We start from the raw sequence: 144,179 nt of genomic DNA, 5'->3' as shown, positions 1-144,179 counted from the left end.
TATCTAATAAGCTAAATGAATCCCTTTTCTTATTCTAATTCCAAGCCTAAAAATATTTTAACATAATATGACTAGAAAAAAAAGGGCCCTTTAAGGGGTTAAGTTAACATTTTTTGCCCTGTGCTCATAATGAGAAATGGGCATCACGAGCATGATTTAGCCTACTTCATTTGTTTTTTTTTAAAAAAGAAATGTTAATTTCTTAATTTAAATACGTTAGAGATACGTTAATTATACGTACTACTAAGCTTCCACTTCAACGTCTAGTAAAGCCGTAGGCTTTTCTTTGGGTTAAAAAATTTCACTCGGAGCCTACTTTAAATGTCAAAATTCAAATATAATTTCCATCGTAGAAACCACACTGTCGGTTCATGAAAATTATTTATGTCAGGATTCAAAACAGAATGAGTGATAGCGGCTTATAAAGGTTCAAAAAGCAAATTTCGTTGTTAAGTAATCCCACTCAATACAGTTCATAATTGAAATAGAAAACTCCATTAATCTTTTATCTGTGACTGCTTTACAGTATTATTTACCTTCAGTCATTGTGATGTTTGGCGATTTGGCATTGTTGACAACTATGGAGGAATGGAAAGGCATCTTAAAGTAGGCTTCATTAAAAAAATTCATTTGAGTTTATAATTTATTTTTCAGTGGATAGTATCATCAGATAATAAGTAAGAATATTACGATGTTTTACTTTTAAATGAAATAATTTTATTACAATATCATGGTGTTTTAGCACAATTTCTTTGTGTTACAAAAGTATCAGATGTATTGGCAGAAGATAGACAATTCAAATGAATAGGATCCATGAAATCTTCAATTGGCTATTTATATTTATCTATTGAATGATTTTCCTTTATGAGGAAATGTATTGCTGCAAGCATTTTTTTTTATAATTTTATACAAGAAATAAATTAAGCATCCTTTACATAGAAAAAAATTTGTCATTTTTATCATTTTGTTAATTTGGTCATAATTAAAAGACAAAAGAGATAAAATTCATTGCGCTACATTTTCTTTGATGAGTTTCAGTTTCTCCATCAATGCCACTGCTTGTTTGCATTCTTCATCATAAGTTTTCCCACACAAAAATCCTCTTCGAGGAACAAAACCTGTGTAACCAGGAACCATTCTGGCTCTGAATCGATTATTTTCGGATGTAACTTCATGCTTCCAAACCAAAGCTTCTTCTTCTAAATGTTCTTGCAATTCTTTACTAAAATCCACTATATTTCCCATTCTGAGACCAGCTACTGGATGCGATTTCATTAGCTTGTGGGTCATATGGCCATATGTTTCTCCAAACTGGTATAATCTTCTCGGACCATATTCTGGCAAATATCCAGTGTATCCTGGCCTGAAACATGGTTCGGGAGTTTGAAAATAATGTCTCTGTTGATAATGCTCAGGGATAGGCATTTTAAAAGAAAATTTCAATTTATAAGTCTCAGTTTGCGATTTTGAGTGCCAATATTTGTTTTATGCTCAGAAAAGGATCTTCGACTCTGAGATTTTAAGTTTTCATATCATCAGTAAATCTCGTGAGTGTGAGTTGCGAATGGAAAATAATTCTCATGCATGTAGTTTATTTTAAAGAAACAAACAAAAAAAAATCCTATTTATAGTCAACTTTATAGAGATAACTAGCATATAAGATTAGGTGAAAGATTGAGGTTTGAATTGGATGCCACTGCGCTATAAAAATTTTATTGAATGAATACCCTAAAAATATATTACCATCATAATAAACCTCATCTAAAACTCGATTTTCCAAAACTGTTCGCTATGTTATTGAAATGATACCTTTTGGGTTTCGAGGCCCAGGTTAAAAATATGAAGTAGAGCTCCTTAAATAATTTTTTTAATGCTTTGCAAATGTAATTCATCCGTGAAGAAAAATTGGGAGAACGATGTACGAATCAGCCTTGCAAATCAACAAAAACTCTTGGTTAAAAGATAAAAATGGACTAAAAAGATAATGCACCTCCAGATCTCTCTATTTACAAAACTCTAAGAATCACTATGTGATTATTTTGGGATGCAATTCTGCTATTAATAAGAAATTATAAATTCATTAAATGCAAACGATAAGTTGAAATTATTTGAAATTAATTACATAAATGGCCATCAATATTTTTTCATCAAAATTACTTAACACTAAATTATACATTTATAAAATCAAAATTTTCTGATAGTAGAGAGATGTATATGTAAAGGTTAAAAAACCAAAGTATATTATTCTAAGATGCTTTTTAAATATTACAATCTAATTTACTTCTTTTTCTATATTTTGTTGAGATGTATTTCTTAAAAATTGGTTGACATGTTGTTAATGAGATTGAATAATTTTTGAAGATGACAAGTATTAATAAGATTAACTTAGTCATACCAATCAACTTTGATGAATTACATCTTATCACAAAAATATATAATTTTTTAAAAAATCATATTATTTTAAACTTGAGAAATAATATTTTGTTTTATTTTGAGTAGTTAGCTGTGCTTTTAAGTGGAGAAATTAATTGGCAACGTTCTGGCAATTAATTCAACGCAATTTCACTCCGTATACAAAAATGCTTTACACCTCTATTTCGTTTACTCTTATTCGATTTTTTTAATGATCAGGGCGTTTGTTTGTTCTGATTTTTCATCTTCAACTATTTCGATTTGTAATCGAAACTGTTCGATTTAAACTCTCCCCCCCCATATTATTCAATTGAAAAAAATTGGTGTCTCGAATATGCGAGCTGCTGCCAAATGACAATTAACCAATCCGGCCTGCTTTTGTACCTACATAAGCGTTATATATATACAGGGTGTTTATAAAGTCCCGGACCCATTTTGATGTTTAATAACTCATAAAATAATAAAGATAGATTAAAATTAATAACATAAATGGTTAAATAGACTCAAAAAGTTTCATGACCCTTGTCAATGAACTTCCACGTGTGCCCCCTTCGTCGCACGGAGAATATCAAGTCGATAGTCAATTTCACGCCAGGTAGCGACAAGCATGTCGGCAGCCACAGAGCCATTTGCGCACATTATGGCGATTAACAATGCCAGAAACATGAAAGGATGCTTCATCGGAGAACATTATGCTCTTCAGAAAATTAGCAGCATTTTCTATCCTCCTTAGCATATCTGTTGCAAAGGCCATCCTCCTAGGCCTATCGTTCGGTTCCAAAACTTGAACAATTTGAACTTTGTATGCATGCAGTCTTAATTTTTTCTTAATAACCTTGTACACCGTCGAAATTGGCATATCCAATTCTGTTGCCGCTGATCTCACAGATATTCTAGGATTGTGTAAAAATGTCTCTCTGACACGCTCAACATCAAAATCACTTGTGCAAGGACGTCTGGAACGTTTCTTATCTTCGATACTTCCAATTTCTAGAAAATTCTTTTTCCACCGCAAGATGCTGTTTTTGGATGGAGGATCTTTTTGGTAAATTCTTCTGAAATTTCTCTGTGCTTGCACTATCGACTTCATTTCTATGAACCACCATAAAATCTGTGCTTTCTCTTGTGGTGTATGCATTCTCCTTAATATCCGCTCGAATAAAACATCACATACAAAAGTACTACATAGAACAAACACAGCAAAAGTAAACATAACATTGCAATAGTTGACAAAAACAAAAGAGAGAAAAATGCAATTAATAAGCAGACAATATTTAGAAAAGTACAGATATTTAGACTGGAAAATGAAATTATCTGAAATTAACCACACGCGCAGACGATATTTACAAAAGTAAAAATATTCAAACCTGAAAAGGAAAATATATGAGTTATTCCATCAATAAATGTCATAAGTGTGTTTATATCTTTATTATTTTATGAGTTATTAAACATCAAAATGGGTCCGGGACTTTATAAACACCCTGTATTATAACTGGTTTAAGTTAAAGTGCAGACTGATTAGCGTTTTTTTTTTTTTTTTTTTTTGTTAGTCGTAATTTTGGGAGACAAGATGCGAGAGCATTTTATGTTGGCGACTTCAAAAATCCCTCCAAGCAGTGAACAATTTTGCACTTTCACCCAAATCTATACATATAAAAATAAGTATTTGTGCGTATATCTGTGGTATCCAAACAAATTTATCGCATTTATAGCTAAGATATATAGCATATAGAAAATTATAATGGTGGATGAATGTCCCTCAGAGACTACATTTTAAAATTTAAAGTAAAAAAAATATTTAATATTTTCTGTTGTTTTGAACAATTTCCTTGCGTATTTGTTCATAGCTTCGTTTCTGATTATTGTGGAAAAATAAACATATACGCCATTAAACAGAATCAGCAAGTGTCGTTCTAATAAAACATTACTTCTTTTTATTCTTAAAATATTCTTTACAGCTAATTTACTCTTCCTTTTGAGCTTAATCAAAACCAAGTTTCAAGAATAATGAAAGTTGCACTTGCAAAAATTAAATTCTAAAAAATTTAAATTATAAATCAGAAAACTTCATATTTCTTTTTCTTCGCAACAGGCCTTCATTTTTAGTTAATTGTTTTATATAATATTGACTGCTGTTTGATATGTGATATTATTGGCGCGAAGGAAAAGAAATCTGCAAAATCAATACTATTTCTTCTATTTCTTGTATGGATTTTGTTTTCCTACATATTTTTTAATGTTATTGTTTATTTTATTTTTTTATTTTGTTGAACATTACCAGGCCACAGGCTGTTTTGTGCAAATTATCTAATAACTAAAAATATATCGGATTATCAAATTAAAAGACTTGGCAGTTTCTCTATTTATTTTAAATGCATTTCTATTTCTTTTTTAATTAAAAATAATATTAAAGAAAATTTATCTAATGAAAATAATAGTTTGTCCAAGAGATACGCGATGAAAAATGGCACTCATTTATCATATAATAATTTTAAATGCTTTTTTGAAAAAAAAAAATTGTTCCGGTTTTGCCACGAACTATTGCCAACTACTGTGTTGTTTCATTCTCAGAAAATAATCACGATTAATATATGTGGAATCAAATTTTTTATTCTTTTCCAATTGCCAAAATTTAGGAAAATTATAAAAAACTAAGATAAGTGACCTTCATTGTAATAAAATTGAATTTGAGATATCCGGCAACGTTTAAAACAACGGTCTCAAACCTCTCCGAAGAAAAAAAAAAGTTTTTTTTTTTTTTTTTTTTTTTTTTTTTTGTAGATTTTCGGTCTAAAACAGCTTACCACTTTTCCTCACGTTTATTGGACAAAAAGTTACATCGATTATAATATACTTTGTTTGAAACAAAACCAATCCGAAAGGACCATAATCCAAAACCGAAATTGGCCTTAAAACTGTAATATCTAGTGTCTTTGTGCGCTTTTGCATACAGTAACGAGCATTTATTGGGAGAATTAAAAAAAAACATTCAGAATGTGCTAGATATTTAAAATAAAGGGTTGGAGTTCTCTTTCAGAAACTATAAAAAATATACAAAAGAGATAAGTGGAAAATGAAACTGACTAATCGTTACGCAGATAAATTGCAAAACTACAACAAAATTATATACGAAACAACAAATATAACTTACAAATAGCTATTATTGCAATATTTCTTCATTGTTACATTATCAATGCCCGAAAGGTATTGATAAATAGTGTACCAACGAGAAAGTATTCAAGGATAACATAGGCATATAATAGGCATAATAAGGTCCATTTTTAAGAATTAGTGCAATTAATAACTTCCGCGCGTTTGCATAGAAAAACACAAAATACAAATGAATATTTTAATGATGCTATGGAATACCGAAACGACATTTTGTGTAGTTAAAATCAATGCAGCTAGTATCACTTATCTTTGCGCTTTAGTTAAACCAAGGATATAAAGTTATATTAGCGGTTTTAAGGAGTTTAAAATTAAGAATGAGAAGTTACATGTTAGGTGGATTGACATTAATCGCAAATGAGCTAACTAATGATTAGAAAAAAACATTTTCTATCAAAAATAAAGATTAAATGAAAAAATTATACAACAAATCAAGAAACTCTTGTAAAATGAGAAAAAAAAAGTTCAGATCTATATTTGTGGGAAATTTTAAATTCCTGTGTCCATAGGAATCAAGTTTATGAATTGAAAAAAAAATATCTTTAGATGCAATTTTCTCAAATCTTTTTTATAAAAATCCCTCAATATTGACACAATAATTCAAAACCTAATAGAGAAAACTGCCTGACTGTTGACTTCAAATAATTTGAGCAATGAAATGAAGCAAACGTTTTGAAGTTAGTGAAATATTTTATTTATAGGCATTTATATCAAAATTCAGTAGTGAATTAATGGGAAACAATGCATGTTTCCATTCATCCCTCCTAATTTTACAGCATTTCATAATTTTTCTTAGATTTTGGGTCATTTTTTTTGGATCATTATTTGGATTTTGGATCATTATTTTTTATATCTTCTGAACAAACAAATTAAGATTGCTGCATTGCAGTTTGGTGTAGAGTATTATATTATAAATTCCTCATCTTTGCATAGAATATTTCATTTATAATTTTTTTGTCATTTTCATGTTTATAAATGATAATTTTTCTAAAAATAATAATAGTTTATTGAAAAAATTAATTTTCCAAAAATTTTGTTCCGAACGTAATCGACAACCTTAAAGTTTATAAATCAAATCTAATGTGGGAAATGATGAATGGTGCTGGAAACGTAGCTATTAGTTATAAAAGATCTGTTGGAAAGATAACTATAAAAAAGTTAAGAAAATGTATTTTCTTAACCTTTTTTTTAAATTTTAAAAGCACTTTCTGTAAGTATATCCAAACATTTCAATAAACTATTTTAAGTACTTATGCAATTCGCCCCATATATCAAACATATTTTTAACTCGAATAATAATAAATATTATAAAAAGGACTATTTAGCATTATATTGATATTATGCAATGATATTCCTTAAGGAGCGGCATTCATAACAGACACTCCATTAACTAAGAATTAAATTTTTAATTCTTTTCTCAGTTAAAAAATTTTTTCCCTCCGATAACTATAACATATCTATTAGCACAATGACCTCTCACCCCAACACAATCAACATCAATCTCCACTCTCGAAAATCTTTAAAATTTATATCGAATCATATCTGATATAATTTTCAAAACTGAACTTCAGTATGCTATAAAGCATGCAAATTCAACTGGAACTGAATATCCGATAAAGAACTCAAAACTTTAGATTCTGTAGGTGGTTACACCTAAAGGTAATCAACAATAGACAGCTCAAGTTCTTCTTTATCTTTACTTATAATAAAGATAAAAGCGTGTATGTATATTAATGTTTTACAGGCCAGACCTTTTTACCTACAGTATCAAACCTGGCACATACATACTTTGAAGTGTGGAAATGTGCACCTCGAGTGGACTTTTTTGAAATTTAAATTACAAATTTCATTAATTAAAAATTAAAGTAAATTTTTGCATTTTTATCGATAACTACCGAAAATATTACAGCAAAAAGAAGGGGAAAAATGGTTTTTACATCATCTAAAAGTCAAAGAAATCATCTTTCCAATGATTCCGATATTTTAAACTATAAATTAAATTTCTATTTTTAATGAATTCAAAAATTATTTTATTTCCCACAAAATGATATTAAAATTTAACCGTACTTACCGCGTGCATGGGGAAAAATTAGCTTTTACCAACTGTTGTCCTCATATTGACTAAAGCTCAAATTAAAAAAAAAATAGGTTAACTATTAGTGCAAATTAAGGTAAGTGTACATTCAGCCAACTACAAACCTCCCAGTAAGACCACGCATGCACAGAAACTGCACAGAAGTAAGTACTTGTAACGTCGTCTGCTCTTTGCGTTATCTTCCTTCTGTGTATGCGTGACTTACTGGAATCTTATAACTGGGCGAGTGTAAACCCACTTTTAAGCCTAGAAAAATGTAATTTTCTGCCCGTATTTGTATGAAATGGGATATTTTCTAAAAAATAAACGCAAAAGACCGTTTTCTATGATCCTTTACAGTATCTACACTGGTGGACAAAATTAAGAGATGGAAGACATTTTCCCAAATATCTCAAAAAATACTGAATATAAATAAATGAAATTCGGTATGGATATAGCTTATACTATGATAATAAAGTATGCAAAACAAAAATGAAAGTGCCATTCACTGGAAAGACCTATTGTTAATAAATCCAATGTAGTCTGAACTTAAGGATAAAATATGACAATAAAAGTGAGGCTTGTACAGTGTGTGTTGCCTCTAGTATGGTGTATGGTCACCCCTGACAGACAGACAGCATGCACAACGAGTATGCATGCTGTTAATAAGGGAGTTAAGGAGGGGTTGTGGAAGACCCTCCCATTCTTCCACCAGAGCAATTTTTAACTCTAGAATGGTTCTGGGGGAAGGTTGGCGCATCGCAATAGCTCTCCCAAGAGCATCCCAAGCATGTTCAATAGGATTCAGGTCAGGGGATTTGGCTGGCTAATCCATTCGTTGAATGTCCTCGCTTTCCAGATACTCATCAACCATGAGAGCCCTACGTGGTCGTGCATTGTCGTCCATAAAAATGAACTCAGGGCCAACAGCTCCCCTGAAAAGACGCACATAGGGCTCTAGAGCCTCCTGCCTGTACCTCTGGGCATTCACGGAACCATTGTCAAACACATGGAGCGGTGTGCGGGTATCTTGCATGATCCCTGCCCAAACCATGAGTCCTCCACCAGCATAATGGTCCCTTTCGATAGTGTTGCTGGGATGGTATCGGGTTCCAGGTTCCCTCCATATCAATAACTGTCCAGAATCAGGTTGTAGACTAAATCTGGACTCATCGGTGAAGAGCACATTAGCCCATTGAAGCTGTGTCCAATTCTGATGTTGTCTGCACCATTCTGCGCGCGCTCTTTTGTGGGAAGGAGTGAGTGGGATGCAAATAGCTGGCTTCCTGGCATACAGCCCTCTTTCGTGGAGTCTTCTGGAAACTGTCTTACTCGAAATTGATGTTCCTGTAGCAGCCGCGAGGTCCCTAGACAATTGAGTGACTGTAGCGTCCTCTGGCGCTTAGCTGAAACGAACAAATACCGGTCGTCATTGGCCGTTGTAGCCCTCGGGCGACCTTGTCCTGGTCGTCTGCATACTGTCCCACTAGTTTTAAATTGACTCCACAAATTGAAAATGACGCTTGGTGTTATATCCAATTCCCTAGCAACCTGAGCTTGGACTGGCCTGCCTCAAGTATACCCACAATTCACCACCTCATACCGTCGTCTAAACGATGATGTTCACTAATTTCTCCTAAAAACCAGCAAGAAACAACACGATTATTCAAAAAATGCGCTAAAATCTGCAACTGTGTTGAAGAGTGGAATGAGATGAACAGCTCGATGCGGACTTTTATACCTCCTGCTGGCTTAGCAACGCCCACAAGAATACGTAAACTTATCTCAGGGCCAATAGCGCTACAGTGACCATATATGGCAATCAACTGTCCAGGTTTTTTGCGGTATTTTTAGAGAAATGTGCGAAAATGCTTTCCATCTCTTAATTTTGTCCACCAGTGTATATTATTAATTCAAATATCAGTTTTATTTAAGGAAACATAGTTTAATATATACATGATATCCACTTGAATCAGAGCCCAACATCTAATTTGTAAAGCTTTATTACTAGATATGCATCTTCTAACAAAAAGGTCTAAACGAAGTACATAATTAAATTTTATGTAAGTTGAATGAATAAATGCTCTAATGAATTACGAAATTTAAATTTTTGCATAGAACCTTTGCACTGGAAATCATATTAAAAAAAATATCCTTGAGACGCTAAAATTTTAAATAAAAAGAGTTGCATTCCAATCAACTAAATCTATAACCAAATTTGAATATCATAATTCTATAAAAAAGCATGATTTTAGATCTTCCCATCGACCGTCTTAAAGAAAATTCGTCACTTAGTGCACGGAGTGTCTGCAAGCCTGATTATTAGGTCAGAGTGTATTTGCGTGTGTTGTTGTGTATGTGTTGACGTTCTGCATGCCAGACCATATGACTTAGAGCTATCACTTGGCCTATATACCATGATAATGGGAATGAGTAATGAATAATGAAAATGTGAACCTCGGACCGAATTTTAAAATTTTTAATTAATTAAAAATTAAGTGAAATTCTGGTATTCTTCAGCGAAAACTTCCGAAAATATTACAGTAAAAAACTGATTTTTACATTATCTTAAAGTTAAAAAAAGAATCATTCCAATAATAACGTTGTTTTAGCCTATAAATTATGTTTCTGTTTTTAAGGAATTTTAAAAGCATCTTAATTATTTTCCATCAGATTATTTCGCATAAACTGGAAATAAAATTTAACTTGCACAAGCCTGTTATAAATAAGTGAGAAAAATTAGCTTTTATCAGCGCATTGCCATCACTTTGACAAAAATTTAAATTGAAAGATTGTTACCTTTTACTGCAAACCTTGGACAGTGCAATGTTTAGCACGTGTTCGTATGAAAAAAAAAGTATATTTTCTTTACAAAAAAATAATATGTGATGATTTAAAATAGTTATACTATTTATTCATTTTTATTTAAGTCATACATAGTTTAATCGATATCATCTCTAATCAGGGTCCAACAGTTAATTTGTATAACTTTATTAATTGGCTTACGTATCTAATAAAACAGTCTAAATGAAATAAATAATTATATTTCATATAGGTTGAATCAATAAATGTTCTGTCGAAATATGAATTTTAAATTTTTACACAAATCCTCTATTATGTGAGTCATGTATAATAAAATATTCTTGAGACCCTAATATTTTAATGAAAAAAAGTTCCATACATTTGCAATTAAAACTTAATGAGTTATGAAAATTTGAATAATTTTATTCTATAAAAACGTGTGGTTTTAGACCTCTCCATTGAACATCTTGAAGAAAATGCGTCAATCAGCTCTTGAACTTTCCCCAAGACTGATTGTCTAAAATAAACATATTCAAAACTTTATAACTCAGTCAGACTTAATCGCAGAATATTGAAACGTCAAAATAATTTTTCTGATTATGACTTATAGAATCGAAGGACTGTATAAAATGAATTCCCAATTGTTTTCAGAAACACATTTATTCATTGAAATAAAATAAAACATTATTTATCGCCAATAAATCTTTTTGAAGGTAAAATAGAATTTTAAGATGAATTAGAGAAATTCTATTGAATAATTCTTTAAAATATTACATAAATTATATAAACAAAATATTCTGGGGTACGCATAAGATTGGATTACTGAAGGATTCCATTTTCTGCAATAATATTTTTTAAAAATATATTTTGTTTCAGCAAAAAAAAGCATTCGGGTTTACTAAAATTTTATATAAATTTTAAATATTTATATTACTCAAATTTAAATCTTAAGGTAGCGGACAGCAAATTAGAGATATATATAATACGATGATATAGATACGAAATATTATAAGGCTTCTATAATAATATGAGTTATGTGACTATCGAAATTTGAAGCTTGAAAATATTTTATTGAAGAAGCTGTTAAGAGACCAAGGTATATAAATATTTAATTGATAATTTTAGAGAACATTACTACTGGCGGACCAGTTGGTCGCGAAGTGCGATTTTTTACTTAATATTTTCTACTAATAATAAAGATGAATATGTATGTGTATGTGCTTTGGCTCTACAGATCAGATCGTTTGACTTTTTCCTGAATTTTGGCAATTTTTTTTAAATTTAATTTTCAACAATTGATTAAAAAGTTATCCTGAAATGCAAACCATTTTTATTGTTTCTTCAAATATTAAATTGCGAGATTTTCTAACATTGTCGATAGTTAACGAAGAAGGATTCTGCTTAAAATCGTTTATAGGATTATTGTTTATAGGATGAGTAAAAAAATTGAAGTTATAATATCGCAAAATCCGACATTTACATTTTTAATAAAACTGCGACGACGTGGAACTGATATCCTTTAGAAAGATTCATATATACAATAAATAAAATTGAAATAAGGCAAATAAAATCACACGGCTTTGATGTTTGATAGTTTGGCAGAATCATGACCATGAACTAAACTGGTTATATAACTTTAAATATAACCATCGAATAATCGGCGAAACAGCTGATAGCCAAAGGTGACGTTTCATGTTTCAACGAGTTCGAAAAACACATTTTTGTAATCGTATTTGTTAGTCTATGAGCACGATAATTCAAAAGGCGTTGAGCAAAGGGGATAAAATTTAATATGTGGTCTTTGCATCAAATTTGTAGATTAATTTGAAATTTTGAACAAAATTCATACATAGAAAGTCCACTTGTCTGACTATCCTAGCACAAGGGAGCACGACTAAAGTATGGCTTTGTTTCATTTTTAAACCAAATCTGATAATCCCAAAACACATAAACTTAAATAAATGAAATTTTTGTATTAGTCGGCAATCATCCGTCTTGTGAATATTTCTCAAAACGTTTCTCCTAGAGGAGCAAAATGACGGAAGAGATTATTGAAAATTAAATGAATATTAATTTCTTATCGGCATTGCCCCAAAAAACGTAAGAAAAATTGCTTCAAAGATGATTAATGCGGAAGGAACTTAGCCTATATTGTTGAATGATACTCCCACTTTCACATTTGAAGGTCGGAGGATAAACGAGCAATTGAGTAATAATCTATCTAAGTGTATACGATTGAATGCCTGTTCGGCTGTTTGAACCTTATATTCCTAGATAGATTCGAACGAAATTAAGCGCACATATTCTTTAGCGCTTTGAAAGATGAACTGCGCAGTTAAAACCTGAAAAGGGAATGAAATAAAATAAAACAATTTTATGAGGATATATTTCGCCATCGGAATATATCATAGCAAAAATTGATTTTTATACCGCCTTAAAATTCAAGAACTTTCAGGAAAATTATTTTTCTAACTTTTAATCAAGATTTTAAAATTAATTTAAACGCATTTTGTAATAATTTTTGTTTTATTGAAACATTAAACTTGTTTTATTTTCAACTAGCCGCCTTTGGCGACCAGCCGGTTCGCAAATCTTAATGCTCGTTAAAATTTTAATAATTAAATATTTTATGTAATTCCTACTTTAATAGCTTCTTCATTAAATTATTTTAAAACTTCAAATTTGAATTCACTCATAATATTATAAAGGCCTTCAGTCATAACGTAATCTGTATTTCTCTAATTATCTGTTAGCTCCTAGTAGAATTTATACTTTAAATTAAAGTGGAAATAATTAATCTGCAATTAATATAATAATATTTTTTAATGAAACAAAGCATTTTTTTTAATAATATGATTACTGAAAACAGAGTCACTGAGCATTTAAACCGTATGGGCACTAAAGAATATCTTTCTTAATTTATGTAATATCTCAAGAATTTGTCAAACAAATTTTTTCAGATTCATCATGACCAGGTCTATTAATTAACAATGTTTAATTTTAAATGCATCAAACACTAAGAAAATAAACAGAATCGATTAAAATAATCTGTCGAAAACAGGTAAAAAAAATTATTTAAAAAACGATGAACTTAAACTAACATAAATACAATTTAATTACAAAAGCATACAACTAACCTAAAAATAATTTAAATCAAATCCGCTTTCCGTTGAAAATAGATGTAAACAATCAGAACACAATGTGCATGCGTGAATTTTCAAAGCCAGTTACGGTAACGCAAATGCGTGAATTTTTCCACGCCAGTTGAGGTAACGCTATGCAGATTAGAAATTTTTAATTTCCTTTTTTCTGTTTTATTTTAATTTAAAAGCACTTCAGAATGAATCTGAAAGATCGATTAATTAACAACATTTAATTTTAAATGTATCAAACATTAAGAAAATAAATAGAATCGTTTGAAATAATCGGCCGAAAAATGTTACGCCTAAGCCTCATTAGCGTAGGAAAAAAAATGCTAAATCCTAACTCATTTGGCGGTGGGGAAATAAAGATTTTTTTGGCGGGAAAGTTAGTTTTTAATTAATAATTAAAATCCTAATTAAAATTTCAAAAAAAGGGACCCTAGGTGCACATTCCCGACCTCCAAGGTATACACGTACCAAATATGGTAGCTATAGGTCAAATGGTCTTTTCTGTAGAGCGCCAACACACACACACATTGAGCTTTATATAAATCTGGGGGCACGGCAGTGACCCAGCCAAGTCGAGCAAAAACAAGCGGCACCATCCTTTTCTCGAAGCAGTTCAGGCCATTTTAGACTCACTATAACTTCGTTGAGGATAAAACTAGAAACCTGAATTTTCGGTAACCAAGCAGGCATTATATAAACACGGTATATTTCAAATTTCATTGAATTTGAACCAGTAGTTTAAGAATTATAACTAGTCAAAGTTTGTGAATTTTGTCACTGACTGACATTGATTGACTGACTGACTGACTGACTGACTGACTGACCGATCATCAAAACTCTAAGGCACTTCTAACAGGCATAGAAGCTTCAAATTTAGAATACAGTTAGTGTTTAGCGTATAAATCAAGGAAAAACTAAAATATGCGTGTAATAATGGAAGGATCGATAAATTTCTCGAAGTTTCGAGTATTATCCATTTTGTCGGCAAATTCGTCGCCAAGTCGCCAAATGGTCACCAAGTTTGTCACCAAGCTTCTGGGATCACTGGCTCGGCATCCGACAGCATCCAATATAGATTACTGTTAAACTGTCTTTCTTATGATGACACTATTCTTGCTGGGAAGCAAATTTATAGGTTTGTAACAATATCTAATTTGAAATGATTCAATTTGAAGCTGTGGAGGCTGCAAATGCAATGGGTGACTTTCAGAGAATCAATCTGGTAGAAGAAGAGCAGACTGATCTTCAAAGTTTGATCGCAAAACTTAATGCCGATCAAAAAAGAGTCTTCGATATGATCACAAATAAAATGGACACAACTTATAATAAAGCTGACGTTATACGCGGTTTTGTGAGTGGAACTGGTGGCAGTGGAAATAGCTTTTTAATAAAAACTCTGAAAGTTTGGGTTAAGACGTATTTAAACAAAAAAGGGGCAGTTAGTGCTCCAACAGGAATAGCTGCATTCAATCTGAATGGATTGACTATGCATAGACTATTGCAGATGCCTGTAGAATACAAGCAAACACCGAAGTACAAGCCACTTTCTGATGAAGTGCTCCAAGTTCTGAGATCAGATTTGAACGAAGTAGCGTTGTTTATCATAGACGAAGTGTCGATGATATCCAATGTTACTTTAACATATATTCATTTACGCTTATCTGAAATATTCAACACAAGCGACGATCAGAATGAGTGGTTTGGAAAAAAACATCTTGTAGTTTTCGGAGATCTCTTACAGCTTCCGCCGGTAAGAGAAAAGTCACCTTCTGAAAAACTATCAACTGCTGAAACTAATAAGTTGTTAGGTTCACTCAGTATACCGAATCTGTGGATTGAACTGTTCGCATATGATAAACTTACAATTAACAAGCGACAGCTAATGATTCTGACTTTGTTGAAATGCTAAATAGAATAAGATTAGGTGTGACTACACAAAAAGACCGCGACTTTCTCTCGACTAGATTAATAACTCTCAAATCCATTTCAAATGAAAACAGATTAATTGAAATAATTGAACACCTCTCGAAACTTCCTGATGATACCGTTTGCTTATTACCTACAAAAAACATGTGTCAACAATGTCAAATGCTGCAATGCTTAAATCTCTTCCACATCCCGAAATAAAACTTACAGCTGTAGATAGCATAGATTGCCCCAGATACCTAACAAAAAAAGCTCATGAATGCATAAAAAAGTATGAAGACGATGCTTCTATGACTGCAGGCCTGGAAGAGAACATAATTATAAAAATAGGAGCAAAAGTCATGTTCAGGCGAAATATTGACGTGAGTCTTGGTTTAGTTAATGGTTCTATCGGTATAGTGCAAATAGTAAAGGTTGATCCGGAAAATACAAAAATAATTAAGAAAATATACATTACATTTAATAAAGAACATGTTTACGAGCTTAGTCCGGTCAAAACTAAATTTGAAATTATTAATAGAGTTTATGTTCATCGCGAACAGTTTCTCATATGTATAGCCTATGCACAAAAGTCAGGGACTAAATCTAAATAATGCACTGATGGATATCGGTTTTGCAGTATTCACATCCAGTCAAGCTTACGTGGTGCTTTCGAGAGTTACAAGTCTGGATGTATTAGAAGTATTAAAGCACAGGAATCCTCAATTTGTGAGTCAAAGTTTGTGAATTTTGTCACTGACTGACTGACTGATTTATTGATTGACTGACTGACTGACTGACCGATCATCAAAACTCTAAGGCACTTCTAGCAGACATGGAAGCTTCAAATTTAGAATACAATTAGTGTTTAGTGTATAAATCAAGGAAAAACTAAAATATGCGTGTAATAATGGACGGATCGATAAATTTCTCGAAGTTTAGAGCATTATCCACTTTGTCGGCAAATTCGTCGCCAAGTCGCCAAATGGTCACCAAGTTTGCCGCCAAGCTCTGTGATCACTGGCTCGGCATCCGACAACATCCAACACAGATTACTGTAAAACGGTCTTTCTTATGATGACACTATTCGAGTTGGGAAATTACGGGTTTGTAACAATATCTAATTTGAAATAATTCAATTTGAAGCTGTGGAAGCTGCAAATGCAGTGGGTGACTTTCAGAGAATCAATCTAGTAGAAGAAGAGCAAATGATCTTCAAAGTATGATCGCAAAACTGAATGCTGATCAAAAAAGAGTCTTCGATATGATCACAAATAAAATGGACACAACTGATAATAGCGCTGACGTTTTACGCTGTTTTGTGAGTGGAACTGGTGGTGGTGGCACTGGAAAGAGCTTTTTAATAAAATCTCTGAAAGTTTGGGTTAAGAGGTATTTAAACAAAAAAGTGGCAGTTAGTGCTCCAACAGGAATATTGAATAGCTGTATTCAATGTGAATGGATTGACTATACATAGACTATTGCAGTTGCCTGTAGAACACAAGCAAACATCGAAGTACAAGCCTCTTTCTGATGAAATGCTCCATATTCTGAGATCAGATTTGAAAGAAGCAGTGTTGTTTATCATAGGCGAAGTGTCGATGATATCCAATGTTACTTTAACATATATTCATTTACGCTTATCTGAAATATTCGACACAAGTGACGATCAGAATGGGTGGTTTGGAAAAAAACATCTTGTAGTTTTCGGAGATCTCTTACAACTTAGTTCTTCTATCGTAAAAAGTTGTGAGATCCATGTAATACCAAGTCGGTCAATTTATTCAGTCCTTACTTAAGGGTCCTTCTGTCTTAAGTTATTACGTAATTAGCTAACCTAACAACATCTTATAGTGACCATATCAATATTAAAAATCTTTTATGGTTTAAATAAATAGACTGACTTGGCCATCGCATGAAAACACAATGCATCTTTACATTAAATTAGATTACATTGACATATTAAATTAGATTGTTTAGTGCGATTGCCAAGTCAGTCTATTTATTTAAACCATAAAAGATTTTTAATATTGATATGGTCACTATAAGATGTTGTTAGGTTAGCTTATTACGTAATAACTTAAGATAGAAGGACCCTTAAGTAGGGACTGAATGAATTGACCGACTTGGTATTACATGGATCTCACAACTTTTTGCGATAGAAGAACTGAGTTGCGAGACTTGATTTTTTTTTTACAAGTTATGTTTTTGATGGCATATAGATTACATCTATCACTTGCGCGCTTTTGCCAAAGCTGCAGTTTAATCTTTTTAATTCGGAAATTTGATTTTTTATTTCTTTTTTTGCACAGAGTAAAATTATATATCAATATGCGCACGTAATAATTTACTTTTAATCATTGTATTTTAAAACAGCTGCTTGTATTTTGCTTTTTTATTGCTTGACTTATCTGTCTCATATTTTAGCTTTGTCAAATTTTTGATGCACACAATTGGCATATTATACAATTTTTAATGAGAGGCTTTTTATCAAGTATTTGTAGTGTCAAGTGTAATATTTAACTTATTTTATATATTATTTAATGCTTCACTTAATTATACATATAATGAATTCATTTATTTAATTTCGTTAGCAACATCTCTGCGAAAATTTGACGGAATTTTATCTTGTTCTTTATAAAATTATTTACTTTTTTAGAGGTTGAAAATAATATGAAATATAAATATATTTCAAGATTTTTATTTAATTATTTAATGATTTTTTTATTTACAAAAGAAACTGCCTTTGCTTATCAAGAAGTAAAATCAATAAGCTGTAGTAAGTTCATAGGATAAGATTTTATTTCTATTAATAAGCATATCAGATAGTGTTCCATTTTTATCAGATTTTATAGTCCCTTCAAACTTATACTTTTTAAAACATGACAGAGGGCATTCCCTTGCAGTTTTATACTTTCCAACTACAGACTTATGCTTTTTTTTTAAAAACTTTATCGTATCTAGAATTCAAATAATTTTTTTAGTAACCATTACTGTCGTATCACCAAAATTAGAAACTTTTTCATTAATTGGATGTTGAATATCTGAATAAATTTGAAAAAAATTTAATATCAAAGTTCTTACGGTAGTACAAGTGTAAATGCAGAGAAAAAAAAATCTAAACCAAACTAAATATATTTTCACAAAAATTTTAATACAATCTAAAACATTTCCGAAAAAAAGTGTTTATTTAAAACGTGGCATTCTGGAGAATTGTATCTTTAATTATAAATATTATTTACCCTCACGATATTTGAATTGTGTATATAGATTTCAATATAACGATTGTCTTTGAACTGAGCTTATGCAAATAATTTTGTATGCAGTACAAGCTAATGATTAAATAAAGCTATTTCCACAAAACTTGCAAACTTATATTTGGTGTAAGTGTACAATGTGCTAACAGAAAAGCTTCTCAAGCTTCTGATTGGACTATGCGTTACATCTTAAATGACGATAGAGTAATGAGAGGAGTAGGCTTGAATAGCAGGTAGTATTTTATCAAAGTCTACCTGCCATTTCAAGGACGCGATTAGTCTACGAACTTAAGTAAATACGTACTAAAAAATTACACAGCATCAGAGGAATGCCTGCAACGATTAACGTACCACTACCTTTCGCAACAAAAAAAAGAAAAAAAAAGACCTGTTTAGTTTATAGAATGTACATTTATCCCTAAAATTTTGCATAAATTTAATTTTTACTTGATTTGATTGTAATTACTTGATTGTAATTTACTTGATTACTTTTGATTCTTATGTTTCAGTACTTTCTCTGAAAAATTAATGCAAAATGCCTTTCAAGAAATTAAAAATAGATATTAAAACCAATTGATAGATTTGTGGTCACTTGAATTTAATTACCTAGAATAAAAATGCTAATTACCTTTACTACGTATAAATCTGTTATACAGTCTACGAGACAATTCTACTACATACAAATCTGTTGAAACTATGATCGATGAAGTGTAGCTGTTTGCATTCCTACTGAATTTTTCAATAACATGAATCCACCACATGAATTGAATCTAAAAGATTCAATGTTAGAATTATCGAATAATGCAACTTAAATTATGTAATGAAGCAAAAATATGTATTATTAAGCTTATACCGAATGCAATTCGTTCACAGCTTTACATCCTTACGGATTTTCAAACAACAAATGAATGGGTGTTCACATTCCATGTACTCTTTTTATTCCGAGTGATATGCCATTGGACGTTCAACACTCGTTTTGTTTCACAATAATGATTATTAAAGCTGAAGGACCATCTATTAATGCAATCTATACAAATTAAGAAATTCCACTTTTTTACTCGAGCAATTATATATTACATGCTATAGAGTAAACATAAAAACAATCTTTACATATATGCTCTAAATGATGAGACTAAAATTTTATTTATAACAAACTTGAGAGTAATTAGAGTTTGAGGATCTTTTAAGGAATTGAAAATAAGAACTCCAAAGATATATAAAGTGAAAGTATATTGTTTTGCTTTTTCTTTTATACATATAGAACAAACAAATAAATGCAAATTAACCTCCCAGTTACAACATCAACATAATTTTATCAAATCTTTAAGTTATGCATTTAAATTCATACTTTTCTGAATATTAAGTTGTCTTAATGATAAAAGGGGCATGATTGTTGATTAACTCTTCGTTTGACATTTGGCTGAGAGGTGGTCGATAATTTGTGATAAAGACCTTGCGTCTAGTTACTACCGCTATCCTGGCCAGCAAGCATTCTGACGATGAAAAGAGTAAGGTAAACATAAATAGTTGGCTAACATAACAGGAAGCAGAATTCTTTGAGGAAGATATCCAGAGCTCTTGGTTCATTGAGATAATTAGTGAATCAAATTTTGCAGGAAATGCAAAACGGCTTGTATATTCCGAAAATAAATGCATTTTTAATTTTTTTTTTTTTTTTTCATTTTATAGGCAAGAATGGACATGGAATAATCCCTCGGATTAATTTTTCTCGCCCTTTCAGATTCTCAGTTTTATTCATTTTTTTTCTCAATCTTCTTTTTTTTAAAGTTTATTCATTTAATATATTTTGGTAATGAACCGTCATTGACATGGTTCTTCTATTATGAGATTTTCTCCACTAAAGCTCATCTTGTTTTTTTGTCTCTGTAGCAGTTTTTTATGAAAGAATGTTTCTATTAATAGTTTGAAGGACAGAATTATGATTTTTTTTAAGTCTGTGGTAATTACTCATTGTTTATATTTGATACTGGAAGAACAGCCATAGCTTCGAGATTGGAGAATTATTTCAAAAACGAATACACAAAACACCCTTTTTTATAAATGGTATAGCGCTTATGAAAATCTTTTTAAAGGTATAAACAATATTTCTTCGCGAGAACCTTAATAATAAGTGCATAAATCCATTGGAAAGTAAAATAGAATCCAGACTGTCATCAGTTGTCTTTGTTAAATACTAATAGGGCATTTTTTTTCCTAACAGATTATCAAAATATTACTGCCTGACTATGGAAAAAAAAATTCTCGAAGTGGTGGTTTTGACAAGAAGCCACAGCTTTTGAGAGAACTGGTGTGACGAGAATTTGAAGAAGAGATGAGCTCTCAGTTGTCGTATTTGGTATGTAATTATTTGACTTCAATTGTAGTTTCGTATCAAAGTTTGTTTTCAGTCGGTTAAAAACAACATATCTAAAATATTCCACTTTCGATAATATTAACCACATGCTTGAGATTAATTTTTAAAAAAATCATGGATCAAATTCAGCAAAAATGGTAAATTCCTACCAAAGATTAAAAATGATTCTGTCAGTCACATGTATAAAATAGGACAAAAACTAGCGTAACGTACTTTTATTGTTTTTACAACTATACATATCGGTTTTCATTGAGTTAAATAAATGCAATAAAACACAAAGTCACTTTCTAATTATCTATCATATATTATAAATCTCAATGTTTTGCCTTCGCTATAAACAAGACAGATTATATTGCTAATGCAAGTCCACTCGTTTTACAAAAAATGTATTTTAATCGCTCCATTTTTACCTTTTTGTATATGAACTATAGAGGAAAAAACTTCAGATTTAGAAAAATTTCCGCATTTCAGACCTTTCTAAGTTAAAGAAACGCGCCTTTGGCATTGTATCTCCTTGTCTGTAAACATGATAATAATTAAAAAAAAAAAAGCTTGACCGTCTGTCGACCTGTGCTTTTGCATGCATGTAAATGCAATAACTTATAAATGGAATGAATTAAATCAATAAAATTCGGTGTGTGATCTTATGACCACATCAGTAAAATTATTAAATCCATACCAAAGATCTATATTTCGTAATTATTGTTTCACTATTGCTTTGGACCACAATCTTGGTGCGGTTTTACTCAAAACCCACAATTTCATGGGAAGGGGAGGAGTAATACCTCTATTGGAGAGTATGTGAGAAAGTTCCGGGGAGGTCACTAGCGTTTGTTAAATAGATGTTCTTTTATTCATATCCATAAAACGCAACAATACGGTATCCACATTCTGAATCTATTTATACGTATATAGTGTGGTAGTGGCATTCTGAATCTAAGTTCGTATCTAGGGTGCGATATGATTTATTCGCGCCCCTTCATCATGAGGGACTTAACAAGTTTCAATGGCACCAAGGGTATTTTTATGTATTCGCTATTTTTTCTTAGAAGTCTTAAATGAATGATAAAGGCGCATTAACGCTTTCTTTTCCATTGATTCATTTTTTCTAGGTTGACACCTATGGCATCCATATTCCCCATTCTTTCTCCGGTCACTACGTCTCAGAAGAAAGGGAGAAGCGCGTTTTTAAAATCAAATCGTTTATGCGACATTACGTTAGTAGACTGCCATCAAGGGTAATGTTGTACCAGTTGGTTTTGTTAGTCAATTAAAAAGCAATTTATTATGAATAAACATGAAACCATACTTCCGTGTTCAAATGTTTGTCATCTGGCAGAGCAATAAGATTGTAAGTTATTAGAAACAAATTATTACTAAATTATTTGTTTCTGGGAAAACAAGAAACTTTTTTTCTAATGAGGAGAAAAAACTAAGTTTTTTTTCAAAGAAAGAGGAAGTAATCAAGTCAAAAAAATGAATAGATTAAGGGGATTTACCATGGATACACATACAATACGTGAATTTGAATTGCTTAGGAAAATACATAAAAAAGAGGGAATTACAATAATAAAAATGAGAGACAAAATGCAAATACTATTTCATAGCTGTCAAAGAAAGAGATGTAAAACAAAACTCATGATATAAAATGATAGCATGATAAGGTTTTTTAGCTGGATATTATCTGCAAAATGCAATGGGGATAATAAAAAAATCGGTCAATTTTATCTGCTGCAGTTGGACCACAATCTTGGGAAAAGGCAGCTCAGTGCGAAAAGGTTTTCAAAATTTTAAATGATTTTTAATTAAAAAATTAATTAAAAAATCAATGCTTTTTCTCAATAACTTTGCAACATATTATCTACTAGCCGCCTTTGACTACCAGCTGGTTCGCCAATCTTAATGCACGTTAAAATTTTAATAATTAAATATTTTATGGAACTCCCATTTTAATTGCTTCTTCATTAAAATATTTTAAAACTTCAAATTTTAATAGTCATATAATTCACTCATATTATTATAAAGGCCTTCAGCCATAACGTAATATATATCTCTCTCATTTTCTGTTAGCTCCCGTAGAATTTATGCTTTAAATTAAAGTGGAAATGATTAAACTGCAATAAATATAATAATATTTTTTTTACTGAAACAAAGCATTTTTTTTTAAATATGAGTACTGAAAACAGAGTCGCTGAGTATTTAAACCTTATGGCCACTAAAGAATATTTTTCTTAATTTATATAATATCTCAAGAAGTTTTCAACAAAATTTTCTCAGATTCATCATAAACAGATCGTTTAATTAACAATGTTTAGTTTCAAATGCATCAAACACTAAAAAAATAAACAGAATCGTTTGAAATAATCTGTCGGAAACATATTAAACCATCAAAACCAAATCCGCATCCTTTGAAAATATTTGTCAACAATAAGAAAACAATGCGCATGCGTGAATTTTCAACGCCAATTATGCTAAAGCAAATGCGCGAATTTTCTACTCCAGTTTGGGTAACGCTACGCAGATTAGAAATTTTTACTTTCCTTTATTTTGTTTTATTTTAATTCGAAAGTACTTAAGAATGAATCTGAAAGATCGATTCATTAACAATGTTTAATTTTAAATGCATCAAACATTAAGAAAATAAATAGAATCGTTTCAAATAATCAGCCGAAAAATCTTAAGCGTAGCTTCATGACTGTTGGGAAAAAAAAACTGAAGCCGTACTCATTTGGCGATGGGAAAAATGAAAAAATTTTTTTGGTGGGAAAGTTAGTTTTTAATTGATAATTAAAATTCTAATTAAAAATTGAAAAAAAGGGCTATCCTATCTTTTAAGTTAGATCAAACTGCATACGGTGTGCAAATTTGATTGAAATCGGTTAAGTAGTTTAGGAGTCTATCGCGGACAAACAACGTGACACGTAATTTATATATATTAAGATTAAAAATTAATTTCTCATTACTTTAACATTTAAAAAATAAGCTTTGCAGTGATGCCAGTTTCAATTCATAAATTTTTTCTCCAATTTTAATAATTTTTAAAATTTATTTTTGGATATAATTTAACACAATCCTCTTTATTATATTAATTTCATTTATAAACATTCACCTTGCGATGATATGAATTGCTATTTTTGTATGCACGTTATCCTTTTATATTATTTAGAGAATGTTTTAAAATGGAATATTAATAGTCAAATTAAACCTAAAACATTATCATGCTACAGTGCCTCGGTTTAGTAGTTCAAATCTTCTTTAATTTCTGTTTAAATATGAAATTTGGATGATGTGCTAGATTTCCAAAACACTTATGAATCAGAGCGTTCTTGAACAAAAAGCATCAAGTTTCATACGTCAAACAGATCTGAAGTCGAAACCGTGCTCTCATCAAATTTGTTAGATATTTTTCACCCTCTACCCATGGTAATTCAATATTAAGAGTACAATTTGTTAGAAGATCGTGTTAGAAGAGTATGATTTGTTAGAAGATAGATATACGTCACATTCACATATGAATTTACGACAAGTAGTGCCAACCGAGGAGATAGAAAATACTCGATGATGTAGAGATGGCAAGTAAATAACCGATGAAAACTTTTTATTTAGTTATATTTTACAGTTGGAAAGTATGTCTATACGTCAAACTACAACCACAGTTATTACACTTTTGAGTTCAAGTTTTTTTTGAAAATAGATATTTAGAGTGGTGATGGAGAGTTTTGCTGAAAGATCGGTTGTTGTGTATCTCGCTGCCAATAGCTTTGAAAATTAGTTATCACACAGGTTAAACAAAGAAAGTACTTAAGAAAAGTTTCACTCTCCTAAACGACTCACTCTCCTAACATCCAGCAACTCTTATTGTAGGGCATTTGCTCGCTTCTCGGTGATTTTCACCATCCCTTTTATCTTGCTTAATGTTGAGTAAAATTGAATATAGAAAACTTCTGGAAACTGAAGAAAGAAACACCTTAGCCTCAGGACGTGAGGTTATTTCTTCTCACTTTCATGGCTATAATTATCTAATACATGATAATTGAACTTACGAAAAGATGATTCAATGTAACAAAATGGCAGAAGATCAGTAAAGATCAATTTACATAGAATTATAAATCTTTGCATCTGTATGAGAAATCTGTTCTGTATAATTGCAACCAAATTATAATAATTAGAAGGTAATTATCAACAAACGACTGCTACTGTTTACTATTTAATAATAAATTTTTTTTGTTAATTTTAAAACAAATAGTAGCCTTCAAATATTTAATAAAAAGATGAGAGGGATGAGCGCATTGTAGACTATAAATACAGAATAATTAGACATCCGAATCACGTTCAGAAATATTTGAATGCTGTAGATTAAACTGCCTGGATATTCATTTTTTAAGTAAAGCGATTTTGTTTTAAAGTAGACTATAATTGAAATTTTATTAATCACACAGATGCACCTCACCAAGAACATTAATTAGCCCCGTATACTATGTGCATGCTTTTATGTAAATTCCCCAAAATTGTTATCCAATATTTACTATTTTTTGTGTATTAATTGATAGAATTTATTGTTATTTCCGAAATTTTTTTTGGGTTTAGTAGCAGCCAGAATACTGTAATATTCATTTTCTGAACTTCAATTCTTAATGCTCTAAATCTTAAGTGAGTAACTCGGACCTCTAGTTGGGTGAATAGAGTATCATAGACTAACTATTCCGACCTGTCCGAAGGCAGAAGGAAAAACTTGAATGACCGGATCGCCATGGCAGCAACATTGGAGGGATCTGTGAGTGAGTCCTAAGAACCATCACCGGCCATGGTGCAACCCTTCCCTTGGAAAGTACGTTCCGTCATCGATGGGAGGTAGCACCCCCCCCCCTATCGTATACTTACAAGGGTGGCGAGAACTAACTACTAAGCTGGAAGCTTCTCATCCTTCATTACGAGATGCCCCCCCCCGTGGGACTGGCTGAATAAAGTATAGAATTCGACAAAGTGTAATAACAAAATGAATAATTCATAATGTATGAGATAGTTAAGAATCAAAAATTATCATACAAGAGAAGCTCAAATAATGGATATTTATAGGTTTTAAATTTTCCAATCTGGTTCAGCCATATCAGTCGCAATAAAATGATTTCGTTTTATGCATCAGAAAATTACAGGAACTAATTTTAAGTAACTGGACATCATTTTTTTAAATATAAATTATTTACTTTAAAATAAAAAAAAACAATCTATGACATTTCATTTCAATGCAGGGCAAATCCATGACATCTTTAATATGAGACACAGATTGCAAAAATAGATATCTTAACTCATAAAGCATCCAAAAAATCCTCTTATCGTGGAACGTGTTTGTGCTGATTGATTTATTTACGATGAGTAAAAAAAATGTTTTTGCGCTAAAAATTAGAAAATTGATTTCTTGAACAACTGCAGTTGCTACATAAAAAAAGAATAGCTTTAATGTTATAACACGTGATGAATGCAACTCTTTATCTGAGGTTAACTTCCGTACTGCTGATTAAAAAAGTTTGATATTCTTGAAATCAGTGGAGTAAAAAGGTTGGTTTCTTCAAATGAGCCCATAAGATATTATTTAACAGCTGATGTTATAGAAAGAGTATATGTTTCCATATGACACATGGAGATAGAGACAGACTCAAAATTGGAACTTCAAGAAAATATACTTACATAACAACTGAGTAATACATTTTTTATTGATGTATGAAACATAACAACAACGATAAATAAATAAAAAAAAATAAGTTTTGTTTTCTAAACCTATTATTCACTCAGATATGAATAGCTGATTATTCTAACAACTAGAGAAAAGGGGTTCTCACAAGTTCTATCCGTTAGAACGCGTTTCCTCTAGTTCATTCAGGTTCTCCCTACCACTTTTTACCTAGTTTATTCGGGTTTTGACTGCTTTTTGGTTTTCACTGCAACATATATAATATTAATAATATTAACATTCAAAAAAAGAACTCTATTATCTTATAACGGATACTAATCGAAAAATAGCGTTTAAATAAACAAATAGGGGTCACTTATACAACATTATTTCTGGAAACAATTATCTTTTGAAAAAATAAAATGTTTGAATGGGATGTCAATGCAATCCTTGTATTAATTTAAATATTCAATTAAAGAGCATAAATAATACATCTTGTGCAATAAACAATATGATGAATATAATAAAATTATTATTATAAAATAAAATATTATTTAAAATACTATTTTTGCAAACAATTTTATAAACTTGAAATGATACCCTTTAGAGGAATGATTTGCTTGGAGTGACTTCTATCGTCTGAATTGCAAAAACGCATCCCCGACTCATATTCTTCTTGAATATTATATAACATATTTAATGTGGCAGATTGAACGTATAATAAAATTGATCTAATCTGATCTATTGGTGAATTCTCGTTTAAATGCATAGATTCAAGACAAGACATTCATTTTTCCTACACATTGTAGTGAGAAGTGCTGATGAGCTTAAATCCTCATCAAAATCGTATGGATAGAAAAAAATAGCCTCCTTTAAATGGGCAAGGCTTTTTTACCACTTCTCAACATAAATCCAACCTTCTTTCTAATTCAAAGAAAATCTGAATTTTACAAATCTTTTCATAATATGTCTCCTTTTATTATTGAAAAAACTGCTTTTGGAAGTATAAATGGGGTGAGATCAACATAGAAATTTCTGATCATTTGTTAACCTGTATCTTTATGTTGTTTCAAGAACAAGCGTTTCGAGCATTCTAAAACGTCTTGCTGTGGAACTCTGATTAGAATCCGTTTTTGCAGGAGTGGGTCATGAACAGTTCTGACTGCAAAGTTAAAGATAAATCCGTTTAATCGAAAGGGAAATCACATATTTTTCTCTCGAAACTATTCTGCTTGGAAGTAGGAAAAAGAAATCATTTCAACAAAAATCAGAAATGAGATTTCTTACCTAAAATCTGGAAGTTCGTAAAATCTAAAACCAGCGTTGCTGGAAATAGTTACATTTTCTGTGGTTAAAAAGTACTTTGCTACCGTGTCCACTCAATGGAATCGAGCTGTAATATTTTCAGGTATTAGTTTGGTTTAAGTTTGTATTAATTAGTTTATTATTAGTTTGCCTCTGACTTTACTACAATATCAACTTTTTCAGTTAACCTACGAAATATTTCCTGTCTCCTTGACTCATCTGTGAGGCCATTTCCTCGTCACTAGATTTAACAGGTTTTTAACTTATAACGAACAGGGAAAATCTTGGAAAGGATACTTCTATTAAAACGAATAGTATCACTAATACTGAAAAAGTATCAAAATTTTAAATCATCTTGTCTCGTTCATTTTTATCTCCTGCTATATCACAAAATAATGTTTCATCTTTGAAATCCTCCGCCCTATTAAGTTTTAAAAGGAAAGTAGGAAATCTATTATACCTACCAGATATACAAAAATGTATAACACCATTGCTTCTTTTTATTTCGTTTCGTTTTAAATATTTTTTTCCTATTTCTCTCTCTCTCTCTCTTTTTTCATACATCCATATTACCATATATTTCCCATTTACAATTTTTCTTGATAACTAACCTAATGATAGAAAACAAAACATTTTTTTTAACATTCAAAGGATTTTTTATACAATGTTTTAGCCTCTTACCAGCAAGGTTTCCTTCCTTCTTTGCATATATATTTTTACCCTTTTTTTAATTTTACTACGAGTAATTAGAAGATGACTGTAGAATTTTAACGAGCTTTTATATTGTATCACCCTATGTTTTATCATCGTAACATATCATACATAGCGAAACAGAATTTTGCAAAAAATCAGATAAAATAAACTGCTTCTTTACCAGGCACTAAAACATCACGGAAGAAAAAAATGGCTAAATCAAAGTATTTCTTCATATTCCTGGCCAAATATCTGCAGAATAATATATCCTCGTAACATAGGATCAAGATGCATATTTGATCATATGTTACGAAGATTTTCAAGAAACCAAAAAAGGGAATGTTTTTTATCTTTAAATTTTAACTCATAAAGATATTATTTATAAAAAAAAACTGCGTTTGAGACTATATAATTGAAATAGTCTTACATTTAATTTTCAGTATTTTAAAAGAAATATATTTAATTTATAGAGAGTGCCAATACTGCTGATCAGGAGGCAATACATCAAATTGGAGTTCTTCCTAATAAGACTTTCGTACATTAATCGACTTTATTTTATATATATATATAGAATAATTAAAATCTATAGCTTACGATTAAAAAAATTAAAAAATTAAAAAAAACGCAAATGTTCTCTTTAATAACAAATAAATAGATGATATTTATTAAAGTGAAATAGACTACAACGTTTTTTTAATGATACAACCTTTCAGGTGATATTCCATTAAATGAAAATGGAATGCAAAATTTTTAATCCAATAGTAAGCACTTATATTCGATTCTAATATAAGTTCTATTGCTTTGTTCTAAAAAATGCCAACATTTTTTTTTAATTTGCTTAAAATTGTGACAATAAAATTAACAGTAAGAAGTTCTAAGAAAGAATCTCAGAGGTAATTGTGCTTACTTTTTGTTTGTTTGATCTGAACATTAATTGATTATTATATTTATTATCCTTAATCCTATAAAATAATTAGCCAAATAGTAAAAATATGGTGCTTAATTTTTCAATAAGATCAGCTATCATAATAAGATTGAAATACTTTTTTAGATGTTTCAAAGAATTGTGCTCTGAAAAGGAACCAGAAACTAAATTATAAAATGATTTAAAAAAATAAGAAGTATTCAATTTCTTATAAGCAAATAATTAAATATTAAAAGTTTTTCCGAAGCAGAGTAATACTTATTTATGCCAAGTAATCGAAACTTAATGACACGCTAATACAAAATTTCAAATTACATACGAACATATAACAACGTTCTTGAAATGTGGTTAAAATATATAAAATATTATAATGTTTCAACAACATTTTTTCTACTTATGAATTACTAGAAGTGACAGATTGTGTAAAAATGAGCATTTGTAAGTTTTTCAGCAATATATCAATAGACTTAAGCAATATAAAACATATTTCTTTAATTCATTTAAAACGTTTTTTGAGTTAGAAGTATAGGTCCCTCTCTAATTGATTAGTAATTAATTATTGGGCCAAGACAAGATTGGACACCCAGTATAATAATTATTATTTCCATAGAACTATGAAAGATATTTTATATTATAATTATATTTATCTTGTTACATAGCAAGTTATATTCGAAATATTTTATGAAATCTGAAAAATTTAATGGTTTAGATGTAGTATAATACGAAGCCATAGTAAGCGACTTCTATTCTAAAAGAAAGAACAATGCATTCATTGATATCATGATAAGTATTCTATTTATAGTAATGATGGTGATTCATTTGATTCAGGGTATCAAGACATGAATCAAGGACTCATGGGTAATCAAATAGGAGGTATCCTCCATTGCTCCAAGCCAATAATACATAGCCACGAAGTTTCACATAAATGGGAGGCTGAGTTTAACTTTTTTAAACTAATGTCATTTCAAAAATCGAGCAGTCCAAGATGTTTAGAAAAGAGATTAAAATAATTTAATTTACTCATATTTTTGGACTTCTGTATAGCAACAAATCTGACCTATTGTTCCGCATGACCTTGAGTCACGTTTTACCAGATCTTCCCTTAAACAGATGGCATTCATGAAGGAATAAGGTTTTCAGGAAGATTTTCATCTCGATAAATCGTACTCAGCTAATTAGTTGCGAATGTTTATGTCAGTTTATCCTTAAACTTTCAATCTGATGATAATGTCACAGCTTTAATTTCGTAACGTAAACAGAAAAACACATATAATGCAATTATATTATGAACGCTGTTAGATACCTATCGAGTGAAGCAACACAAATAGGCAATTACGACTTTATTAAGAAAAACATCACATATAATGTCCAAAGAAAGCATTTTTTTTAAAAACGTTAATGTAAAGAAAGGGAACGAAAAACTTGATAAAACAATAAAAGTGGTTCCAATTTTAAAGCAGTAATAAAAAGCATTGCAAGAATTTGCATTTAAATAAATTTTGTGCGATAGAGGTCCTCTCCCAAAGTTTTTGAGGAGAAACTTTACACCATTTCGATTAATCTTTAATTAATTAAACTCTTGACAGGCGAAAGGACAACCTCTTTCCTTCCAGAAAAATAATTAACTTGTTTTTGTTTTTCCTTTCCCAAAATATTTTAACATGTATTTGAATGTGTCTTATATTTCCTAGAAATAATTTTAGTAATATTTAAAATTATTTGGAATAGCTTAAAAATAATTTCAAATTTATGCCTTTTCAGACTATGAGATTCTTTATTTGTAATGAATGAAAGTAGATTTTTAAAAAATTATTTGCTTCAAAAGAAGTCTTTAACATTCATTAAATTAATAGCATTCATTTAAGAAATTCAAAAATGCAATTTTCGTATTAATGATTATTAAATTATTATTGAATTATAATTCAATAAATCTTTAATAAGATTTTTCTTGGAAGAAGAGAAGCAAATCTAAGATATGTTCTGGCAACACATATGACGTTTTTTTTTCTCTCCCGATAAATAAAAAATTTAAAGATACATGTATGCGAGAATTCATTCATATTCAAAATCATTATTAAATTCTGTGTCCTAAAATTTAAAAAAATGGAAAATTACCAATATTTTAGGCATTTATTTAAGTAAAAAGAATGTCTTTTATTTTTTAAATTTGTCTTATATTTGTCGATAAATGAATTGACAAGGTCAAAGTATCTCAATACATAAACTCTAGTTTGCTTTCACGTATATTAATGATTATTTTTATTTTGTTACTACAAATTTATAATACAAATTTCCCGCTTAGTCTTTATGCCATTTAATTGAGATTTGCAGATATTCTTAATGAATGCTGAATGGACGATTCAATATCCCCCTCGACCTTGAATGTGGAGCATCACAACCATTTTGAGAATTTAGCAACAAAAAGAAATGTTATAGAAAATGCAAGAATTATGGTTCTATCTCTATTAGGAACTGAGAATGAAGTCTGTCACGACAGTTTATAAGGACCAAAGAAGGCTCTGGAATATATTTTGAAGGTACTGTACGATAGAAAAACCCTGTTGCTTTCAAAGTTAAATTCGCCATCGTAGTTAAATTTAGATAGAGTTTGTTTTATCCATTACATTCTCTGTGCCAAGTAAAATTTAGTGGAAATAGGTCAAAACTACTAAAGGGCTTTATCGAAAATATTCCATCCCTATTTTAAATGCAGTGAATATTAAATATTCTATAGGTATTCATCACGTGAATGGGAACGTGGTGCATCTCCACATAACATTGTTGATAAACATTCGCACAAGTTTCCGCAATTAATTCTTGTCGCCCTGACTTTTTGGCAATTAAGAATTGATAGGAGTGGTTGTTTTTACATTTGAATACTCATAGTATCTTTCGATGCAACTGTGAGTGGGGAATATTTGAACTGGAAACGGGCTTGTCTGAAACCTGAGATACCAATTTCGGGCTAGATGGAGTAGCATATAATATGTTTCGAAATTTAAACACAATTTCTCTTTTAGATTTCTTTTTGCTATGCAATAGAATCTGGACTGAACGCAAGTACCCTTCACCAATTACCTAAAACCCGGCAAAGATCAATCCAACCCTCTGAACTACAAACCGATTGTTTTTATTTGACTTTCTTTGGAAGACCTTTGAGCGGATAATGAATGCTTGTCTTATATATGAATTGGAGAAAAAAAGATGCATATCTTCGTTGAAGAGAGATTTTCGTAGAGGTCAATCCATTTTCGAAAACTTAGTATTACTGGTAACCAAAATATGCACCGCATTTGCTTGGAGAAACCACCTTTCATCGTATTCTTTGATACTGAGAAAACACATGATTGCACATGGCATTACGGTATACTTGCAACGCTTTTTAACTTTGGTTTTAGAGGAAATTTATCCATTTTTTTTACAAACTTTTCGACTTAATGAATTTTTCAAGTTCATGTCAGAGGGTTCCTCAATTAAGCGTCCTTAGTTTTATACTTCTTACTACCCATCTGAGCCAAATTCTTTATAATACGTCTTCTTCAATTCTTGGTACTCTTTACGCTGATAATTAAAGACCTCATGTAACTAATAGAGCGAAAATTAGTAAATAAATTTCTAGCTTACTGCAATAACAATAGACATAATCCTGCCAAAAAAAGAGCCGTTACATGTACTTTTGTAGGTAAAAAGGACATTGACCAGGATCTTAATATTCAAATCAGAAATGTTCCTATACCCATAGTGAAGAAATATGGTTTTTGAGAGTGATTTGATCGAAAACCCACCACTCTTCCTCACATCTTGTACGTTTCAGAAGAAGTGTGAGAAATCATTAAATATTTTGAAGGTACTCTCCAGGACATCTTGGAATGCCAATCGAACTTCCGTATTCTGTATTTATCAAGCATTAATTCTTTTCTTAATAGATTTGAGATGAATTAGTTCTGTTCACTGATTTATCTGGCGGAGACTGGATATTGTTCACCACTCTGCTTTGATTATTTTGTTTAATGAGTTTCGTACTTCCCTAGTAGAAAAAATGCACGACATTTGTTGTAAACCCTGTACATTATTTGTTTTAAATTTCCCTTTTGTTTAAAGTGTAAGAAATATTTATTTACTATTTTACTTTTTTACTGTTTACTATTTTATTACCCTATTTTACTTTCGAATAAATTCTGTTCTAAAGCAACACATAGGTCTAACTTCACTTTCAGTTGGTCTTCGCTCACTGCACAAGGCCGGCCCTTCTCACATTCTTCCATTTGGTGAGTTTCATAATACTCCTGCATGGCTTGAACATTAACGATATTCGTATTCAAGTTGTTGACTCTTTTAGTTTCCCACCTTGGAATATCCCCTAATTTTCTTTTCTGATTCGCTTCGCAAGATTCTATAAATTCTCATCTGCTCCTGTTGTTTTCCAACAGCTTTTTCTGTAGTATTGCTATTCTTGTGTGCCGGGTTTCAAGGATGACTCTATAAACTGAAGACACTAAAGCGATTTTCTCTCTCTTTGAAGTATTGATTGTAAATTGAATTCTCCAGTTATTTACAAAAGTGACTCGCCTACTGCTGCCAGTGTTTATAATTTCTGTTCTTTTTGTGCATAGTTTCCTCACTGCGCTCGGTGTTTTCTGAGCTATAGCTGGAAGAGTGTGTTGGACTTCTTTTGCTGCATACACATTGGTCGATTCTTAAAACAATGTGCACTTCTTAAACTCGAGAGCGCAGCATTCCTCTTTGAACTTTACTTTCAATCCACTCTGAATTCTGATAATCATTAAGATGAACTAAATAATGTTTTTTAGAAATTCATTTCATTTAACTGAAAACAATTGTTTCTCTACTCCAAAATTTAACTGAACGTTTTATTTTTTCTTATACAAAAGCGGAAATGCTCTGATCGTCAAAAAATTTGAGCTCTAAATTTTGACGGATCTATACGTTTCAAATCTTCCTGAGTCTGGAAAAGGCATTTTTTACTTGATCTATTATTGTACTGATTATTAATTTGATCGATTATTGTACTTTGAATGCAGTATTTCAAGAACAGATGTGGATTCGATTTGGGACTATTGCACAAAAATTAAAAAAAAATATTATCAAATTTTGGGCGAAATTCTTTAACAGAAGATTTACTCTTAATTCCTTCAGTAAGAAGTCCATTTGTTCATATGATAACTCAAAGACGCATATAGCTAAATGGAGAAAATGATGCTCATAATTTTATCTTTTAAATCATATATCTACTCTAAATTTAGGAGCAAATCTGTTATGTCGGGGTTTTATTTATTTATTGATCAAAACTTTGAGATACCATAAGTGGCTTGAAATAGGAAAAAAGTATGAAGCAAAATAAGAAAAATAAAAGTCTAATAGAAAACACGCCAAATATAAGACGTATGGATTAGCAGATGATGTGTATGGTTAAAAGATAGACGCTTGAATATTATTTGGTCAGCAAGAGATTTGCTCCCTTTAGGCATTAATAATAATATGCCTTGCCTAGTAAATATGCTAAAAAACCTTAAAGCATGTTTCGGCTTACCCTTTCACTTTTCCCTCGACTTCCGCGTGTGGTTTTGCAATATGATGCGTTTCGTCCTACAAAATATAATGAAGAAAATTGAGCATGCATCTTGGTTTCTTTCCTTCCTATCTACTGGATTCAAAATTTGACGCAAATCAACAATTTCAGAAAAAAATGTCACACAAAATTTTATTCATCTAACTCGTCGCGTTTTTGAGCTATCATGTTCACTTATGCGTGAGTATACAAATTAAGAAATGCCCTCCCCGGTCCAAAATTTAACCCTTAACTGGGGACGTGCGGTCTGTGAGACCGCTATCGATGTATTTTCGGCCACCCCTATTCTATTTTTAGCTCAATTGAACGGATTTTGTGATCTTCAATACACGTGCACTTCTTCAACTGATTTCAGCTGATGCCTTTTAAAATAATTCAGTTATATCTTTAAGCGCGGTCTTTAAGACCGCACCTCTCTGTTAGTGTCCCAGTGATAAACAAGGCTTAGCAGATGGTGCTAAAACTTGGGCCCCGAAATATCATCCAATTTACTGATTCTATTATGAAGCAGTGTTCTAGACACTTTTAAATGAAGCAGAAAGTGATTTTAGTGATACGGATAATTGTACAGAAGAGTTTTTCGATGCAAGTTCGCATTCAACTGATTCTGATATGTATGTTCAAACATAATTAATTTTTCGAGTGATAATGTATTTTGATAAATTTATAAAATATATTAATATACCAAGAGATATATATACAGAATTTATAGATTGATTTTTATACTAGTTCTTAACCTGTATGTTTAAAATGCCCTAGAAAACTGTGCTATGAAAATCACACAAGCCGATAAAAAAAGGGCCAATTTTACCCATTGTCAATTTTTTTTTCATATAATTGTTGAATTTTACATTATATTGTATTCAATATACCTTCACTGTAAAAATAAATACTGTAAAAATAAATATGATTTAAAAAGTAAAAAGTAATATGACTTTTCAAGAATATTATTTATTGTAACATGTAATTTCAGAAGAAAACGTTTCTTCCAACGCATTTACTTTTTTCAATGATAATATTTTTTGAAAAATTTCTAAAACTTATCTATATATCAAGAAAAATATCTGCAAAATATATTGGCAGTTTTTCATACTAATACATTCATTAGACAATTTGAGTGTAAATGAAATGCGGTCTCGTAGACTGCACCTCCAAAGTTAAGTCCTAAATTTTCACCTCCCCAGTTAAGGGTTAATACACACTTATGAGTGTGCCCCAAATTTGTGTACCAAATTTAAATAATAAATTTGTTCACCAAATTCCATTCATATATCTATTCTGGTTTTTAAATATCGAAATTTAGATCTATTGGACAGATAGAAAAATTTACACTTAATAGATTTCATTGACCATATTTTATAGATTTAACCTAAGACGTTTAAGAGACATTGTACTAACAAATAAACAGACAGAATCGATATAATTACAAAAATATATTTTCGAACTTGGGCATAATTTTGAAGATGAAAAAAAATCTCGAAATCAATTTTTTAGGTGAATTTAATCTTATTGTAAACTCTGTATTATAGAAAGTAAAAAAACAAACAAACTTAGGTTTTATTTAGAGTACCACATTTTGATCCCTTGTTGGATGGATGCGTTCTATTGGCAGAAAATTTGAATGTCAATAAAATCGCTAGATGCACCACACTCTCACCCTGAAAGCTAAAAATTTGAATATTTTGTATCTTCAATGAACTGCCAGGTCAGACCAGAGATTTTATGTTAAGTGTAGGGTCAAACAATTCATTCTCATCTACGCAGCAGTAACAGGAAAGAATCGTGTTAAGTGATATTTAAATTGGACCAACAGCACAAGAGTTCGTATACTTTACAACGTAAAATTATATGTATTTTGTTCTATTTTTACACATATAGAGCAAAAAAACACAGGCGCTGCCGTAGATCTATTGTTAAGCAAAAATAATTAGTTTAAGCTTATAATTAAATTAATTATAATTAAAAAAAGAGTTAATTTAAGTCATTGATGGAAATGCCAGAAGGTAAAATTTTACAAAAGTTGGTTAAGTTTCAGCTGTTTTTGAATCAACTAGTAGAGGAATGACTTCTAAAAAACATATGGTTTTAAATTGGGATATTAGTGGAATCCAGATATTACCCATTACCAGATCTTTTTGTGAGCCTTTGCTTACTCGTTTTTATTTTCTTATGTTTCTCATGGTATGAGGCCGGGGAGTGTAAAATGGAATGGAGATCCGTGAAAATTGTGGCGATCCGTAGTGGAGATCCGTGAAAACTGTATCATTTTGGACGCAATGGCGGAAGTCCTAAAACATATGTCTTTGATATTTTTTTAATGCAATTTACATTCATATATCGAACATAAAGTCAATTTAGTTAGAATAATTTCGGCAACAAATTAATGCTGGTTAATTCTCAGAAAATGCTTTTTATTTTCAAAATGAAAATAAAAAATATCACTCAAATAATATGTGTATTCACTATTTACCAGATATCTTGATTTTTAAATCCAAAGTTGCTTTATGTTCATTCTTTTATTTTATCAGCTATTTTCACAACGTTTTCCATTTTATTCTAAATAATTCCGCACAAATTTTAGATTTAAATGAATTAATAATTGTATTCCATACATGCCATCTTTCACTATACCTTTTATTTTCTGAAATAATTTTGCTTTGCTCGTTTCTTAATAATTATAATCAGACAATGGATTTTCGTATAGAAATGCATTTTTAAGTTTTGAAGCAAACTATATCACAATCACACCGTATATCATCTCTCTTAATTAATTATTTAAAGTCATATTGTGAAATGAATAAATGTTTTTAAAGATTCAAAGTAAAAAATAAAATTAATAGATATAAAAATATGAAGAGTAAATTGAAAAGAAATAACAAAAATAGGAAAGCAAATAAAGAAAAGGAAAGAAAATAAAGATATTGAAAATAAAATTTTAAAAAATGAATAGATAAGGAAAAAATAGCAAATAGAAAATGAAAATAGTAATAATAATAAATAGAAAATATGATTTAAAAATCATAAAAGAAAAGAAAGGGCAAATAATGAAAAAGGAAGAAAAAAAAATGAAAAAGAAATAAGGAAAAGAAAGGCATAAGAAGGCTTCCTGCATATTACCGAAAAATATCATTTAATTATTAGAAGGAAATTTTTGCACAATTTTGTAAGAGAAATTATTAGTTTGTGACAGACAAAGATAATTAATTAAGGAAATGAGAAAAATTGTCCACCGTTTGAAGTATTTGAAGTAGTTACATGTGGAAAGCAAGTAAATTTATAAACTCAATGAATGTATGAGCATAAATCTGAAAAAAAAAAAAAAGGATTGAATCAGAAATCCAAAAGAGATAAAGAAAATATTTTAATATGTGTCCTTGAATTTAAAAAAACAATAATCAGACAAAATCTCCAGAATAATAAGATCAGGAATTAATAAAAAAAACAGTTTCCCGCGTGGTGAAAAAGATTTCATTAAGTTAATATAAACAAATATTTTGATGAAGACAATAATGTTTTAATAATTGAGGTAACTATATGTGAAAAGGCAAGAGGATTAAGAAGCTATTGATTAATGGTTGTATACACAAGGGCATCTGAAGGCAAAAAATGAAAAGAAGCCAATGAATTAAAAGGACAAGAAATTTTATTGAAATAAGCAAGGAAAGTGGCATAACAGGGGGTAGCTAAAACATGAAAGTCTCTTGCAACTATGCTATTCAATCTAGACATTGAATAACTTAGTTTTTATTAAAATATTTATAGTTTAGCACTAAATCGTTCCTTAAAAATTAATACTTTTACTACTTTTCATCAATGATTTTTTTGATATAGTCAAACTACTACGTCTTGCCCGATTAGGGTGGTAAGACCTAGTGTACATGTTAACGTTATTTGAAATTAGGAAAACTAGATTTCTTAAAGATACAGTAGCAAATAATGTGTTTACTATATGCTAGCTGTTTTTTCCAACCAACTGGTTTACCGGGATTAATGATCGCTAAAATTTTTAATTAAATATATTATGTAAATTTGTTTTTTAACAGCTTCAAAAAATATTTTTAAATTTCAACTTTCGATAGTCATATAATTCATATTATTATGGAAGATTTATGGGATTTTGCTTGTTGTAATATGTATCTCTCTAATTTTCTGTGAGCTCCAGTTAAATTTGAACTTTTAATTGAAGCGGAAGTGATTAAATTTCAATTAATATAAAACCTCCTTTTTCAGAAGCCAAACAAGTATTTTAAAAATTTGGGTAGAGAAAACTGAATAGTTCAACATTGAGGTTTTATGTGCACTAAAGAATGTATTTTTTTTATAATTTATGCAATGTCTGAAAGAACTATTCAATAAAAATTTCTCTGATTCATCATAAATTCCAGTTTTTAGTTTCACTTTCAAAGGATTTAAATGATATAAATAATATTTTATTTTATTTCAGTCAATAAATGTACTTTTAAAAACACTATCAAGTTAAAATAATGACTTAAAGGAATCATATTAAGTAAAACGGCACTGCAACTTGTGAATAAAAAAATACGCTTCTATATTCTGTGATAAAATATGACAGAGTTATGAAAATCTGAATATCGCTATTTTAGGATAGTTGACAATTTTATAAGATAATCAGGAAGCTCTGGGTGCTGATTGTTATATCTTTCTTTCAGAATGTCACTGAATTATTCTAAGTGAATTATCAATATTAAAATTTTGATAATTCACTTAATTTTAGTCACAATAAAGTGGATCTTTTATTTTATTTAAAATGTTAGTATCTCAAGAATATTTCATTAAATAGGACTCAGGATTCGTAATTCATCAGAACGCTTATTGACTCAAATTGCATAAAATAGTATTCTTTACTTCGTTTAGATCATTTTTCCTATTAGTTGCATATGTCTAGTATTAATTATTTAGAAATAAGGCGTTGACACCCTTTTCGAGTGGACATCTTTTACATATTTAAATAATGTTCGCCTTAAATACTACAGGAATGTTAAATTAAAAGTTCAAAGGAACCTTGTTCTTGTTCTCATATTTCTAGAAAATATAATGTTTCAGGTTAATATTAAAATGACACATTATAAAGTTTAGTTTGCAATAAGAGTTAACTTAATCATTTAATGTGAGCTTTTTCCAACGTGATGGAAACACGCTGATAAAAAGCTGATTTTCCCCATGCATGTTGACTGTGCATGGGCAAGTTGAGGCTTTTTTTATTTTGTGTGAAATAAATTTCTGAGAAATATACTTTAAATATTTTTTAATTCATTAAAATAAAATAAAGACTTAATTTGTATGTTAAAAATTAGTAGCGTTGAAATGATACTTCTTACGATTTTAATGGGATGAAAAATCAATTTATATTGTAATATTTTCAGAAAAACTTAAAAATTAAGTTTAGTTTTTAATTGTTTATAATTATAATAAAAACATCTGCGAGCTACTCGTTTTTACACTGAAAAATATATGTATATCTCTTGTGAATAAAATTCTGAAAGAAGTCACGAAGGTCACAGCTAGCACAGAAACTTGGGGAAAAGATAAAAACAAATAACATTGTAAACACATTGATGCTTTGTTATGAGTGGCATAGCCATTTAAATCAAGGGAAATGATTTTACAGCTAATGATTCAGAGATCTATGTAAATTTTTAAATCCAAAATCGACTAATAAATTAAAAAAAAATAATTACAAATGTAGGGGAGGAGAAAGGACAGAGAAAAAAAGTTGGTACCGTTAAAGAGGTAAAATTTTGAATTTTAAGAAAGAGTAAAATTATTTTTGACATAATTTCCTGTGGCAAAAATAAAATATTTTGGTTAATTTCAGCTAATTTTTCATTAATTTTCATAATTTAAAAAGATGACAGATTCTCCCTCGTTTTAAATAATAAATATGTTAAATTTGGCTACATTCCACCCAATGTTTAGAAGCATATATATATGTGTGTGTGTGTGTGTGTGTGTGTGTGTGTGTGTGTGTGTGTGTGTGTGTGTGTGTGTGTGTGTGTGAGTATGTGAGTGAGTGAGTGAGTGATCTTTAAATATGTCATCATTGATCGCCTGTTCTTGAGTCGCCAATTTTTTCAGAAACAAACAAACAAACAAAAAAAAAAAAACTCTACCCCTGCTATACAAAAAATTAGTGACTATTTTAAATGTGTTTGTTATGCTTATGGCCTCTATATGTGTCATCAATGCTTGCATGCTCTCCTCTACTATAAATTTTGCACAGAAATCAAGCATACTCGGTCTCACTATACATTCTCAATAGAGAAAATCAGCGGTAGAGTTCGCCGTCTTTACCTACTGGACGGATATGAAGTCTTTTAATTCTACACGAAAGATAATGAAATCTAAATATGTGATCGATGGTCGTCTGTAATTGCCCTTCCTCATTTCAAGACATATTACAAAATAAAATTTTAGAGCAGCCCTTAACCTCAATATTTGGATATATTTCGCCAATTTTCGGTTGCCAATTCGATAATTTGAGCACTTTTAAATATAGTTAACCAGTCAGAACCGTCTTTCATTAAACGTTTGACTTTTATGTGTACTATTGTAAAAGAGCATTTTATCATAATTTTGTAGTGATAAGATGTAGTTTATCAAAGTTGATTGACATGCTAACTTAATCTCAACTTATTAGTCGTTGCCTACAACGACCATATCAATATAAACTTATGGATAAGTTTTGATAAAATCACTCAAGATATGCATGTTTGGAACTTTTGTTATCAAAGCACAATAAGTTCCTGTATAGGATTTATTTTGTAATATATCTCCAAAAAGAAAGCTGAGAGAGTAGGAGATTCTTGATGACATATCTAGGAGTCGTGAACTTTTCTATGAAATAAAAATTGACGTAATCGATAAGTTAAATATCTTATTTACTGGCTGTGGTTGAGAATTACTGCCGAAGTCAAACACAGTAGTGTTTTGAGATTTCTTTCGAAAATGGACAGTAGGGGGGGGGGATGGGCACTAATGACATAACTAACATTAACTTTCATAAGAGGAGGGGGAGGGGGATGCTGATGAAATCAGTTTTAGCAATTGTGCCTGAGGGACTGATTCTTTTAATTTTGCCAATTTTTTGAAATATATAAATAGTGGTACGAACAACTGATCATCAATGCGGGCTAGTTATATGTATCTGAAAATGATTATTTATTGAAATAACATTGCAGGTGGTCTAGATGCTTTAAACTGATCTATGCAAAGTTCATTCAAATGGAAAGTTTTCAAAGTTATTGTTCATAAGATCTCCGTTGATTTTGAAACTGCCCTCATCGCAAGAATGAATGTGGGAGTTCAGTTAAGATTTCAAAGAAACAATTTTCAAATTTTGTAGAAAAGAAGCAGAACATTAATGCACATTATCTTACAGCAGCGATAAAAATATGCAAGCAAAACCAAATATATTTTCATTAATAATTCCGACTAAAAGAGAGACAGTGCTGCCATCTCTATCTTTACTAATTCTAAAGATAAAAATTCATATTTGTCAGTGTGTGTATACGACTTATAGTAACCAAAACATTTTAAGTGCGGGAATGTGCATCCCATAGCATTTTTAGTTTAATTTTAATTAATTAAGAATTAAGCTAAAGTTAGGGGTTTATGTGTGGTAACTTTCGAAAATAAAAGCACAAAAATAAATTTTACACTGTTTCAAAATTCGATTTTTTTTATTTTAATGATGCTAATTTAAAAGTTGAGAAAATTTATCTGAATCTTGCATTTTTAAAATTATTTTTTGCCTTATTTTCAGCAATATATGGCATTTTTGTCCAGAAATTCAAAACCTTTTCATTGTTTCATTAAATATTTAATCGTGTGGTGAATCTTCCACAGTGAAAGCTAAAGAAGAAAAATTGTGTTGAATATTTATATAGTTTACAAGATCAATTTTAACATCTATGAAGTTACAAACATTTTCACTCGGTTTCTAATTCAGTATATTGAGAATTAAATACCTGAGAAAACTGTGAAAATTTTGAGAAAAATATTAAAAAAAATAGTTACTTTCCTTGAAAATTTTTAAGAATTAGATTTAAAATTCCTAAACCCAACATTCTAATTTTTGTTACACCTTTCAAATTTTTTTCAGAACCTTATCCGAACGTTTCTTCCTAATTTAAAATAAACACGATTAAAATATCTTTATTCATTGATGTTAAATTAATTGTTTTTCAGAAAACTTCAAATACTTTTTTGCCAATCTGAAGATGAGGATAATTATCTGTTAAAAGACAGGTTTCCTTATCTGAATTTGCAAGGGAATTCGCTAAGAGCAGTTATATTTTTCATTGATATTGTAAGAGGTTAAAATAAGAAACAGAGAAAAAAAGATTTTAATATAATTCAATTTCTAAAAAAATCGTTTACAGGACTTTTATTGTTTTTTGCTCAATTTTTATTGCGTCTTCACTTTAAGCTAATTATTAAATTCAGTTAATTTTAATCATATGTAATTTATATATGATTGGGTGCGAATCATAAGTCATTTATTTAATGCAGAGGAAGAAAAATAAATGCAGAATATAAATATTATGCTTCTTATTTTGTTTCAATAGCTATATTTTATAACAAATTTTTTACAACCTGCTATTTCGCCAGGAATATTGGTAATATTTAATTTCAGTTAAATCGTTTAGGCGTAATTGCATGTTCATGATTCTGTGAAATTGTCAGATATTAAACCTACGTTACTTTAATAATCTTACATAGATTTTGTTCTTGTGCATAAAAATTTTCCCAATGAAGGTCTGTTCTATGACATCATAGTGCTATTGAAAGAGCAACTGTTTGGTTTATCTCTCTTATAACTTTTCGGGTATTGAAATTCGTTTTTTTTGTACTGTTAATTACAAAGATATTAAATATAATCCTTTTTTCATTCTCTTTCAATATTGAAGGAAAATCACGCTATTAAATATTTGATGAAGCAATGAAAATGGTTAGAGTTTCAAGGGAAAAAAATCTGTTGTTGAAAACTAGGCAAAAAAAAAATGCCGAATTTAAGAAAAAAGTTTGATTATTAAATTTATATAATTTAAAAGATAACTATTTCAATTTTGAAATAATGTCAAAACCATATCTGTGCAATAAAATTTTAGGAAGTTATCGCAAAAATACCTCAAAATTAAATTATTAACTAAAATTCAAATTATTAACCCATCGAGCGTCGGCTGTCCAGCTTAAGAATGTTCTTAAAACGGCCGCAGTCAAAATAAAGGTTGAACACAATTTACTAGAAAAGAAATTGGCAGAACGTTCCTAAACCGGCCTGGTATGTTTTTGCTTTCCCCTGACCATTAACAACAGGGGGTAAACTTTCCCGCGTCTCGACCATCGCCACCCCCTAAACACCGGGGATTTTGAATAGGACTGACTGATCAATCAAGTAATAAATCTGTCGACGCAGGGCAATTGCCATGCGGTTTTTCAACTAAGAAGTTGGTTTTCGCTCTGAGAACTAAGAACTTCTCTTTTAATCTGCAATGTTTGCAGAAAATAGAATTTGTTCAAAAATAAATTTAAAAAAAAATCCGCAGTATGATTTTATAAATTTTTATTAGTAATAGAAAAATTTGTTTAATAAATTATTTAAAAGGAATTATCATTCATCAAATTGCATTACGAATATAATACATTCTTTTTACTGACATTCAGTGAATTTTACTTAAGTTTTTTCTAATTTTTAGTTGTAAGCCTTTTACTCGCATATTTGGTATTCGAAATGAAAATAGCATGATTTATAGCTCCCTGATTGAAATAAATTATAAAAAATTATTATTAATTTAAAAATACTACATTCATTTCGGATATAAATCTGTTATAATCTGTTATTGAAAATTATACATAAAAATTTATAAAAAATTTTTGTTTATTTTTTGATTTTTGTTTTTCATTTCATTTTTTTAAGTTTTGAAAAATAATAAAACAATCTTTTGTCAATATATAGTAGGTGAATATTTTAATGATAATATGTTGATGAAAATATTATTAACTTGAATATTTTTGACTAATTATCTTATTTTGAAATAATTAAAAAATAAGTTGAAATAATAAATTTTTAAAGTTAATTTTAATGCTAAAATAAGAAAACATAGTGTATCCATTTACTCACGAGGCTTATATCTGATAAAAATCATCATTTCATTCATATTTTTAATAAGTGAATATTTTGAATGTCAATTTCTTATATCATTCCTAATTTTGTCACAAATCTTGGTAAAAATGACTTATAGTCAGTGCAGAAATATTTTCATAAATCCAAGCATTTCTCTGGCGTTAAATATTGCGAAGAATCTTTCTTTCATCTAACTCCATCAATGAAATCAAAATTTCAACTGTACCCATTTTATTAAGTTACAACATTATGATTTTTTATGAAAATTCGTAAATTATCTCGTAGATAATTTACGAAAAATGAGACTTAGCTGCATGTGTCCAACAGTTAAGAATTACCCTTTCAGACTCTTGCTTCCATGCTCTTCATTTCTGAATAATTCAAACGAATTTCACTGGCAATATTTATAAGGTATTTCGCTGCATGTGAATTTCAAAAGGTAGATGCACAATAAAATAAATGAAAAACAATCTAGAGTAAGTAATCATAACTTCAATAACGTTTAAAACCAGTGAGTGAAAATTAAGGTTTTTATTTCATTGCAACAATAAAAATACTTGCTACAAATTTTGGCACACTCATTAAAATAAAACAAATTATAGATATTAATGAATCTGTAATTATTTTATTATTTTACCAGTTCCTTATTTTTCCAGTTTGTGCAAGAAGGGCAGAAATTCTTCATTTAAATGATCTTATCCTCCGGTCACAAAAATTGGATGGGAGAAAATTTGCTTAACAATGACATTACATATTAAGAAGGTTGTGCTAAATCAGAAATAATATATATATATAAGTTATTTTATATTTTTAAGAAAAATAGAGATAAGCGTGAATTGTTACATCATAGAATTAATTAGCAAAGACAGGTCGGAGAATCATGTTGGTGTGATAAAGCAGCAAGTTATTGGTGGTCTAGTCACAGATGACTCATCGTGGTCTCATGATGTTAAAATGTTCTCATAATGTTAAATGTCTCATGATGTTCTTATCATCTGTAACTACTTTTTATCAAAGTAAAAATAATATTCACAAATAGCTTTTTAAAAATTCAAACGCTACTATTTTCGTAAATTATGAATTTTTAAAGCATAGTAAAAATTTTAATTAAAATTTTTCCGTGGTAATTCGAAGAAAAGTAAATTAACTAATTTGACATTTGTATATTAATTTATCGAATTTAAGCATATTTTACATCAATATATTTCATTATGGAAGTGAAATTAAATTGTCTTCATTGTTGCTTCTATCATTTCAACCTAATTTTTTTCCATTGTTGATATCAAGATATGATCCAACTAATTATTTAATGCTGAGTATCTTTCAGTGGTATGCTTTTGTTAAAAATTCTGTTATACTTTAGATAAAGTTCAAGTGCAGAATCAAGCATTGGTGAAACATTTTTAGCTCATTTTTGAAAATTGCTATTAGGATTGCCCTTAGGAAGTGCATTAGAAATAAATTTCCTAAAGGAAGCAATTTTTCTATTGGAAACAATCTTCAGTAGTATCTGATCAATAGCCGAATTTCAACCAGAATATAAACAAATTTAGTAAGAAAACCCACTTGCATTGTATTAGTGAACAGAGAAATCGAATTTTTTATTTTATTTTTTAGTCATTACTTATTATTGAATATATTAAGAAATACGTCTTTAAATCTTCTATGAAAAAAAAACTTTAATGGATATGAAAATCAAAAATAGTAGAGCACACACTTTGTTTGACATAAAATCTAAAACTGATTAAAGAGCAAACCTTAAAAACTTTTTTTCATAGATTATTGCCATAATACCCACGTTAACTTAATAAAAAGAACACCGCTTTCAGGAGTGATGAATTAATCTTTTGAATCCAAGACTCATAAATTTCAAGAATGGTAAAGATTAAAAGAACTACTCAAAACCTCTTTCAAGAATTAATTCTTGTCTTGCTGAATGCCTAGCAAGGGAAAATATCCTCCCTTTCAATGCAAGATTCGTATTAAAAGTACTTCTATTGTACAATCTGCCTGGCGCATGTTCTATATAACCCATTTTGAGACACTAATTTTCCTTGAATAGGCTGTTGTTCACCAGATGTAACACTTCTCTTTGTAATGTAACTTGGGCAACTTTAAGCACTAAACCTACCGACATTTTACTGCTTGATTTGATCGTAAAACTTCTTTTAACAATGCGAACAAGCCGAAAAACTACTTTCACATAGAGAAACACATGGATTTTCTTACCGAATACTGGCAATTGAAAGGAACCGAGATCCATAGATAAAAAAAGTTCTGAATCCACAGCCTTGTGATACGTTCAAACAGTTAGAAATCGTATCAGCCTTTAATGCATTTATTTAATTTCATTAAATAGTTAATGCTGTTTTATTGCAAAGCAATAATTATAATTGCACAGATACATTCATTAATTCTATTCTTCAAAGCAATATCATACACATCATCCAATTTTGAAGAATATAAATAAATGTTTTCCATTTATTAAATATATTTTCTTTCTTTCATATGCCAAACTTTTTTTAATAGTCCTTATTATTACCAAGTAATTTTTTTCATTTACGCTTTTCGCAGCCCGTCACAAGACACAACTCTTCCTCCCATTTGAATGTGCTTTGATTTTTTTATAGAGATTTTAAATATATATTTATAATATAATTATATATTTTAAAGATATAATTTCTAAAAAAATATTTTTTATATTTATAAAAAAAGCGGTTTTTTTTATAACCTGAGCCCTCTCCCCCCCCCCAAAAAAAAACGAAAGACAAATATGATTTGCAAAAACCAGTGAACAACGCTTGTATTTAAATAGTGAAATAAAAAATAATATTAAGCAGTATAAGAGAATAATAGTAACTACATTTATCAAGATACTTTAAATAAAAACGTCTATAAAAAAATTAAAAACGCTTTTACTAAAAACTCATTCTAAACAGTAAAAAATAAATAATTAGATCCAAAAATTTTCAAATTTGCCTTTCATTACGTATTAAATGCTTGGCCAAAATCTATATACAAAGCTTAAACAATAGTTAAAATTACATTTATAAATAAATATTTGTCTCGCTTAATAATTGGGATGAAAATAAATTTAAAAATTTTATATAAGGATTTGTTTTTTTTATATTTTACAGCATTTTAATAAAAGTATTATTAAAAGTTCAAACGTACTTTTTTGCGAACTAATCACAATCATTAACTGTTATACATGATTATGACATGTAAATATGAGGGATTCCCTACTTTTAATAAGTATAATAGTTTTCATTTGGATATTAAATTTGTGGCGAAATAATGAAATATCCAAATCAGAAATGAAGTATACAGCTCATATCACCAATCGATCCTGCAATCGCGAATTCTTACGAAAAGCGTTATTTCCCCTTTTCGGGAGTTCGTTCCCCTAATTGGAGGGACCACCCAAATTCTAACTGTCAGCGAAAACCACAAAATGACCTTAACAAGCAGATGACCCACCCCGTTTATTGCATTTAAGGGGGAAAGCATTGACGACTTTCTACGTTGGAGCCGGGTTAATAGCAGTTTGCGGAAAGCAACTTCCTACGTTCCAGCCGGGTTCAAAACAGTTTTCGGAAAGCAACTTCCTACGTTCCAGCCGGTATTCAAGAGACACGTTGGAGCGACTTTCTACGTTCCAGCCGGTTGAAGGGTTAATTTTAAAAAAATTGATCCGATATACTGACTCCCACTTTCCCAAGCCCGTATTCTATGTTTGGTAGTTCTAAGTCAAATGGTATGTAGATGGCCAATACGTAAGGACAACACACACCCTTCTTTTATGGATTAAAAAGTCCCCTCTGGAGGTCAACTAATTAGGTATGAATATTTTATTTAATTTCAAATAAAGCAAAATTCCGCCGACTTTTTATATATTAAAACCTTGTGATTTAATTGTCCTACTTAATTTCTGATTATTCTGCGAGTGAAATTTTCTATTGAAGGGCGTGCCCCATAACATCATAGCGCTATTAAAAACATGAATGTCCGGTTCATCTGAATTCGAAATTTCGTGTTATTGTAACTTTACTTTTTTATTTTTCTTGTAAATAACTCATATATCAAAGAGAATATTTCTTCTTCGGCTCTCGAGAATAAAAGAAAATTTCGAGTCTAAATAATTTATTAAAAACTAAAAAAATTTTTAATTTCAGAGCAGTAACGTAATCTATTGTTGAAAATCGGAAAAAGAAATATGTTTAAAAAATTATGAAAATTCAAGAAAATTTTTTCACTGCTAATAAATTGGTGTTATTAAATGACATTTATAAAGTTACAAAAATTTCGTAAATATTAATAAGATTATAATAATTATAATAAATTTCGTAAATATTAAAATTTCAAGAAAAAAATCGCTCCGAGATTCGCATTCTTACTCTCCAAAATGTACATATTCCACCAAATTCAGACTGTTCACCACTGTAGGTGAAACAGTCTGGTCTGTAGAGGACCACTTTCATATTATACATGTATTGAATACTTCGAAAATAATTCAATGAAAAAATTATTTTACATTTCAAGAGAAGAACGCAGTAATATTTTTGATGAAATAATGTGTGTCATCTAAAGTAATGCAATTTCCGTATTTTTATCTCTTGAATCAATTACTAGTACAATTAATGCTGCATGGACAAATTCAATGTTAATATAAGTTGTGTAACGTTTTTTTAAGAGGAAAAAAAAAGGCTGATTTATTGCATATTGAAGAGTAAGTAAATAAGGCAAGGAGAAAAAAAAATATTGATTTTGAAACACTGTGACTTTGAAAACACTTTTTTTCTAATTCTTTTGCTGTTTCTCCAGGAAATTATCCCAAGAGAACTGGAGTAATTTATATTTAATTATTCTTTTATCGAATATACGATTTTGCTCTCTAGATTGGAGAAATCACCTGACGTTCTGATTGCGTCTTAAAATTGGTTCACGCCTTCTCAATTCTTTATAAACGTTTTTTCGTGGGATGCGTAATTTATTCTTTTCACACCTGAATTTGAATCGTCAGCGCTCGGATCAAACTGAATAGATTTCTGTGCATACACACGTGGTAAGTCTAAATATTTAAGTGAGCTTTAATAATTTTTACATGATGGAAATATGATACAAGATTAAGTTTTAATTGCAATTTTAGCAGAGTAGTAATATGTCATTTGAAAATAATCTGTTGCCATTTTTTATTTTTGAATAATTTTTAATTTTTGGAAAGCTTTTGAAAGAATTAAAGTAAAAAACATTTATTTAATGACTCGACTGGACTCCTTTATTTGGAAATAGAAAGTATAAAAAGAGAAAGTATTGTAATCATAAAAAATCCGACCTCGAGATTTTGAAGTTTCAGACTTTTCCGAGAGCTGCTTGTCTGGCTGACTGTAAACACAATTCACAAACCCTTTTAGGCAGATGCATCCAATTTAGTCTGTTTCTTAAGACAAAATTTATAAACTGCTTTCAAATTCTATGCGAAATGTATTCACAGGAAGTTTGTCTCTCCTAATGCAAATAAACACGATAATAACAAAGCATGAAGAAGCTAAGCTGTATAAATAAAATTTTAGCACTTAAAATATCAAATACCAAACCTGTAAATGAATTGAAGATCTGTTTATCTATACATTAGCATTTATGAAAACGCGATAATTTAAAAAAAAACCCACACACAATGCATTAGATAAATTGAATTTGTTTCATTATACGCACGAAGCACGAAACGCTCCTGTGCGAATTTTTGAAATTAAAAGTTTAAGCTCCCGTGCCTTGCCTAGAGTCCATGCCGGGAAAAGGGATGACACCTTTATTATTTTGGGCATGGGATAGGCATTTAACTAGTAATTAATCTTTGAAAGTAGTCTGGAGGGAAGGAAAGTAAACTTACTTTAAGCATCCGAGTTTTTTTTTTTTTTTTTTTTTTAAATGCTGAAAATTGGAATATTAAAAATGTAACAGCATTAAGAAAATTTAGAACGGAAAAATGTGTTGTGTATCTTAATAATCAGAAGAAAAATGGTGCTATTTGGTTTTCAAGATTTCCGCTTGCCGTTCCTTTTTCTGCAAATATTGTCATTAACTTTCTCACAAAACTTTATCTCCTTTGAATAATATATCGTTGAATCGATTCTTTCGAATCTTTTTCGCAAATAGATCTTTTAAAATTTCAAGTGCTTCTAAAAGCAGATGAAATAATCCTTTCACTTTCTTGTCTATGAAGCATACAGATTAAGTATTGTAAAGATTCCTTAAAATTTTAACAAATCTTGAATTTTTAGACTTCAAATGGTCCGAAAAACATATTTTTTGAAATTATGTCTGTCTATCTGCAAATATGATAACTCGTGAATAAAAAATGTTATGTTCTGTTTGTGACAAATTTGTAAATTCCTTGAAATTTTAAACGAAATCTGTTCAGAGGAAATGTAATATAAACACGATAAGAATAACTTGCGAAGAGCTAGATAAATAAAACTTGGTGCACAGTTTTAACAAATCCAATTTTGAGCTGAATTCATCAAAGAGCTTGCTATTCGTCTGTCTGTACAAGCATGTGCATGAAAGCATAATTATTCAATGGATCCCTCCGAAAATTTCTCGCATATTCTCTAACTCAGTTATTATTAATGGCCTTGACGAACAATGATTATGAAAGAGCTTATTAAAGTGCCATTTTGGCGATTTTTTGTGATTAATCGCTAGTGTGTGGTAAATATTTAAAATACCAGAAGACCGAATGGATATTCCGACCTTTTTTTCTAGTCGATTAAAATGAAAATTTGATACATGTTTTATTGTAGTCACAAAATTATTTCGTTTTTGAGTTATCTTGTACCATTTATATATGTTTATATGTGTACCGACCGACAAATGGTCATTTTTTTATAGACTGGATGCAGAATTTGATATTACGCTTTAGATGTTAAATATGTGTAACAAATTTTATTCCTCCAGCTTTCTTCATTTTGCAGCTTTCATCCCATTAACTCATATCCGTATAGATACACTTGCTCTAATGGATATATTTCTAGAATTTTATAGTAGAAGCCACATGCGACATTTCATCTATCTAGTTTAAAGCGTTTTTGAATTGTCTTGTTCACAGTCAGACATAATTCCAAAAATGTATTTTTCAGACTTGCTGGAGATCTGAAATTTGAAGATTCGTAAAAATCTGGAGTTCGAGTTCTTTGATAAATAAAATACTTTTTCTTTGTATACTCCATATTCGAGAAACTAAGAAGTGTGCCTCTAAAGTCGCTTGAAAATTCATAATGTAAAACAAAAATTTTCTAATTATAAAATGAAATAAAATTTTATTCAATGAAATCAAATTAAGAAACGAGATATAAAAGACTTGAGATATCAATTGGGTGAGTTAAACATTAAAAGTATAAAAATATAAAAAAAATCAGTGAAAAGTATAAAAGTATATTTTTTCCATACCTTTAAATTCAAACAGCAAAAGGAATTCATATAATTTTAAAAGTAAAAATCCAACGATTTAGATAAATGAAATTTAGACACTCATGGACATATTCAAGGCTTTATTGAAAGCCCCTAATTTTCATGTATTGAGAAAGGGATAACGTCTTCATTAGAGAGTATAGGAGAAAATTTCGGGGAGACCATTTCCGCTGGTTTAGCATTTGCTTGCAACTTGCCTCATTGTTTTTGATTTGCTTTTGTTTCAGCCTTTGTCTGATTCTTCTGGCTTGGTTCTTCTACTTCAAATACTTCGGATAGCATTCCTTTCGAAGTTGAAGATTTTTCATAGGAAACGAATTCCGTTGGAGGTTTGAATCAAGATTCCATTTCCCCTCATACGTTGAAGATCAGGACGAAATGATAGGAGATCAGTTCATACAATGGCACTCATTTATTTCTTTTGATTAAAAACATAATTTAGAAGACTTTAAAACGAACAAAATGTTTCCATAAGAAAATGCAACATGAAAATAGCAAAATAAAACACAAAATTATTAATAAAAATGAATGAGAATGGGATAAGTAGTTTATAATTTTGCGCGATGGTAATCATTATTCAAATGAATTTTCATTTCTCTTGCCATGAACAATAAAGGAAAATAAAATCTCGAAAATATTTACAGAAGGAAGATGCTTGTATAAATTTTGGAAAATCATTGGAAATTAGACGATTTGCACATAAATTCAAACCGTACTTATTAGAAACTCATCGCCTTTGGCAATCAATTGGTTCGATGAAGTTATTGGTTATATTTCATTTAAATCGCTTCATGTACATGACTCTATCAAATTATCCGACATTAAAGTCGTGTTATTTTAATAGTCTTACATATACCCTGTTCATTGTATATATGAACTTTTCTAATCGAGACCCGTTTCATGTCTTTATACAGCTATTTTGTCCGGATTGTCTTTCTTCTAAATGAAGTGACATTATAATTTCACTTTTTTATTCGCCCTTTAAGCTACGTAGATGTTAAACAGAATTCGTCTTTAATTATCAACGAAGGGAGAAAATCAAGTGATCAAATATTTTAATGAACATTGGAAACGATTTCGGATTCATTCAAAACAATGGAAATATTGTTGATATGTACTCAAAAATATTTACAGGGTAATGAAGTCTAGACTAAATAATTTTACAGCAACTAGATTTTCATCAATGAAAAAATAGTGTTTTGGCCTTAAAACGGCGTAAAAATTATTTTTCTTCGTTAATTATTTTCGGAAATTATATCAAAAAACTATTTATTCACAATTTTTTTAATTACGTAAATTTCTAAAATTAAGATCGGAAGGTAGTTTTTAAAGATAAAATTAGCTATAATAGGTAGAGATAAAAAAAAAGTGAAAATGAAACAACTGCGACTTACTGAGAACAAGAAATGGACATTAACGTCACAATTCACACCAAGACTTCTGTCCGGATTCAACCTTCTGAATATCTCACAAAATCAGAAGAAAATGGGGTGGCATGCAAATTTTCGGTACTGTCATGATTGAGAATACTGAAAATAAGGTGATTTTTCAGCTCTGGTTTATTAAATACAATGCAGATTTTTTAGTACTGTTATGATTGTTACCATAACTCTTCGTGAAACGGAAGGCATTGCGATTTGAGAGCTACATCTTGCTTTCATAATGACTTCAACAACATTCCTCAAATTGCATGGCAAAACGGTAAAGCTTTATTACCAGAACGGATGGAAAAGTGCTGTAGAGATATCGTATATCACCTGTAAAAACTATCAGCTATGACGATGCTCTCACAAAAGCTCAGAGCAAACTGTATGGGATTATATTTCATGAAATCAGATGTACATGTACATCTGGATGAGCTTCCACTTCTGTTGAAATTGTTGTATGAGTTTACCAGACAGTAAGAGGGAAATTGCAAGGAGGGCTATAAGGAACTTCGAACGTACTGATGCACCGAGTCTATGGTCCTGAATATTTTGTATAGTGTTCTTCAAATATTTCCACCTCCACCATGATGGAGGACTTCACTTCTATGTTCTACAGACATTGAATGATTTGAAGTTTTCTTTCAATATACAATTTGATGCGAGTAGAACACGTCTGTATTTCTTTTCTTATTCTGTTGTTAATCATGTGAATCGCCTGTTATTCACACCTAGGGATGACGTATATTTTACGAGCGGTTATTACGTAACCAATATCAAAAAGTCACAAATACAAGTGATCAATACTTTTCAAAGAGGGGTGTGATTCAAATCCTTGATACGATCTTACTTTTGATATTTCGATTACAGGTTTTGGATCACGATAGAAAGTAACAATCGATACGATATCACTGAAATTTACCGGAGCGGTGACTTCACTGGAAAGTAACAATCGATACGATCTGTCCAATGGAAGCTATCGAACATAACAGAAAAGGTGAAATCTGTGAACGGATTGAAAAGTGAACGGACCGGTTATTGGAATCATCGTATCACTGAATATATTGAATCACTGTATATCATTGAAATTGATCGGAGCGGTGACTTCACTGGAAAGTGTGAAGTCGCCGCTCCACTTCATGAGAGTAACCTGTCTTACTGGTATTCGTATGTGTTGATGCACTGTTCCATACAAATCGCTCTTAATTGCTTGTGATTTGACTTTGCATATATTCCATTTACTGCTGGCGCCATCTATTGGTAGTATATAGAACTAAAGTAAACAATTTAAAGAAATGACATTTATATTTAACTCAAATTTTTCAGAAAATGGTTTATTCCAATACAGAAATTAAATAAATAGTTTTGAAAAAAAAATCAAATTTAAGAAGTCAGCTGAAATAGATAAATTAATTCAATCGCACGTTACTCAAGTTAGTAAATTAAGTATTAATTACAATTAATAAATTTTATATTAAATATTAAATACTAATTTTAAATTAATAATATGATTGAAATAACAGATATTTGGAACAGATATTTAAAAATAACAATAGCAAAATTATTTGTTATTCAAAAAATCGTAGATTATGCATCTCTATTCACACCTCCTATATACATATTCTTTTCTCTACTGCAATTAAAATACAGTGGACAAGTAAATATCTTATTAAATAGCGGTTCAAATCCCAAGCATGATTCAAGGTAACAAATGCGTTAATATACATTCTCTACCAAGAAACAGCGGAAGAATTCTCCAACGATAATTATTGTACTGATTTTGATTTTTTTTTTAATGAATGGTCAAGATATCTAAGTACTTCATTGCTGGGTGTGTACTTTCTTCCTTTTTTATTTTGAAAAATAAGGCTGAATAAAACTGTGGCCGAACTTCCAAACTCAACAATTGATTCAGTTTTCATCGTCATCTTGCCACTAACCAATTAGAATCCCTTATCATTACTGTGCAAGTATAATTTAAAATAATGTTTGTGTTGACTTTTACTTATGTTATTGTATTTTTATTTTACTTTTATAGTGATAAGATATAATACATCAGAATTGAATGTCACGATTAAATAGATTTTTTTTATTACCAGCTTTCTTCAGTGAGCGTAGCATTCAAGTTATTAATATATTCATGCCGTCTAATTTCTATGAAAAAATCCTAACAAAATTAACGAAAGTTCTATTTTTAATCACGGTTGCATTATAATGTTAGAACATTCTGGTTGGTTAACTGCACTTGCAACATGGCTAGATTAATAGGCAGTGAAAAGTGGTGAAACCGGTTCAGTTACTAAGTGGGAGCTCTGTATAAGTTTCAATTTGACTCTATCTTGAAAATGAACAATAATGCATTCTACATATACACATATTGCGTTCTTTGTTCCTATCGACTTAAATTTTTTTTTCCAATACATTAGTATACATATTTAAAAGGTCAAAAGAAAAATATTATTACCTACTCTAATAATGCAAATGATTTTATTTTGCAAATAGAGAATGGTGTTAAATAAATGAGAATATTCGACATTTAAAAAAAAACCCAAAAAACTGAACTGAAATTTTAATGAACAAAATTCAATTATACTACTAAACAAATTATAAAGAAAAAAAAGTAATTATTTAAAACAGCGGAAAAAGTATTCTTATCATTACGAGCATTTATTGCTCAATGTATAATGATTTCAATATTTTAATTAATGTGGGTAACAATTTAATTAATGTGGGTAACAATTTAATTAATGTGGGTAACAATTTACCCATTTGAGGATTTAGATTTTTAAATGTGTAGACTTTATATATCGTTTCTCTGACATTAAGATTTCGTGCGTCAAAATCCAAACAGAGCAAACTATAATAGGTTTTTAATTTTAAACTTCGAGCTGGAACCTCAAGGAGCATATAAAATTTTATAATTAACTTACTGCAATTTCTTTTTACATGCAAAAATTTTAGATCAGATGTAGCAAGTGTTTGCATCGATAAAATGTTTTGGTTTACAGATATATTGCATTTAGACAATGATTGACTTTATTTTTAGGCACTCTCCTTGATACGATGGATCCGAGTCTGGACGACCATGAATACTGCACGGGGGGTTTCGATCCGGAGGATATCATCATCAGTGGAATGGCCGGAAGATTTCCGGACTGCGATAATGTACAAGAATTCAAGGATGGATTATACAACAAGAAGAATATGGTTGTCTTCTCTGACGCCCGTTTCGAAAAGGGTATTATTTTGATTGTAGTGAATTTTTAAACAAACAAACAAACAAAAAAAATGGATCCACTGAAATTTTTACTATAAGACAGTGTTTAGCAGTGGTTAAGTTTCGTCGTTATGATATACAGGGTGTTCATTAATTATTGTCGGGGTTTCCGTACCTCATAACTTTCGAATAAAAAATATTACTCAAAAACCGATTACGTATTCGTAAAGTACAACTCAAAGAATTTTATTAATGATATTAAAGTGTAAAGCTTGCACAAGTTGCACTTTGTAGGCATTCAGCTGAAGCCGATTCTTTGAGTTGTACTTTACGAATACATAATTCTTTGAGGTGTAGTTTACGAATACATAATTTTTTGAGTTGTAATTTACGAATACATAATTATTTGAGTTGTAATTTACGTATTCATAATTCTTTGAGTTGTAATTTACGAATACATAATCGCCTTCAGCTGAATGCCTACAAAGTGCAACTTGTGCAAGCTTTACACTTTAATATCATTAATAAAATTCTTTGAGTTGTAATTTACGAATACGTAATCGGTTTTTGCGTAATATTTTTTATTCGAAAGTTATGAGGTACGGAAACCCCGACAATAATTAATGAACACCCTGTATTACATGTGAGTTTTGAATGATTCATACATACTTCTTTTTCCGAAATATAGATTATTACAATGCTAAGTTATAATCGCAGTATATCTAAGAGAGCGCTTCAAATCTTGAATATATTTAGCCTCAATGATGTACACTTTCTGACCAAGTTTATCGATTATTTATAACAAGAAGGAGTTCATTATAATTAGAAGTGAATTACGAAATATTTCACGATTGAGTGCGCGCTAGATGTATGTATGATCATAGTTTCATCTAGAGTTTATCGTAAGACTTTGCTACAGGTATTAAAAATATCTTCAACCTTCCGAAAATTCTTTCCCATCACTAATTAAATTTAGTTGTTTGACCGCCAACGTGCCCACTCATATCTGAAAAACATCTAGGAAAGTCATTTACATACTTTTCTTCTGCTAAATAAACGGATTTCATCAAGCATTCGTTAATCATTGGTTGTTTATTCATGCTCTTTTTGATAGCATCGCTCGCTCTATTAAAACCAGCTTTATTTATGGTAATCTAATTGCCTCAAAATATATATCAGGCACTTTCTCACTAAGAAGTTGTTTACCATATTGTGGGGGAACAACATTAACTTCGTCATTTCTTCGCCCAGTTACTCTCATAAATAAATATTTGAATGCTAACTTCTAAAAATGAAACAAGTAATTAAACGACAGTATTGCTCCATTCAGTGTTGAATGCTAACCTCTAAGTAGCGGATAACACAATTTTTCCGTCTTTGTTCTCTACTTTTTCACCATAACCGCTCGTTTTCAGTTCACTGATATCAGTATCTTCAAGCTATTTTAGTTGTACTTGGTTAATTCACTACTCGTTCAACTCACCGATCTGATATTACTGATACATCGTCTCGTTTTCCCTTTTTCTTCGATACATCTCAATTTATACTTTTTCTTAGGAAATTGCATTATCTTCCCCATCATAAAATTATATTTCCTTTGTCATTGATGAATCTTGCCCTTTCCCGTATCGCTTTATAAAATATTGTTTACATTTATAATCTGTAAAAATTTGATTTTTTATGGAAGATGAATATTTTAGGACTAAAATTCAAAAAAATAATCCAGAGTTTATAAAATAATTTTTTTCGCAATTAGAAGGAAGCCCTGAGACACTATTAAAATTCAAATACCATGTTTTTTATATTTGTAGATAAAAGTAAATTTTGATATTTTTGTTATTTTTCTCAGATTTTAGGCATTTTGATATTCGTCGATTTAAGGCGGAGATGAAGATTAAAATAATTATTTCAATATTTTTCCGTTCGACTATCATGAAAAGATGCAGCTTTAGAACTTTATAAAAATTTGATATCCGAAAATTCGATTTTTTCCCCCGCTCTATTCCATTATTCAAGCTTTAAATTTCACAGAGTATTACTTTTGGGATTGCTGTATTTCTAAGTCCTTATATTTGCAAACACAAGGAACAAAAACTTTAGGAGCCAGAAATGAAATTTACGTTCACATTCAAAAAATGTGTCTGTACTAAATTTTGTTTCAAATATGTCTGCTGGAAAGACATCTCTTTGTCCCTTAACAACAATGCAGCGACTTAGGATGCATAAAATTAGATGCAATGCTTTTTGACACCAAAACTGTAGATCTGCATCCAATTTTTGATCAAACTAAATGGAAGATAAAAAATTGTACTTCCTTTCACATATAACAATATGTATTTTTTAGAAAAAAACTTTTTACTTTTATGAAATATTGTTTGCTTTTATAGCTTTAATACTTTCTGAAATATATTACGTTCCATTTCAATAATTCTTTTGCAGTTATTCACTATAGCAATAACAAATTGGTATCAGACGAAGAACTTCTTGCATTTTAATTTTCAGTCCCATTTCGCCACAATTAATTTGGCTGCATTTATATTCAAAGTAATAAATAGGAGAATTTCGAGTGCAATATAATTAAATAACTGGTGTTTGTTTTTCTAGGTGCACGGGGTGTTCCTTACAGTTCTTGTGCACTCTTAAAACGATTGGACCAATTTGATGCCGAATTTTTTCAATTGTCGCACACTCTGGCGCACCGGTTGGATCCGGCTTCCCGAGTTCACATGGAAGTCACATATGAAGCGATTGCAGATGCAGGTAAATGCAAATTGATATCGATATCATTTTATATTACAAATGTTATGTTTTTCCACTTGTACTAATTTATACATTACTACTTGTGTTTGACGACCAGGTGTTTCGTCCGGAATATTGTTTATATGTAATTCCATTTAAATCGTGTGGATATGTTTTCATGTCCATGATTAAAGTTGTGTTGCTTTAATTGTCTTACATATGTTCTTTGCATTATGTACATGAATCTTTCTAATGCAGATCAGTTCTATGACATCATAGCACTATTATAAATGTAAATGTGTATTTCATCTGCCTTCTAAATTTCACGGAATTGCAAATTCATTTTCTTATTTTTTTTCTTATATAGATATTAAACAATATCCTTTTGAACAATGGAACAAAATAACTCGATTTAATATTGGATGGAAACGATATAAATTTCTGGTCAATAACGCAATTTATTTTTTTAGAAATTAGACAAAAATAAATTTAAAAATTTATTTATTGTGGAAATAAATTCCAAGATAGAGTTTTATTTTTTCATTAATTCTAATTAAAATTTCAAAGATAAAATATTCCTCCATTGTATATATATATGCAAAACTCGGGGGCTTTAAATCAAATGCTAAACACCAACAGCGTAACACTTTATTATTAGTAAAGATTTCTGTTGCCGATGTCTCTTTTTCTCAATTAATATTTAAATTAATAGAAAATGCAAAAGCAAAATGGTTACTTTACATCATGCATCTGCAGCAAAGTTTCAGAACGTTGTATTGTATCTTTTAAATATATTTATTTATTCGTAACTTTTTTTTCATTTATAACAATATTTTTATATCGATGACTGAACTTGACAAACAAAAACAATTTAAAACAAATGCATCCAGGAATGAAATATTATTGTTATAAGCTGTAAATGCGTTCGCATAAATAAATTGTGTTTGTATATTGCGTACGCACTTCACTCTATGCTTAATTTTAACAATCCTAGGCATGACTAAATCTTTATTCGAGGAGGGGTAAAGTTGAATTGGTGAAACTTCCAAACTAGTTTAGTTTTATCCGAAAGGCAGAGAAGAAATCGAACCCGTTTACTAAGATACATTTAATTTCACAAAATTTAGAATGAGCACTTGCATTGAAAACAACCTAATTCAACTTTTATGGGCAAAAAGAAGACGAGTGTCAGTTCGAAAAAAATATTTCATTAAGTGCCAGAATGATGAAGGTCAACAATTAATGAAGGCTTGAATTATTGACAATCGTTCGAAAAGCCAATTCGTTCCGGATAAGCACCACTGATCTTTCAGAACGCGATGCATTAAAATATAATGTATTTCTCCTTTTTGTCCTATTTCTTGGCATTTTTGAAAGAACAAAAGGGTTATTGATGACGGAAATATTAATTATCCGTCATTTAAATTTATTATATTTACTCTCCCTTTTGAGCAACACGGGGGCTATGATTAGCTGACTAGGAAGCCACCTGAACCGGAGCTACACATTATAAACTTCCGTGCACACCAATGGTGGCCATTTGGCCAAGATAGATTAAAACGTGTCAGGTCCACCTACATACTGATTCTACAATGAAGTCGGGTATCGTTACTACTTAAAATAGCGACTTACTCAATATTCAGAATGTGAAAGGCTAATTCAAGTAAAAAGAGTTAAGTAGTAGAATGTGAAGTGTTAAGCAGTAGTGGGAAAAGGACTAAGTAGCATCCTTTTTTTGCATCATTCTTAGAGGCCATTGATATATAATTGAATTTTAAGCAAATTGTTAAGATTTTTAAGTAACAGAATAAAAGAAGGTGTTTCTAGTAAATAATGTTTTCATTGATTGAATTTTCATTTATATATTTAATATCACATCTATATAAGAATGAAAGAGTATTTAAATTGAATTGAAATTATTACAATGTAGTTCATATTGAATGGTACAAAAATAACGCATCCTACGAATTCTCTAATTTATTTATTTTGATAAATCAAATTTACTATGAAACTATGATGATATAAGTGTTCACATCAAGAATGTGCACCCTTCCGGTGACATGAAAAATATCCATGAAATATTCCAAAACCTGCCACATTTGTGATAGAATATGCTTTGTTAATGAGTCCACCATGTCAATTTAAACATGGCATGTCTCCGTGCTTTGTTAATGAGTCCAGAACGTCAATTTAAACATGGCATGTCTCCGGACCACATCTTACACCGTTGTTTGAGGTACATTCAGTTTTGCACTAGCAAGGCACATTGCTTTTTCGGTATTTCGTGAAAAAGTTTAATGAATTTTTTTAACCACCTCGGTTTGTCGGATGTTAATCTTGAGCTTTTCTTTTTTTCACACATAAGCATTCCGTTCACGAAATGGCTTCACTTATCGTTGAGTGTTGCGGTGATTCTCTACCAAATACCTTCCGGAAATCTCTTTGAAGGACGGTAAATGAAGATATTCTGGCATAACACAGAATGCTTTGTCTAGCATGGATAACGCCATTTTGATAATGACGGCGGCCAACGTTTTCTCCTAACAGCGATTTCATAACTGGAAAACTTTTCGCTGTTGCCAGATAAAACTAATATAATTTTAGTTTCAGAATAAATTTGTTTCAGATAAATAAATCAATTACAGAATTTTTATTATGCTATTCTTTTTGTCCCATTCATTTTATAAACCACTCTGTATTTTATAATCATATGATTAAAATTGCAATCTAAGCAGACTTAATTTTATATTTAAATGCACCTGCTATTACAGTAGAATTATTCGACTTGACTGGATAAGCTGTTTCTATCTTTTGCAGGCATTGATGCTTGCGACTTAAGGGGACAAAGAATCGGTATCTTCAACGCCACAACTGCAGACGAGTGCCACAAGATCTATGACTTAGAAGAACAATATTTGACTCTGACCTCCATGAGATCAATGAATCCCAACAGAACGACGTATGCTATGGGATTTACGGGTGAGTTTTTGCTCCTCATTAGTCAACATTTTGTTGTTGTTAAAATAAAAATGTTTTGTACAAAGGTGAAGATATATTTTTGCAGTTGAAAAATAGTTATAAGTTATTTTTGTTTTCGGATAGGATATAAACATGTTTATGTAAATTCGACGCCATTTAATAAATACTAGATGATATATCTAATACTGATGGAGATTAAAACCTATTCACGTGCAGTTTTTTTAAGGGAAAAGCTACTTTTATAATCCTTTTATCGTCTGCAGTTCTATTTATTTGTAATACTAATATAAAAAAATGCTTTCATGGTCTGAAGAGTTTTTTTTAAATTAAAATCCAAACATCAATCGAAGCAGACGATTTTAAAAAACTGCCGGTGACTGATTATTTCCAAACGTTTGTAATAGTTGTTATATTAATGCCTCAAATTTTGTTCACAAATGCTGTTTCCCAATGAAGGTTAAAAGAATATTTTGAGAGATAATTAATTAAATAGTTAATTTTTCAATGATAAAAGCAGTTCGAAAATCAATATATTCAAATTCGAAATCAATATATTTCCTGATACAAAATGTTGATCATCTTTGTTTTCAAAATTTTTTTCTTAGAATTTTTCTTCTCTGCTCTGGCAATATCGTTTCGTATATAGTTTTATTCATCAATGATAAAAAATATTTTATTTGCTCACAAAAAATTTACTTTCTGAGTCTTTGTTTGAAAGTTTGTTTTATTTATTTGTTATATTTTCTTTTGGTCATTTATAAATACTATTTTAAAACAAGCAACAGAAATCTTGTCAGAGGTAGGTATTAACATAAAAAAGAAATTGAGGAAAACAGTTACAAAGAAGTTCGAACTTTTTTTAGCATAGCAGTAATTATAAATTTCCTTATTTCAGAAACGTCTAAACTAAATTTTCTAAACATTAATATCAATTGAAAAAATTGCATAATAATAATCCTGACATCCAGGTAAAATTTAAAATTTTAAAATGATGTAAAAATATATTTTCTGAGATATTTTATTCCGAAATTACGACTGTGAAAAACAGATAAAATTTTAGTTATTTCTCATAAAGTGAAACCGATGCTGTCATTGCGATACTGCTTCATTTGCTTGCAAACACATTATTTATCCTACCCACGTTTGAATGATCGCTGTTTGTTTTTGGCCATGAACTATTGCAGTACTTTATTACCAATAAAAGTGAAGTGAAAAGATAGTATAAATTAAAAGGTAAATAAAAAAAATAGTAGTAAAGCAGTTTAAAGGCGGAACATGCATTGCCTACCAAAAGAGGACCAAGAAATTTCCTAATTTCAAAATCGCCTACTATAATTTTTCTAAAGAATTAATAACAATTGAAAAAAAATGTAAAAAAAATAAAATTTGCACGGTATAGAAAGTAATATTTTTAATTTTGATTTCATAAACTGACATTTTAAATTAAATTTTTTTAAAAAAAATAGTATCTTCCAAAGTTTGTGGAAAAATAGGCAGGATATGACTTAATTTCTGATAAACAGAAGCGGCTGCTTTCGACATACATTTGTTTCATTTGCTAGCAACAGCTTCAATTTCCGTTTGTCTCCATCTAAGTGATTGACTTATATATGATTTTAGGCATTGTTAAATCTGTACTTTAAGCAAACGAAAAACTAGTAAAAATATGTATTAAAATAAAATAAAAATTTAAAATATAATTGTAGAGTAGTTCAAAATAAACATTAATTTTAATGCATTTAAATTTTTAAAAATTAATAACGATTGAAGGAAATGTTATTCAAAAATAAAGGTGATATCATCGGAAGGGCAAAATTTAAAATTTTGAATTTTAAGACGGTATTAAAATATTTCTTGCAAGATTATTTATTCTGAAGGAACTGCAAAAAAAATGGTTAAAGTTCAATCTAAGTAACTGAATATTTAATTAACTCTTGCATTTTGAAAAGTTTACAGTATTCTTTCAACTGTCTTAAAGAATAAATGCGCAAAATTGGTTGAAATCGGCCCGGTCATTTAGGAGGAAATGTATAAACATGCATATATATATATATATATATATATATATATATATATATATATATATATATATATATATATATATATATATATATATATAATATGGATAGATAGATACAATGGTTTTTATAATTATCAAGATTAGCAGTCAGAATTCGAATAATTTTCATTATTTTCTCGAATACGAATAGAAAGTGTTGTAGTCAAAAAATTCGATTTCAAGATCTTGATGCGATTTCTTGAGCAAGATTTCCAGATTGTAGACCTCGTTGATTTAGAATGACTGTTCGTCTGTGCAGGCGATGATTCAAAAACACATCGAACTATGGACAAAGAAATTTGGATGTAGTCTTTACACAAAATTGCAGACTCCTATTAATTTTTGAGCCCAATCTATCAGCAGGTTGATGGTTTGTTTGTCTCTCCATTCGTTTTCATATGAATTTTGTAATTCAACCAAAAACAATGGTTTCCTAAAACTTTCTCGAATAAAATACTTCTGTATAATTAATAAAATGTCATTTGACGAACAGTAATTACGAAAAAGTGCATTAGATTGTGGCAATTCTTTTGGCAATTAATCACTGGAATGCGGGTATTGAACAATCATCAGAAGAACAAATGTGTATGTTTGAGGCATTTTACCAACTGACTGAAGCCAAAGTTTGACACAAAAATAAAATTGTGGTCACAAAATCATATATCAAATTTCATATATCTAAGTTTTTGCATTTTTGAGTTATCTCTTTTACATGCTTATGGAAGTACAGATTGAATGACAACTCTTTGAAGGATATGGTTCCAAATTTGATAGGTATATACACTTTTGGTGATAAATTTCTGTACTAATTTCTATTCATATAGCAGTCGTTTCGTGGTTATCGCATTAAGTTGTATTCGAGCAGCCGGGCAAACAGATCTTCTCTAAAAGGATTTTGTACAAAATTTGGCAAAAATTTACAAATTTGGTCCCAAGTCCATATACTAAATTTCATGTGTCTAAGCGTTTCAAATATCATTCATCAAAGCGTTTTTGCGTCTAAGCGTTTCATATCAAATTTCATTCATCAAAGCATTTTTGCATTATTGTGTTCACAGACAGACATATGTAATTCCAAGAATATAATTTTTTTGGACTCTTGGAGATCTACAATGTGGAGATTCAATATAATTTCAATAAAATAATTTTTTGACGACTACAAAATTTACTTCATTAATACATATCTACACACAGGCAGAGGCACACATTTATCTGTATTATTAATAAAGATGTCTTCAAACGGTCAAAAGATTTTAGCAGATGTTGATATTTCCTGCAAACTATCTTCCTGGTTTCCTTTTCAGGTCCCAGTATAGTTATAGACACAGCCTGCTCATCCACAGGAGCGGCCTTGTGGGCAGCAGAGCAAAGCATCAAATCGGGATGTATTGAAGCAGCCGTAGTCAGCGGATGCCAGCTGAACTTGAGTCCCGATACTATCTATGGATATCTCGAATTGGGAATCCAGTCACCAACAGGAACCTCTCGGCCATACGATGCAAATGGTAAATTGAGAGACTTCCATCAGCTGCTTGCTAAAATCAGTTAAAATTCATATTAATTATAAGTAGAATATCACACAGAATAATCTAATGTATTTTTCAAACATTTTCTAGCATTTTAAAGAGTTCCATGAAATTTCATGAAACTATAAGCGGTTAACATAAATTTTTATGAACAGAATTTTAATTATTAATATTTAAATTGAAATTTAGTCCAAATATAAAAGCACATTAACTCTAAATGCGATTCGGTGTTTTTAAGGTCAATAATAGAAAAATATATTTTTATATTTTGTACCACCAATAGTGATTTACTTTAACTTCGAGTATTACGTCGGAAACTGGTAACTGGCATGCAACATCTTAAATCTGTTGAGATTATATTTAAAATTATTTACTGTAGTATGTATGCTCCTTAGTGATTTGCTATTAAAATGTATCATCATTAGTGATTTACCATTAGAATATGCATGTTGGTGATTTATATCAAAGCTGTTTCGTGAATACGAAAAATATTACCTTTTTGACTTGAATACGCCATTTGCAAATAACATGCAGTCTCCACGAAAAAATGGGCAATTAAATTGAATTCAACTTATTTCGAAATTATTTGTTTCTTACTCTCATATTCACATAAACATAAACAATACGTGCATGGAAACGAAAAGAAATTAAATATTCAGCATGGATATTTCAACTAACTTTCGTGAGAATCAATTGAAGTAAATATGAAATTTATTAATTTTTCAACATTTTTTCTAATTTTTTTGAAGACGATGATTTAGTCTTAGCATATTTTTATTTTGTGATAATTTAAGTTGGGCTGGAAAGAAAAAAAAAGCGGAGCTTTAAAATAAATAGTAATAGTACAATATTCATTGTATTTTACTATTTAGTATATTGCATAAATTGATACACTAAAGATATAAAGGTTATATCAAATTATAACCTTTATATCTTTAGTGTTTTGTGTGATGTGAATTTTATAAAATTCACATCACACAAAAGGTCGTTAATAAATCAATTAACAAAAAGAAATGATTCATAAAGATATATTCTAACATATAATTTCGTAGAATTTAGTAATACGTAGTTAATTTTTGTTTCATTTTCTTACTTATTTTATTATTAATTCGTTGATAATATCGTCATAATTTTTTTTCCTATTTTGAATTCAGTATGTAAAGTTGATTTTTAAAAAAGTAAACAGTTGTTTATCAGTTTTAGAACCCCAATTCCTATTTTTTTTTTTTTTTTTTAATATTTTCAATTTCGAGATTGATCTGTCTGCTGATGCGATACTAAATAATAAATAGCTATTCATTTTAGCTATTAAAAAGTAACATATTTGCTTCTAGTTATAATAAATGGTTTTAAAATAAATATTGCATTATTTGTATGTTATTGTAATCTAGATGTAAAACCTGATGACAAAATTTCAATCATTAAATAAATCAATGTAATTAATATTATTTTTAAAAGTCACATTTAACCTTTTCAACATATGTCAGACAATTTATAAATCAATTAGTGGCACGCAGCCTACAGACACACACAGGATTTTGTGCCTTTCCAGTATTCACATCTGTTACGAACCATCTTCCAAATGCCATAATTTCTACATTTCTACTTTTTTAATTTTTGATTTATTTTTATCTTTATCAATCTTATTATTTTAAATATTCGATCCAGCACTTATCATATTTAAAAACTCTACAATGATTATTAAATTCCACAATGTTCTTTTATAGGCGATGGCATAGTTAGAGCGGAGGCGATTTGTGCCGTTTTCTTGCAGAAAGCCAAAACGGCAAGAAGAGCTTATGCTTCCGTCAAAGCTACAAGATTTTACTCAGCGGGTTACGTCCCAGAAGGTAAAGTTAAGTTTCAAGGAATCTTATAATAAATGCACATGCACGTTAAAAGAATGCCACCTTGTGCCGTTGATTCAAAACTTTTCGACTTGGTGTAAACGTTACCCACCTCAAATTAAAATGAAATTCCTTGTTAATAATCAGCAATTAGCGTAAATACTTGTCTTTTTTGTAATTGTTAAATAATTATCTGTACTTATATATATTTGTATTTTGAAATTACAGTAAATTTATATTGTTTCAAAAAAACTAACTGAAGTTATAAGTCGAAATATATTCATAGTCATATTCGAATATGTGCGTTCATGCGAATAAAGTGTATGTTTTGAAAAAATCGACTTTTAGGGATATTCAAATGTTTTATACCCTTGCTTAACATTCTTTTACATACTAGTTCGAAATTTAAAAAAAAAAATGTTTTAAGGTATATATATATATATATATATATATATATATATATATATATATATATATATATATATATATATATATATATATATATATTGTTACGAAATTTCCGGGGTTCGTTTGGATAGTGGGAGTTATATGGTGTGGAGAACGCTCAATCAGCAGGCGGCAGTAGAGAAAGAAACAACGACGTTTATTTACACGAAGACACACAGGACAGCACAAAGACGACAACTATATACAGCACAAAGAAGACTATTATCTTAAACCGCGAGACGTGCAAACAGCAGCACACAACAAGACTCTACTGCAGACAGTAGTGCACAGCTTAGTTCAGCACTAGCTTGACTCCGTCGCTGCTCCGCTAATCCCTGGAAGACCAGTTCTTCTGTGCCGCTTCCGACTACTCTTCACCGTCGATCCCGACTACTCTACTCTGGCAGCTGCGGCTGCCTCCTTTTATAGGTCTCAAGAGGCGGGGCTAGAAGCCCCTCAACCAATCAGGAACGTTCGAGGCGTATCTCGGTTCCTAATGGACGGATCGGGAAAATTCTCGATGTTTCGGGTATAATCTATTTTGGCTCCAAAGTCGCCAAAGTCGTCGCCAAGTCGCCAAATGGTCGCCAAGCTCGGGGACCTCCGACGCGACACCCAGACTCCGTCCAATACATTCTTTCTGATGATGGAACCCACTATGCTGAGAAGCAGAATCGTAGGTTTGTAACAATATATATATATTCTGGATGAAATTTCGAAGATATTTCTTCCTCCTCTGCAGAACGCGAGAAAAGTTTAGAACAATTTTTAAATGGGTGAGATTCTAGTTTTTAGACCAGATAGTAGTCGATGAGAGATCCAATTCCACTGATAATTCGATGTGCATATCGTTGAATTTGCTGTCGACGGTCTTCCTTCTGAGGAGTTTTCTTCAGAGAGGGATGCTACTTCGGTAGACTTTCACGTCATTTGTCTGTGTTTCAAATCCATAATTTCGTGTTCTAATTCATCATATAGATGGCAGGATATGATTTGGTGCAAATAGCATAAATTCATATACAACTCCTGTCAATGACAACTCTTCAGGCTCCTGGTAGTAGAATTTGAATGTGAGAAATGTTTTGCTAGAGTATGTTGGATCCTTGATATCTGAACAGTACGCTGACATCCAAATCGTTATCGATCAGATACACTCATTCATGGCTATGGCATTCCCTTATAATGACGGTCAATTTCAGCAGGGTAATACATTTTGCCACCTTACTCAATTGGTGTCAAAATAATTTGAAGGATATCAGTAAGAATTTCACCATTGGTCTCAATCCTATGGTGAACGTGCGGGGGCGGAATTGAAAAATCATTTAAAAATTTGTGAACGCAACCATCCGATTCTGACCCAATTGACAGCCGCCATTTTATCGACATAACCCAATATTAATTATTAATGCTATCACTTATTGAGCCCATGTCAATACAGACGGCGATCTAAAAGCTAAAAGTGGATTAACTCGTTTTCAGAAGATTTCTCTAATTTTTTGGCAACTTAGTGTTAAACCAAAAGTGAAACAATCAGAGTGCAGTAACAAATTGAAATTTAAAAACTTCCTCCATTACACACAGAAAAAAATGATCTGTTTTTAAATTCATTTGGCTATTTTCATTCAAATATTTTTTAAAAGGAGCTTAGAAATATATGCCTTCCTTTAAATGTTTAAATATTATTTTATTATTTATACTGTTAAAAAGATTACTCCATTTCATTATAAACTGTCTTAGGCAAATGAGAATGAATCGTAGAGGAGTCAGCCCCACCCTGCCGCATCGCCCGCAGAGAGTTGATTGACCATTATTCTTATGATAGCACTAAGGCGGGAATTACGATTGAGTCTAAATAACTATCAGCAACTATATTACAAACGCTCACGTAGGAGATAAATCCCGTCATCAGTATGTAAGTAACAAGCCTCAGACCATTATTTTATAAAGTATGAAATCGGAAGATATCTACCTTAAAAGAAACTTCTCCTTCCCATAATTGGAATACCTTTTGTGGGAGGATCATGGCGGGCTTAAATGAAATGCTGGGCTCTTTGGGTTATTTGTATTAGTGTTATATCACGAACCAAAGGGCAATATATTAGGAGGATAATCTGGGAACCGGTACCGGTTTTTTCAAATACTTCTTCAGAGGAGACAGTATTCACGGAATCGACGGCAATAGTATTCTTCAAACAACATAACAATATTTGCGATATATAGTGGTCCCTCGATTGGATTTCAACTGTTGGTATTGTAGAACAAAGCTGCAGCGCCACTTGTTGCTGGTTTTGTTTATTTTTATAATGCAGAAAATTATTAATATCGATATCTGCATTTTAGGAATCGCCGTTCCTTCAAAAAGCATGCAGATAGAAATAATGGTGGATGCCCTTAAAGATGCCAAAGTCCACCCTGATGAAATACAGTATATCGAAGGACACGCCACAGGCACTCGAGTAGGTGATCCAATAGAAGCGAATGCAATGGACTGTGTGTTTAGTACGAAGACTCGGAAGAAGCCTTTGCTTCTTGGTTCAGTAAAAAGCAATATTGGACATACAGAAGCATGTGCAGGTACACGTTGTATTAACTTATATTATTAGCTAATTTTACATAAGTTATTCCCAAAGATACAGGGAAAGTAATTCTAAAAATTATTTCTGAATAATTTTAACAAAATAGTTTTTAATTCTGCATGATTACTACTAATAATGTAAATGTATACTACTACTTACATACTACTAATGTAAGTATGTATTTGTTTATATAACAATGTAGGTAATTAATGATAGGCATAAACATTGTATGTACATCCCTTAATCATGTACTTAAGAATCAAATTAAATTTAAACTGTTCTAAATATATATTTTTAGTTATTAAATACATGTTTTATTAATGTATTAATTAGATAATCATTTATGTATTTTCTTCTTTTAATTTATAACTTTATTGATTCTTAAATTCATTAACATTCAAAACTACGAATGTAGAATCAAAATTTAATTTAATTAATCAACTACCAAGGAATGAACTATAGAAATTTCAAATGAGTGTATCATCTTGGAGAATACGTAAATGTAAATAAACAAGAGTGATCCCCTTGAAACTTTTCTGAATACTCTCTAATAAAGACTCTTATGTGCTGTTAACCGAATGCTGTTGTCAAAGAATAGTTATGAAATAGCTTATTAGTGTACGACCTTTGGCAATTGGAGCTGGAATGCGGTTATTTCATAAAAACCAGAAAATCGAATGCATATTTTAGAAATCTTTTTCTCAACTATTTAAAATCAAAATTTGACACAGAAATACAATTGTAAACACAAAATCTGATACCAAATTTCATACATTTAAGACGTTACATTTTTGAGTTATCACTTGTACATGTTTGTGAGTGTAGAGACCGATCGATTTGGTTTCAAATTTGATGTATAGCTACTATTTAATATTTAATTTGTGTACTAAATTTTTATCCACCTAGCTTTCTTCGTTTCGTAGTTATCGGGTTAACAGCTAGATTTCTCTCAATAGATTTCGGTCAAAATTTAGAAGAAATCTATAAATTTGTAGTAAAGATCATGTACCAGATTTCAATCTTCTTGCTTAAATGCTTTTGAGTTCACAGACAAATAAAAAATTCCAAAAATTGTTTTCCGGACTCGTAAAGTTCAAAGATTTGTAAAAATCTCTAGTTCGATTTTCTTAAATTTTGTTTATGATTACGTTTCCCGCAGAATACTTTGCATAAGAGAAAGTAAAAATTACAATACTCTAGCCCATGAAAGATGGAGGGTAAAATGCAAATAACAAAATTGTATCTTCGCAACATGTAGCAAGTCAAATGAAATAAAAAATGCTTAGTAAAAATGAAGCTTACAAACCAAGAAATATTTTCAATTGAATGATTATTCTCAATGATAACAAAGCAATAAGTGATAGGAATATGCACAGCTGCTTAATATGTCCAAAACTAATTCGGAAAAATTTACATTCGTGAACCATTTTCCCGCTTTCATGAACATACAAAAAGTTATTGTAAGTTGTTAAATAGATAATACGAACTTGTGTAAGTTTTTACTTCGTTACATATTAAAACAAGAGGAAGTGATCACCTCGGAATTTTCTTGCATACTCTCTAATAAATGTCCATAAGTATTATATGTATTGCCGAATATATATTGTTACGGAATTTCCGGCGTTCGTTTGGATAGTGGAAGTTAAATGGTGTGAAGAACGCTCAGTCACCAGGCGGCAGTAGAAAATAAAACAACGACGTTTATTTACACGAAGACACACAGGACAGCACAAAGCTGACAACTATATACAGCACAACAGACGATTATCTTCAGCCGAGACGTGCAGCATACAACAGCAGCATATAACAAGACTCTACTGCAGACAGTAGCGCACACCTTAGTTCAGAACTAGCTTCACTCAGTCGCTGCTCCGCTTATCTCTGGAAGGCCAGTTCTTTACCGTAGATTCCGACTACTTTCCCCTAGCAGCTGCGGTCGATACAAGATAACCAAGATAAGATAGATAACTAAAAAAATCAACTGATTAAATTAATTTTTTTCATGATCTTTATACCGAAACTGTAGAATCTTTAATTTTGGACTACATCCATTAATTAATAGTCTTTGTGTACGCTAACGCAATCGCTCCAAACTACAATACACACCTCTGGATAGCAAATATATGTTAACTGTAGAGAAATATCTTTGGTTGCACTTCTTCTTGTGTACAGCCGACCAACCCGCCACCGCTGAACGAAGCAGTATCGGCTTTGGTTGCACTGATGGATTTTTGAGTCGAGGAATCGTCATTACATACGGCAGAACATTCTGGAAGCTCCTTCAAAGAGCTGAAAGAATTATTTTAAATGTAAACTTTTGTATATTAAAATGACATGTAATTTTTTCCAGTAATTATTGAAGAAAATTAGATTGACGCTAAAAATATTTGTCTTAAATTTATTGAGAATAGAAACCACTACCGCAGTATTCATAAGCATTTACTTAAACCCTGAATCAATATGGCACATTCTAATCTTTCTAAAAGCGTACTTATCATATTGCTTATTTAAAAACAGTGTCATGATGTGAAATTCACAGGGTTTTTTTAAGAATTTATATGTTTATTTTTAGTGTCACAATTCGGTTTCATTTTTTTTTTCGATGGAGAAAGTAGTCAGCATCTGTTAGTGAAACCTAACTCCAATTACAGAAAATTGGCTTAAACTCACAAATTTCTGATGATTCTCCTGTATAATTATATTTTTCAATTGTGGCCGCCATTTTTCTGGTAAACATCGATCACAATAGAACTCTGTAGTGTGATCATTTTTTTTTTACTTGCTTTTGCATCTGTGTTGAAACTGCTGAATTTTAACAGCGACTTCATTGCATAATTTCCAAATGATTATTACCTACCTTACGTGTTTAAGTATCTGTTTTCTTTATTATCATCCATTCATCACTAATCCAGAAAGTTTTTACACATATAGTACGTGTAATTATCAAAAAAAAAAATTCTTCTCTTTCAGGACTCAGCAGTATGATAAAATCCATACTTGCTTTTGAAACCGGACTAATTCCACCGAATATCAACTACGATTCCCCAAATCCGAGCTCTCCAGCTTTATTGGAAGGAAGGGTTGCCATAGTAACGGAACCCACGCCTCTAACAGCTGACTACATTCCTGTCAATTCACTGGGATTTGGTGGTACGCTACTGCAAGTCGTTCTAAAGAAGAATCCTAGAACTTATAATGGTACAAAACCAGCCTCGCTAGGAATTCCTAGAATGGTTTTGTTCCCAGCAACGACAGAAGAAGCTATAACCACAGTATTTGATTATGTGAAAAATAATCCGAACTTGCCGGAAGAATTCTTCGCTCTCTTAAGCAAATTATCGTTTACAGACCCTTTCTATAAACCATTCAGAGGATATGCTGTTTATCAAAAAGGAAAGGACCCAGTCACTCATATAAAAGTAAGTTCACTTGTATTTATTGTTAATCATGTTAGAATCACATCAAAATTTGACTGGAAATTCCATCCAGATGAGCTAGAGGATGCAAGAGCATGAAGAAATGGTTGGCAAATAATGGATGAAAAACTTTGGTGATTTATTTTACACTTGGACTTTGCATGCTTATGTACTGTTCACAAGAATTATTAGATGAATCGAATGAACTTAGATGAAGTTCAAGTGCAACTGTGGCAATCACTGCTGTCTATAGTACATCCATTTGGGGTTCAGTGATGGTGTTTAATATTTGTGCTTTGTACTTTCCCTAATAACTTTACTGTTGAATTTGAATCGGCTCGTGTAGTTAGTAATTTATTTCTTGCATTATCATTTGCGTCTTACCACTCTTAAAATGCTCTCTGAAATTATTTATACAGACATTTACCTTATCTGACACCACCTTATCTGATTATGTAAATAAATTCTTATGTCTTACATTAATTAATTCTTTATTTATTTCAGTTTTTAAACTTCCTGGAATGGAGACAACTTATACAAAAGAACTAATATAATCCTTAAAAGATTTAATGTGTTTATATAAGCTATGCAACTTTATTGTGTATATTTTTAACTCCATTGTTTCTTTAACCCTTTAAAAGGCCATTTTTTTCTAGTAATGGTAAAAAAATATTTTTAAGATTGAGATTAGTTGAAGCAAAGAAATTTATTTAGTGTATCGACAAATTTAATATGAATTATTAATTAATAATAAAGTAACAACTCAAGACATATTATTTTATGTGAGATAAGAAACTGAAGCATCTGCCTTTTTGAAACATTTCATTTGTGAAAACTTACGCCACCCCTCATTACTTCGCTGAAAGAGTGAGGAATTTGATAATAAGCATGCTTCCCATGGCCCTAAAAAGTGTTAAGGAATAGTACCATAAGTGAGTAAAAAGAATACACGTTACGAAATTAAAATATCAAATGGTATTTGAATTTAATCCATTTCAATGGAATCTTGGGAATCTGAAGTGAGTGAGGCCAGCATCTCTTCGGATACAGAAAATTTATATTCGGTAAAATACTCTTAAAATATTAAATACGGTAGAGTATTCAATTTGGGTGTTATGAAAGAATAGCGGCGTTTCACATGGTGCAATGGAAGTTAATAGGCTAATTAGTTGCAGGTAATCATCTCGAACTGGTGTAACTGAAAATAATTTTCAAAACTACAATGTCCTTGTTAGCACAAAAGGTCTAACAACATTGATAGTATTTTCGCCAATATTTTTCGGCATTTAGAATATCGAGGACATGTCGTACAATACCTTGTGCTAAAGATGTTTAATAATTAATTATAAAACCTTTTGTTCATTTTGTTTTATTCTAAAAATATCATTAATACAGTTTTATGTTTCAAAAAATTTTAAATTTTGATGCTGATTTTAACTAAAGGGAAAATTTTACAAACGGTATTCAAAATAGAGGAATGTAAATTTTCTTAAAGATGAAAGAATAAATAGTGCCTTATTTTTAATCCAATCCTTGCAATCATTTCTTTGATAAGCCTTCACTTATCTTAAATGGTTTCAGTTTCTGGAATATCTATTATCTCTAGCATAATCTGGTATAAGAATGAAAAATCTCATAAGTTTGGCATGAACTTACGAGTAGAATTAATAAATCATAACAAATCTCTGGCTATCTCTTTTCCACAGTAAGATAAACTTTTATTTTCAGAAATGATTTGATATCTTTTTTTTAATGCTATACTAAAAAAATATTCTCGGTTAACATATCTATGTATATTAGTATTGTTACTCACGACATGTTCTTTGTTTCAGCATGTCGCACAGGGTAAAAGACAAGTTTGGTTTATTATGACTGGTATGGGTTGCCAATGGCCAGGAATGGGCTTAGAACTCATGAAGATAGATGTATTCGCTAGATCAATAAATAAATCGGCTGAAATTCTGAAGCCATATGGAATTGACTTATTTGAAATCTTGAGACCTGACAGAAACTACTTCCACACGGACCGAAAAATTACTGCGTCATTTGTTGCCATATTGTCTATACAAGTAATAAACCTTATCATTATTCTAAATAATTTCTTTGCTAAAAATTATTTTTTATTATTATTAGAAACAAATTAAACTCATTAATATACGAAGCAATAATGAACGAGCAAAATTGTACAAAAAAAATCACTATAACACAAATTTCTAAAATCTTGTTTACACCATCAATAAATTGTATAGCATATGTCACTGTAAGAACTAAAGGCACGCATTTTTTTATGTTATAAATGCTTTTATCTATAAAAATTTGATTTAATTACATATTTCTTGTGTTGAAGAATTTTTATTTTAAATAGCAATCTCTTTTTTTAAAAATTCAGCACATATAGAATTAACACAGTATTTGAAGAAAAAATTCCCTTTTTATTAATATCTAGAAAAGAATAATATGTTATATTCAATTTTTAAAAATATAACATTTTTGATACTTTTAAATTTTTAGCGATATGATGAGCTTTCAATTTTATGGACTAATTGCGTCGGAAGACTGTAAATTACTTTAATGATGATTTGGATATTATTCTGGTTCAAGATTCTTTTATAGGATATATTTCGCTGAAACTTCAGGATCAGGGCATAATCGTAATTTTGTTCAGGATGTAAATTAAAAACGAGGAATTGAACTAGAAATGGTAGAAGCTCAAAAAAATATGAATGAATAAAACCCAGATTCTTTTTAAAATGCAAAGAGGTTGATATGTGGTTTTTAACGAATTAAGTATGGCAACTCACATATAACTAACTAAAAAGTTTGAATCGAAACGAAATTAGATCTGAAGAATCCATTAGAACATATTGTATAGTTAAATTTCCCCCACAATGACTGCAAAATAGCAGCAAGTTCTGAAAAGAGTAATTATGTGTGGGTAAACATTGAATGACCCATTCTAAACCGTATTTAGGTCTCTAAATTCTGAAGTTCGTTACCCAAGTAGTACAGAATACTGGACAATATTATACAGGATTGTGTAATATTTAACAATATTATATACAATATTATGAATACTGTTTAATATTAAATATTATATACTACATGTGGGCTATTGGGGTAAAGAGCTAATGTGTTATGAAATTTTTTAAAAATATTATATTTGAAATTTTATTTTATGATGTATATCTAGAATATTAAATATTATATGTTACAGTAAACAAAATTCTTCACATATTAGAATAAGGAAGACTATGAGTAAAATTTTTCCATTAAATCCGAAATCCATTAGGTTTTGCTGTACATCTGAAATATTTCTCAAATCTTTCATTTGGGCATTTTTGTACATATCATGTAATACAATCATCATGAAATTCTTCATTAAGTGTCCCAGAAAATGAAAAAAAATTTACTTGAAAGGACTACATTTACTTGAAAGCAACTGTAACCAAATATAATAAACAGTTCGATAATGAATATCCATTTCAACCAAAGTTAAATTCTAAATCATATTATTATGTCCCTCCTTAGTGCAATTATTTAATCAAAAGCAAATGTCAATTAGAACACGAAGAAAGATTATTAGGTGCATTATTGCACCTGTGAAGTATTTCAGGATTCCTACTATATTTTAAATCATTATATATCTATCATGGTTTTAATTTCAAACAAAAATATTGTACATTTGATATTGTAAGCTCGTTGTCCAAATAAAATGAAGCTAAACAGTAATAGTCTTAATACACATAGAAATATAAATGACACCATTTGCTGACGCCTCAGAATGCGGAGTATTAAGTTCTTGAGTTTATTTTTTTACAATACATTTTCATTTTAAAGATTGCTCTTGTGGATGTTCTGAGGTATCTTGGTGTAGAACCGGATGGTATAATAGGACATAGTGCTGGAGAACTGGGAGCTTCTTATGCTGATGGCTCCTGCACACATGAACAATCACTTGTTGCTTCTTACTTCAGAGGATATGCAGTTGAATCTGCAAATCTTCCAGAAGCTGGAATGGCAGCTGTCGGTAAGTGTCAAGATTCTGTATACTCACACTATCGACGAATAACCTCATATCAGCAAAATGGATTAAGTTGAATTTCGTTAAAAATATCAGATATACTGTTTTCTAATACTTTATCCTGGTTTAGAAAAATGTGTTAAACCCTTCTGGTTTTAAAACTGTTTAAACTATTCCTGTTTTCAATGGTTTTTTTTATTTTCCCAATTATTATATATTATTAAATATTACACGGAGAAAAAAATGGATTAATTACATTTTTTTATATAAAAAGTTAGAGTTAGGGAACTTTCCTGCCTCAGAATTTTCTTCTCTACTTTAATTGAATAATTTTGGCTTCGCTATTCCTCTAAACATTATTTATCATCGTTACTGTAGTATTACATACTGAGAAAAAAATTTGATCTACACAAGTATGTACAATTAGTATCTAAAATAAATCGTACATTGTTTATATGCAATTTTTTTGTAGAATTCCCAAAACGAAATGGATGATATCTAGAGAATTATTTTTAAACGAAAAAATAAATCCCATTTGAACAATAACGAGTTTTGCTTATCCAATTCAATTAAAAATCACGAGGTTGTGCTAGAAAGCCAAAAAGTATCAAATTATTAGACCCTCTGTTTTACCTCTCTTTCGATGCAAACACAACTGCCCACTCCAAGACTTTTTTTTGTTTACCATTCCGAAAACTCTCTAAACACTTTAATGCAGGCATTTATTTGGCTTTCGTCTTATGAGACAAGAAACCCCCTCCCCCAACACGTGTCACCTTCACGGCCCTGAATCGGTAAATAAAAACACATGCAGATGATCTGTCCTCACGACCGGACAGCGGGTCGTCATTTCGGCGCCGTAGGCATGTGATCAGCAGCGGGGATAGTTCCGGTTTTAGATTAAAAAAATATGCTAATGTAGCAGAAAATAAAATTCTATCTCTTCTATAAATTAAAAATAAAAAACATATTAAAAAATAGTACAACAGATCTTGCTTTTCAGTGTATATAAAAAACAACAACAACAAGATACTACATGATTTAATAATTTACTCTAAAGGTCCTGGTACATCAAAAATTTGTATCTTTATTTTAGAAACTATAATGAAATCAAACATAGATTTCGTAATTCAATATACACCTTATAAGAAATTCATAAACATCCCAATACCGGAACGGTGATGCAAAAGAAAACGCATAGCATGCTGTATGATCTTGTTCTAACTTTCAAATTATCACTTAACGAACAAATATTTCTTTATTATACTAAAAGAGAAAATATTTAAAAGTTTACCAGGAAACGTGGCCAATATTTTTATTAATTCAAATGGTGTGCATATTTATAACGAAATGTCATTTGCTCTCAACAGGCATGTCCTTTAGTGAAGCTGAAAAAATGTGTCCTAAGGACATTTTCGCTTCCTGTGATAATGCAGAAGATAGTGTAACTATTTCCGGACTGAAAGAACCACTGGCGAAATTTGTCGAGAAGTTACAGCAGGAAAATTATTTTGTTCGCATGGTCAATTCCCATGGATATGGATTTCATAGCAAATTCATCCAGGATGCAGTTCCCCTAATGAAACCATCTCTACAAAAGGTAAGCAAATATCTTGTGTGTGTATAAAATTACCACCTTTGATTAGCTGGTTTGCTTTGATTATTGGCTGCAAAAAATTGCAACTCTTTTTAGGTAGATTCCTACAGAAAGACTACCTATAGCAATGGTTCTCATGACAAGATTTCAGGAAAATTTTGTCAGTTCTTCACCACTCATGGTGCCTAGAACCAAAACCAGAAGTTATATTATACGTTCAGAAGTTATATTATACATATATACATACATATAATATAGTGAGTCGAAGCACGATACGATTAAAAAAAATTTATAGTTGAAACATCATTTGTTACTTTTTTATTAATTTCTTACAGTTTCCAACAGTTCTCCGACTCTTTATATGTTTGTGATTTTCACCCCCTAAACGTTGTTTGGGACCCCATGTTGTATGGTGATTCTTTTTCCTCTTCATGACTACTAATACCCTTCTGAATTTGTCGGTCCAATTCGCCAACACCCTGTATATAACATAACACTTTGCCCATGTTATCTTATGAACAGGATAACCAGAGTAATTGTGTTTGGGTTTTATCAGACTTGGAATACATTGTTAGAAACGTAGAAATCACAGACGAGTTCGTAAAGGGAGTAGAAATGGCGGGGAATAAATTTTTTATTTTTCTATAACTTTCTTAAAATTGAAGATAGAAAAATAAGTCCAAGTAGCCAAATTAGGACCCCGTTAAGATAAACACATTTTGCATTTAAAGTTTTTCGATAACTGCAATATCTTAGAAGTTAGGGGGCTGAAAAGTAATTTTCCAATCCTAATTTTGACTGTTTCTAACATTAACAATTTATGTTGTCAGATAGTAACTTAGATGTAAGGGAATCTTTGCCTTCCAGCTTGCCGAGAGGACTTTTTCATACTTAGCTTAGTTTGAATGGTTTCTAGCAAAACAATATTTTAAATTCAAATTTTTGTAGATATTTTACTATCACTTTTCCAAAAGTCCTATACCTATTCTACTCCATTCTTTGCACTTGTCTATATTTAATGCACTTCTCTAATTCTATCAAATCATTTAATACTCCAGGTTTAATTCGTAATAGAAAATAATTAATCAATTTGACCAATAACTTGTTTGCTGTATTAGAACACGTTCATACAATAAGCAGAATCATTCAGCCCCAAAGTTCCATCGATAATTCCATAATTGATGAATATTTTAATTTCTTTTAATTTACTATTTGCGTATCACAATAAGAAAGCAAAACTTAAAGCACAAATAATAATATATTTTATATATCTAAATATATTTCATAAAAAAGTAGCAGTTTTTAAAAACGACGACCTGTGAAAAACTTCCATCGTTGATTATTTCTGAATTTAATCTTCGGTTACAATTATCATAAAGTTAAAGAATAGATTTTATTAAAAGCATATTTTAAAACGAACACTGCCCAGTTTTATAAAAATAAACAGAATCTCCAGACCTCGCTTATCAACACCAGACCCCCCCCCCCAGAGTTAAATATTTTTGGTAGCAATGAAAGCAATTTGAATTTCATTACAATAAAAACTTATATAAGGGAAAATGAAAAAATTTCGTTTCATTAATTATTTTGCAGCCACTTATGGAGTCTAACTGGTTCGCTGGATTATTTGTTGTCAAAATTTATTTCAATCTTTTATAGTAATTTAACATTTTAAAATAAAATTATTTTTAAACATAAACAGTTATGCAACTTGTTATATTTTTTGAAGTCTTAGACATTTCTATTCACTGCGCCTTAAACTCCTCAAATTTCCTGCCATTTCCCCTAGAATCAGTTTTATATGGACAGCCATTAAACTTATTAAATAACGTGCTTGCCGAATCTAAGTACGTTTGTAAAATGAGTAAGAATAGAACGGAGAATCATTGAGCACTGAAGTTCTGTATAAATCATGAAGATATTTTAAGATTTATGAAATGTATCAATGAGTAATTCAATAACATTTCTCTGATTGGATAAAAAATATTTAGTGTAGTATTGTATAAAAACAAAATGTCAAATTGAAAAAGCAAATAATATATTTTTATACATTCAATTATTCATTCAATTTCGGGGAAGTCAAACAGAATTAAAAAATGTGCTAACTAAGAGAAATTTTGCGGTACTTGCAAGGGTTGCTACAGCTCTGCTGACCTAAGTAATGGCCGTCCCTGGTTGATGAGCAATAAGGAGAAAGTTTTTAAATGTTTTTCAGTGAATGCTATATTAAATTAAGAATTAATTGTCAATAATTTCATCTTCTATTTTAACTTAACTGGATTCTTGTATTGTCTTGTATTAATTGTTGTCTTGCGTCTCCTTATTTTTCAACTGAAATGAAAATGACCAGTTTTCGAATAACTTCTGGCGAAACCTCATAATGTGTCAAAGCTGCCATAATTTTTATATATATGATCTACATATTTACGAGTTAAAAAAATATTCAAATTAGTGTTTATGCACGACTATTTCAGTAGCAGTGGGAAAAAGATTTGAAAATTTAGTTTAAGATTACAGGTCTTAATTTTCATCTGTATGAAACATAACTTTGGATTGCCCGATATTCGATATAGTATATAATATGAAATTCTATATAATTCTCTCTTCAGATCCACGTATCCTTCTTCATAATAAAACGTTGAATTTCAATCATTACCTCTTCGTTGTTTTAGCAGTAATATTTGTGAATAATAAGCCTTGTCAAACATCACTTATTTCTTTAACAGCTTATACCTAATCCCAAGCCCAGAACAGAACGTTGGATTAGTACGAGCTTCCCAGAGTCCCAATGGAACACACCTGAATGCAAAATGTGCGGTCCTGACTATTTCTGCAATAATATGGTGTCCAGTGTTCGCTTTACTCACGCTCTCACGAAGATTCCTTCGGACGCCATCGTCATCGAAATCGGGCCCCACTATCTGCTCCAGTCCATTTTGAAAAGAGCTATTGGTCCCAAAGCTTCCTATCACGGTCTCATGAAGAGGAATGACGAAAACAACATGCTATTCTTCATGGAATCACTAGGAAAGTAAGTTGCTATTTAAACATCCCCTCTCATTTTGCTCGCTTTCATTTGAATCAATTTGCTTCTTGTCTGTGAGAATGTCATTTTGTATTCGAATTTTCACTCCTTTCTTAAAGTGCCCAAAATTTTGTGCATTTGTATACCTTTCCGATGAAAATATAATTTTCGGAGCTTAACTTTTGGCTTAATTTGTTCTTTTAATAACAATATTAAAAGGTGTGGAGTTCTTTAAGTAAATGTTCAACTAATTTACAGTCTCAAATTACACACCCTTTGTATATTGATATTCATGCAACTGTATTGTTATGCTATTGTGTTTGTTTTTATCTATCAGACTTTTATTTAATTCATTGAAAAGAGCTCTCTGTAGAAATTCTTTCTTAGCGTTTACGATATATATTCTATGGTAAAAATGATTGGTATACCTGACTTGGGCTTAAAATTTCTAAATCAGCTATTAAGTGTTGAGCCCTCTGCAGAAAACTACATTCATTCAGAATAATGTCAGATATGGAAATGAGAAACTACTTTACAAATAATTAATTTCTTGCTTCCTGTAGGGTAGCTTACATATATTATCTACGAATAAGTAATTGGACACATGTGATAATAAACACAATTTATTCGTATTCAATAGTTTGTACAGCCTTTTAACCCTGCGAGGCATGCTTTCCACAAGTGTGCGGATGATGAATAGAGGTATTTTTTCACTCTTGGAGAAGACCGTGTAAGTGCTTTCACCGATTTTTGATTGTTGCTACACCCCTTAATTCGATGATCCAACTCGTTCTAGAGGATTTCTATAAATTCAACTCTGGTCTTCGGGCAGGTCAGACCAGTCGGTTCACCCCACTGTCTTCATATCAATCCATGGTGGACCTCGCAACATGACAAGAGGCATTGTCCTTCTGGAAATAACAGTGGTCCAACCCTTAAAACTGCCATAGCGTAGGAAGCACATTTTTGTCAAGAATAGTAGAGTCGGCGTTGACATTACCATGAACTGGGATCAAGGGTCCCAAACCATACCTCGAGAAACATCCCCAGACAATAGTTCCACCTCCGCCAAACTTTACTATACGCACAATGTGCTGTAACAAAAGTCGTTCTTCATGCATTTTCCAAACACAGACTCTTGCATCCGACTGGTTGATTGAACCTTGAATTCATAACTCCAGATAACAGGTTTCTACTCATCTACAGTCCAACTTTGACGTGCTTCGCACCAACTCAATCGAGCAGCACGATTGGATTTTATTATCAAAGGTTCATGGGCGGTAGCATGACCATCGAAAATGGGCTTCCTTGCGGATGGTATTTATCAAAACAACAATCCCGGATGCTTATTGGAACTCATGAAGTATATGAGCCATCTGTTTGGTGCGGTTTTTCCGAATTTCTTTGGAACCACTCATCGGTCTCCCTCTCTTAGTTTCGGGTTGAAGCACATTCCGACAAACATCACTTACCTACCACTTCGTAATCACAAAAGCCACTGTCGATTTTGGAATGTTTAATTCACTAGATATTTACCTTAAGGATTGCCCATTTCTATGATTATTTCTATTCCATTCACCTTTCTCGATGTCAGAGAGTTCTGAATTTCGTGGTATCTTGCATGTAACTAATGCCAATGATGTTTCCTACACTATATTTAAGGTGTGACGTAGATCAGAATTGCAGATTTCCTCATTTTCGTGAGTGTCCAAATACTTATTGGTAGATCGTTCATATATAATATCTATTAATATATAATCCTTAATAATAATAACACGGAATGACACTATATGCGTATTAGAGGTGTGGTTAAACAGAGTTTACCGTGGCAAAATCTTTTCTTTGCAATCGGAGACTTACAGATTCTAAACGAGTCTATGAAGATTTGCTAGTTTCATATAAATCTGGTGTAGTTAAGATAGAGATAATCTAACTAACTTAGCGAGGGAAAGTTTTGAGAGAAAAATGCTGTTTCGGGTGCTGTTCTTAATGGTTAATTAGACAGCTCACGGTTCAAGATGATGAGGTGCATTTCAAAATACTCTTCATATAACTTGAAAACTGGACGTTAATATAATTAAATTTACTAGTGTTACAGAAAAAGTTCCATGAAATGAAACAAGCTTATGTCTACATACATTTTTTATAGAATATCGTTTATTGAAGATTTAAACTCTTTTCTAGAATATCTTTATTTTAAAAATACATGATGATTATTTTCTGAATTACTTCACTGAGCTTCATTATTCATCATAGAACTTCCTTCCTTCCTTATCCAATTGATATATATTTAATTAACTGTAAAAATCAAAGTGTAATAGATTGCATTCTGCTGGGTGAAAAGATGCATTGTATCATAGTACAGCTTGGAAATATGCAATAAGATAGGTTATATTTAATTTACTGTTAATTTTGGAACTCCATAAATGCAGAATGACAAATTGCAAAATATTTTAGAAGAAAATCTGGTACAGCTAAATTTTTTTGCAAAAAAAAAAAAAAAAAAAATCTAAATGGATAGGACGCTCTATATATTTAAAGTGGAAACAATATATTCATTAAGAGTCCGGGTAGGTGAAAAAAGTTCACCTTCTGTAATAAGATACATCTACAATAACCAGAAACTCCAATCATCACATGATATTAATGACACTAGCCACGGGTAAAAACCATCAAAGCTGACTTCTCAATAGCATTGAACAATAGTTTGGTCAATAACAGATAAATATAAAAATAAATAAGCATTATATGACGATTCGCATATCTTATACTTAAAGGAGTACTGTCTTTTAAATTTGTCATAAATGGTTAATGATATGCGGCAGGATCGAGTATTTTATTTCATTGCAGCCATCAATATGAAATGTGTCTTTCTCAGATTATATCAAGAAGGGGTGAATCCAAAAATTGAACGTCTCTATCCACCTGTGAAGTTTCCAGTACCGAGAGGAACTCCCGTGATTTCCGACTTAATAAAATGGAATCATACTCAGTCATTCGTCGTACCAAGGTATTCTCAGAGAGGCAGCCAATATTCTAAAGAATTCAAGCTCGACAAAGACGATGCCTATTTGATGGACCATGGGGTAGACGGTAGGAAACTGTTCCCTGGCACAGGCTACGTTTATCTTGCTTGGGATGCACTAGCAACAAAACTACAGAAGGACTTGAACGAACTGCCTGTCGTCATCGAGAATTTCAGGATTGAAAGAGCAACAATCACTAGTGGTCAATGTAAGTAAAGATGAGAAGTATTCAGTTTTATATATATAATATGTGAATAACGATACATAGATATGCAGTATGATGTTTCTGATCCTCATGGGAAAATGATAAATTTATGTTGTCTATATATTACTCTAAATAAGAGGAAGAATTAAATATAAAAATATTCTTTAAATATGTAAATGCAGAAAAATCAATGCATGAAGGACGCGTGCATGATTTTATGAAAAACCACAACTTGCAGTTAAACTGGATTTATACCTGAAGTTTTTTAACATATATTGCACATTATATTATAGTATAGATTATATTAATGGCCTAAAAACGACACCTACTGCTAAACTTAAGGTTTGCAAATTACAGAACTGTTTATATCGAAAATTTGCAAATAGAACCCAAAATCTGTATGGGGTTTAGCACCCTCGGTATGTTATCAATGTGAAGAGGGAGAAGCGCTGTTTTAAGTTAGCCCCCGTCTTTTAACCCAATTTCAAAATTACGAAACACAGCCCAAAAGGTTTTAGTGAAACTTCAAACATGGTATTTTTAAGGTTGTCCTTATGCCGAAATTGTAATATTTTTTCTTATTTCATTCTATAACGATAAATATGACGGCGAGGAAGAAAAAGAATTGTGTTAAATAGATATGATTGCATTACTAATAACTTTTAATTCACTGCTTACATTTTCGCACACACACGATATTTTTTAATAACTTAAATGGCAAAATAGGGTATATTCTTTATGGGAAAAACCAGTTATTATTTTTTGCATCTTACTCCATTCAATTTCTTTCTTCCTCTAGTCTTAAAACAGCCTTAGTTAAATTCAATCAGAGCACTTTCTTTACATAGGAACTTCATCACCTCATTTCCTTCACATCCTCTTAGAGTACTGAGGTCATCCAAATTTGTATCATATTCCTCGATATTGAGAATTGCCCATTATTCATCTACTTAGATAACTCATATGATAATCTAGAAGTACATTTTTGTTCAAATTTTGTCTAAAATTTAACAAAACATTAGTTTTTGCTGATTTCTGAAAAAAAAAAAAAAACCAATGAAAAATTATCTGAATGCTGATTCCTCCTTCAAACTTCTCATATGTAACACTTTGTTTCTTTACAGCTACTGTTAAATTCTTCGTCAACATTTTGGATTCTTCGGGAAATTTCGAAATCATAGAAGGCAAGTCCTTGGTAGCCAGCGGGAAAATCTATGAATGCAAGAAGATGACTTTCCTCGAAGGTCCTCCTGAGTATACCAGTAATGACACTAGTGTGTCTGCGCGTGATATTTATGATGAGCTTAAGAGGTGCAGTTTTGAATTTGGTCCAGCTTTCCAAAACCTCGTTGAATACTACCCTGATGGTAAATACATTTATTTCCTCATAAATAAATATGATTCTAGAAGGCTAACTTTGTCAGAAGAAATTATTAAAGTTTGTGGAAGAAGAAATCTGTAGTAAACTAAAACTTATAAAGAAACATCGAAAAAATAGTTTACAAAACAGCAAATATAATGATTAAATTATCTTATCTTTCCAAAGAAATTTTTGTTTGTTATCTGTTGTAATTTCAAATACAGAAAGTTGGAAGTGGGATAAAATTAAATATTACCGTTTAAAATAAAATTAAAAAAACCATGGATTATTTAAAGTGTATTTACAGTTCGGCTTTAATGTGACTTCGCTTTTGTTTTGTAAGATAATTTTGAAATTAGAAAATGCATTCTTTAGAACCGTTTTACCAAACTCTTAGAACCGCTAACTAGATTTTTATCTGGTTTAGTTGCACCTAGATAACCGCATGAAGGGACAGAATGAAATGCGAGATGTTAACGCATTTATATCAGTTAAGATTTTTTTGAATATACCGGGAACGTTTGACCTTATTGACCAGACGAAAGAGAGTTATAAAAAGGCCTATTATGATGATAATACACTATAGAAGAAATTTCCTATTTCTTAATATTTGCGAGTCTTAATGGGTAAAGAGATGCTACAAATAAAAAAAATCCCAATTTAACATGCTTCTTAAACTTGCAAATTATGCAATATTTTGAAAGAATGAAAAATTATTGAAATTCTATAAGTAGACATCTCTTTTATTTGGGTGCATGGATGTAAAGTCGAGTTACAAAAGCCAAAACCTCGTGAAATGCAAAAGATTTTTAATTTAAAATATCGTAAATACTCTTCCAAATGCATTAAGTTAAGTTTATCCAAAACTTGCCCATTTCATCAGTTTATACAGAAGCAACAATAAACCATCTAAGTGATGTAGTTCAGGGGAAATTGAGTTGCAATACATTATTGAAATACGCATTCATAAAAATAAAAAAAGTGATTTTAATCTCCTGTCCACTTTAAGCTTATTGCTTTAGTTCAAGGGGAAAAAAAACTTTAAAACTAAAGAAGGAAAGTAGCATCTACTCATTCAAAAGTTGATGAAACGGGTCAACTTTTGATAAATTTGATTTATTGCAGTTAGAGCGGTATTTGTGGTATTCAACATTACAGATTTTGGCGACAGTTCAATTTTGGATTTCACTAAGTTTTGGCTGCTGCAACTCTGTTTTAAAGCCAGGTATCTTGCTAAAAATTATTCCAGCTTACAATAGGTTCCCCATCCTTTCAAAATATGTCTTTATTGTACTTACTTGTAGGTCTATCAAACATTTGTTAAATCTTTTTCAATGGCCGAATCTGCAAGACGAAAGAGGATGATAAAGCAGCTTTTGTAGATCACACTACCTTAAGCTATCTCCTACCATTTGCAACTACTCCTGCATAATTGCTTTATCCCGCATAAAGTGTGATTTGCATGAGCTCTTTTATAATCTCCTTTCGTTTTGCAGATTCTGTCAAACTCACTCTAGTGGTTCCAACATTATCGGTCAAAACATTTCGCTAAAGAAGTTGAGTAAATTTATCAAATTTAAATCAGTGATATGTTAAACTAATAGTTTCATTAGTAACTGATGAATAATTCATAAGACATGAATTACTTCACATTGATGATAACATTACCGGTTTTTGTATTGAGAAATCGTAAATTTTACTGAATTGGTCTGATATTTTAGGAACCTCGGGCGTTGTTCAATGGCAAGGAAAATGGATTCCATTCTTGGATGTCGTTTTGTTATTTTTTAGTTTAAAAAAATACCTAAAAGGATTGCTATTACCTACTGAATTTAAGACTCTGAAAATTGATCCAAACATTCTCAGAGAATATGTGCGCAAAAGTGCTTCTATAAACAAAGAAGACAGTACCACAACTTACAGTAAGTATTTTTTTAAATATTCTGAATATATTGAAGTTTTACTTAAGAGTTGCAAAATGTGACTTTGTCTCAAAACTTTTAGACTTGAAATGTTTGAAGTGGATGTTTTCCTTTCGTTTGTAAAGTAAACAATTCATGGAATACCATAATTGCATTGTATAATTAATTACGCATGTCATCTAAACATGTATCTGTATCCTTTAGTGGGTGTGTGTCTAACCCTGAAAGGGTTTTATTTTGTTTAAATTTCATTCGACCTTTCCGAGTCAGAAAAAACTGTTATCTCACAGTGGTTGAGTAGTATTCTGAAAGAGAAAGACAATTGTTATTATTAAACAACAATTCTGCAAATGGATTTCCATGTGTGGGTGTTTTTTTGGCATAATAAAGTGAATGTAAATTATAAAAATGGTAATTATTAGATTATGATCTTATAAGTATATAACATGCTAATGTTTATTTTTCATCTTGTAAAAAAATAAAAAAAGAATGTATGATTTAGTTAAATGCATTACGTATTCTTAAAAAAAAGCAACATAATTTATTAGACTAGCTCTAATGATACAAAAGAACACGAATGATTCTGATATAAATAGAAAACAATATGAAATAAATTAGACGAAATGTAAAAATGAGTGAAAAAAATCATTTATGAACATGAATGAAATTAATAAAAAAATACTTGGAGTAAATTTAAAATATTATTTAATCCCAAAAAAGAATGTTCTATTGGAAACGGAGAGCCATTGGAAATTTCTCAATAGATATGAAATTTGAATTAATATGGCTCATTTTATGTTTATCAGGTGAATACAGATTAATAACATAGAGCAAAACCCGAAGCAATGCGATGGATCAATATCACTAATGGAATTTATTCACCACTGTTATAATAAAAATATAAAGTATCGAGTTATATTTTTATTACTATTGTTTGTTAATGCATCATAACTGCCTTTGGATCATTTTTCATTAATCGACCCTTATAAAATGCCATATAAAATTAGTTTATATATAAACTTCAAATCATTTAAATTACAAGGGGAGCAAAACAATGATAAAAAGATACGATTGTTAACATCGCGACACAAGAACAAAGTACCAGAAATTTTTTTCCATTAGTGATTTTACTAAGAGATTCTGATACAGACTTCTTTTACACATATCGATTCTGGAAAGAGATGTATTTTTGAAAGGAACACGAGGGTGTTGAGGATTTTTATCTTTTTGCTCAGAGCACGAGAAAATGCACATTTCATCCACTTTTTAGAGCACTTGTTAGAAAAGTGGAATTAGGATGATGAAATAAGAGGAAATTTTAGAATAAATAATATTACTTTCTTCTAAATGAGTTAATTTAAGATTAAAAACTAGAAAATGAATAAGGATTTAAATTAAATCAAGAAATATCATTACATATATATAATGTAACTAAAATATTCTCCGATTCCAGATATTCCTTGCCATTATAATCCGAAAACGAAATTAGTTCGTTCGATTGGTATAGAAGCTTCTCACCTGAACAACGAGCCTGTTGCCATTCGTGGAAAAGCCGAAAACCCTATTTTAGAAGAATACAGATTTATTCCTTACGTGAGCAATTACACACCATCAGGAAGTACCAGTCTTCCATTTTCCCAATATTTCAATACTTGTAACGAGTTAATGAATAAAATAGGAAAAGCTCTGAAGAAGAATACGAAACGATACCAGTTCCAACTTGAAGGTCAAACCGACTTCCGTCTAGGGGAAACAGAGTCATCAGATAATAAGAATCTGGCAAAAATTCTGGAAACAATTTCTAATGACCCAGAAAGTCTCAAAAACAAAAGAAAGGAATATTTGGCCAACTACATTCACACTGCTGGTAATGACATTCTAAACAACGCGTTAGTGAACGAAGATACGTTGAAAATTATGCTGGCGATTATTTCGGAGAATACTTACAGGAAATTGAGTGTTGTGGAGGTGAATCGCGACTTCCCAGTCGTCTTGGTTCCCGCAACAGACACTGTGAAGAAATACGCACATCTCAAATTCAAGAAAAGCGTCTTGATAGCGCCCAAATCGGTTGTGATTGACCAGGAAGTTTTGGAGGAAAGTGGTATCCAACAGGCATCTTCAGAAGACATTTTAAAAGACCTTGAGAGAGAAAAGTCACAAGATGTGGCGATCAGCTCTTTCACGTGTGGTCCACTGTCTGAACTGAAAAACTTGCTTGGTACACTGACATCAATCATCAAATCAAATGGTTTCATATTGCTGTTCTTCAAGGAGAAAGCCAACCGTGCGGAACAGCTTCTGTCTTCCATTTGTGGGGAAGAACTTCAAGTCCATTCTCAAGCAGAACTTGAAAGTGTCCTGCAAAGCGCAAACTTGTTGATTTTAAGTAAGATTTCTGATCCCTTCGGAGGAGCGGTATATCTACTTCGTGCACCGTATCTTGAAACACCACAAAAAGTTCTACAAATAACAGATAGCAATTACAAATGGGTGGAAAAAGTGAAAAAAGAACTGTATGAAAAGAATGCAGGCAGGTTGTGGCTTGTATCAGAGGACGGTCCCGTCAGTGGTATACTTGGAATGGTGAATTGTTTAAAACAAGAACCAAGCGGAGAACGAATCAGGTATATTCATAAAAAACATTTTATTTTATTCTTTGAAACCCATCCCTTTACTTTTTGAATGACCCATTAATATTTGCTGCTGTATGAGGGAAATAAAAATATATCTTTTGAGAGATGCTAAAAATTGACCTTTTAATCTGCAAACGTGTTATATGTTCTCAATCTCTGTGACAGCATAATCTGTTATTTTTATAGTTAAGAAGTAAACAAATGTTAATTATTGTTCTTACGAACAACCTTCTGTCAGTTTCTTAGCTTAGAAGTTCTCCCATGATATCGTTTCTTATTTTATATCAAAAAGGGGAAAAATATGCTCTTAGTGATTTTATTATCATTTTTTTTCTTCCAAATTAATCACACATAATATAATAAAATAGGCTTTTTTCTGTTTATAGAATTTCCTAAGCTTTTTACTTTTTCTGTTGCTACGTTTAATATCATTATATGCTAATTTGAAAGAAAACAGAAATGAATAAATCACATTTAATGTGCGTGTTTTAGATCAAAATCGATTCATTTCTGAACGATAAAATTTTTAATAGCTTTTTTCTAGTACATTAAAAAAAATTTCTGTATATTCTGTAACAAAATGGGAATTTTAAGCGAATCTTTTACGTATTTTGTCGGTCTTTTCTTGTTTTTTATTTTCTGCGTGTCACGCTAGTGGAATTTTTATTTCTATCGGAAGATTTTTGTTAAAAAATGTTACTCGTTAATAAATAAAAAATGAGTGTTTCCTATTTTTATTACATTCTTCTTTTTCGCATTTTATAATTAATAACTACGATACAATTTTGCAATCATTTTATTCTCCATTGAAAAATTGAACCTCTCATCGCGGAACAAAATTTTTCATAACAATTCATCTATTAACCAATAATTAAATTCTGTAAACAGCAAAATATGTTTACATGAGAAACATACAAATCTTGTGAAGAGGAAGAAAAACGAATTCTAAGACTTCTGAAACTGAGTGAGAAAACGCTTGGAAGCTCTATCTTTATAAAAAAGGAGAATTAAAGTTGATGAAAACCGTGTACATATAATAGACAACTTAAAAATGCTATTAATAATAATCTTACGAACAGCGTTCTGTTTTATTTACGAGGTCATAGCAGTTAAATTCCAAATGAGTCGTGACTGATCAGTTAATGACAGCATGCGAAGATGATCTTACATTCGGTTATTTTTCTGATCTCGTCCGATTATTGAAATTGAAATTTAGTATTTTGAAGCAATAGCATTGATTTTGGAGCAGCATTTGATTTGAAGTTAGCTAAAATCAAATTCATAACAAAAATATTCGGCAAAGCCTTTGTTTCATTTTCTCAATAAGAAAGCTGTTGTGCTGATTTTTGTAACAATATGCTTTGGATTAATAATGAAATTTTGTATGTTTATAAAGATAGATTAACCAAATTTTCAACATATTTTTTTGATTTGCAGCACCTTTGTATATTATCTATGTTAATGCCCTATTTTAATATATTTAGAGATTAAGTATGGGCCAGCCAAAAAAATTACATTTATATACTGTGATTGCAGCATTATTTCATAAGAAACTTGAAAACAACAGTAAAGCAATGGACCTCAGAATTAAGAAGACGGAAATAATTAAAATAAAGTTCTGAGTTTCAGCACTCTAAAACATCTGATGTTAAAAGTTGTTTTTCATCATATTGAGTCTGCCATAATTGTATAACAAAAATTTTTCATAATAATAGTTTGTTTAATACAGTCAGTTGAGGTGCGTGATTATATTATAGATTATATTTAAATTATATTTGTAGCAGAAAGTTTTGTCTACTACAAAGTAGTAGAAAGTTATATTTGTAGTACTTGTCAGTGAGATTATACTATAGATTATATTTGTAGCAAATAGTTTTTTTTATTTAGGTCTCAGAATAAAAAATAGTTTTGTCCTAAAATACTCACTATTATCTAAATGCTTACGAATCATATGGGCACATAATCACGAGATAAAGAGTAACACTTAACCAAGTTCAAAACAGAATTAACAGGTTATAATGTAATTTTAGGATTTGTCATCTGAAAATATCTTTTAAAACCTGAAACAATAGTAAAAACAAATGTTGCACGATAGCTCTATTGCTTATGAATTTTTTTTCTGAAAACCTTTGAATAGACGGAATTTATAAGAATCTATGAAGAGAAATGTATGATATTAATCATATATTTCTTTCAGATAACAGGTGTTAAACAATCTACAGTAATGAAAGAACAATAAGGAGTGTTTCAATATCACTATCATTTATTATTATTTTTTTCAGGTGTGTGTTTATATCTCGAAAAAAGCAAGAAAACAACTTTCCATCATTCAGTTTAGAACATCCCTTTTTCCAGAATCTAATAACAAAGAATATGGTGATGAATGTCTGGAAAGATGGAACTTGGGGCTCATACAGACATATTCTCATCAAAGAAAGTAAAGATTCTCTTCATATACGTTAATCAAAGCAATACATAAACTGACTCATAGTATTTTAATAGCAGACTGAAAAATATAGGATAGTTTTGAAATTCAAAAATGTAGTATCCTTGTACAAAGCTTTTTAATGACCATTACACTATTCTCTTGTGATTTTCTGTTGCATTAAGTACTCTAAATGAAAAAATAATTTTATATATAAAATAGTTTTTTTATATATCTGACTGATAAAAAAAGTGACATTTCATGCAAAGTTAAGCATACTTAAAGACTAAAAAGGATTATAAAACCAGGCAGATAAAGTGTAGAAAAACAAAGATTGTGAAAAATATTTTTAGATAAATCTAATTAGCTCATGCAAATAGCTAATTAGTTTTATTTAAAGTGAAAAATTTAATAGGTTGAAAAATTAAAAAAAAATTTAAAATATAAAAATTTAATAAAATGAAAATTTTAAAGGTTGATAAAAAAAAGAAAATATCAAAAATTCTAGTCTGAATCAACAAAGTATGTAATGTTTTAGTCTTGATTGGTTTATCTTATATTATTCTGGCTTATTTATTTATTTGAATGTGCCTAAAGCATTGATTGTATAAACGTCTCATTCCTATAAAAATTACAAAATCTTATCACGGGAAAAAAATTTCAAATCAAAAAGCTCCAGGTGAAAGAAGAGATACAATGGGAAGGGATTAAAAAAATGATATACCGATGGGGTACATTAAAAAAAAATTTAGAGATTTATGAAATTAAAACGAAGTATAAAGAGTAATTTATATTTCAAATAACTATTTTTAAAAGCAGTATTTTTAAAGTATATCCCTGTACGTGCAGAAATGTTATACCTAAACTGACAGATATTGTTCTGGTTGAGGTTTCTGTAGAAAAGTATACACGCTATTTGGTCCATGGGTAAAAAATTTGCAATAAAAATTAATAAATCAAATTTAGACTACCACTTGTAAAGGTGGAGTATAAACAAGAAAAAAAATCCGACAAATTTAAACACTATTTTATCACATTATAATCTGATCAGAAAAGGTCTCGAAATGACTCATTTATTTTCGAAGTGGCCATAAAGCAGCTTCTTCACTTCCGAACAATATAAGATATTGCACCATGCTGCATGAAGATAGTAATCTATAAACATTTGCGTTCTTGTAAGGCAGAAATGTTTTACTGTTTCAGAAACTCGTAGTAACGAAAGCCCTTGACGGAATATCTTTTATGATTTAGAGGAGTATTTTGTTTAAAGAAAAAAGCGCCAGTAACGACATCAGCAATCAAACCACGTCATATAGTAATGTCATTCAGAATGCAAAGACCTTTCATGCTCTATGTTAGGACATATGATATCCGAGAGTTCGGTATATTCATTGCTATGTCTAGAGTCAAATGAGAATCATCCGACCACAAAATGTACCAAGGCCATACATACATTGTGAACGTTTATTTTGACCAGAAATGGGTGAGCAAAATCAATGCATTGTTCCACATCTCGAGAATGCAGCTTTGCATCACGTGGAACTTCCATGGATACCATTATAAATGGATCTCGGAACTTTTCATATATAGATCAAGGAAGGGAAAAATCTGTGGCATCACTCGAGTACTTGTTGAAAAATATTGGCCACCGGATGCTCTTTCAGCCATAGCTATAGTGACTCTTTTTCATAATTTCATTTGAAATCCATTTCTATGATCTAAGCAGGACGCTTAACTAATGTCTCTTCAGCAATTATCTTTTTTCAGTCTATTCTTCGACATAGGTCATTTTCACAAGCGCCGGTATTCACGCACGGAGGTAAATCTTTGTTCTCATTCTGATAAAACAATATGAACAGGTCAGCTGTATCTTCGTTCTCTAAATGTAAGATGATAAGTAATTTTACGGCAAGTACTTTAAACATTCGTCATTTGCATAACCAAGCTGTCTATATTTAATGTGATCAAAATTTAAACTATTATTACGTTTCATGCAACTTTCCTTTCCCATAGTTCACTCAATGCCTAAAGCAAGTTTTTACGAAGTACATTCACTTGAACGGATTCTGCATAGGTTTAAATAAGGTCACTTTAATTATAGCATATTAAAGTTGGAAACTGTGAAATAGTATAATTCTACTTTTGAGTCCATTCCCGATAGAGGTGGATAATATAATCTTGCTGCATCCATACACAACAATGCCAGCAAACAAAAATGGAAAACTGACTTTAAAATTTGTAATAACACTGATTTGAATTTCATAAAAATAATAAAAGCATTACTATAAATTGTATCAAATTAGAAAATATCTATAAATGAAAGAAAAAAAATGACATGGAAATAAAATGGGTGTCTCTGAAAGTCTCATTTTTGAGATCCTAAGAAGATGTAAGAATTACTTTTAAATTGTGATATGTTAAGAAGTTAGGCTGGGAAAAATGAAAAAAAAATTCTTAATTTTTGATTCATTAAAATTTTATAAAAACTTTGAGTTAAATATTTGTTATCTCCGAAATATATTTGTGCAAAAATTTGACAGCTCTATATTTAGTGTCTGCTCTGTAAACCTTTAGACATGTCATGCAACTTAAAGAAAACTGGGCGTTCAAAATGACGATAAAAATTTATATTAGACAATTTTGTGCTGTTATGATTTTAAAAAGCCAATTTGAAAATGAGTCAATAGCAGGCTTCTTAGATATTATAAAACTAATTTTCTAGACTCGTGAAAATTATGATAATCTGAATGACGAAAATTTTAGCTTCTTTTTCCCAAGACTCAAGAAAACTTTAAACACAATGAAAACAATTTTTTTTTTTCAAAAACAACTCTTACTATATTTTCGCAGTTATATACTAAATTTATCTTGTGTTATTTAGTTAAGCAGTTCTTAGTACAGGATAAGATTTAAAACTACTACCAATTTTATTTTGTATGAATCTGAACATCTGCATTATTATATGTATCAATATTGTCTATTAGTTCTTCGGATATCTAATGGGTTTGCCTTGACGTTAGTGCTCCATTTCAGTTTATAAAGAAAATATTAAGTGCTCGTGAATTATTCTGCATGCAAAACTATGAAAAATAAATTGGATGCGATCGATATCTTAGAGTATTAAAATGGAATGGAGTTATAGATCTTATGATCTTTTCTTTCAGAAAAGCAGCCGAGACCCATGGAACACAGTTACGTGAATTGCAGAAAATATGGAGATCTTTCTTCCTTCGAATGGATCGAATCGAGTGTCAAATACGCCCCTCGGGAAAACAAGAAACTGGTGCACATCTATTATTCTACTGTAAACTTCAAAGATGTTATGTTGGCCACAGGAAAACTTTCGATAGGAACAACACCACGTATGTTTTTATTTTGTTTTTAAAATAATATGTATAAATGTATGAAGACATGAAAGTATAGTAGGCAGACATGAAATAATTTTATTAATAATCATTAAAGCGAAGGAAGTTTTAGAAGAATAAGTTTGAAACAGTTTTAATTTTTCATTATTCATAAATAAAGCAATAATTTTTTTTTGACGCAGTTTCTTTATTGCTTTATTTATGGATAATGAGCGATTTCTTTCCTACATAACGTTTTTTCATTTTTTATAAAGAAAGTAGTAGGATTTCTATTCTTCCATTTTTCATTATTCAACAGACGACTGTGAAAAAAGATAAGTGAAATGTAACAAAATATAGTTTCAAAAAATACAGGTTATTAAGAAAAAAATATTTAATACTGTTAAAACTATAACATGCTTTTTTCCCCTGAAAAATAAACGGCTGCATTTATAGTGTAAAAATAGATTTACTGAAAGTAGTTCTTAAAAACATACTTTTATTAATACACTAAAAAGTATAATTTTTCTCTATTATAATTGTTTTTATTTTTTATTCATAATTTATTAAAATAAATATTATATAATCTTGGAATTAAATTTTTTCTTTCAATTAACCACCTATATAGGTGGTTAATTGAAAATCACACTAAAAAAATCCCAGTTAGCATCAAGATTTAATTATATTAATAAATAAACCAATTAGTAAATTTTGAGAATATTAAAAATGGAACAGGCGGAAATGAATTCCGATTGACAATACATTAGTATTTGATATTTCTTGAGTTTGACGCATCAAGAAGCGGCTAAAAAATTCTGTCTTTACTAGCAAGTCTAATTAAATAAGAGTGTCTAATAATGTTCCATGTAACATCCAATGATGATAATATAACAATAAATAACTAATAATATCTATTAAAAATAATTGCGGTGCTTTTCTGGCACTCTGGTATTGGTTTTGGCGTTCGAGATCCTATTAAACTAAAAATAATGTTGTGCATGTTAGTCGAACTCTACATTAAAGAGGAAAAAGAGCATTTCAGCTCTCGGGATGGATTTCTTCATACAGTCACGGTTCAGAATTTTGATTCTCGTGGAAGATCTAGATTTATTTTAAATGGCATATTTATATAATTGAACGGAAGAAGCGTAATAGATTTCATTTAATAAAATAAAATTTTGCAAATTCTTACTCGATTCATTTAATGTTTTGAATCTATAATTAGCATAACATCCATTTTATTATTCAAATATTATAAAAAAAGACCATACATTTTTATAAATGCATTCTAATAATACCTAAAATTTTAGCTAACAAATGTTTAATCTTGAGAGATTTTTATAGCTTTACTGGCATCCTAACTGCAATCATAATTATAATGTCTACGATAAGGAGTTATTTATTCATGTGAAACTAAATAAGGCAAAGTAGAATTTTTAATGCACTAAAATTGGCCAAAATGAATAACAAAAATTAGGTAAGAATTCTATTTAATAAAAACTGTGTTGAAATTAAGTATAGCGAAAAACATCTGAGCAGATGGAAACAATGATAAATTATTACTTTCAATATATAATAGCTTTTATGAATAATGCATATTGAATAAGAAAATTCTATAAAGTAATAATATCTGCAATTAAATCGTTTCAAATAATTATAAAAGTAATATCAATGAATAAGTAATTTTAATATGTATAATAATATTAACAATAAATAAAACAATTTTAACAATTATACAAGTAATATTAAAATTACGTTTGTAATTTTAATAAATAAAGGTGCTTAGCCCTTTGATTTCAACAATTGTATCAAATAATACTACAATCTACTACCTTAAATAATACTACAATCTACTTCCAATGTATTTTTCCAATGCAACTATTTTTTAAAGCAAGAAATTTCTTAATGAATTTTAGAATGAATAATCTGAATGATAATAAATTTGCAATTGATAATTCAATAATCCGCATAGAATCTTTCTAATGAAACAAATGCCTTAAAAATTATTCGCTTACGATTACTGAAAATACAATATACAGGCGTTATTTATTTAACAAAAATGATAATTATTACCCATTTTTTCAATTTTTATTTCGTATTTGAGAAAATTAAAACCGATTCAAATTGCAAACACTAGTTTAGCCTTATGTTCAAACCGAATTCAAAGTTCTAACAAGATTTTCGAATTTCCGAAGAATTCGAATTAAAAATACTCACATTTGTAAACCCCCAATGTAACATTCTGATCTATAAAATTCTGCAACCATGATACAAATCTCTTATAGAAATCATTTTATTATTGGTATGTCATCATTTGATATAGAAAGTTGTCATTTAGTAATTATTTCGATCTCTTTTACAGATCAACACCGTGGAAATTCAGTACTTGGCTTTGAGTTTTCTGGCAGGGAGGAAGGTACTGGTAAAAGAATATGCGGTTTCGCACCTGCAAGGGCTATGGCTACATCCATTCTGGCAGAGCCCCACCACTGCCTCGAAGTTCCAGAAAACTGGACTTTAGAAGAAGCTGCTACAGTACCAGTGGTGTATGCCACCTGTTACTACGCTCTCATCACAAGAGCTAAGTTACAACCTGGTGAAAGCATTTTGATCCATTCTGGAAGCGGTGGAATCGGAATGGCAGCCATAACGATTGCCCTGAGTATGAATTGTGAGGTTTTCACAACAGTGGGTGAGTAATAATTTTTAACTGATCATTTGTTAAAATTTTGATGCTTAACATGTTAAGGATAAGCTAGTTGTGCTGGATTGTGGAAAACGGGATTTAAATTGCACTCGCAAAAGGCAAACTAGGAAAGGGATTGTGGTTCTAGTGGCATATTTCCATGTGATAAAATTAAATTTGAGGTTAAATTTTCTCTTGTAGATGGCAATGTTCATCAGGAGAAATCTGGTATAAAGTGATTAATAACTTTATTGCTTCTGTTTGATACAACCATACAAAGGAAGTAATGTCTTGCCGTGGTATCCTCTGAACACCTTCAGCATGCAGAAATGTACTTTATTTTTCAGCAAAAGTTGTGGATGGAACGGTATTGCCATGAGCTGTACAGAGTATTGCCCTGAAGTTTTGTTTTCATATGGCGAATGATTGCAATGATGTCTAAATATAACTTATCTTACATGATCACACAAATAATTAAAAAAATATTCCAAATAATTTGTTTATACACAAAAATAAGTGTATCTTTATATTTATTGGGTATTTTTATAAATTGGCAGGTCGATACAATAAAATAAATTATTTCAAAATTATATTATTGTAATTATTCATGTTTTGAAATGTAAAGTGAAAATGGTATACAATATATTCTAACTAATACTACTTGTAGACTTTAGGGGTACATAATATCTAAGCATCTTATTATTCTTGGATACTGGTCATATTGAGCCATCATAAGATAACTTATTTTTTTGTTTTTACAGCGTCTCCTATACCACATTATCGGAGATATCTTAAATAGCTGAGTGTTCTTGCTATTGATATATCTCTGAAAATTTCATCTTTTTAGTTTTGAAATGATTAATGCTAATTTTGGAAATGAGTTCTTGTTTATAAGCTATTGAAGTCAAAACTTTCGAACATTTGAAATGAATTATATTCCATTTACGTTTAGAAATGAATTATTTCATTTGTATCACATCCTCCAATTTTAGGTAATGATGAGAAACGAGCCTATTTGAAAAAGAAATTCCCCCAAATCAAGGAGGAAAATATAGGATGTTCTCGCAACGTTTCTTTTGAACCTATGATCCTTTCAAGGACGAATGAAAGAGGTAAGAGTAGCAGTTTTTTTCTCTTTTTATAGACTTTTAACATTATATTATGGTAAAAAAAAGAATTCATGCATTTCGCATAACTATTATTTTTTATTATAATATACAATCATATAATTTTATGTTATAGCGACCGCAATAAATGTTCTAAAGATATGAATGTAATTCTTCATATCCCTATTTATTCTTGCAACATACTATTTGCAAAATCAACGAATATTGAGCTTACAAGAGTTACTTCAGAACTTTCAGGAGTTCAGCAACACGTGTGGCCGCGATTTGCTAGTGACTAATCCATCGGAAACGGCAAAGTAATTGGTTTGTTCTATTATCTTCATTAACGGTGAAATCTTGAGAAAAGAATGTCTCGAGAGATCTTTATATGATAAATAAAACTTCAGAGCACACCTTTAACAATGGCTAGTAGAATGGCACTTTAAATAGTTAGTTTACAATGATAAAGTCTGTCTTTGCTAATAACTGTATTTATTGGACTCGTTATTTGGTATTGGGGTAAAAAATATCAAAAATTATAATGATTTTTAAATTTTTTTTTATTCATTTTTCGTACACTGCAAATTTCGCTTTGAAAATTTATTTCAGGGGATTCCGAAAATTTGTCTTTGTGCCATGCTTTACATTTCTTAATTTCCCGATGGAACCATAAATAATGAATTTTTTTTTAGGTTTTACAATTACTGACCTCATAAGATAATTTATTTTGTACATTTCTAAGTTAGAAGCAAAATTCTAATATAATTCTCTCTCTCTCTCTCTTGAATATTTAGGTGTAGATGTCATCTTAAATTCCTTGGCAGATGACAAATTTCAAGCAAACTTCCGATGCATTGCTAGAAATGGAAGGATTGTTGAAATCGGGAAATATGATTTGGCGTTGAACCGTCCGATACGTAAGGAAGAACTTCCATTAATTTGTAATCTAAGCAAAGTCTTATCTCAAATTATTCTAACCATTTTGTAAATATCCTGCTATGTAACCTCATTACAAATTAGATGCCATCCGTGGATAAACAATGCAGTTGTTGCAAAGAATAGCCTAAATTTGGTAAACTAAATGATAACACACACACACACACACACACACACACACACACAAGATTGAACAAGGCGAATAGGTTTGACATTCTATTCTCAGAAAGCCACATTATATTTTAGGAAGGATTCTATTTGAAAAAATATTTGCAGACAATATATGTAAAAAGAAAGTATTAAATTCTATTAAAACTATAACAATTAAAACCTACTTTCGAAGAAAATAATTTAAAAATTTATTCTTTTTATTAATTATAAAATTATATCAAAATTAAATACAATTTAATATTAAATATTTTAATTTCTTTATAATATTCTCATTTCAAATCATTAAAAATTTTTATGTGGCAGCTCTTATCTTATATGGCCCAGTATTTCTATGAAAGAGGGTGAAATATTTTATTTCGTTTTGGTCAAAATGACTTTGGAACACTTAGCATAGTGTTAACCGGCCACGAGTGAACTCGAGTCATTATGCCAAACGTTGCTGATTGGCTAGAACTTGTGTGAACAGCCGATCACCCCGCCACCTCTGAAAGAGGCAGAATCGACAGGATTTCAGGATTTTATTGGCTGGGTCAAATCTCGCAATCGACGCGCTTTCGTTTCGCGACAGTATTATCGTGTCTGAGCCTTATTCAAGAACATAGTATTAGGAAAGAATTAAAATTCTGGTGAATGTGTGCATGATGAAAAGTTCAACTGGTTGTATAAAGAAAAGCTACGCTTTATTCTACACAAACCCATAAGTAACAAAACACAGACGATACACACGTAAAAAGTACTTACAGTAGCATGCAAGTAGTAAATCAGTAATAAACAATCTTAACAGCTCAAAGCCTCTGAGAATTCGCAGGAGATCAATTCTCCAAAGCGGTAATTCACTTGGGTACTCCAAAAGGGGCAGTCTAGTACGTGACGCCTTTCTAGCAAATTTGCACCGGTTCCTTACAAGCATTCAATCTTCAGGTTTTCCGGATAGCTAAAAAAAACCAAGTTGCAGAGTGAATTACCAACGATGAAAAAAATTCCAACTAAAACGGGTAGAATATGCTCTTTAAAAGTAAAACCCCGTTAAACAAGATATATTTGAAAACCTGTTGCGTACCATTACACGTAGATTATTACTAACCCGTTTATCATACCAAAAAGAAAATTTATTTATATTAAACTATTATAAAAAAGCTTATATAGTTTCCTATTCTATAAATATATGATTAAGAAAGAAATTCTGATTAAAAGAGCTGGTCATCAATATGTTAATTATATCTAGGGTAGATGTCTGATTTAGTTTCAATGCATAGATGCAGAATATCTCCTAAGAGGATTTTCTGGGTAAAAACCCATAACTGTGTTTCCGTTAAAAAAAGTTCTTTTGTAAAACTGGTAGAATACTTCATAAATAATGGAACTATGCTCACAGCCAGAGAATATAATTCGTAACCTTCTCCTGGATTCATTTCCCACAGTCAAATTATCAGTTTCATTATATTATATAAAACCGTTTCATAAATTCTTTTCAGTTTCATAAATGCTTTTGCACGTTTTTTGTGTATGCAAAAAGAAAAAGTACTGCTTCAATTATAATTTCTTCCGATATATTTTAAATACTAATAGCCAGAAATACTTTCTTTAAATATCAGAATCGTCATCCTAGACTTTTCGTAGTTGGTTTTTTTGGTCACAAGTTTCGTTAATTGGAAGGTTATCCAAATAAATTATCTTGCATTTGTTTTTTCCAGATTCAAAGGTATTTTTGGAAAACGTTTCATTCCATGCCGTATTTTTGGATCAAGTATTTGATGACGAAGGAAAAGGCGTTATTTGTGATATCATGGACATGGTCAGAGATGGTATTAAAACTGGCGTTGTTCAAACCCTAGACAGAACTGTTTTTGGACGCAATGCCATTGAAGAAGCTTTTAGATACATGGCAAAAGGAGTACATATCGGAAAAGTGCTGCTAAAGGTGAAAAGTCACTAATTTTTTTAACTGAAAATATGACTATAAAATCAATTCTTTGATATTTGTGAAAAGTATTTTATGAAACTTATAAACAAACTAACAGCGAACAAATATTTGCTGATCTTGATACTAGAAACTTATTTAAAATCTGATAATATAAGCTGTAGATGCTTGAAATATCAATTTAATAAATTTTGTAACCTTAACGGCATAAAAATCGCAGAAATTAGCAATTCCGAAGGAAAAGCTTATTCGACATTTGAAATACAACTTTGATTTGACTAAATTTAAAACAAGCTGTAATAGGCTAGAATTGATGGGCGATTAAATACAAATAACCATCTACTGATTGCATAATGTAGCTTTTATCATACCAATCACTTCTTTCTGATTCCATGATTCCTTTTTCAGATACGTGACGAAGAACCACAAAAATCTGCAATACCCAAAACTCTCATACTACCTGCTGTTCCAGAAACCCAATTTTTCTTCAACAAAGTGTACATAGTCATTGGAGGACTCGGCGGATTCGGAATAGAGCTCACCAAATGGGCAATGGAAAGAGGTGCCAGGAACATTATCTTGACATCGAGGTACGGTGCCAGGACGCCTTATCACCACTATTGTTTGAAAAGATTGAAGAATGAAGGTCTGAACATCAGAGTGTCGACTTTGAACGTTGCCAAAAGAGATGAGGCTGAAAAATTGTTGCAAGAAGCTATGTGTATAGGCCCAATTGGTGGAATATTCAATTCTGCTGTGGTAAGCAGGCGTTTCGTTTTGTTGTGAACGTCGTGCAAACAAATTGTCGGATTGATAGCTACACTTCTACCATTTATCAAAACTAGTGATCTATATCCACACATACAAGTATTGGAGACCCATTATTGTACTCTAAACTCAAGATAAATATAACTTTCCCTTCTTGTAACCACTGCTTGTAATGATACCACCCACATTCATTTGGAAAATGCGCCTTACAAAATGGTAAATCCACAAGTATTTCTCAGAATTTAAATTTCAGTATGATCTGATATTTTCACCAACTGGAGATATGCATTATCTTCCTATTATGGGCTCTTCTTCGTTGAGATTTGACTTCGCTCGATTTCTTTACTGTCGTCGATTCTTTCTTCCATGTTTTGGAAACTTAACAACAATAAAACACTCTTAATAATTTGAAGAATTCGATTTTTTTCATAGCAACTTGTATAAAGGTAGCTTAACACTATTTTTCTCTTGAATATCTCGGTGTAGATGATGCTTTCGTCCATAAACAACATAAAACCTTTGATTTGATATCAATTTTTTTTTCTCTATATCGATCGGATTTTTTTTCATTTTATGGCAGCAGCGAGGCATCCAACGAATCTATCTATCCAAAAGGCATGGGAAGAAGTCAAAGAATGGTTGAAGTAAACACTCGTAGACATTTGTTTCAAGATTTCTATAGTTTACCACCAGTAACAGAGCAAGAATAACAGACGTTGTGATCAAAGATCAATTATTTTATCTCCATCGCCTTATTTGACCTTGAAAAGAGACATAAAGGTTTTAATAATTCGTTTCCGACCCCTTCAAGATTGAAAAACAGGACGTGTTTCTTGTCCCCAACTCTGTCGTTATCTGTTGGCTCAGTAGTCCATGATAATGACACGTGGTACATTGTTTAAACTTTTACGAAGATCTTTTTAAGTATATGTTTAAATGGGAGCTGCCTGTTTTGAAATTTAAGTTGGTTTCTTCATAACTATTAACTAGAGAATTAAATTCTAAGAAATTGATGGCTTTCCCTAAATAAAAAATTAATATATTAGAATCAAAATACATGAAGGAAATTTGTTGGTAAGGGCTTATATGACTTTAACTCCATTATCTTCCGTCTTCTAGTAGCCACCCTAAGTAGGCGGTACTCCATTTGCATAGCTGGTAAAATGCTTGTCACTAAGAGAGAGAGCGCGTCTACAGAATATATTCGTTCTTGTAAAAATATAAATTCATTCACTACTCACATGACACTCATTTCACATTTTCTTTAGGAAAACGTGTGTTAATTTAAACTATCTCTCTTGGTCTCACGCCACAATTAATTTCCGTGAAACCTTAAATATTAAACATTATTATTATGAAGACTTGTAGTCTATGCTAGATAGCACAAAATAGAATCTGAATTTTTCAAATTCTTTAAAGGTTTTCATTTAAAAAACATTTTTTTCCCAATTACCCATCAGATTCTGAAAGATGCTTTTATGGATGCGCAAACTCCTGAAGATTACCAAGAAGTATGCGGCCCAAAATCGGACGCCACGAAATTCCTAGATGAGCTGACAAGGAAGCTATGCCCGGACATCGACTATTTCGTCTGCTTCTCGTCCATCAGCGGTGGAAGAGGAAATGCTGGTCAGACGAATTATGCGTATGCTAATTCTGTAATGGAAAGAGTTTGTGAGGAGAGAAAGAAAGATGGCTTGCATGGTACAGTAGTCATTTTAGAGACTTAATTACAATAAGCTTATCTTACTTCATGCTGGGATGGAAACGTTACTGTTTATATTATTCAATGGAAACAAAATTTCTATTCAGTAAATTAAATTTCATCAGTACTGTTAAATGTCATCGAGACGATTAAAAGAATGTGCGATCAGCTTGCACATGATTTGATCGAAAAAAGTTTTGAAATGTTTCAAGTAAAAAGAAATAGTTTTTCAAAAATTCAGAATACTTGCTTAATTGAGCTTGTGTAGTTTCAGTATTTCGAAGTGAAGGTAACATTTACTATAAAATAACTAAGTACAACCAATGATTGAGTCAGTTTTTAAAAATGTATATCAACTGTTTTTGAAATTCTCAAAAGGTATATGCTAGTTATTTTCATAACTGCAAGCGTGTTGTTAGTCTTAAAATTATAAATTTATCATTCTTTGTATACTTTTATATTTTAAAATTAGTTTCATTTGTTTGTTGAAATTGTCCTCGTTATACAAACAGTTCTTTTTCAGAGCTGACAATTTTATTTTATATTGGTTAATGCAAATTATAAACTTAATATTACTGTCTACACTTTTTATTTAATTCCTTCTATACTTGCTTTCAGGTTTGGCCATTCAGTGGGGTATCATCGGCGATGTGGGAGTAGTTCACAGGCATATGGGAGAAGATGCCATGATTGCCGGTGTTATGGCACAAAGCCTCCGCTCCTGTCTGCAGACATTGGATATCTTCTGTCAGCAGGATTGTCCAGTCGTGACATCATATGTAGCTGCAGAACAAAGCAGGAAGACTGTGCAAGTAAATGCAATACAACAGATATTGAAAATATTGGGTAAGTGACATTTATTGCCTTTATTGCGTCTTCTTTAACTGAAGAATCTCAAAGATAACAGAACTGTCGAATCTCCTGAATTTTCAGGCAATAAACTGTATCCATTCTATCCAGGTTTTGCAAATGTAAACAGAATATTAGCTGCTGCGAAAAAAATGAGTATTTCAATTATAGTCAACCTAATATCGACAACCCCCATATCTCTGCAATCTCGCTACTATGAATGGTCCAATTTTATATGCTGCTTTATGCACAGCATTTCCAAGTAAAGGGACTAGGATTTAATTCCAAAATAAAGCTCGAATACTTTATATGGGTCCGAAATCCGATCCCCAGAATGATCATTAAAAAGGTACCTGGCATTACTTTTGGCGATAAAATAAAATCATAACCTCTGTGTGATTGTACTCCTTCGATCATTTCCTTAGTTGAAGATGATAGTTTCGATAAATCTTAATAATCAAATTCAATTTCCTTTCAATCCTGTGGAATGTGCCAAAATATACAGGAAGGAAAATGGTACGTTTGTATCATAAATGATTGGATTTGGCAATTTTTATAAATCATAGAAATTAAACACATTCATTAATATGCTCCTATGATCATGAAAAAAAAATCGCATCCTACTTAAGTTTCTATTTTTTTTTCAGTCAGTAAGCTAATTTCCTTTACAAGAAAGAGCCCTTTTCACAAATATTAAAAGTTTAAAAAGCCATTTTTTGTAGCACTGATGTATCAAAATATTATTGCTATTGAGATTTATTTAAGAAAAGAACTTTCTCCAGATTATGAGATCAAATTAATTTGATTAATTAATAAATAATGAAAATAAATCAATAGACTTTGTAATAGTTTGAACTAAAGTGAAAATCTAAGTTTCTGTTTCTTAAAAGAAATTTAATGATTTGAAAAATCTCAAAATAATAATTACAATAATAAATTGATAATTAACTTGATTGTTTAAATCACATTATGTGGTAAAAGTATTATGCTAATGAATTTTTGTGGTTTTTAAAATTATTATAAGACAGCAAATTTAATAAAAGGTGGGAAATTAGTTTATCATGGAGATTTATAAATTAATTATTTTTATGGTAAGTATAATTCTTATGGTCTTAAAAGTACGTGAAAAGTTATTCTTTATCCATAAAGAAATGAATTTCACTGATTTGTGCCTTAATGTAGTCTTCAATAGAATTAAAGTTTTTTCTAAATTATGTGCTTTACAAAGATTCAGTCAAAATTGAAAGTTTCAATTTCGTGTAGGTAGATGCTAATGGCTGGAAACATTAAATTAGGGAACACCTTCTTAAATATAATAGTGTAATTACAGAACAAAATAGATGGAATTATAAGATTGGAACAATTATATAATAAACAGAGCCACAATAATGGTGGGAGAATAATTTTTAAAATTTAAATAGGATCAATAACTTTATACGAGACTATTCTCGAAGAATGTTTAACTTTACGTAGCCAGATTTCTACATCGATTAATGATAAAATTTCTTTAGCGTATCTTACATAATTTGCGGAAGTGTACTTAGCGCTCACTGGTAAAGAAGAATTCCTCTTACCATTATATAATTTTATGCATAGCCAACAAAAGCAATTTTGATATAATAAATTGCCGATTTAAAAAAATAAGCAATTTAAAAAAAAACACACAAAAAAGCCCCAAAAATGCTTTCACTATTTTTATTTATTTATAACCATTAATAATTCATTGAAAGACCTTTATAATTAAAATTAAATACATACTGCATTTAAGGTTTATTATGAGTTAATCTGATGACAAAGTGCTGCAATATTGTGTCACCCTTAGACTATAATCAAGAATTCGCCAACAATCATGTTTTATAACTGAAGAGTGATTAAATATTATTAAATTTCTAATTTTTAGGAGTGGAAGATGTCTCTCAGATCAATGTGACACGAAGCTTGGGTGAGATTGGAATAGACTCTATGGTCGGAGTCGAGATCAAGCAAATGATCGAATCCTATTCCGATGTGGCCGTCAGCATGCAGGAGATCCAAGAAATGAAATTCGATGACATCAAAGCAATATTCGAGAAAGCTGACAGCGAGAAAACCACTATGAAAGCACCAGCACTGATGGCCACAACCAATATAAAGCTTCCACCGAGCCTGGTACACAAAGATCCCTTGGTGGTTCTCAACGAACAAAGTTCGGGTGAACACGTTTTCATAGTCCACATCAAAGATACAGATGTAATGAGCTTCCAGCCTCTTGCAAAGGCTTTGAACAGACCGGTGTATGCTTTAGTATGGACGAAGGATTTACCATCGGGCGATATGGAATCGCTTGCTCAATGGTACATAAAAGTAAGAAACCCTTCATGGTAAAGTTCTTAATGCAGTTGTTCGTGAAATCTTCCATTTATAGTTGTCGACATATATTTAAGTTTTAGAATATGCCCTAAAGATGAAATTTTCCTAATTATGAGTAACGTACTTTGTGAAGATTTTGCAAGAACTGTTGCTTGAAGAAAACGAAATTTTAATAACACTCTTTATCAAGCATGCATTATGTTAATTTCAATAACAACTTTATCTGATATATTTAGGCAGAAGTCAAAAGTCAAATATTTTGCTTTTTATAATTAATGCTGTTTTGTGGAAATCCAAAAATATGATTTTAGTTCATTTTTAATTTTATTCGAATGCATACAGTATTACAAGCATTCATTTAATGATTGTAAGAAATCATTTTGCTATCAGTGAAAAAGTTATGGTATTTTAACTGTCGCTTATATAGCATTTTGAAAGCTTTAAACAAATTGTTCAGAGTGAAGAAAAATAGAAAGCACAAATAAATCTTTCTACTTAGAAATATAATACGGGAAATATTGAAATATAAAGATAATATTAAGATGTCCTTTTTGCCAGACTCCCATAATAACAAAAATTTCTCAATCGTGAATTGAATTTATAGTAATATTTGAAAAAAAGATTTTAGGAAGCTTATCTTCGAATCAAGATTATTTTTATGAATATATGCATCTACCACCAACATTAATATGTTTAACATAAGACTGGTCTTAACATGCAATGGTACTGCAAAACCACAAATTGTTAAAGTGTACAATGAATTAGATTAATATCCCTAATCCCGTTGTAAAATGACTCGATAACTTTTTTATAATGCACCTCATTATTTTTACTAAGCTCAATTTTCAATATGATCTGAGTCAGTAGCCTCTCTCTAATGTTTACACAAGAGACCTAATGCTCATCAAACCCATGTTTATGGCGTATTTTTCATGAGTCGCAAACTAGAAACACTTCAATCCCGAAGTCAAGATATTATTCCGAATTCATCGTAGTGTTAGATTTTTATTTTGAAAGAATAAACAACAGGTTGCGTACGCAAGGATATATATCAAAATTGAGACTTTATTATTTATGAACTTATCCTGGTTTTGGAGAAAAAATAGATTTCTCAGTGTTATAGAATGAACATAAAGACACAATTGAGGGTTTGAGATCTGAGAGTATTAAAAAAAAGTCCACAATTTTTGCTAAACAAAATGGAATTAAACTTTGAAACTGATCCATTTCACAATTATTCTGCCTTACATGCTCTTCTTTGCAGTATGATACCTAAGTAAAAATTAAGAATTATTTTCATTCTCTTTGTGAGCCTTTTCTTTGTAGTTAAATTATTAATCGATCGTTAAATATTAAAAAATCACATTCAACTACTTTGCCATTCCTCCATTTCGTCATAATGGTAATATCATTGTGCAGTTTTTAACCCGCCCATGTATTTTGACAAGCATCCACTCTTTTTTTCCAGTCAATTGAGAACATAACAAAAGGTCCGTATCATCTGATGGGAGTTTCAGACGGTGCATGCCTGGCGTTTGAGATGGCACTTCAGAGCGAGCGATCGCAAAGAAAACTGAAATCCCTCACACTTATCAGCGGTTCGGAGCACCTGATGAATACACTCAGCGTTGACAGTACGGAAAAGACACAGTCTGAAGCCTCGGCAGTCTGTGGTTTCATAGAACAGTTCACGTCATCTGACTTAAGCAGGGTATGATCTATTTTTCTAATAGATATTGACGAAATATTTATGGCATAATAAATATTGATTGTTTTTGACATTCTATTGATTGTTCTTGACAAACAAATGTCAAAACTCTGAATATCCATCAAGAATTTATGCCCATTTTTGGTGCTGTTGTGGAAATCTGTATTTCTCATTTACATTTTCTCTTGTATGATTTTATCAAAATAGGATTGAGATGGAATATGAGATGTTTTTCTATTTTTTACTAAACATTATATAGGAATACTATCCAAATTTAAAATTAAAAATTAATACGATTTTTAAAAAAATTTTAAAAAATCAAAGAAAAAAATTAAAACTATGCCTTCAAAAAACTCATTTAATTGATTGCGTATCCTTTCTTTGAACAGTAACATAATCCTTCAAAAGTGATAAAAGCGGAATTTTTGAAGCAAACAATATTGAGATAATCCAAATGAATTTAACTTCAAAATTTGATGTATCTCCATGTTTTAAACTCTTTCAGTTCGAAAATAATCATTTTTGGAATGATATTTTGCCTGTCTGTTTGTCTTTCAAAAATTATTAATATCATTAGATCGAGGAAAATAATATTTGAATCTTATTTGAAAAGCAATTTTACAGAAATTATAATAATGATTCTAATAGTAGCGAAACTTAGCATCGTTTAAAGTTAAAATCTTGCTATCACAAAATCAGCATTTAATAAAAGTCTTTTCTTTAGTTACACGTTTGTCTACTTTTTGTTTTCCCTTTAAATGTCTTAAGAACAAAATACAATCTGGTGATGACAGTTTCTAATAAGTTGTTTATTTTCAGCTTCACGAAGAATTGCAAAAAGATCTCCACTTGGACCAAAGAATCCGAACCGTTTTTAATTACCTCACCAACTCTTCCAGTCAGATGGTGAATAAAAATGAAGTCTCTGAAGCTATTGCTAACTATTTACTAAAACATCGCCTGTTGGAATCATACATACCGAGTGGAAAACTTTCCAGGGACATTCATCTTCTGGAAGATCCCTCTCAGTTTTTACCAAACGATGTATCTATCGTCAAAGAGATATTTACACAGGTAATTATAAGTATTTTTTAAAATACGTAACTAGGTATAAGAAATATCCTTTTATTGTTGGTACAAAATAAAAATACTGTTTGTTTGCAAATCAAAAAATAGAATTCTAAAATGATCAGACAATCTAAATCAGATAGGGCAATACGATTTTTGATCCCATTTCTGTTCAAATTAAATATCACACATTATTTCCTTTATAACTAATAACAATTTTATTCATATAATTAGCTTTTTATTTCTCTATTGAATATATTTTTAAAAATATTTCTTATAAATGAATAAAAAGAGGAAAAAGAAGATTTCAATGAAAGTTTCACAAATATTCAATAAATAATTAACTTGTGATAAATTTAAACTCTTGTTTCCTCTATGCTTGTAAATAACTATTCGGAGCCGACGTTTGCTCGAAAAATGAAATTTGAATGAATCAAAACTTCACTGAAAGGTCGAAATTAAAAGATTTATTATGAAAAATGTTATTCAAAACTATTTATTTCTTTTTAAAATGTTCGAGGGAAATTGAAATGTATCATTGGAAACTACTGCCTTTATATTCCATACGATAAGCACATATTTATCAGTCACATAGTTTGACAAACATTTCTATCATTCTATAAAAAGTATAAAGAATAGGCATATTTCCGTGCTTTTTAAAAGTCATTTAGAACCGTCTCACTTTTACAGAAATGACAGTTTTAAAACTGATACATTTTAAAATTCTTTGGTTGCAGTATATATTTACTAATCTAAGTTAAAAAATTCACCGTGATAGAAAGATTTTGTAATATTTTCTATAAATGTATATTTTACATTAAAAGAGTTGGGAATCAGTCAAGACCTGATATTTTTTTCATATGCAATGTTTACACCAGATAGCTTCAAAGAGCGGATTTGATTTTCGATACATTTTCACTTTGTTATAAATATGCGTTTTACTTCCAAGTATCGGAGATTTTAAGGAGATGTTGGTAACAATTAATAAAATAGTTAGAAAGCATGAAAATAATTTCATCTCAAGCTGTGCTGTATTTATCAGCTAGTAGATCATATTGAATAAAGAACAAGTCATTAAAAGTTATTATTTTAAAGTTTTCCCCTCTTATTTTTATTTCATAGAAACTCAGCTATGATAAAAGAAAATGAATCATCTTGAAGGAAAAATAATAAAAAGAAACTAAAATTACGAAATCGTAAATAGAGATTCATAACTCTCCAGTGAGTCGCTTGCGCTTCTCTTTTTTACCATTTTTTTAAACCGTATTTGGATACTTTTGATTTTGATTATTATTTTTAGATTAGTATTATTATATAATGCTGATCTATAGTTTTTATTTTAACCTACTGACTGACATGTATTAGCCAGTTTTAGTTTGCGAGAAATTGTAGAACAGAAGAATATTGTAACGAAATTTCCCGGGGTTCGTTTGGATAGTGGGAGTTATATGATGTGGAGAACACTCAATCAGCAGGCGGCAGTAGAAAATAAAAAAACGACGTTTATTTACACGAAGACACACAGGACAGCACAAAGACGACAACTATATACAGCACAACAGACGATTATCTTCAGCCGAGACGTGCAGCATACAACAGTATACACAGCAGCTCTACTCCGTCGTTGCTCCGCTAGTCCCTGTAAGACGAACTCTTCTCCGTCGCTTCCGACTACTCTTCGACTCCACTGGTTCGTGACTCAATTCACCGTCCGTTCGGCAGTTGCGGGTGCTTCCTTTTATAGGTCTCAGGAGGCGGGGCTAGAAGCCTCTCAACCAATCAGGAACATTCGAGGTGTATCTCCGTTCCTACTCGACGGATCGGGAAAATTCTCGATGTTTCGGGTATAATCTATTTTGGCGCCAAAGTCGCCAAATGGTCGTCAAGTTTGTCGCCAAGCTCTGGGACCTCCTATGGAACCCACTATGCTGGGAAGCCGCATCGCAGATTCGTAACAATATGCACTATGAGGGACAGAACTATGCACAATAAGTGAAAATATCTTTAATACTCAGGAGAATAATTGTCAATCACATTATAATACTGAAAAGAAAACATGCACCTAGCATTCAAAGAATTGTATACCACTATTCACCGTCAATTCAAAAAGTGGGTTCAACAGAATATATTTTAATGTCCTGTCTCAGCTATGCAAAATAGAATCATTTTGTACTTGCATGTCAAATATAAATCATTGTCATTTTCAATACAATACTCATAGCAGAGATTATCAAACTTGGAAATCTTGAATCTCTTGCTTTTGTATCTCTTCAATATGCATTTGGACAACCATCGAATCTATATTTCTGCTATAAAATCTATTCTTTCATTTCATATATACACTGTCAGAGAATTTTATTAGGATAAAAGAATGGTCACTGATATTAATAATAGATACATTTAAGGAAGTTTACTTGATTTCGTCCATCTTTGTTAAAACTGAAAATTCTGTCATTTCAAAATTCATTGAATTGAATCAAGTTGGAAGCAGAGCCTGCAGTTTAAAAAGTACTACTTTATTCGAAAACTATATTTGCATAAGTTTCATTATTTATTTATTTTATATTTAAGTCATTTTCTTTTTTTACCTTGCAGTTCACTTCCGGAAAAGTCGCTGTCCACAGAGTATTTTCACCCCGTCAGTTGTCCACAGAGGAAGGTGTCAAACGATTAGCAACAACTCTCCAGAATATCGTATAAAAAAAACCTTTTACACAAAGGAAATCTGCACGCTTCGGCATTTATTTTAGATAGTATTGTGTACTGTCTGTAAAATGATGCTAAAAGCTATTTTTAAAATAATTTTGTTATCTTTAATTTTCAATAAAATGAATTTGAACGAATGGCCTTTGCTCATTTTAAAGAAGAAAACCTTTCATTATATACATTATAAAGATCGGATCATGGTTCAATAATTTGCTGGAAAATCAGATGAACTATATCTAGAACTGCCACAAACAATCACTAGAGTGATTGTTTGATGGTTAAAAGATGCTTCACATTTTTGAACTGTTCCGAACTATTTAGTAGATAAGAAATGAAAAAAAGGCAGTTACTGAAATGAAATCTACTCTGAAAACTTTTTTTTTAACTGCTTAGGTAAAATATGGTAAAAGTTTTCGTAATAATTCATTTTCTTTCGCCAAAATAGGTGTTTAGTACTACTTACTATATTGTGGAGGAAGACATTCTTTGCATACTTATATGAAATGCTTATATTCAGATTTTTTTCTTCTTCAAAATAACCATGAAGAGCAATAAAAAAAACTTTAAAAGTAAGTTTAAAATAAAAAATTTTTAAATCAAAGATTTTCAAATTTTTTCAAGATGAAACATCTGCACAACCTAGTCAAATATTTTTAATGCATAGAGCCTAATAATTATGTTATTGGTAAATAGAGATGCTTAAAATTTGAAGTTTCTAACCTCATAAATCAGAAATAAACTATTACATTTACATTAAAAAATATTTTTATTCTAAATTACAAAATTTAAATTCATTAATTTACACATTCATTGAAATGCACGACTTTAATAAATAAAATGTCAATTTCCAATTCATATGATCCTTATTTTAATAAAAAAAAAACAGTAGTAAGTATTAGGACAATATGTATACATATATATTTAACCTTAATATCTGTATTATTGAGAAACATTTTTTGTTTCATTTGATGTAACCATTATTAAATGAGTGTTGAAACAAAGTTGTTACTGCTCCACATGTACATAATTGAATGCCTCCATTATTTTAATTTTCTTACAATTTGTTCATTTTAAATTAAATTTTTCCCTAAAATAATTTTTAAAAATCAGAGATTAGCTCATATCACAATAAAAACTTTAAGACTGAAACAAAATAATAAGTGTTACATTAAAACATAAAATACATAAGTACATAAGTATTATAAGTACATTAAGTATATAACATAAAATACATAATGTAATACATAAGTGTTACATTAAAACTTACAAATACAAGAGAATCGTTCAGTCTGACAATTGTATCCATTTTTTCCCTAAATGGGCAAATGAACAATGTCGAATATTTAATGAAATTATTACATATGATCATTTACCAAATAAGTTATATTTACACGCATTAAAAGAATTTTGAAAGGATAGTAATATGAAATAATATTATTTACGATTCAAAATGGATAACTGACAGCAGCTTAAGATCTCATTCAAACTCTGTTACAATCAGCCATGCGCATTTTAAGATTTTCTTCTAATTAGTAAATGTTTGTGATTAAAACTGAGCTAAAATACATAGAGATTTTATTCTTTTAAAGGCAAGATTTATTTTTTTTATCTTTAAAATTAATTTTCAACATTTATACTTTCTAAGAAAATTAATTAAAAAAATCTTATGTAAAATGTTTTAGAATTCTAATTTACCAATGAGAGTTTAATTAGTATAAAATTAAATGTATGAATGTAGCTCATGCTAATTTATTTTTTTGAAGATAAAGAAAAATGCTAAATAAGGTAGATTTGTTCTTCCAAATGTGGTACAAAAACAATATATGTATAATTTTTTTAAATATAATAGTTATAATAAAAAGTCATGTATCATGAAAAATTATGTGCTAGAATTTTAACATTTTCAATTTTATTAATATTTTTATAAAATGATCAAAAGTTGAAACACGAGTTTAAAGCAGATCCTACTGTTTTGTATTTTAATATTGTCAATAAAATTATACATTATGTATTTTTTATTAATGTGTAAAAATACGGATATTTAAAAAAATCAATTTCACTAAAAAGTATTTAGTTCAGTCATTCTGTTAACAATACAGGCAATTAAAGAATTATTATGAAATTAGAAATGTTTTGATCCAATCAATATCTGATGTGAAGATTTATATTAACTCACTTTTTATTATTTCAAACATATCAGAAGATCAGACAGATCAAATTATAACAAATTAAATTAGGTTGAAACTATATAAAGAAATCTTTAAAAAATATCGATGCATTTTTCAAAATTTGTTTTATTGTGAAGCGACTATTTTGTGTAAACTAAACTCACAATGCATGTAATCTTCAGTGTCAAATTTTAAAAGTTGATGACTTGAGAAATTTAAAGTATGTACAAAAAAAATGTACAAAAACTGTAAACTAAAATACCGGGTGTTTCAAAAATGACCGGTATATTTCAAAAATCAATAAAAACTAAACGGGCAGCGATAAAAATACACCATTTGTTGCAATATGCTTGGGAGAACAGTAAATTTTCAGGCATAAAAACTAGCGAAATTGGTTACAATTGTCAACAAGAGATGGCGCTGCAGCCTGGAAAAAATCTAAACTACGATATTTTCCAAATATCCACCATGCGTAACAATAACATGGCGTAGTCTCAGAATGAAATGAGCAGAAACCCATGTAAACGTCTGAGGCGTCCATGTAAACGTTCCCACAGAAAGTAGTCGCAGGGGTTCATGTCTAGCGATTTCAAAATTTTTCAAACAGCTCCTTTATTGTATCGCTTTTCGGCTCTTTGATTACATTAAACTTTCGTTGAAAATTTCGTCTTGTTGCAACAACACTGTGTTCTACGGGGTGGAATTCCAGCACCAGAAAAATCCTTTGTTCTAAGGAATAAACCCTTTTTTCACAACAAACTTACAATCTGTGAACAGCACACGCTTAAAGCAGAAAGACGACTTACAGAATGGCGAACTCAGACTCGTTTTCTTCTATATCTTTCAAATCGCCTGCAGCGCCATCTGTTGTTGTAAATTGTAACTAATTTTGCAAGTTTGTCTACCTGAAAATTTACTGTTGTCCCAAGCATATTGCAACAAATGGTATATTTCTATCGCTGCGCGTTTAGTTTTTATTGATTTTTGAAATATACCGGTCATTTTTGAAACACCCGGTAGTTGCATAATAGACACAGCGGCAGTGGCGTCCGCAAAACTTTCCGGTATATTTTCTAATGAAAGTGTTATCCCACAGAATGCTTTGTATGGCATTGACGTACAATAGTCTTGAAATAATCATTAGTTTGATGGTTAGGTTGACGGGGCGCCTAGAGCCGGCAGGGGCTTATCCCCGGTAAGGAGAGACTTCACAGTACTTTGCTGTCTATACTTTGCCGTGGCCGTCTTCGACGAGATTTGGAGATGGCGAGTATCAGGACTCATTGTGATTGTCTGATATTAGGGTGAGGGTGCGGGGGTACGCTGCCGTTGGGCTTAGTAAGTTTTTACTGCTTTTGAACTAGAATCGGCTCTTAAGATACTGTTTAATTTGAGTTTGAAATAAAAAAAAGTTAGGAAGAAAAACTAGAGGGCTGAGATAAATTAAAGTAGTATATGACGAGGTCTTCAAGAGTTTGTAGATTGTTTATATTTAGGGATTTTAGCTATTGCTGCCTTTTCATTCTTATCCATGTTTTTAAAGAAGTTAGTGGCTAGGTTTTTAATGAATTTTTTAAGAGGGGGATAGTTTAGGCATAAGTACATATTTGTATTGGGCATGTAGTATTTCATACTGCAGAAATTTCTAATTAAGTTATTTTGCTGGCGTTCTATAAGTCTAAGATTAGTCTTGGCAGCATATTCCCACACAGGGCAGGCATAAGTTAATACTGGACGCAAGTCGAGATGAATAGCAAATAATTTTGCTATTGTTATCTTTAAATATGCGTTCCAAATATCTGTTATTTCAATCATATTATTAATTTAAAATTATTATTTAATATTAAATATAAAATTTATTAATTGTAATTAATACTTAATTTACTAATTTAAGTAACGTGTGATTGAATTAATTTATCTATTTCAGCTGACTTCTTAAATTTGATTTTTTTTCAAAACTATTTAATTAATTTCTGTATTGGAGTAAACCCTTTTCTGAAAAATTTGAAATAAATATAAATGTCATTTCTTTAAATTGTTTATTTTAGTTCTATATTCTACCAATAGATGGCGCCCGCAGTAAATGGAATATATGCAAAGTCAAATCACAAGCAATTAATTTGATTTTTTTTTTTTTTATGGCGCAAGGGCCAATACTGGCCAAGCTGTGCCAAACTCGAGTTAACTTAAAATACAAAAAATATACTCATTTCAGTAAGGGGATGTAAGGTTAAAATAACAAGGTGAAAATAGAATTTTAGATATTATGCATGAAATTAATGTCAAGTAAAAATGAAAATACATTAATATGAAAAGGTTCGCCAATTATATCTTTCAAATTTGGATAATCACTGCCGAAATATTTTGCTCTTAGAAAGCGGTATTTAGGGCATTCACATAGTATATGCCGAACTGAAATTATAGTATTACATTTTGTACAAATTGGAGCTGTGACTGAATGAAGTAAATGTTTGTGAGTAAAATGAGTATGACCTATGCGAAGCCTTGTTAACACAACACTCATTCTACGGCTGAGAGAGTCATTCTTAAACCCAGAAATAAATGGTTGGATGGAATGCAATTTATTATCAAGTTGCGAGTCCCAAGTACTCTGCCATATACGAAGCGAACATTGCTTTAGAATTTGATCCAAGTCTTGAAATGGAACAAAGGTTTCTTCATTTGAATGAGCTGTTTTTGCGGCAACATCAGCTTGATCGTTCCCAAGGATACCAACGTGTCCGGGAATCCAACAAAATAGAATATTAAAATTACGATCCAGCAATTTAAAATATAGTTTTACTGTACTGAGCACTAAAGGATGGCTTTGTCTGGATGAGTTCAAAATTGCTTCAATTGAACTTTTTGAATCGGTATATATGATCCAGTCTTTCTTTAATAACAGTCTTATCTCTCTTAAAGCAGTGTAGATGGCAAAAATCTCCGAGGTAAAAACAGAACAATGTTTGTTTAGCTTTCTGGAAAGTACAATGTGGTCAAATATTACAGCTGAACCAACATGGTCATCGATTTTGGAACCATCTGTAAAAACAGTGCCGTATTTTTCAAACGACTGCCTATGATCACAAAAGATTTGTATATAAACAGATGGCGCAATTGTCGATATTGGCAGCTTATTAAAATCATCGACAGTAAGAATACTTTTGCATGTCCAAGGGGGAACTTCGTCTTCTTTAGTTAAAATGTCAATGTTCTTTAGGTTAAAACTATCTACAAGCAATTAAGAACGATTTGTATGAAACAGTGCATCAACACATACGAATACCAGTAAGACTGGTTACTCTCATGAAATGGAGCGGCGACTTAACACTTTCCAGTGAAGTCACCGCTCCGATAAATTTCAGTGATATGCAATTCAGTGATACGATGATTCCAATAACCGGTCCGTTCACTTTTCAATCCGTTCATAGATTTCTCCTTTTCTGTTATGTTCGAGAGCTTCCATTGGAAAGATCGTATCGATTGTTACTTTCCAGTGAAGTCACCGCTCCGGTAAATTTCAGTGATATCGTATCGATTGTTAGTTTCTATCGTGATCCAAAACCTATAATCGAAATATCACCAGTAAGATCGTATCAAGGATTTGAATCACACCCCTCTTTGAAAAGTATTGATCACTTGTATTTGTGACTTTTTGATATTGGTTACGTAATAACCGCTCGTAAAATATTCGTCATTCCTAGACGCAAGTAGGTAGAGTAAATAAGCATTTTATTTTGTCTACTCATTTTGGAGTTTCGAGAAATTAAGGGATAAAATTTACGAGTTAGGTCTCGAAACCTTTTAGCTGTGTAAATAAAGTGGGTTCAAGTTAATTTACTGTCTAGAATAACGCCTAAATGATTGCATTCCTTAGACCACGGGACAATTTAAATTTTAATTTTAACTGGGGGGGGGATTCTTTTTACAGTTATTTTTATTAAAAACTATAGCTTCAGTTTTACTAGCATTCATTTCCATTTTACAAACCAGTCCTCAAGAGATTTAATATGTCGGTTTAAAGCTATGGTAAGGAAATTTTGTTTCTAGCTAGTATTGCAGTGTCATCAGCGTACATGCACAGCATAGTGTTAAATTGCTTGGGGATATCATTAATAAACAAGGAAAATAAAATTGGCCCTAGTTTAGATCCTTGAGGTACACCTGCAAGAATAGGTTTTACTTCAGAAAATTCATTTTTTATTTGGATTTTGAAGGATCTGTAACTAAGGTAAGAAATTATAATTTTGATCAGGTGTGGGGGTATGTTGTAATTAATTAGCTTGTAAATAAGGCCACCTTGCCAAACTCTGTCAAAAGCTTTCTGAATGTCAAGGAAAACCGCTGCAGTTTTTTGTTTATTTTCGAAACCTTCCTCAATGAATTCTACTGCTCTAATTAATTGGTGGGTTGTAGATAGGTTACGGCGAAATCCAAATTGTTCAGGTGTTAGTATATTATGTTCTTCTAGGTAATTATTTAATCTATTGAGAATTATCTGTTCAGCAATTTTGCTGACAGAGGGGAGTAGGGATATGGGTCTATAACTGCAGGGATCAGTTGGGTCTTTTCCTGCTTTTAATATGGGGATAACTGCAGCTGTTTTCCATAACATCGGAAAATGTCATAATCTGAGAATGCTATGAATTATATTAATTAAAAATTTTAGGTAATTGTCCGGAAGTGTTTTTAACATTTTGTTGTTAATACTGTCAAGGCCAGGGGCTTTTTTGATATTAAGTTTTTTAATATGATCCTTTAATTCATCAGTTGAGGGAGGGGGGAATATCAATAAATTTTTGTGGCAGTGAGTCGAGAAAGCTTTTGATTGTATTATTTATATTATGTTCTGTGGTGAAATTGCTCAATTCATTAAGTTGAAATTGTTTCTCAAGGCTAGCCGCCAGGAAGTTTGCTTTTTCTTTATCAGTTATTGCAATACTAGCAGGGGCATTAAGGGCCGGCATTTTTTGTTTTTTACTTTTAAAAGTTTTGACAAGTTTCCAGATTGATCCGTCTTCTGTGTTAACACTAATTAATTTGTTTATAAATTCATTGTTTTGGATTTTATTGTTAAGTTTTTCAATTTCCTTATTAAGTTGGTTCATTAGTCTCTTGAAGACTGGATCTCTGGTTTTTTTGAAAATTTTTCCTGGCAAAGTTCCTGTCCTTGATTAGGTCTCTAATTTTAGGGTCAATAAAATTTTGACTATTTATAATGGAGGTGGAGGCTAGATTTTTTGCGTTAATAATGATGATGTTTTCAAAATGGTCAAGTTTATCTGGGTTTGTAAATTCATCAATGTTTGGGGTTTCTGATTGACTGAGGGTTAATTTAAAATTATTCCACTTTGTTTTATATTTATTAAGATTATTGGGCAGGGAATATTTAAAGAAAAAATTAAGTAAGATGGGATTATGGTCAGAGCTAAGTTCAGGTAAAGAGTGAATTTCATATGGGTGCAGGAAGTCTTTAATTAAGGCGAGGTCTATTGTATTGGCTGACTGAGGTCCAAATCTAGTGGGGGTGGACGGTGCTATAATGTCAAATCCGGCCTGAAGGGCGAATGATTTTAGGGAATTACCTTTTGGGCAGTTACGCTTACAATCCCAGCTAACGTGGTGAGCGTTAAAGTCTCCGTAAATTATTTGATTAGGTCCTGTTTGCATCAGGTTTTGGATGTCGAAAATAAAATTGGAATTATCTGCATTAGGGGTAATATAAATAGAGATTAGGGTTATTGGATCTTGATTTTTAAAATTTAATTTTACCACGCTAGCTTCTACATGTTGTAGTAAAGGTGGGGGGGGGGACCTCACTTTGAGGTAAGCCTTTTTTAATTAAAATTGCAATACCGCCGCCAGCCTGGTTAGCTCTGTAACTGTAATATGAGAAATAGTTTGCCAGGAAAATTTTTCTTTGTTGTCTAAGGTGGGTTTCTTGAGGTAGGATAACATCGGGGTTATACTTATTTACAAAATTACGAAGTTCAATTATTTTATTGTTAATGCCATTTGCGTTCCACTAGACTATGCGAAGGCTATTGCAGGAGAAAACTAGTTAATGACAGGTTGACTTGGGTTATCGAATGCCTTCATGAGTATATCCAGTTTTTCCATAACAGTGTTTGCGGTTTTTAATTTTTTAAGCTGTGAGAAGATTAACGGGTACTCGGTCGTTAGTTTTTTAAGTTCTTTCATTGCTTCTATAATGTCAGCGAAATCATTGCCTTCTAAAACGGTGTTGTTGGTATGTTTGTGACCATAGGTTTGTGGCGCCAGCTCTGGTGGGCTTGTGCCGTAAGGGTGTAATCGAGGCTCCATCTCATAATGGCTTGGGTTTTTAAAAAGACCTGCAAAACTGACATTTGGCCTGATCATAGCTTGATTTTTGTGAAAATACTTGTCCCTATTTTTTCTCTCAGACTGAATTTTTGGGAAGGTCTCACAGCCGCGGTAAGATGCTATGTGCCCTTGTTTCTCGCAATTGATGCATGTTGGCGTTTCAGTTTTTTCCTTTATCGCGCAAGCATTAGTTTCGTGGCTTTCGCCACACTTCAGAAAACTGGGCTTTATGCAGCAGTTATTCGCTGCGTGCTGAAAAAAGTTGCAACGAGACATTGCGAGACTAGGTTGCGACCTCTGTAGGGCTCTACTGTGATACTAAGGTAATCCAGATGTTCTATTTTAAAGATTTCCTCAGCTTTTTCAGTTTTATTAAGTTCAACCATATAAAAATGGGAGAGGTTTCTTAGTTCTTAGCTGGGTAAGTTGGACTACCCTAGTCACTGGGAAACCACTATCAACTAGGTTTTGAGCTATTATTTTTGTGTCGTATTCGTGGGGGAGCCCTTCTTGAAATAATCATTAGTGACGTGCATTTAGCTTTCTAACTGAATCTGTTGTGTCATCCTTGGCGAGTTTTTTAGCGACTAATCCTTGGAATGAGGTTAATGGTTTCCAAAAAAAAAATTGAGTTAAATGCGCTTTTTCCAACGGAATGAAACAAAAATGCGGTACAAAACTACACTTATAGTCACAAAATACCATACCAAATTTGCTATATTTAAATCTTTCTGTTTTCGAGCTATTGCGTTTACAAATTTCTGAAAATGCAGACTGACAGGCAAACAACCTCTTTTTGGATCCATCTCTTTAACAAGACATTCTTTACCAGCTCAATGAAAAGATCTCGGAGAACTCATAAACTTGGGGAAAAAATTAAAAAGAACGCAAAGGCTAGAGAAATGTGCAACCAATGCAAATGAATCGAATGATCTCACAGATAATCTGCAGCACGAGACATGCTTATGCTATTTTCTTGAAGATTTTCCCCGTCTACCTCTTTGCCCTCTTTTCTCCAAGGAGCAAACTTTTCGGAGCAACCATTGAATGCTTCTCATATTCTAAATAATCATATAAAATTGGGACGAGAGGAAGGTTAATTTCTATTGATATTCTAGATTTCTATGAATATTCTAATTTGCGCAAGATTTATATATATTCTAATCCGAAATAATAATATTATTAGAAAAAGATATTTCTTACGCGCATTTTATAATCTCAATTTCTAACCTTAAATATTTTTTTAATCAAAAATAGAACTAAGAAATAAAAATGAACAGCACGATATAATATATTCAATAAATTGAAATTTTAGTCACGTGCATTCAGAATGTCTTGATAATTAATGAACATCAGAGTTTCCTTTGGTTTTATAGCACAAAATCAATGTTTAGCCATGCTGCGCCAAAAATATCAAAGAACATACCATACCCATTGTGGTTTGATAAAAAAAAGGAGTACGACATCTTATCTGAGAATTTTAAACTATCAGAATATCACAGCAATGCTGTAACAAAAAATAATTTCACACTAGATCGACTATCTTATTTTACATCCAAGTTCTGAACACATAACAGTTCATGAAATTTCATTGCGGAAAAAACTTATAATATTCTAGAATTTTAAGATAAATATTCAAATTCACACATAATCTAATATTCTAGAAGAAATCCTTGTAATGTTCTTACTCTAATAGTAAATATTTCAAATCTTATGCTTTCACAATTTTCAAATCTTATCTACTTCACACGCACTCGGACGGAGAGACATACTTCCTGTAAATATATTTCGTTCAAAATTTGATAGAAATCTGTACATTTGATGAAAGTCCCCTTGTCGAAATTCAAAGCTTATGAACAATCCTACAAACAGATAATACTCCAAAACTGTGTTTTTTGGTGTCAAGGCAGTTTGAAATGAGGAGATTTGATATCAAGGTGGAGAAATTAGAAATTGAATTCTTCTTCGAATATTAAAATTTTCTTTCTGAATACATCGTAAGCCAAAGAAAAAAAAAGTGAAAACAAGTCTAAAGCCATGAAAAAATCATTTTTACTTCATTATTTTATTGAAAATATATTAAGATATCCAATTAAAACGCGGTATATTATTATAAAATATTCTTCTCAGAATTTTTGTGGCATCGAGAAATATTTGCCAAATAAAGCCATGGGTGATAATATTTTAATATACACAGTTTAGTTTAGTTATATTAACATTCCGTTTTAAAGTAAAACTAGGGCTATTTTGGGACGAATCTCGTAATTTTGAATCGCGGTCAGATGACGAGGACGATATCTGAGCTGACACCCCCTTCTCCACACCAGCGGAGCACTCTGGCCCTGACAGATTTAACGTGCAACAGGGCCCCTTACACGACGGTTCTTCGGTAGAATCGGGTCTTGAACCTCAAACCCTACGGCTCACGCGCTGAGAATTTACCACCAGGCACCGTGGCTCCCACACATACACACGGGGCCGCGGTGGCCCAGTGGTAAGGTCTCGGCTTCGGAACCGGAGGGTTTTAGGTTCTTGACCCGATTCCACCGAAGAACCGTCGTGTAAGGGGGTCTGTTGCACGTTAAATCCGTCATGACCAAACGTCCTCCCGTTGGTGTGGTGTGGAGAGGGGGGTGCCAGCTCAGGTGTCGTCCTCGTCATCTGACCGCGGTTCAAAATTACGGGGTCCGTCCCAAAATAGCCCTAGTGATGCTTTAAACGGGACGTTAATATAACTAAACTAACTAACCCACACATAATATACACATAAGAGATATAAAAGTATGTGAAAAATATTTCAAACCGCTAGAAAAAACGCAATTAAAAATTATATTTGGGTCTATACATACATTTCTATAAAGTTTTTAAAAAGTTGCATTTTGGAAGTGTAGGAATGAATCACTTTTTTTTCCTGCAAATGAATTTTAAAAAACTCAAAATTATTAATTATATTCACGAGTTGGATAAACTTTTGTGAAAAATTTGAGGAGCAGCGGGATCTGCAAGTGGTATAAGATTGAAAAAAAAAGATTTCAGAATAATCATGACTTCACTGAAATATTTGCTCTGTGATCCACTAACATTTGCATTCAGCTGGCCGATCAGTTGCATGAGCAAAGAAAAGTATTGGCGAGAATCCTGAAACAAAATGTTGCCAATGTGTGATATTTGGCGAGTTTGAGCAACATATTTCAGGAATATAGGGCAAATTTTGCCCTTCAAACCATAAGAAAATTCTTGAGCTACATTTAATATCTTCCTGAATCTTTTTTTTTTTCAAAGAATCACTTATCAGTATGATAATGTAAAATCAGGAAATGTGAGTATTCAATACACAGCTTTAATGGCAAATTACATAAAACCAGCATTTAATTGCGGAAGTTAAGGATTCCATGTAATATTCAATAATCACTGATTCTACACATGATGACATTTATTTTGAGATTGTTGACGAAAAAGGATAAGAAGGAACTCTCTTCTTTAGATTCCTCCAATCGAAATTCATTAATCTACATATCTTGAAAATGCAGTATTTGAAAATGTATGAAATTATTCGATTGAATTAAAATATTGCAGGTCAAATATATGATAGCACGCCTAACACGTCGAGGAAGTATTTTGATTTACAAAACAGATTTAAAAACAGTTATGAAATGGCTATTTCCGTTTGATAGATAATCCAACCACTGAGTGCCATTTCAGTTTTATTCAAGAATTATTTATATTTCTTTTACACGCACAAGAAATTGAAATTTTCTAGAAACATATCTACAAGAAAGATATCTGAAAGTCATTAATAGGTACCAGATGATCCATCAAAAACAATTCAGTTGCTGCAATGAAGTGCAATTATCAAAAAATTAAAAAAAATAAAGTTCAATTGAAGTAATTATGTAAATAACAATTTATAAATTAGAAGTTAAAATACTTGCAAAAACTTAAAGTTTAAACAAAAGTTTAAAAAGTGATCTGGGTTCAATATTTTCTAAGATAAAACTGCGTCAGCAAACATTTGCTACTTAGTTAAAATCCCTTTTAAAATCGTTCAATGAATTGATAATAGAAATCAACAAAAATTTTCAAGACACGAAAATTAGAGTCAATCTAATCTTATAATAAATAAGAGTCCTTGTGGATATATATAAGTTTCACATCTTCTATTCAACAAAAGAGTCGAATTCAAGCAAATTTTGAATATTTGTTATTTAATATAAATAACAAATAAATCCTGTATAGCAAATTAATTTGTTATACAACACAGGAGAAAGAATGTTATCAAATTTTTAAAATACAAAAACGTATTAAATATCCAATTTATTTGAAATTAAGATTTTTAATACTATTTTTCCCTTCTTATTTTAATATGCTTTTTGATAATGCTTTCATAGATCTTAAAGTAGTAGTTTAACCACGGCTGACAATAAGCTTAAACTAATCTCTCAAACGAAAAGGCATTCTTATATTTTAGTATTTGTGGACGAAGTTTGCAGTATTATTATAACAAATATTAATAGAGAATATTAGTAATGAACGAGTTTTAAAATCGTCTGGTTCAGTTGGTATTCTAATTTTAGTTAAAAGCAAACAATTAAAGGATTTTTTTTATATTTTAAAATTTCATAAAGTAGTTTTTATGTTAAAAATATTATACATATAAAGATTATTATATTATAAGGACTTTAATCCCAAGCAAAATCAGGTATATTAACTTAACTAAAAGGAAAAATAAAATAAAATTTCACTTTGATGGAAATAAAAGTGCAATAGCTTGTTATTATAAAATATAATTCATTTTCAGTGTCATATGTGATATTTAGAAGTTTACAATAAGGATTACCAGATATGATGATACTTTAATCAACCTTTAATTTTTTCAGGGGCAGTTCAGAATTTTTTTTTTTTTATTTTTGTATAAAAGAAATATGTTGTTATATAAAAATTAATATCTCAAGCCTAAAGTATGATATTTCATTAAATATATGTAAAATAGAAAAAAGTACTGAATCCGATTGACTTATATTAATTGATAGCAAATGGTCTGAAATGAGGATTTCATATCATGGAAATAATTTACAAACATTTTCTCACTGCGCTAATTTGGAACGAAAGTGGAAAGAAATTGTTTTATATTCTAAAACTCAACAAGAATTGCTTTTTCAAAATAAATGAACCAGTCGCATTTAAATGAATATCGCACTTATTCAATAAAAATGACGCAGTGCTAAAATTAGATAATTAAAAAAAATTGCATTTCATCAAATTAAAAACAAAACAGTGACATTTTAGTAACGATGTCTTTCAATATCTATTTGTTTCCATAACATTTTACTCCAATTTGTCTTCATTTATTTCTTTTACTATCATTTTTAAAGTAAAATTTTAATGCTGTTTTAATTTTTTTTGTATGTATCTCTCTAAAGTTTAATCTGTTTTGCGTTATTAATTTCGTATTCTTTTATAAACATTCAAAAATATTTTTTCATTTTTACTTTCTATGTCAGAAAATATTTGAATAAAGTAATTTTAGGATGTCAAAATACTTTATTTTATAGATTTACTCGTTTATATTATATTGGAATTCAGTGTTTTGTTTTAAATTCATATTTTTTTTAAGAATAGAATCTTATAGAAGAAAGGAAAGATGGAACATTTTCAATAATTTATTTTGTAGAGGCTCTATCTTGATAACGTTTTCAAATAACCTATTATTTGAAATTAAATTTTTGAACATTTTAGGAAAGGAAATATTTCTTTAAATCTTGCTGTACTGTCAATAAAATACCATCGACTTTTTTGGGAAGCATGTTGTTGGCATTGTAATATCAGTAATTTAGCAACTCAAGCCCGCATCAAACTGCATATACTAGAACTCAAAAGGAAGTTGGTAATCGTTCTGGTGTCATTAAATATAATTGAAATTTGATGATGCAGCGCCCTCTGAACTTGAAAAATCTTATTAAAATCTAACTGAGCTACGAATGCATAGTTACGCATTTATTTATACATTATTACATTTCTTCCTTTTATATTTTGTATATATTTTAGAAATTAATATTTTAAATTTGAAGTGTAACGAATAATTGCCACACTGATTGGGCTAGTTAATGAACGAAAACGATACCCATTACAATGCTGTTTATACTAACTCTTTGTCTGGAAGGAATATAATAAGATCACTTTATAGTTCTTTTTATTATAAAAATAATTATAGCATATAAATAAATTATAGTGATTTCTAATTGCAATTAACACTTTTTCAATTTTATAAGTTTTCCTTTTTTAAAACTTAAAGAAAAATAATCATCAGGAGCAATTTTGTAATTTTTTTTTCTATTTAATACAGAATATGAATGTTTGGATTATGTCTGTTCTATACAGGTTGAAACAGAAACAGAAACAGAAAGAAATCATAAGCTCTATTATTTATACTAAACCTGAAAATTCCACTTAAAATAATAATAATAATAACGAAAAAGTAAAGGGCAGCAAAGGGTATATTTCCCCCCTCTACTTTTAAACGAAGGGTATGGTTGTATAATTATATATCCATCTTTTTAGCTATGCAAAATGACATTAAAAGATTTATTGAGGTATTTTGAGAATGAGGTACTTTTAAATGACACAATATATACATATAAGAATCAACATTAAATTATATATAATCTAGAATTACACCATAAAAATTGATTTAAAAAAAATAAATTTTAAAAGATAAACACAGACAAAAATGGAAGTCACTAGAAAGTTTATTTTAAATTACGTTTAGAATATTTTCTTCAAGGGAAGGGGTCACGAAATAATTGTGCTCTTGTGCCCTCAGTAACAAAATTTGCTTTGCAGGTATTTCAGTCATAGAAATCCAGTCATAGAATCTCATTTCCGATTTCAAGAAGAGGGTTGGGGGAGGGGGGGAGAGGTTAACTTTTGTGGCGAAATATCACAAAACATTTCCGTCAGGGGTTGTTATTGTCACATTGAAATAAGAAAGGAAATAAAATGTTTGTAAATAGTTTTTATTTTGGAAAATCCAGCTAAAAAAAGTAACACAATCAACAAGAGAGACAAATTAGAGAATAATGATAAGTATCAATTTTTAGAACCACGAATTAAAGAATAAGGATAATTGAAACATCAATTTTTAAACAAAAAAAATTTTAAAAATTTCTGGATGGCATAAAACTTTTTTTGCCATCCAATGAATTTCTTTCTTTTAACATTGATCATTTGCATATTTACTTCATACTTTTGGCAACATATTTGCCTTCAATTAATCATTCAGTTTACAGTAAAAAAAAATAAATTTTAATCCATGAAATCTAATATAATATTAGTATTATAAGTAGTTATAAATATAGAAATATTTCTTTAATGTAATCTAAAGTTAATGAAATAATAAATCTATTTTTTACTTAATATACTATAAAGCAAAATTATAAACTTTCATGCTTCGATAAGCATGTTGTAAATATATCTTTTAAAGAGTCTTGTGTTTCCCTACCTACATTTTTAATTTTACTGTCATTTCCTGGAAATTATTGCTTTGCAATGAAGTCATAATAATTAAATCACCAATTTTCCCATTTTTATAAAATAATTAACCAGTTGCAAAGAATTTCAAAAATAACTTTTTTTATCCAGATAATTTTTAGAATTCTAGTTAATTCCTGCCAAATCTTTGATCTACTAACTGAAATGTCTAACAACCTGAATTCTGTAATTGAATTAATTGATGTTCCTGCTATCAAATGAACTGAGATCAAAGAGTTTAAATCTTCTATATCTTTAATCAAAGGAACAAGAGATCTGCAATTCGAAATCACCCCTGTTTAATTGTTAGAAATTTTTCCTGGTAATGTTCCATCCCAATCTCATTAACACCTTCGGAATTTGGAACCCTGTGTTGAAACAATTTCCAGCTATAACCTTTACAATCTTGAAAGGATCAAATTTCGTCTGCGTTTTTATGCATACCTCGTAATTTATTTAATTTTTGATTATTCTTAACAAAACTGATGACGTGGTCTGAATATATTTAAGGGCATAATTCTCTTCTATTAACATTAAATGCATAAAATAAATGAAAAATCAAGCGTTTTAATTAACTCCGCTTCTGTTGATTTTTATATCTGTTTAAAAATGGACCAATACAATCTATTCTTGGTAATTAAAGAAAAAATTGATAACTTTTCATGGAAAAAAAAGCCCATTCATTATTCCAATGATACTAGTTCCATTTTAAGACAGGTTAAACATTTATGTACAATTTCTCTGAAACTCAGCCAATATTTTTGATGGACCTAAAATAGCATAAACGAGCATACAGCGACCCTTCTCCACAATACAAATAGTCAATTAACTCTTGTTTTTGTAATTTCTGTTACCAGACCCGAACTGACAAAAGTCTAACTCCTTTTTGGATTTAGCTCCAAATTTGATAGGCCTCTACGATATTGAAATAGTTATGTTATATCAGCAGATATTTGGACAGCTGGACAGACAGATTTCCTCTAAATAGATTTGCTTCAAAATTTAATAGAAATCTCCAATTTTAGTATAAGAACCCATCACCAGCCCAACTCAAGGCTTTTTTTCTTAATTATCTTTGTCACAGATGGATAAACCGATATTTTCCAAAAACTGTGTTTATCGAACTCGTGTCTAAAACGTGAAGATTCGTCAAAATCTCGTGTTCTAATTTTTTGGAAGATTGCAATACTTTCTCTATACTACGCATACTAGAAACTAAAAACATCTTTGGTCCCTTTTGGTATATTAGAAATTTTATGACCAGTATAATTTTTTGGCTTTATTTTACAGCGAGAATTATATCATAAATCGACTTTCTCCCAAAGTTCATTATTTCTAAATCCATTATTCCCCTGTAACGCTTCAATTTGTATTGAAGCTTCTCTATCAAGTACTTGGTCAAATTTATGAGACAAAACTTTGTTCTAGTAAAGCGAAATCAGACACTTTTTTTAGCTATAAATGGTAACAAAATTTTTTAATTAACTTTCTTAAAGCTACGAGTTGCCTTACTAAAATTTTCTAAGGCAAGAAACAGAAATAGGTCGAGATTTACTAATTACAATGTTTTGATTTTAAATAATGCATCAAATCCTCATTTATTATATATTATTGCATTAAAGGCCTTCTTTTTTATTAAAAACATCTGTTATCGGTTCTCTACTTTCTAATTTTTTTTAGTTAAAAGCTTTTATTGAGAAAAATCAAGGGAGTGCAACAACATGAACAATCAGGAATTAGGGGTGTAATGTAGTAGGCCTCCACGTGGTGCACCATGGTTAACTCTAAATCTTCTACGGATTTACCTCCTTCCTTGAGTCTCTGACATTTTACTGAGAATTTTTGCAGGATGTGTAAAGTCTCTTGATAAAAAGAAGATATGCCTCCAGGATAAAGCGGAGGATAAACTGTGTTACTCTGCCAATAAGCCATGGGTTTCACTGCTTTAGGATGCACAGTTGATTCCAGATTTTCCTAGAAGTGTAGCTGTGTCACTTTTCCGCCTTACTACAGGCCATGACTATTTGCCCACATGCTTGTATTGGCTCGGGCTTTGTGACTCTCCCTTATGTCCTCTGTGAGGACAACATCAAATTTTTGATGCTACTCATCTTGATCCGTGCTCTGCACTTTTTTTTTAAACTGTACAGTTTAGAAATATTGGAAGGCTAGAGATATACTGGCATAGCCAATCTCCTGGGCATTTGTAATAAATAAATAAACTGGGAATAAAAAGAAAAAAACTTTTCTAAGGTTTAGCTGGTAATTTCATTGTTAGAGTCCATGCTCCCTAAAAAAGACATTATAACGAAACTTATGAATCGCTTTATCAACTGATATTTATTTTTTGTAGGAGCCTTCGTTAGAGTTTCCTTTTTTTTCTAGCTGAACTTGAGACCTCATTGAGAGAGTAACATTTTCTCCTCAATTAGTATCCGATCACGTCTCTATCGCTCCTGAGTTACTAATTAGTTTCCTTGACACATTCAGCAATTTTCCTTATATATCTATGTTTTTAATTGACTCGATAATGTTCCATATGTAATGTTTTGTATCGCCAACGTTAGGATTCCGCTCCGAAGCCATTAATTTCGAATCTTTCTTTCTCGCTATTTTAAACATTCTGAAATGAGATGAGATGATTATATCCTTGCTACTTCATTCCCATAATTTAAATTGCTGTTTTAAGATGATTTCCTTAATTTTTGCAGTAATGCAACAAGCTTTGATTGGAATAGAAAGATAATCCACTGTTATTGTTATTCACGAATTCCTAATCCGGCATTTACAAAACTAATTGTTGTGTTGATAGCTCTTAACCAATGAGAGTTGTTTCAGCAAACTTTTCTCGCATATTGTTTAATAAAAGTGTCATCTTAGATAACACTTCTCATGATATTGACGTAGAAATGTTAATAAATATTAACCTTTGGCGTGAATTAACCTTTAACTGGGGAGGTGAAATTTTAGGACTTAACTGGGGAGGTGCGGTCTACGAGACCGCATTTCATTTGCACTCAAATTAAAATTTCTAATGAATGCCTTAGTTTGAAAAACTGCCAATATATTTTGCAGATATTTTTCTTGATATATACATATGTTTTAGAAATTTTCTAAAATATATTATCATTGAAAAAAGTAAATGCGTTGGAACATACATTTTCTTCTCAAATGACATGTTACAATAAATAATATTCGTGAAAAAGCATATTACTTTCTACTTTTTAAATCATATTTATTTTTACAGTATATGAAGGTATATAGAAGATAATATAATGTAAAATTCAACAATTATATGAAAAATAAAAAAAATGACAATGGGTAAAATTGGCCCTTTTTTTATCGGCTTGTGTGACTTTCATAGCACGGTTTTCTAGGGCATTTTAAATATACAGGTTAAGTACTAGCATAAAAATCAACCTATAAATTCTGTATATATATTTCTTGGTATATTAATATATTTTATGAATTTTTCAAAATACATTATCACTAGAAAAATTAGTTATGTTTGAACATACATATTAAAATCAGTTGAATGTGAACTGTCATCGAAAAACTCTTCTGTACAATTATCCTTATCACTAACATCACTTTCTGCTTCATTTAAAAGTATCTGGAGCACTGCTTCATAAAAGAATCAGTAAACTGGATGATATTTAAGGGCCCAAGTTTTAGTGCTATCTGCTAAGCCTTGTTTATCACTGGGACACTAATAGGGAGATGCGGCCTTAGAGACCGCGCTCGAAGAAAGAATTATTTTAAAAAACATCTGCTCAAAAAGTGCACATGTATTCAAGGACATAAAATAGGAAGCTACAGGGTCAATCCATTCCATTGAGCTCAAAATAGAATAGGGGTGACAGAAAATCCATCGCTAGCGGTCTCAGTGACCACACGTCCCCAGTTAAGGGTTAAGCATTTTTAGTGATCCTATCATGTCATCCTTGGCGAGTTATTTATCGATTAATCCCTGGCGTACGGTTATAGTGTCTGAAAACAGAATTCGGATTTTAGATGGATTTTTCCTGATTGAAACAAATTTTGATGCAAAACTCCACTTGTAGCTACAAAATCCCTTTCTAGTTTTGATATATTTAAATCATTACGTCTTTGCGGCATCGCGTTCACATATTTTTACAAGTACACATCAACATACGGTCAATCCTTCTTTGGGTGGGGCTCAAAATTCGATGGATGCCTAAAATATAGATGTTAAATATGTATACCAAATCTTATCTATCTAGGTCTCTTTATTTTGCAGTAATCGTGTTAAATTATATTCGAACAGACGGAAAGGTGGATTTCTCAGAACATATTTTACTCTAAATTTGAATTTTTACTTCAAATTTGGTGTAAAGACCGTATACGTAATTTCAGCTGTCCATCTCAAAGTTTTTGTGAATTATCTTTGTCGCAGACAGAAAGACGGACATTTCCCAAAAATGAGTTTCCGAACTCAGGAAAGTTTAAAATGTGGAGATTCGTCAAAATCTGGAGTTCGACTTTTTTAAGCGTACACATTACTTTCTCTATACTTGGTATACTAGAAAGAAATAATGGGATTTAAATTTTTTTGAAATTATAATGAACATGACATTCTCTTAGAATTATAAAATAGTGTTACATAAAATCTGGAAAATGGGAATGAATTAGGAACTTTTCTTGAATAATATTCCAAAATTCAACTAAACAATACTTGATAAATTTAACTGAATAAATTTAATTTCTTTTATAAGTAAATGAAAGCACAGCATTAAATAATTTTCAAAATACCACAGACAAAACCTCGAGGACTCGGAGCTCTCTAAAGTTGTGTAGTTCTTAGACCATTATCTATTTTACCTATTTACTAATCTGGTTTCACCAGGAGTAACCTCACCTCAAAATATCTTCTTTTGCCCTGACTTAACATCCGCGATAAACTGAAATAATCTGCATCGTCGAGACAGCACTCCAACATGCACTATAGTTGCATTTTAATGGCCCTCATGGCCATAACACAAGCCCTCCAAGCCCTTGCGAGGCCGAGGTGGCCTGGTGGTAAGGTCTCGGCTTGTGAGCCGTAGAGTTTCAGATTCGGGACCTGATTCCACCGAGGAACCGTCGTGTAGGGGGCTCTGTTGCACATTAAATCCGTCATGCCAAACGTCCTCCCGCTGGTGTGGCGGGGTGTGGAGAGGGGGGTGCCAGCTCAGGTGTCGTCCTCGTCATCTGACCGCGGTTCAAAATTACGAGGTCCGTCCCAAAATAGCCCTAGTGTTGCTTTACAACGGGATGTTAATATAACTAAACTAAAAACTAAACCAAGCCCTTTTGATAAATTTCTACGTGTAAATATTTTTTAAAGTGACGGTTTTTTTATTTACTTATTCCTGAGGTTGAAACAACTATAAATATAAACGAAGAATAATATAGTAAATATGTAAAATATAAAAGAACTTTTAGCTATAAATATATAAAAGAATAATACATCGCAACATATGAAAACATGGTACTCATATATTGCGACATACATACCAATAAAAATTCCAATTGTTTTAAGAACATTTCTTCATAAGTTTGTCGGTCTTAAAAGCTAACAATTCTTTCAATGAGAAAAATATGTTTAATTTGAGTAAATTATAAAATACAAAAATAGTTTCGTCTAGAATTTGTTTAGTAGAATTTCAAAATATAAAAGAAAAAGAAATTCAGCATTATCTTTAAACAGTCGTTTATGTTTCCTTTCCATATTTTTACCATGTTACAATAGCAATGCATGCATTCCAAAATTGAATTAATTCACACTTAAACACAAAAGAAAGAGAAAAGGCAAATGCTAATTGATATAAACGGATAAAAATAAAGGCAACCACGAACTTCTTTAAAAGCACGTGTGGATCAGTTGAAACAATAATCAAAATGCTTTATAATCTTATAACTTATTTAAATAATTTTAATATATAGTTTCCAATATAATAAAAGGTACCAAATATGTAGTATTTTATAATTGAAAGTGCAAAGAACAAAAGCGCAAAAAGCAAAAATTTTGTTAATAAAAAAATACTTTTATCTGAAGTTAGTTTAATCATATCAACACCCCGTTTCAAAGCAACACTATGGCTATTTTGGAACGGACCGCGTAATTTCAAAATGCTGTCAGATGACGAAGGTGACCCTCCTCTCCAAACTTCCACATTACCCCACGGGAAGACATTTGGCCCTGACAGATTTAAAGTGCACCAGACTCGCTTACACGACGGTTCTTCTATGGAACCAGGTATCGAACCAGAAACCCTCCTATTCTGAAGCCGAGATCTTATCACTAGGTCACCGCGGCCTACTTACTTTTATTTGAAATGCATGCAATAATAGTTATAAAAAACAAATACTTTATCATTTTAAATAATAAATATTTTATCATTTCTTTATATAATTTATAATATTTAAATTTTCTTTTTTGAAAATGTATAAAAAAATTATAATGAGAAAATATAAAAAAATAGAAAAATAATAACCTACCTGACATTTTCTACATGAAGAAAAGCATGATATTTTTCTGCAAGGCTGATATTTCGAATAAGAAGGAATTGTTCAATTGAATGTAAAAATTTTGCAAAAACTCCTTGGGTCACCAGTCATTTTTCATGTAATCCAATATCTGAAAAAAAATTCTACTAATTAAACTCTAAGGAACAAATATGACACTCTACTTATCATTATATATTTATAATTAATTTATTAATTTTCAGATATTAAAAAAGGCTCTTTTTTCACAAGAAAAACAAGAATAACTTCCAACCCAGCATAATTTGCTGAAAACTTTAGCACTCTAAATCTACGACCAGCGAAATATCAGATTCCAAGAGATACTACTTTCACATTTAACCCCAATTTCTAATGCTTCTTTTCTTTTAAAGATAAAGGAATTAGTGAAATCCATCCCTTTTAGGCATTTCATTATGTTCAAGGCAATTTATAGACAGAGCGACGGCAGAAATTATGAACCATCTTATAAGTCTTTTACTCTGAACTTAAAGTCTAGGATCCAAGAAGTATATTGAATGCAATCTTGCTATATTTCACCACATAGAAGAAAAAAAGCGTGAAGGAATTGTGCTCGGAGTATTTAAATTTGTTATAGTAAGAGCACAAAATTAGATTTTCCATTTACCACTTGCCGTACTAAAGAATTGGAAAATAACAATATGTTGACCATCTTAACAATAACAGCCACTAAGTTTCTCCAATAGAACAAATAGTAGCTTTTTTTAAAATAGAACTTTGACAGAAATTTTCAAAACCAGAACACACATTACAGCTTATTCCTTTTTTAAAGAAATAAATTGTCTCTTTTGCCTTGCTTTTTGCTTTTATGGTTTTTACATAAAATTTGATTAAATTTTTTCAAAATTTAATTTAAAATGTATAACTTAAGACATTGATTAAAAATGATATAAAAAATGTGCAGGTGAAATGTGCAGTATGTTTAGGGTTAAAATCGAGAACAATTCTTTCAAAAATAAGAGATCAGCTTTTGAGTTTGAAATCATTTATCTAACTTTTTAAATACCAATGCTTATTTTTTGTGGATTATTGCAAGTTACGATGAGTTCAAGAATAATATTCTTTTTTTATCAGTTTTCAGGTATTTAACCCGTTTCCGCCCAGCGTCATATTTATAGGACAGTTCATTTTCACCATTATAAATAAAGCTACTCTACGTTTCGTCTATTCTTTTTCTGCCCCCTGAAGAGTAAGGGTTTCACCCTACTTACTTAAACCGACTTGGACCGGATGGAATCATTTTTCAGCCAGCTGCAGACACGTAAACTTCGCCATTTTCATAATTTTTTTTTCTGAATTTCATTGTAATCGTACGAAAAGGTTTTAAAGGAAAATTTAAATATTTTTTTCAGAATTTATATTTTAGATATTCTATTATCAGATATCTTATAACGTTTTAAAATTATTTTTACTTTTATTAGTTTTAATTACAAATTTAAACTACTGTCCTAAAAATAGGACGCTGGGCGGATTCGTTAAATTTTCTGATATGTAGTTTATTTCATAGGTGCTCAAGATGTCGCGGATTTTTTTTAAAAAACTGCCGAGGAAGTTGTAGAATATCTATTTTCGGAGGAATTAGAGTTCGAAATGATTGCTTTACTACCTGAAGTAGATGAATTAACAGATGAAAAAGGTTTTGATGACACTGAAACTCGGGTATAAGATGTGGACATTATGTTGGAACAATGGTTACTGCTATAATTTTGATTTGTATTGCGGCAAGGAAGTTGAGGGTGCTGCTTCTACTGTGGTTCTTTCAAAAAAGGCCTTGGGAACTCGAGTTGTAAAAAAAATTCTTCAGCCAGTTACTGATCCCAAGAGTCATATAGCTTATTTTGATAATTTTTTTAAATTCCTAAAATTTGTTAGTTGACCTAAGAAAGAGTGGATTTTGAGCAACAGGTACAATAAGAAGTGACAGAATACAGCATTGTCCCCTTGAAATTGATTCTACTTTCAAAAAGACTATCCGTGGTTCACATGATTTCTACTTTGATGTGAAAAATAAAATTACTGCGGTAAAATGGAATGATATCAAATGCGTTACACTTGCAACAAATTTTGTCATAATTGAGCCACTAACATCTGTTTCAAGGCGTGTAAAAGGAAAAGCTGAAAAAAATAAAATCGAACAGCCATGTCTCGTAAATAATTATAACAAAAACATGGGTGGTGTTGATTCTCATGATTGGCTTTTAGAGAAACATACCATAAAGATTCGTGAAAAAAAAATGGTATTGGCCAATTTTTACCCGAATTGTAGACATGGCTGTTGTAAATACCTGCGTTATTTACAACATGGTAAATGCATAGAAAAAGAGTATCAAAGAAATAAGAAGACATATTGCACTAGCCTATCTAAAAAAAGGCAGCACAGGACAAAAACAAATCGGTAAATCAAGTTATACAATTTTATCTCGAGTGAAGGAAATAGACACGGTTAGACGTGATGGAGTTGGCCATATAATTGGTAAAAGAGAAAAACAAAGACGATGTCAAATGCAAAATTGTTCGGAAAACCTCTTACATTTCCAATGAAATGTAATGTACCAAATGTTTTCTAAATTACCATAAATAGTGTGAATATGTTTAAACTTAATAAAAAAATGTCAAATTTATTTGTGTTTCATTTTATTTTGCATTAAATATTGAAATTCAATTGTTTGGGAACAGAAACATAATCAAGTAACTAAAAACCAAGGAGAGTTCAAAAACTTCCATATTCGCCCAGCGTCCTATTTATAGGACAGTAATTATCTCGGATCCTAAATTAATGGTGTGGAGTTTAATTGCATATTATACTTAATTTAAGTGTTTAGAACATAATTTTAAAAGTTTTTAACAAAATTTCAATTTTAAATTAAGTTGGGCGTTAACGGGTTAAGCAGTAATTTTTAAAGCATAATGTTTTCTCAGTCTGAAAACAACGAATATTCTATCAATTTTTTAAAACTAATAATGCTTTTATCAAGACATCTTTATCAATAGGCCATTAAAAGAAGTATTTTGAATTATATAGTTTTTGTCGTGAAATAATGTGCCAAAGAAAAAGATAAATTTCGAATTCAGAAAAGACTTTGAATACAACGGCGGGATAATTTAGAAATATGAAAACAAACAAGATTTTTGCTTTCGTGGATAAATTCTATAACTTCGAATAGCAATCCATCATATCATATATAATTTTTGTCGTTAAATTGCCGTTGATAATATTTTATTTGCGAATTATTTGCAATTTCACGAATTACATCGTAAAAATAGATATTTTGTAGTTTAATAAATCTAATCCTATCCACCTTTTATTTACACCATCGGTTTACACTCAATTCATATCATTGATTACAATACAGCTACTCTTACTAGAATATCTGTAATGTACAAAAGTGGCGACAATAATTGCTATGTTTTTGATGATTGACTTTAGCCATCAAGCAAAATTTACAAGAAGGGCCACGGTGGCAAGGTCTCGGCTTCGGAACCGGAGGGTTTCAGGTTCGAGGCCCGATTCCACCGAAGAACCGTCCTGTAAGGGGGTCTGCTGCACATTAAATCCGTCCTGACCAAACGTCCTCCCGCTGGTGTAGTGTGGAGAGGGGGGTGTCAGCTCAGGTGTCGTCCTCGTGATCTGACCACGGTTCAAAATGACGAGGTCCGTCCCAAAATAGTCCTAGTGTTGCTTCAAACGGGACGTTAATATAACTAAAAACTAAAAGCAAAATTTAGAAGAGAAATTACCATAATGAAATAAAATATTAGAAATATCTTGTTCATTTATTGTAGTAAAAAGAAACGACTGATTAAATAAAATGGCGTTTCACTTTTTAAATTGCCAACAATATTTGAGCCATGTAAATCTAGCCAAACGGAGCTCACGGATTCATTGCACTATCCTATCGCTCCATAAAATAAAAATTCCGCCAAGTTATCAGAACGGACTTGAAACTGTCGTAAAACTGATTTATTAGTCGATCGGCCAAAAACAAATAGCAAGATGCATCTGATTTACTGTCGTCAAGTCGGTTATTCTGAGATATGGACTGAAAACAATGGGCTGAATAGGCAGCAATTGAATCAGATGTCTGACATTCTGCCAAACTAACCATTTTCTGGTCGTGAAATTCGCACAAAATTCTCTGATTTCAATTGTTTACCATTCGATAAATTTAAGATAAGATTTAAATTATCAGATTCTTTGATGAGATAATTTATGCATTTGTCATCCGGAACGGTGAAGAATTTTGCCTATGAAACAATTTCTAGTCCAAGAGGGGAGGTATTGTCCCTCCCAGTTTGCCTTTCCCAGTGTCGATGCCCTTGAATTTTTTACTCACGGATGATGGAAAGAAATTTTGCTTAAATGTTATTGCACAAGTCATTTTTGATTTTCAAATATAAATATGACAGAGAAATAACATTCCTATCTAAGCACTCCTTCGCAAATTACAAGGTGTTTAGAGCCATGTACCTCTATGAACATGTTGGACCGTCCCAAGTGCAGAATCCTCATAAGTGGGTTAATTAATTAGCAATTTAATTACAGTTTTGAAAATGAGTATATGCTCCTCGAAAAAGTAACTACTTGTTTAACTAAGAGTGCTGAAATGAGGTTGATGAATTGATGGTAAAGCAATTTAGTGAATAAAGATCAATATATATATTTCGAAAATTAAATAAAGCCTTTCTTTTATTCTAGGTAAGTATGCAGCTATATTTTGAGATCATTTACTTAATTCCTTATCCTTATTTATTTTAATTCATGTAAATAATAACGAATCTGATTATGCTGTTAGCATGGAAAGCATCAGGTAATAACATACGCTAGGTAAAAATGAATCTCAAAGATCATTACAATCAGCAGATGCAGTAAGGTTCTATAAGTTATGA

At 30.7% G+C, this 144,179-nt stretch overlaps 2 protein-coding genes across 2 annotated transcripts; one reads left to right on the top strand and one right to left on the bottom strand.

Moving 5' to 3' along the window:
- Positions 1–1,005: 1,005 nt before the first annotated feature.
- LOC129985045 (protein FAM166B-like) lies at positions 1,006–1,425 on the bottom strand. The gene has a single exon (XM_056094971.1). It carries the CDS (start codon positions 1,423–1,425, stop codon positions 1,006–1,008), a length of 420 nt encoding a protein of 139 aa, XP_055950946.1.
- Positions 1,426–50,455: 49,030 nt separating this feature from the next.
- On the top strand, positions 50,456–116,823 carry LOC129984469 (fatty acid synthase-like). The gene is made up of 29 exons (XM_056094355.1): positions 50,456–50,537; positions 57,413–57,604; positions 60,188–60,343; positions 63,140–63,301; positions 66,665–66,865; positions 68,614–68,736; positions 71,521–71,754; positions 74,727–75,175; positions 77,005–77,241; positions 79,010–79,199; positions 80,564–80,793; positions 83,517–83,821; positions 86,694–87,049; positions 88,171–88,413; positions 90,128–90,328; positions 91,782–92,955; positions 95,247–95,401; positions 98,554–98,751; positions 101,096–101,425; positions 102,412–102,531; positions 103,320–103,442; positions 105,327–105,553; positions 105,962–106,312; positions 107,782–108,025; positions 108,645–108,872; positions 110,776–111,218; positions 112,693–112,935; positions 113,752–114,006; positions 116,596–116,823. Exons 2-29 carry the CDS (start codon positions 57,430–57,432, stop codon positions 116,698–116,700), a joined length of 7,458 nt encoding a protein of 2,485 aa, XP_055950330.1. The 5' UTR covers positions 50,456–50,537; positions 57,413–57,429; the 3' UTR covers positions 116,701–116,823.
- Positions 116,824–144,179: the final 27,356 nt, after the last annotated feature.

The sequence above is a fragment of the Argiope bruennichi genome, chromosome 9, assembly GCF_947563725.1.
Source record: "Argiope bruennichi chromosome 9, qqArgBrue1.1, whole genome shotgun sequence".
Lineage (NCBI taxonomy): Eukaryota > Metazoa > Arthropoda > Arachnida > Araneae > Araneidae > Argiope > Argiope bruennichi.
This window is presented reverse-complemented; position numbering and strand designations above follow the sequence as displayed.

Bases quoted from the DNA above. Each gene is read 5' to 3' on its own strand.
- LOC129985045 (XM_056094971.1), bottom strand. From the start codon at position 1,425: ATGCCTATCCCTGAGCATTATCAACAGAGACATTATTTTCAAACTCCC.
- LOC129984469 (XM_056094355.1), top strand. From the start codon at position 57,430: ATGGATCCGAGTCTGGACGACCATGAATACTGCACGGGGGGTTTCGAT. The intron at 71,755-74,726 runs GTACACGTTGTA...CTTCTCTTTCAG, and splicing joins ACATACAGAAGCATGTGCAG to GACTCAGCAGTATGATAAAA. The intron at 90,329-91,781 runs GTAAGTATTTTT...CTCCGATTCCAG, and splicing joins AGACAGTACCACAACTTACA to ATATTCCTTGCCATTATAAT.